The sequence below is a fragment of the Pan paniscus genome, chromosome 9 (genome assembly GCF_029289425.2).
Source record: "Pan paniscus chromosome 9, NHGRI_mPanPan1-v2.0_pri, whole genome shotgun sequence".
Classification (NCBI taxonomy): Eukaryota; Metazoa; Chordata; class Mammalia; order Primates; family Hominidae; genus Pan; species Pan paniscus.
The window spans coordinates 17,973,770-18,117,948 of record NC_073258.2 but is presented as its reverse complement, the minus strand read 5'-3'; the positions used below and the strand labels follow the sequence as shown (position 1 = coordinate 18,117,948).

General features: G+C 42.3%; 1 protein-coding gene across 1 annotated transcript; it reads right to left on the bottom strand.

The window, feature by feature from the left end:
- Positions 1 to 46,190: 46,190 nt before the first annotated feature.
- LOC130540584 (uncharacterized) lies at positions 46,191 to 127,936 on the bottom strand. Its single transcript, XM_057299103.1, has 5 exons — positions 127,854 to 127,936; positions 113,540 to 113,780; positions 108,122 to 108,290; positions 47,105 to 47,230; positions 46,191 to 46,388 (listed from the first exon to the last, which is right to left on the bottom strand). Exons 3-5 carry the CDS (start codon positions 108,225 to 108,227, stop codon positions 46,312 to 46,314), a joined length of 309 nt encoding a protein of 102 aa, XP_057155086.1. The 5' UTR covers positions 108,228 to 108,290; positions 113,540 to 113,780; positions 127,854 to 127,936; the 3' UTR covers positions 46,191 to 46,311.
- Between the last annotated feature and the right edge of the window lie 16,243 nt (positions 127,937 to 144,179).

The following is a 144,179-nucleotide window of genomic DNA, read 5'->3' as shown; positions in this document are numbered from 1 at the left end:
GTGAGGTAGAGAGTCCTTAGACCCAGAGATCAGACACTGACAGTTGGAAGCCACCTGGGGCATATAGAAAGGTTGGAGAGCTATGCAAGGGGGAACTTCCAGCATCTGCTACAGACCCGCTTACCCGAATAATGTTTTAAAAGGCATAAAATAAAATACATAGGATTACAAAGAAAATCAATTATATTGAAATTCAGTTCTATCCACAGACCCCCTTGGGGGACTCCAAGTTAAGAAGCCCTGCTAGGATTTCTTTTCCACGTGAAATTATTTGGTTTTATGACCTAACAGCACAGATTGTGTTACTCTGCCAGGAGGTGGTGGAGTAAAGCTCTGCCTATTCTACATAGAAACTATTTCAGAGGAAAAATGCACTTGCCCAACCTGACAATCCCCTGCAGCTCAGGGACCATAAATGATGCTGCTGGGCTCTCTCATTCTCTTTCTATTTTTTTTTTGTACAGTGTTTGTTTTGCTTTGTTTATGTTTCTGCGTTTTTAATGTGTCTTTTGTTAGCTCCCAAAGCACTCTGGGGCAGCAATTTGCCCACATGGCCCTGGCAGCAGCTCTGCCCCCTCAGCTGTCCCTGGGGAGCTTCATCTTTAAAGTTGTGTGTCTGAAGCACTAGGGTCCCACGCAGCCACAGAGGGCCAAGATTCATCATGTGACTTCATGGCGCCAACAGGTGGTTGTGTGCGGGGTGCCGGAGCTGCCGCCCCACTGGGAGCTGCACACCACTGAGACACTATCCCACCTCCTAATGTGACCCCGTGGCTCTGTTACTCACAGCTAAATTACAGTATTATGACTTCATTGTTGAGTCCCAATTCTCCTAATTATAGCCTAGAGATCTATTATTTGATTTGGTAACACCAAGTGCTTCTTTTCTAAATCATGTAATCTCTTGTAGCTTATTAATGTCAGGTTTGCGCACACGCAGGGACTTGGTTGTTTGCCAGGCAGAATCAAATTTTCAAATTTTCGCTGTGTTATGTTACAGGGCTTTGCTTGTTACAATCTAATTATATTGGCACTGAAATACCGAAAACCAATTTATATTAGAAAGCACTTTAACTCTTTCTTTGGAGTGAATTTACATGCTTAAGTGTCTGCCACACCATTGGTCTTTGTTTTTCCACTGGGAAATTCCTTCTGAGAAAAAGGTAAAAGTAATAGTCCCTTTGTATTAAAAAGTCTGCTGTTCAAGGAAAAGAATTGTGAATGTCACCATTCTTAAACATGTTTGAGGCATGAAGCAAGCAGGTCCCTTCCATCTCCACAGGTGCTCCCTGCTGGGGAGACCACTTGCCCTAGGCATCTAGAAATCCCTTTCTTAGTGGGTGTCACCTCTGGAACTGTTCTCAGTACCATCCCCAACCGTGGACTGTGTTACCTCTTTCTTATGCCCTTCTCCCCTTTAGACATATTTTCCTATTTTCTGTTTTCTTCTACGGGCCCAGTCGACACATTGCCGTGAAAACCAGGGGTACTTGCTGACTATAGAAGTTGCTCCAGCAGTGGGATCACTCTCATCATCCTCACTTACCTTCTCAGGAGAATCCTGTGGCCATTGCACCTGACCATTGGGATATTTGTCTTGCCATTCTCTTAGTCTCCCTGGTAATGACTGGGAATACTCCTCCTGGCCAGACTGTCAAAGCCAGAGAGCACGATCTAAATCATCCAGCATGCTGCCTTTGAAAAGGAGTCCCGACTCCCACTGCCTCTTGACTTGTCTTCTGCCACCTCGCTACCTTCTTTTTCCTTGGTCTTCTAGGCAACAGACCTTGCTCCTGCTGAGCTGGTGCAGGTAGAGAGAGAGGGAGACCATCTCAGCAGGCAGCAGGGGACTCAGGTGAAATGAATTTGCAGAGTGGCATCTTGATGGAATGGAAGGAGCAGGGGCATTAAAATCAGACAGATCTGGGTGGGAATCTGGATGCCTCAAATTACTGCTGTGCATCTTGGGCAGGTCATTTAATCTGTCAATGAGCTTCAGTTTTTCTCATCTCTAAAATGGGTACAGTTATAGCTATCTCTTAGGTTGTTTTGAAGATTAAATGGAATAATGTGTGCAGAGCACCTAACAGAGTTCTTGTTAGGCAGGGAGCATTTAACATATATATTTTTTATCCCCAGAAGACCTTCCTTCTTGAGCTCACCTTCCAGGCCTGTGTGGGTCCAGAGACCAGGCTCTTTCAAACTGGGGATATTTTTCTCCTTCCTGTATTGTAGTTCTTTGGGCCCTGCCCGACACTGCTTCTCATGACCATAACTTCAGCATGACTTGTATTTGTGAGCTGTAAACTTCCTTTTGTTTAGATGTAAATTTATCAACCAGTGCCCAGTTTCCTAGAGACAGGATGAAGTTAGTTCAGTCCTCATGTTCTTAATGTTCATGTTGTGGCTACAATGTGTAGAGATTCACCCACTGACATTTCCTGGGCAGAATTAATGTTGGTGATCAAAACCATAACTTGTCTCCAAGGCCTGTGCACATTTCATCTGTTTAATTTTATTTGTTATTATGAATATTTCAAACATTCTGAAATGTATAGCAAACTCTATAACTAATACCAGCATTCCCACCACCAGCTTTATCAGATTTTACGTTGTGTAATGTTTGCTTCCAGTCTTTTGCTTCGGGTACAGTATCTGCCCCTGTGTACTCATCTTTGATCCATGTCTGATTCCACTTTTCCCACAGGGGACTACCCTTCTGTATCTGGTTTTTATCATTGCCATGAACGTTTGAATACTTTTTTTCAACATATGCCTATATTCATGGACTATACCTACGGCATCCTATGCAGAAGTAGAATTATGCAGACTTTGCCACTAATTTATTTTAGCTTCAGTATTCTCATCTGTAAAATGAAGATAATGGTATCTCCTTCCCAGACTTGCTCTGAGTAAAGTACTAGGCACACTTGGCACATGGTGGGTGCTAAATAAGTCTTTGCTTTTATCAGAGATAATATTTAATACATGTTTAACTTGAAAGTTCTCTTCTTTGTCCCTGTACTTAACTTTTTATTCTGAAAATTTTCAAATATGCACTAAAATAGAATTATGAGAAAAAAAAAAAAATCTCCATGAAGCCATAACTGGGCTTCAGTGATCCCAGCTCTCCATGTTTGTTTTAAATTCAAGATAGCTTTCAGCATGGAAATACTCCCATCATCTGGCCTCTGGTTCCTGCATCATGCCACATTGCTGGACACAGCACAGAAGCATACTTATTTCTGGAGGAAATGTTTATATTCTCCAGTTTTATAGCTGATCTTTCCTCTCCTCAGGCAGAAAATTTTGTTACAAAACTTTGAATAACTAGAAATTCAGCTGCATTTTCTATGCTCATGAGATAACACAAACCCTAGTGGCAAGAAGGCAGCCCAGTATTCTGATTTTAACCTCATGGCCTTAAGTACCCTATGATGAGGACTCTTCTCCAATTGACTTCTCCCTCTTGGAGAAATCTCCTTGAACATCTCCAAGACTCAGACCTGACTGCCTCAAAATAGACCAGCATGATACTTTCAGAACCCTCCAAGAGGTTAGCATTGGACTTAGAAGAAAATCCAACTTTTTTGGCCTACAAGTCTGTTGTGAACTAGTTCCGATCACACTTCTGTCTCACTCTGAGCCAGCCCCTTGCTCACTCAGAAACTTCAACCACTCAGGGGTTTTCCAACTTTTCTTTCCCACTTTAGGACATTTGTATACATTCTTTCCTCTGTCTGAGATGCTTTGGGTATTACTGGCCCCTTCTTATCTTTCACATCTCAAATAAAATGTCACTGTCTTAGAGCTAACTTCTTTTCCCCGTGTTTAATCAGGTATGCCCCTCCACCACCCCACTTCATTTATTCTATTTTGTATTTATTTGTTTTCTTCCTTGTTACCTCTCCACTCTCAATGTTCACCCGATACTGTCAGATCTGTGAAGGTAGAAATTTTGTTTTGGTTGACACTAAGCTTTCAGTACCAAGTCCAATGCCTGGCACATAAGTGAAGATCAATAAATAGCTGTTGAAAAAGGAATGAATGAATATCAGGGAAATTTTATCTTTTGCTTTGTAATGGAGAGGAACAGATGTGCTCAAGATCTTTGGATTTGCCTGGCTCCCTCTTTTCTTTCCTTGCTCCAATGAAGTGGACCTGCGTCCTACTCCCCAAGGGCACACAATACAGACTCATCCTCTTCTCTTGAGTAGGAAGTTGAGGAGCCATCAGAGCTTGTCATGGCTATGACTCAGTGTCTCCATCTCACCTTTCTCAGCTGGAACCTGAGCTGGCAACAGACCCCATCTGAACCAAATGGCTCATCCTCCAGGGTATCTTCCTTGAACCTTTCCCAGAAGTGGTTCCATATGATGCCAGCAAGTGTCACCTAACCAGTGGACTAGTGGCAGCAGAGGGTGTATATTATTCCATTTGTGTTGCTATAAAGGAATACTTAAGGCTGACTAATTTATAAAGAAAAGAGATTATTTGGCTCATGGTTCTGCAGACTGTGCAAAAGCATGGCACCAGTATCCACCTCTGGCCAGGGCTTTAGAAAGCTTACAGTCATAGCAGAAAGACAGGAGAGCAGTTATGTTACCTGGCAAGAGAGGGAGCAACAGAGAGATGCCAGGCTCTTTAAACAACCAGCTCTCACATGAACTAATAGAGTGAGAACTCCCTCATGAACATGGGGCAGGCGTCAAGCCTTTCATGAATGATCTGCCCCCCTGACTCAAACACCTCCCACTAGACCCCACCTCCAACCATGGGGACTACATTTCAACATGAGATTTGGATGTTTTGGGGCAAACATCCAAACCATATTAGGGCCCCTTTGTGGCCATGTCAAGGATCACCCCTATTTGCCTATGTGAGGGATGAAGTCTGTGAGGTCAGAGTAGTCATTAAGTCAGAGAAGGGGATGGTTGGATGGAAAATTAACAAGACCACCCCAGAAGCAGGAATAGAGGTTAGCTAAGCACATAGTACTACACAGAAGAGTGCTCTCAAGGAAAAATTACAGAATGAATTATGCACACCCATTACAACTCTGAATAAGACAATTGCAGAGCTGATCTGTGGGCTGATGTGGTTATTTAATTTTAATTCTAACAAATCATTAATCAAATTTATGGATTTAACTGATCTCCTTTTGCTCCTTCCTCTAGGATTTTCTTTATAGGAATAATGAAATGAAGGGTACCTGATAGACATATGTGTCCAAGAGAAACCCTCCTGGGATGCAGAAATCTGAAGGTCTCTCTCCTCTCTTCTGCAGGTCTTTTAGAAGATCTAAGAGACACTAAGGGTTAGAGAGGTGCCCTCTCCCCAAAAACTTCAGCCAAAGAGCACAGAGCAAGGTAAATCCCTATGCTCACTGTCTGGGAATGAAGACCTTTATACACATTTTGCAGTTCTCTGCCTGGCTTCCCTCATTCAGAGAACCTGACCTGTTCCTCCTCACTGCTATGTCTCTGCCCAAACTTCTCTCTCTGCCAGGATACTCTGCTTGTAGAAATTAAACCCATCCTTCATAACCTGATTAAAAAATAATAATTTGTTCAATAAAGGGCAGTTGTCCTTCATATATTTGGAGATTCATTCCAGACCACCCCCCACACTAAAATTGCACAACCCATATATACAAAAAGTCAGCCCTCCCTATATGGTATATGCAGGTTTCACATCCCGGGAAACTGTATTTTCTATCTGAGTTTGGTTGAAAAAAATCTGCATATAAGTAGATCTGCACAGCTCAAATCCATGTTGATCAATGGTCAAGTGTATTCTCAGATCCACCTGGTCAGAATTACACTTTGCCTCCACTAGTCTCATATTAAACTGCCTGTGTTGTTTGTAGCCAGGATGATCATATTCCCTGGTTTCTTGGGACAGTCCTGGTTTATGTCTGTGGTCCCAGAATCATTATGAATAGCATCTTTTCACTCTCCAAAGTATCCCAGTTGATCACCAGGTTGTATGGTATGGCAGACACATGCTGTACTGACCCGTGAGCCATGTCCTTTTGTAGTCATATCCTCTTAAATGCAGACAGAACCTATGACTTGCTTCTGACCCACAGAATATGGTAAAGGTGACAGGATAGTCACTCCCTGGATTATGTTACCTTATATGTAAGACTGTCTTAGCAGACTAAAGGGAGAGAGATTATCCTGAGGGCCTGTTAAGGTGCAAGCTGTCAAGATGTGAACTGCCTATGGAAAGGGCCTCAGGAACTGCAGGCAGGCTCTAGAACTGAGGGCCTTAGTCTTCCAGAAGCAAGGAACTGAATTCTGCCAGCCATCTTGTGAGCAGGAAGAGGACCCTGAACTCCAAAAGGAATGCAGCCCAGCAGACACATTGACTGCAGCCTTGCAAGTCCCCGAGCAGAGGGCCCAGATGAGCTATGCCTGCTCTCCTGACCCATGGATACTGTAAGATAATAAACAGGTGCTGTTTTAAGCCATTAAATTTTTGGTAATTTGTTATGCAACAATAAAAATTAATAACATGGCTATCTTAGTGATAGTCCTATCCAAGAGTTCAAATGGTCTTGTCTCTCTGTGATATGGTTTGGCTCTGTGCCCACCCATATCTCACCTTGAATTGTAATAATCCCCACATGTCGAGGGAAGGGCCAGGTAGAGACAATTGAATCATGGGGGCGGTTCCCCCCTACTGTTCTCATAGTAGTGAATAAGTGTCATGAAATCTGATGGTTTTATAGATGGGAGTTCTCCTGCACAAGCTCTTCTTGCCTGCTGCCATGTAAGACATGTAAGACATTTGATACGGTTTGGCTCTGTGTCCCCATCCAAATCTCATCTTGTAGCTCCCATAATTCCCACGTGTTATGGGAGGGATTCGTGGGAGATAATTGAATCAAAGACCCATGAGCGTGGGTCTCCAAATAATAATTGTTCACATAATAGTAAATAGCTGTTCACATAATAGTAAATAATCCTCACAAGATCTAATGGTTTTTAAAATGGGAGTTTCCCTTCATAAGTTCTCTCTCTGTTTGCCTGCTGTCATCCATGTAAGACATGACTTGCTCCTCCTTGCCCTCTGCCATGATTGTGAGGCCTCCCTAGCCACGTAGAACTGTGAGTCTATTAAAACCTCTTTTTCTTCCCAATCTCAGGTATGTCTTTATCAGCAGTGTGAAAACAGACTAATACAATGTCCCTTTGCTCTTTCTTCACCTTCTTCAATGATTGTGAGGCCTCCCCAGCCAGGTGGAACTGTGAGTCCATTAAACTTCATTCCTGTATAAATTATCCACTCCCAGGTGTGTCTTTATTAGCATTGTTGAGAACAGACTAATACACTCTAACAGATTTGTATTTTCTTAAATTCAGAACACAAATTGTGTTCATCTCTCTAGCTTCCTTACATTCACAGAAAACCAAGTATTTTCCAGGTACTGTTCCAGGTAGCATAGCACAGTACTTAAATAAGCAAGATGCTTGGAGTCAGAGCATCTGTGTTTGAATCCCAGGTCGATCATTGACCAGCTATATGACTTTAAATAAAAGCTTTAGCCTTTCAGGTCCTCAGTTTTCTCATCTGCAAAATGGAGTTACACAATAGTGCTTTCCTCTAAGATTGTGGTGAGGATAAAGTGAGCTAATACAAAAACACTTACAACCATTGGTGCAGAGTGCGTGTCACTTTGCTATTACTTATACTCTTGGTTTCATTTAATCTTTATGTCAAATCTGTTATTTTTATCCCCATTTACAGATAAAGAAACTGAGGCTCAGAAACATTAAGTAACTTGCCTCAAAATTACACAGCTAGCAAGTGGCAGGCAGACTCCAACCAAATCCATAACTGCTTTCTTCTTTATTGTCCATATTTGCAGCTCTCGTGGATATGTATGTTGGAAAAAAAATGGAACTTTTTGCAGAATTTCATAGTGGATTCCCCAAGAACCAGGAGTTCAAATACCCAGATTTCAAGTTTGGCTAAGGTTATATTCTGGAGCCACCTTTTCAGGCATGAGTGGGTTTCTAGAAGCAGAGGGAGCAGGCAGATAATTTAGACAGTTTAGTGGGATAGGGTGACCCATAAACATGCTCAGGGGCCCATTAAACTGACATCCCACCTGACAAATGATGAGGGACTTTTAGACAATTCCAGTCTACTAAAAACTGGATATTTATGTAAGTGCAGATTATTGGGACCCATAGATAATTTGCTACCTGCTCATTTTTAATGTGTTTGTGAACACTCACGAGAAGCTCATTAATTGTAAGTGTCTGTAAGCTTATTGTGTTGTAAACCAAGCCTGACAGCACAATAGACACCGATAAAAGGAAGTGGCCTCTTTGCCAGCCAGTGTTGGAGCTGAGAAGGAGCAGGCGTGCAAATCAGCCCAGGAATAATTGACAAGATTGCTGGGATGCACACAAGCCCTTATCGGAGTGAATTTTATGTCCCTGTCCTTAGGTAACCCAGCAGAAATACAAGCGGCTGTGATAAGGGTGATTCTAACCACATTTGCTACGGTGGTGCAACAGGGTCAGGCACCAAGCCCCAGTAATCAGGAAATGCGTGAAGGCCATGGCCTAACAAGGCTAAAATCCATTTATTATTCTCTGATCAGAATGCCCTTGATCCTTTTCTAGACTGGTGGATTCTGACTTATCTTTCAAGATGAGTCAGTTCCTCTTTGAAGCTTTCTCTGACTTGGCTAGGAAAAACATTTCCTCTTTTGTGCTCTCCAAGCTGGTTCCTTGCACATTTTCTGGAAGAGCTCTAATCATGAAGGTATCTGAAATGCCTCCCCTTTTCTCCATACCTAAATGAGTGCAGACCTCACAAGTTCTTTGTGGATGCCCCCTAGAAATAATTTTCCTTATGGAAGCACTATACAAACAAAAGCATCAGTGAGCACTGCAGACTTTGTGAGTAAGGAAGGGATCCCATTATTCAGTAGCTGTGTTCGCCCATTTAGTTTGCTTTTTTCTACTTTGGGCCCTTGGAAGGGAACATAATACTCTTCTTGTCTCACAGCACGGCAGGGCCACAGAACCAAAAGCCCTGGAAAGCCAACCTCTGGCCCTAGCAGGCCTTTCAAGCATTCACTTTTTTATATTCTTTTACAAAAACAAAGATGAGTTTCTAGGGACAAATAACTTTACTAGAGACTAAGAGAATATACTTATATTTATCTTGTTGTATGTGTTCATATGTAATATTATTCTCCAGTAGATATGGGACTCCAGGAGGGCAAAATATCCATATGTTGCATTTAATAAATAAATTGTATTCCTTAGTATATGCTAAACTGCTGTATTGAATACAGCCAACCAATGTATAATAGCCCAACACAGTGTAATTTTATTTCTTACTACTGTAGTAATCCAAAGTAGATGTTCAGGGTGGTAGGCAGCTCTCTTCCATGCAGCAATTCAGGGATCCAACCTCCTTCCATATTGAGACTCCATTATCTCGTAGGATGCCATCCTGGTCTGCCCCAAATACCAAAAACAGAAAGAGCATGGAGTGGCCTATGTGGCTTTTACTCAAGCCTAGAAAGAAGTAGAGATCATTTTTGGATAAGCAATCGGTGGTATCTCTCACATTGCTCAGGAATTTCTAGCTTTTTCATTGTACTTAACTAGATTAAAAGAAAATAGTATTACTGAATATTAACACATCTACCCTAAGAAAAGCTTGCATAAAGCTATGCTTTAACGTTATAATTTCACCCTCCCCTGAAGAACTTCTTTTTCCTCCTTTAATAATTACACTTATTGAGTGCTTACTATGTGTCCAGCATTGTATTAAGTGAATGATGGACATTATCTGATTAAAGTCACAAAATAAACAAGATGAGGCTGGTACTGCGAGACCCTCATTTTGTAGATAAGGGAATAGAATCTTCACATGGTTAAATGCCTTTGCTCAAGCTCATACAACTAGTAAGTGGTAACAACTAGATTTGAACTCAAACCTCTGGTTTGAGTCTAGGTCCTTAATTGGTACACCATATTGGCTTTGTTTTCAATATTACTAAGCACCCTTTCTACCTATGTTCCTATGACCAATTCCTAGGTATCAAAATTTGGAAAAATTTGTCCCTACTAGAGCAGCTACAAGAATATTAAAGCCAATACTTAATGTAATTTTTGGTTTCTAGGAACTCAGAGGTATTTTTTGCATTTACTTGCTGTTATTTTCTTCACCAGAAATTTTGGATAAAAGTTTTTCCTCTCCCATTATTATCCCTTTATTTTTTAGTGCTTAACTTTTGTCTTTTGCAATTTTGGGGGAAGGGTCTTAATATATTCTTGCTTTGATCAAGAACCATTTTGGAGGAAGAGGGGATTACAAACAAATCTAATGGTCATATGGCATGCATGCTGAAGGCTAAGGAATGTAAACTACTGGTGTCTAGAACTTATTCTGAAATGCATGTAAAAGTTAAATTTATGCATGGATGAGGAATGGATGAATGGATCAATAAGTGTATAATAGAGCAAATATTGTAAAATTATAATTGTAGAATCTAAGTTGTGGGTATATAAGTGTTCACAGTACAATTTTCCAACTTTTCTACACTGTGAACTTTCATCACAAAATGCTGGAAAATATGTCAATAAGAATCTAGACCCATTTTTATGAAAGAGTCTTAGAAAAGAATAATTCCTTCTAAGCATCAATATTTAGGCTTTTTGTTAGTACCAGCCCCACCATTCTTCAAATCACACAGCCCACATGTGCAAGCACTTGGGAATGCACACACACATGCACACACACACACACATCACACACACATGCACACTTTCCTTTGCTGTTTTATTAACAGCCCAGAGTTCTATATAAGTTTATGTTTTATATCTCCAAGTGGAAAGATCTCTGGGAAACCAAGAAGAGATGTCTTGGTAGGTTGAGCAGTCTTTCCCTCCATTCCTCCCTCCCTCCCTCCCTCCCATCCTTCCTTCCTTCCTCTCCTCCCTCCCTCCTTTCTTGCCTGCCTGCCTGTTTCCTTCTTTCTTCTTTCTCTTGTCCTGTCCCTTCCTCCTTCCTTTTCTTTTGTCATTCCTTCCCTCATTACCTCCCTCCCATAACATTCCAGGAGTGTGTCGGTCACAAGGGACCACAAAGACCAGTCAGATATGAAAGTGCCTGACTCAAGAAGGTACTAATCAAATAGATAATACTAGTATATAAGCAAATAAAAATAGAACAGTCTGAAGGGTGTATACAGAGGAGGACCCAGGATGGTTTCTCAAAGTAGGAGATGCTGGATTTTGACAGTAAGGATTCCTCTGGCTGCCAAGGGAAAGAGAATATTTCAGGTAAAGCACCAAGTGCCAGTAAGTAGAGGCATGCTTCGAGTGTCAATAGCTGAGAAAGACTGGAGTTTAGGTTGCAAAGGGTGGAGGGATGATGGAAGATGAGGCTCAAGAGGTAAGCAGAGGCCGAGTAATGGAGAGTCTTATGTACCAGGCTAAGAAATTGGAACTTAATGCTCAAGGTAACTGAATGACATTGGAGGATTTAAGTAGGGAACTAATATATAAGGTAGAGGCTGGGTGCAGTGGCTCGTGCCTGCAAGTTCACAGCTTTGGGAGGTGGAGGCGGGAAGATCACTTAGGGCAAGGAGTTCTAGATTAGCTTGGACCACAAAGTGAGACCCTGTCTCTAAAAAAATAAAAAATAAAATTAGCCTGGCATGGTGACATCCACTTGTAGTCCTGTTTTCAGAAGGCTGAGGTGGGAGGGCCTCTTGAGCCCGGGAGTTTGAGGCTGCAGTGAGCCAAGATTGTGCCACTTTAAGCCAGTCTGGATGACATACCCAGACCCTGTCTATATTAATAATTATTTAATTACATAAATAAAATATAAGGGAGACCCAGTGATGTGGAGGAAGAGTGGATGGGGATAAGGTGGAAGCAGAGATCAGTCAGGGGCTGTTGTAATAGTTCAGGTGAGAGCAAGATAATAGTGTCTGAGCAAGGGGAGCAGCAGTGGGTGAAAGGATACAGGTGAATTCAAGAAGCTCTCAAGAGAGAAATAAGAAGACATAACACCTAAAGACATGTGGGGATATGGGAACATCTAGGATGACTCAGGTGTCTGGTTTAGGGCAGTGGAAGTGGCAATGTTGTTTTCCAGGCTTAAGGCCACAGGCAGAGCCTTGCAACTGAGCTGCCAGCACCGAGAGGTGCCCATTTCCCTCTCTGGGAAGTCCTTTAGCCCCACCATGGCCTGCTGAAGCTCAAGATTTCTCCTGCATGAATGAATATTTTCCCTTTTCCTGCTTCCAAGTGAAGTGAATCCCTGCTCTGCCTTCCTGTTTGGTCAAAGCCTGCGGGGAAAAAGCACTGCAAATGGCTTTCGAAATGCTTTCCAAGCCTTCTGGAGCACAGGTTGGAGAAAAGCCCCCCACCCCAACACAGGCCCAGCTCTAACTCCTGGATCTCTGGCTTCATACACCCTGTCTGCTGTCTCTAAGAAACAAACCCTGTGCGGCCTCACTTTATTATGAAATTAAACTTGTTTCTGAAGACCTCAAAGGAGGAAAATGAAATTGTTTTCAGCTTTGATTGCGGTCATAATAAAATAGCTATTTGCGGGGGGATTGTGTTATTCTTGGATAAACGAGGAGCAAAAATACTTTTTTTCAGTTTGCCATAAAGACAGCAATAGAATTTTTCACAAGACAAATGCAATCAATGATTCAGAAAAGATGAGGGCATCTATATTTGTTCTCCCTCGGACATCACGCACAGTGGGATATCTGATCTCTACCAAGCTGGAAAAGTGGCAAAACATGCTTCTGATCTACATTCACAGACACTTCAGGGCAGAGCCCTCCTCCAATTGCTATGCCCCATATCCCTTTCTTGCACCTCTCTCTTAGCTTCCTTATTGAAATTAGTGCCTGGAGCCTGAATGAGATTCAGTGTGTTTATATTAAGCACCAACCATATACACTAAGCACGTGCAGAACATTCTCGTGTGGTCACCTCATTCGGTCATCACAACAACTCCGTAAAGTAAGGGATGATTCTTTCTATTCTCCAGATGGAAAAACTGAGATATAGGGTGAAGTGACTTGCCCCAGTTCTCATAGCTGGTGAGTTTAACAAACTTTACATTTTGAATGTAGATCTGTCTAAAGTTCTTTTCCCTACTCCAGTTTTTCTCTTCTTGGGACTCAAGCCTTTGTAGGGCACTGGCAAGTGGCATTGTCTAGAAGGAAATGATTCGGGATTCAGTGACCAATCCCTGTGATCTTGAGAAGGTCACTCTGAGACATTTTGCATCTTGGTATTCTCATTGGGGAAAAAGAGGAGCAATAAATTTGATCTAGTGGGTTGGATTTTGTAAGGATTAATTGTGAGAACATATATGAGATATGCATTAAAAAGTAAGGGATCCAAAAAAGGTTAGTTTCCTAATGAAGCATTTGTTAGCTCATTCTAGAATATGATGCCTTACCTCCCATGAAAAGATAAAAAATGTTTTAAAAATGATACTTAAAAAGACAACTTCCATATGACATGCTGGCACAGGCCATGGGGGGTACTTTGGCTCCAATGGCCTTGGAATAACCTGTCATATCCCACTGTGTTTTAGCCATCCACAGATTCTGTACCCAGTCAGTACACCCTCTCTATCTTCAGCCTGAGGTTCAGGTTGTGCTCAGAGTCAGTGAAAGCATTGCTTTCTCTTCTATCCTGAGACAGAAGTTTTATGTACTACTAGAGTACTTCCAAAACTCAGTCTTTAATTCAGAGTTTTCACTTCCCAAATGACCCAAAATGATTTTGAAGAAAGGTTGGATTTTCAATCCCCTGGGTTTGCAAAACAATATTTTTGAGTACAGGTCTCCAGTCTGCTCCCTTCTACATAACCTGCATGAAGAAACAAGCTAGTCTCCAAACCCTGGCTCTTGGGGGAAAGAAGGCAAAGCGAACTATGTCAGTGTGCACCTGCCTGATGTTTCTCCTCTGCCCCCAGTCACCTCTAACTATGCATCATGGGTGACTCAGCTTTGAAACAAGCTGCCTTCTAATAGTTAGCCCACGCTTTTCTGGGCCTGGTTCTGAACTTATATACTTGAGTTGCTGCCAAATTAGATGCCTCTCCCTTTAATTCTCTTTTAAGTTTACACGTTTAAAGACTTGGCCTGGAGATTTCATTAGCATAAAGTATTTGAGTTCTTTGATTTTCTAATAATAAATAAATCAGACATCAGAGTAAGAGCTGTTGAAATCTCAGAAATCTGCCCACAGTTTATCACAAATCTTTTTAGGTATTCAGATGCTTTGGATACACGTTAAAGATTTCAGCACATATTTGTGATTTTGATCATTGCCTTAGCTTTTGACAAATGCATCAATAATTGGCATGGGAATGGAGCAGGACCCACTTTGGCTGATACCCCAACTACTGGCCTTTCTTGGCAATAACTTCTGATGTTTATGAGGAATCAAGGGTCATTTACATGTGTGAACACAGGTCCTTGCTCATCCACAGATTGTGTTCATGTGTCCTGGGGACTCAGAAGTCCTTGGAGAAGTAAAATTATCCTTAACATCATCATCATCAGAAGACAAGAGAACAAGGGAATATGAGTCCCTCTCCAGTAAACATGGGAGGCAGGGTGGATGCTGTGGGGACACAGAGGAAGGTACACATGTGAGGTCACATCAGGGACATCTGAAGACCTACCTTCCTCTCGATATCTTCTCTTGTATCTGGTCTGAATCCAACAACACAGCCTTTCCTACCCTGGGCCATCAGTGAGTAGGTGAGTCAGGAACATACAAAGGTGCAAAGAATCTGAAGTTGGGGTAGAAGAAGAGAAGAAGAAGAGACATGAAGGACACACTTCCCCACCCTCATAGCTTCTGATTGGAATTGGGACCTTGTGAGAGGATCACTGGCAAAGCAGGATGCATGCAGATCGAGGAGCCCAGGATACAGTGGGGATGACAAACCACACCAGGTGAGAAAGACCTGAAGAGCCCAAGGCTGTTTTGTGTGGAAGAAAAGGTGGCATGGGTGGGCAGTGAGAACTATTTGCCAATATTTGAAAGGTGAACATGAGGAAGACTTGCTCCTCATGGTCAGAGAAACCAGAACTAGAAAGCTACAAAGGAAAACATTCCCACAACATTTTAAGGGTTCTAACAATAAAGGCAGGGAGAAATGGAATACCACCATTTATTGAGCACCGACCATGAGCCAGGGTCTGTACAAGGCTTTTTGTATGTTTTTGATCATAAAGTCTTCACCCTAGTCCTGAATACTGCCATGATGAAAGAATGAAAAGTGAGAGAGGTTATGGAACTTATCTGAGATCCCAGAGCTAGTGATGAGCTAGGGAAGAGCTTGAATTTGAACTTCTACCACTTCTCCACACTCACCCTATTATGCTCAGTGATCAAGCAGAATTTGTGTGACCTCATTTTAGGAGATCGAAGGATTCCTGCGTACATAAGGACTCACACTAGCCATTTCCTAAGGTCCCTTCCCATTCTGAGAACATTGTGCACAGTCCTGGTGGCCCAAGAAAGTGGCTGGAGTGTCGAGGGCTGGAGAGAATAAAGGAAGGAATGTTTTGTGGGCAAGTCATCTGTTCAACAGAGTGAAATGAATGGCAAATAGGCTTCCCCTGGGACTGATTCCCTCCAAGTGTACTCGACAATAAAATGCTTCACAAAGAAACCTGACAATTTAGTTGTTAATTCAAAACATCCTTCTCTAAGCTGCCTATAACTACAACCTAATTGTTGCAAGTTGGTGGTTTATGAAGGAAAGAAAAGAAAGTAAAATCACATTAAATACAAATGTGTATTTCTTCTGCAATAACTCATTTTATTCCTATGTTCATTTTTCTCTGTACTCTTTCATATTACCATCAAATAGTTAATCTACACACTAAACATTTATTTCTATGAAATGTTTAATGTTATTTCAAGAATTTAGAGGTTTTCCACTCTCTCTTGTAAGAGGCAGCTCAGTGGTGGAAACAGTCTGGGCTTTGATACATAGGACTTGATTTTAGACGTAGCGAGGAACAGTACCTAGTTGGTGACTCAGGCAACTTCTTTAACCTGTTTGGACTTTGGTTTCCTCATCTGTAAACTAGATAATAACATCACCATTACCATTGTTGGGATGATCAATAAGATCAAAGATATGAGAAGATCTTTTAGGCTGTAGTAAATAATACCAATGTTTGTTATTCTTTTCTAGCTCAAAGGACTTGCCCCATGAGGCATTATTTTGACTCCTGGGGCAGTTATGGATTTATTAATTTATCATCCATTCACCTATCCATCTAACCATTCATCCATCCGTCCATCCACCCATCCATCTACCTATTTTGCTATTTATCTTAAAAATGTTGATTGAGTTTCTGCTATGTAGCACATACCAAATCAGGAGCTAGGAGTATAGGTATAAACAAGAGAGACTGCAATTCCTGCTGCCAAAGTCCTTCTGTCCAGAGAAAGGGGCAGACACATTTATATATAATTATACAATAAAGTTGTCACGGAAGATCTCTTAAACCATGGAGGAAATGTAACAATTTCAGACTATTCTTTTTTCTAATTTTCTATTAGAAGCAATGGAGAATACCATGAGAATTTGAATTGCCAATTGTTCTGCACTGGGAAATAGGGAAGATCTTGGATATAGAGAAGGGAGAGATTTTTTCTGGGCCTGGGTGCCAGATGGGGATGCCAGGGGGAGACTGCAGAACAATCCTGGTGGCAGGTGCCAACTGTCTCTTCTTCATGGAGACAAGCCAAGTGAGAAGAACCTCTGAACCTCAGGTCTTCCCTTCTACTTGGGGCATTGGTGGTAGTGCCAGGGACAATAGCTGTGGGGAATGCTTTATTTTCAAACTATCTTGACAAGCAGCAATTCAGAGAACTGAAAACTATTCGAGGACCCAGGAAGAGCAGATAGTACCCCCACAATTATGGAAGATCACTACTTCTTAGCACAATGTTACCCCTAACCCCAGCCAACCTGGCATAGTGGACACACCGTGGGAAAAGGATGTGCATGCATGAAAAAAATGATCCTAACTGGTTTCATGGGTAAAACAACTGGAAAAGGATGATATAGTTGCCAGAGCCGTAATCAACTGTGCTGGATTCAGGCTGGAGCTTCAGACAACAGGGAACATAAGGCCAAGCAGGAACTGAGAGAAGTAGACCTATGACATGGGCCTTTGCAGTGGGATTAGGTGGGCAGGAGCTTCCACCATGTCCTTGGTTGCAAGATTAATTACACCTAATGGGAGAGATGGGAGCCTGATGTTCTACCAGATAGGTCCTTATTGACTTAGCGGTATGTCGAAGAATTTCATTCTCTGCAGCTTGGCTGGTTGAGTTGGACAGTGCTTGGCTGGTTGAGTTGGCAGTGTAGTGTTTATCATGTACTCTCCTCTACATGTCTTTATATATGTACATGTATACAGCCTGAGGTTCAGGCTCATGTGTGTACATATGTATATGTACGTACATATGTACACGTGTATGTACACATGTACGTACATATGTACATACATATGTACACGTGTATATACAAATGAAAACACACAATTTTGAGAGGTTGACGTAAGATTGAATTTTTCTGTTTATCACTTCCTTTTGTGTAATTATAGGCACCATTTATGTTTCACTTATTATATATCAGTTCCTACACTAAATACTTTGTATACACTATCAATATCTCTGTTAAGAGTCTTTATGTAGGAAGTACCAGAAAAGTCAACTCAAATTAGCTTAGCAACAAGGCAGTACTTTGGCTCCTGTAAAGGAAGAGTCCTAAGGTAGGTTTGTTCAAGAAATCACCGATATTCAATTTCTGTCTACATCTTTGTTCTACCGTCCACAGTTCAGCTTCATCTTAAGGTTGACTCCATGGTCACGAGATGTCTACCAATTGCACTTGGGTCTATGTTCTTCCTTGCTTAATGTCCAGATACTCACTTCCCTGACTAACAAACAATTGGGGTTACAGATTAGACCAAGTTAAGCCAAGTGCCCATCTCTGAACAATCACAACAGCAAGGAGGTGGAAATGTGCTGATTGGCCGAGACCTACAGCAGTGACCCACTCAATAACTGACATTGGCATCCTTCCCTTCTCTGTCTTACCTGCCCTTTCCTCATCTCCACTTCTCAAGATCTAATTCTTGGGCTATCCAATCTAAAGCAGCACCTTGCCCTCCCTAGTCAGCTACAAGAACCTCCAGCCATCCTTACTGCAACTAAGAGAGTGCCATGGACATAACAGGTGCTGATAGGTGTTGGTTTGATGCATGAATACCAACCCAAGAATGTGATGACCACATGGAAAAGGGTTTTGTCCCCGTAGGCACAGGGAGTATGACTATGACCCTCTTCCCCTGTCATTATTTCCTCACTGGGTCCCAGAGTAATTTAAGGAAAACAGAGACTGGTCTATCTTTCTAAACCTTAGGAAAGTGTTTGCCTTGAAGCTTTAGCTGATATCATAAGTGTAAACTATAACTGGCACCTGGTTATAAAACAATCCCAGAGAAAGAATGTTCACAGAGATTTTGTAAATGAGATCCCACAAAATAGTCCAGTAGTTTCTCTAATACCTTTCCAATTATATCCCGTTGCCAATTCCATGACAACTCCCATAAAAATTAGAAGGTAAGTGGAATGACTTCTGATATTCTCTTCTGACATTTAAGGTAGTACCCTCCCAATTAAGCCATTTTGATTCAAAATATTTCTTATCTTTCCAGACTACCTATTGGAGAATGTAAAACAAGTTCCTTAGGGGGTGATAAAATATTACTCATGAGAAAAACAGAGGCTATCATAGAAGCATTCTAAAACAATTAGCAGGAGAAACAGCATTTAAGGAAATAAAGCCATATCCCTCATTGGTAGAGTAAGAAAGAAGGGGAGTAAATAGATTTTATCCTTTGCTCTTCAGAACAGTATAATTCTCTTTGAATTCTGGGTTTCCACATGGCTAATATTAAAGATATAATATTCACAGAAATTAAAGACTAAAGAAATGTGTATGTGTGCACATTCATTTGTCTACAGAGATTCCATATTATAATCAAGGTTAAGCTCTAGGCAATGCAAGTGAAAATATGGTGAAAAGACTTATGAAGGGAAATTAAGACTTTCCAGAACTTTACTATCTATATTTTTTATCCATTGACCTGAAAGACCTCAAACAATACTTAGTATGTACTACATAAAAATATGTGGATAGTTATTTCTACCCACTTAATGGAAATATCACAGAAGCCCACATAAGAAACAATGATTTAGGTAAAAAGAAGATGAAAGGGAACGAATTCCACATGTGTCACAATGAACAAGCTAAGTTCATGGAGTAAATTTAGAAAGCAACTAATTTTTTTACCACAACTTTCCTGGGGGTACAATTGACATACAATAAACTTCACATACTTAAAGTGTCCAATTATGCCTTTCATAATTCCCTCCCTCCTTGGCAAAGTTATGCTTCAAGATATAACAAAAAAAATATGTGATGACTTTTAGTGAAATGTGCCTGATATAACTGAGTAACGCAAGTGTTACACAATTCAGGGTCATCAAAGAAAATGTTTCAAGAATAAAAGAATGTTATTAAGTCCATGATTCATTCACTTTTGTACCTTCCTAAGCCCCTGACAAAGGTCTTGGCACATAACAAGGATTTATAGATGTAGTTGATTTTGTACCAATTCATTTTTAGGTGTTGACATCCAGGTTATGAACAAGACCAGCTAGATTCACGGTCCACATGCCTGTTGGCTATTTATTGGCTGAGGCCAAACAATCTAAGAGCATCCACTCTGAGGCCCATGTTATCTACTTAGAGTGGTCACTTACTGACTTCCAGAATCTTCCTTTCTGTTACTGAGGACTTGGGATGTGAATCCTAATTCCTGTTTTAAATCCTATATACCCATAACGTCCCAGAGGCTCTATCTTCCTGACTAAACCTAGGCTGATAGAGGAGCTTAATATTCTGGGCAATGAAGAACTTCTGAAAGTTCTCGACTAGAAAAGTCACATCATAAAAGGAATATTTAAAGAAAACTGCATATCAGGAAGCCAGGAGCCTATCCAGCTGGTGTTGTTGATAACTACTTCATTTTCTGTGTGATCCTGCTCTGAAGATGTCCCTGGGGTGGTCTGATCATCTGAAGCAGAGGCTGGCTTTGGTGTCATGATCCTCCCCCAGCTCTAGCTGAGTTTGTCTCAGTATGTGCGTTATGTGGACATGGGGTGCATGACAAGAAGGCAGCACAGCATTCTCTGTTCACACTTGGCCCTTGTCTGTCACAAGCCCAGGAAAGAGCTGGCATGAGATTCGGAACACCTGGCTTTGGCTCTTGGCAACCATGTGAACCTGAGCAAGTCACTTTCCCCAGCTGTGCTTCCATCTACTCATCTGTTAATTGGTCCAACAACGTAATTGTTCCAGAGGTGCCTTTGGCCCTAACATTCTGCAAGTTCACTGACAGCAAGCTGATTTCCTTGGCTCGAAATGTCCCTTTAGGCCGGGCCTAGGACAAGATCAGCAAGGACTAAGCCAGGCCTGGAAACTGTAAGCTCTCTCCCGGGCCTATGACAGCTGATTAATGGACATGACCTTGTTCTGGGATGGAACTTGAAGGCAGCCAGGGAGGTGAGAATCCACAGGCACTAGAGAAGCAAACAGTTGTCCACAAAATCAGGGCCCAGGAAGGGTGTGGCCACCTTGGCTGCTGACAAACAGACAAACGCAGGGACATAAATCAACCTTGCCTCTTGGACCTTCCCTTGAGGGAGCTACTGCCACCTCTTACAGTGTGGTTATTAGGTTTAGAATAAGCTATAGTGTAAATTTACGGTGTCTACAAGCTCCCCATATTTTCCGGAAGAAGATTCCTTCACCAAACAGTCTCGCCTGTCCCGAGGCTCCATACTTAAGCCACACACAAATCTTGATTTCATCAGGAGCTCTTTGTTCCCTCAGCTGCTCCTCTTTTCCCTCTGAATACACACACCCTTCCCTGGAAGTTTTATTGTTCCCCCACTGCGTCATTTTCTCATGAGTTCCTTCCTAGGGAGCTGGGGCTTAGCCAGCCTCTTCTTATGGGAAATAGACCCTGGCACCCACAAGAAAGCCCCCTTCACTCTTCATGATGTCTCTTTTTGTCATTAAAAAAAGAAAGACAATAAAAATCTCTCTTCCTCTTGGTGCTCTTTATAGATTTTCTCATTAAGAGAATTAAGAGCAATCAAAGCCAAATCCATGGCTGCTTCTCTTTAAACAAATCATCTTGAAACTCTTTGCTCCTCAAGTGAAATATGATGATTGTTTGCTGCCAACACTAAACTCCCAGTGTAGGTTCCTGTCATCTTCTCTGCAGTGCAGTCAGAGGAAAGGAGAAAAGCAGGTGGTGGTGTTTGAAGCTGCACATTTCCATCCAACAGCCATATTCCTCTGATGTTTAAGGGGAAGGAGCTCCACACTTGGTTTCTGACTGGTCTCTGTACAGGGCTTATATAATTGTTCCTTCTGGAAGCCATCCAGACCCAGAATGAGTAGAGGTAATGAGCTCCCTATTCCTGCAAATATTTACAAAGAGGATGGCTGTCCTCTGTTATCTGAGGAATTAGACTAAATGACTACTACGTCCACTTCTATTTGGAGTATCCTGAATCCAGAGCCCTTTTGTCACTAGTCTTACAATGGTGTCTGAACAGCAGGTCCATCAAGGAAAGATCTGATAGGATATAGGGCCTAAGTACAGCCATCAGGAATGGGTAGGAAGAAGCCCTCATGGCAGAGGATAGCTGTAATCCAGGTAGACATGTCTAATCAAATTCTTTGCAGCCAGAAGAGAACTTCTCAGGGCAGTGGTGAACATTTCACAATATTACACGTAAAATGCAATAGGCACATTGTAGGCTTCCAGTACATGCCAAAAACCAGCTTATACTGACATTAATTGGATGACTGTGAGACATTAAATTATATTGGAGCATCCAAGGATCTGAGAGTCATGAGAACTTGGTTGCCATTCTTTTTCTCTGTGTCCTTTTGGAGAAGTTATTTTCCCATTCTAGGTTTCAGTTGCCTCATTTGTAAAAATCTAGGATTGGTCTATATCTGCAGTCCCCAAAGAAAGTTCAAGAGAAACTAAGTCCCATTAGATACTTAACATGAAGTTATATTATGGTATAATATGTTTAGAAACCCTGCATGTAACAATGCCCCTTAAAGAATGACAATGCTGATGTGCCTGTGAAAAGTTCCAAAAACTTCTGCAGTGAATACGTCTATTTGTCTTTATTTAACCTTGTTTTTCTGGAATACATTTGAACACAGAAGTCTTTTATCCCAGTACATACCTTTATCACCCAAGTAACCAATGCTCCTCAGCAAACACTCTGGGAAATAGCAATCTAGATCATCTCTAGATAGTTTTTCTAACCCCTATGGCTTCGTAGTCTTAGAACATTATTTGCCACTCTAATTAGCCAGAGAATCACCAATGAAAAGCTTTATCAAAACGTGCATGTGCAAGACCCATGCTGCCTGCATCCCTGGATTGCATCTCTGATTAGCCTCTCTACTATGGGCTCTGCATGCACTCTTTCCTCTGCCTAAAACACCTACCACATTTTTTAACTAGCTAACTCAACCTTCTCACTTCAGCTTCAGTGGTATTTTCTCTGGACTTCCTTCTTCATCACTCAGGTCTGGGATAGGTATCCGTTGATGTATCTTTTACTTTCCAAACCAAGTCTACACAGGAATCAAAGCTCTGTGAAGGCTGGGGCCATGCATCTTGTGTTCTCTATTCTATCTCTAGTGCCTAGGAAAGTGTGAGACATATAGGAGGCCCTTGATTAATATGTATTGCATGATTAGATACAAATCTAGAGACTTTTGGGACTGCTTTCTTAAAGGGAATACCCTTAACAAACTATAGATGTCTTCCCCTTCTATCACCCCACTGCCTCAATCCTTTAAGAGTGATGATCTCTTATGGGAAACTTATTTTTTCTTGTCCCAGTGAGGAAGTTACAGATAGGAAGACATCATAGTTGTTCAAGACAGAACTGGCTGCCTCTGTAGGAAAGAGTATCTCATAATTGAGCACTTTTACCATAAACACAAAAAAGAACATCATCAATTGAAAGTTTGACTTAAATGACTTCGATATCCTCTTCTAATGCAAGTAATCTATAATTTAATTCTTCTTTAATCAGCATTCTGTATAATTTACAGATCCCTATAAAATAAGGCCTATTTGGTTAAATGTCTGGTTTTTAAGAACAACTAAATTTAAGCAATAACTAGTTTGCCAGCAATCTATTACATTAACAATAGCAATCTAATGCATTAATAAAATGCAGCTTAAATGCTAGAGTCAAGAAGCAAACTATATTATACAGCTATCAATTATGATAGAGATTGTAACTTTTTAAAAGTTTATGATATAATGTTCATTGAAAATATATAGACTCAAACTAGTATTATATAGACAGAATGATCACAACCTGGTTACATGCAGAAGAAAAAGGATGGGAAGGAAATAAACACAAAGGTAGAGTATTTGGGTAAGGAAGATGGGATCAGAAGTAGTTTGTCTATTCTGTTTTTTAATTTGCTCCTGCAACATTTGTTCTCTTTTTAATGTGCTTGTCTTAACTGTAAATTTTTCATAGATAAAAATAAGACTGGAAACAAGAGAAGATATGTTCTTTGGCTTTGCAAACATTATCTTGATTTTTTTCCAGCTGAGGTTTTGGGACCTTGTTCAAAGATGACTGAACTACAAAAAAGAATAATTCTGGCCTCCCTCTTATTTCCAAGCTGTTTTGAAATGTCCTTCATAACAAGACAGAATGACAACAATCACCCCCAAATTTAAATACTTCATTAAGTCATTGACAACCCCTAAAGAACCCAAGGTGGAAACTAAGCTGAGATTGAAAAGTTGACATGTTTGGCCTTTGTCTGCCCTCATTTTGGGGTTAAGTTAATTTTTTATTTATTTTTTGAGAGGATGAGGGGTAGGAGAGTGGCAGTTAGCCCAGGTCAGGAACCTTTATTCTTTGTCCTAAGATAAATCCCAAAAGCTATTACCAGGAAAAAGAAAAAAGTTTTTGTTTGGCTTTTTGCTGTTCTGGCCATAAACAGCAGTCTGAGATCATGGGGGTTGTGGGTGCACAGGATTTAATCTCCGCCAGGTTTTCTTCCCATAAACATCCTTTCAGCTGTCCTGGCCCAAGACATCTTTCCCTTTCTGAGGCTGACACCTGGTTCTCAATGGAGTGGCCTGCTGCAGTGCTCTCAATGGACCCAGCTACCTGGTCTGACCCTTCATGCTTGGAAAATTTCAGCTCATTCATGCTTGAGATATTTGGACCCAAGACAGTCTCTCACTTGGCAGTTAAATATAATTTGACGGAATAGTGAAGCCTGGCATAGTAGAAAGACCATGGCTTTGGGGAGTCAGACAATCTAAGTTTGAATCCCAGTCCCTCTGCTTACAAACAATGTGACTTTGGTTAGACAAGTTACTTAACTTCCAGAAGCCTTCATTTCTTCTTGAGAAAATGGTATAATGATTTCTACCTGAGGGTTTTTTCATAGATTGAAGAAATTATCAGATGCCTAATAGAGTAAACCTGAGTTCCCATTCCTTTGGTAACTAGAGTCACAGACTGAAGTGTTGAGCCACATTTTTGAAATACCACTGAGGAACTAGACTGCGTTCTGAAGAAACTAGCCGGGATGGTGAGACGTCTGGAACCCAGGCCCTATAAAGAATAAGTAAAAGAACTGGGCACATTTGGTATAGAGAAGACCAGGGTGCTATAATAACTGACTTCGAATCTGTGATTCTCTCAAATCTGAAAAGGGGGATGACTTGTTCTGTGTTTATTTTTTCTTAGTTACTGAATAAATATTTGTTGGATGCCTTTGCTGTGCCAGATGCTGTGTTTATTACTGAGGATGAACTAGGGAACCGGAGATTTCCTACCTGCCTTGAGCTTGTGATCTAATTAGAAAGATGAACTTTGAATGAGTAATTTGAAGTGTAATTGGTAATAAAAAGGGGAGAGGCAAGGGCACTGTGTGGTTTTATAATCTGTCAGAATTAGGACCAATAGATATGTTGGTTTCAACACCATAACCCAAAGAGAATCATATTATTGGACAGTTTATGTGCTTCACAAAGTTCCAATTGAGGGATGATTGAGGATTAAAATCTCAGCCTTATTTTATTCCTGAAACCATGCATCTGCTTAGAGGTGACACCTTTTTTTTTTTAGATTTGCACAAAAGTATGATATAGTCTAGAAATGGTTCTGAATTGAAATCTCCAAATGGTGACCCATGAAAATATCTGGGCTCTAGATATTCTTTGTTGGTCTATTTTTTTTTATCATTGTTGTTTTTGTTGTTAGTTTAAACTAGTCAGATTTTATGAAGTTCAGGATATTTCACATTAGAACCTAGATTTCTTGGTCCTTTGGATAAATTGGGAAGTCTGATTACAGGGCCACATGTTTCTTCATGGAGAATACTAGCTAGAGATGAGTGATCCCTGCTACCCTTAAAGAACTATAGATGTCTTCCCCTTCTATTACCCCACTGCCTCAATCCTTTTACTCAAGTAATTTTTCTTCCCTGAGTCCTGGGCATTTACGTTTGCTATCCCTTCTCTTTTTGTACCCAGAGCTGGAGGGAATGGGCTCCCCATTGAGGTGATGGACTTCATCCCTGGTGCTATTCAAGCAGTGGCTGTGGGCTTCCAGTCAGGGATGCAGTGAATGAGCCTCTTATACCAGGTAAGAATTTTTGACTGAGCTTGAAGTTTTGTAGGTACCTGAAACTCTTTGGATGAAAGTCTATCCTTGGTCTCAGGACACAGTCATTATGCATACAGCACCAAAGTATATGGATCAAAAGGAGCTTTCCTTTATATGTTTTTTATATGGCTATGCTAAACACCTGAATCTATTCAGCAAACCTTTAGTGAGTTCCTGATGTGTGCCTAACACTGCATTACACAATACGGAAGTGATCATTCCAGTCAGAGCCTGAAGTGATCATTCCATTCAGAGCCTGACACCCGCCAATATTCACAAACTTAGTTTATTTTAGCTGTGTTATTCAGTCTACTAAATGACTGAGTAATCAACTAACTAATTCAATAATTGTTATGGGCTGAATTATATGACCCCCAAAATTCACATGTTTAAGTCCTAACCTCTATGACCTCAGAATGTGACTGTATTTGGAAATAGGGCCTTTAAAATAGTAATTAAGTTAAAATGGAGTCCTCGGGGTGGACCCTAATTCAATATAACTGGTGTCCTTATAGGAAGAGGATGTTAGGACAGAGGGATGACCATGTGAGGATATAGCAAGAAGGTGGCTATCTCCAAGTCAAGGAGAGGGGTTTCAGAAGAAACCAAACCTGCCGACACCTTGATCCTGAATTTCTAGTCTCTAGAATTATGAGAAAATAAATTTCTATTACTTAAGCTACCCAGCCTAGGGTATTTTAGTACAGCAGTTCTTGAAAACTAATATGCTAACGAACTATCTAAGAAAAAAAAGTTAAAATCCTATTTCCTGCCCTGGAAGAGCTGATATAATAGGAAAGGAGGCTTGACTTGTAAACATTTCCACCATTAGTCAGAATGATCTTATAGCGACAGCTGGATCGCATTGCTTCCCTGTTCTCAACCCTCTAGTGGCTTCTCCTTATACTTAAAATAAAAACCGAGCTGTGTCCTACAAAGATCCTAGTGTGACCCAGCATCTGCCTAATGGCTAACTAGGTTTGTATTCCCCACCTCTCCTCATACCACATGCCCCCTTCTCCCTTTTCTGCTCCTCTCACAAGCCTAACAAGCATGCCAAGGTCTGAGAATATTCTGCTCTTTCTACCTAGTTCAAGCCATCTTCTCATCACTCTCTGCTGGGCTGCAGGAAGGGGTGGCAGAGGAAGAAGGAGGAGGAACTTCCATTTTCTAAGCTACAGATGCATAGGAGGCAATGTGCTTGGTGCTTCGCATACATTATCTGGAATATTAACCTCACTTAACAGATGAGAAAACTGAGTTTCAGAGAAGTCACAAAGCTTAAGTAGGAAGAGTGGATTGTATTTGAACCTAAGTCTTCCTGGACTGGAATGCCCAGCCTGACCCTGCCTAGTCATGCTGCCTGGTCACTTGCTTGAGGGGATGTGGAGGGGCTTGTTGGCCTTTTTCTTACAACTGTGAAGTCTTTGTGTTAAACAAGCCCCTCTATAGGCTTTCTTGTTAAATGCACATGACCATTTACATCCCTCCCCTCCACTCCTCTTTGCTGAACTTAATAAATAAAGCTGTTCTTTTATTTAACCTGGCATCTTCAGAAGAGTTTCTGCCTGCAGCTAGACCAGGAAGAAAGGAGACTGAGCAGAGGAAAGGAAAGAGTAAAGGAGAGGAGAGAGTGGGTAGGACACAAAGCTGAGGTGACTGAAGCAGCAGGAATTAGGCAGGGCATGAAGAATTGGGATTCAAAGCCCTTGAATTTAGTTCCCAACTTCACTTATGGGGCAATGCTCCAAGTCACTCAGTCACCCTGAACTTCAGCTGGAGAAGGGGAACAGGAATAATGCCTATCTTCCAGGAGTGTTCTGCACAAAACTGAAGGCACAGATGAAAAAGCACTCTGCAAATTAAAAGGTATCATAAAAATGAGAGGGGTTGATATTATTATAATTTATATTGTTATTTTGTAAAAATATTGAGGGTGAAAGGAACCTAAACTTAGTCCCTTTGACCAGAGACAAGGTTCAAAGATTTTGACTTGGTTATGGAGTCCTTGTGACCTGAGTGGGGCCCACTGCATGGAGTCCATGAGTATGGAAATTAAGCTTTATCCTAGCTAGGGTCAGTGTCCAAGGAGGTCCCAGCTGACAAAGCGAGCTGTACTTTCTAAGCAGCCAGCGATGACCAAAATCCAACAGGTACTGGCATTGAGGCCTGAAGAGGTGATTCCAGTCAGAGCCTGACACCAGTCAATGAGCCAGGATGGTGATTCTGTTTCCCAAAGAGAGAGGTCAGAAAGAACTGGACAGTTTTTGGGCCATAGCCAAATAAGCTAGTGTTTGAGGTAGGCTTAAATAACTAGTACACTGAATAAAAAATCTAGGCCAAAGCCCAGTAAGATTGACAGCATACTGGGTAGATAGTTTCCTCTAGGTGAAGAACTTGTTGCCTCAGCTGCTGAAAGTTTTGCTGGCAGAAGGGTCTTCAGTTGTTGGTCCTCTCATAGACTGCCCAAGGTACCTAGGATCACACCCTGCCCCTGGATCCCACATTCAGTGATTGATCAGTGCAGGAGTATAAATTCATGGCTATCTTGACCCAACTAGGACAACCCTAAAGGGACCTCCTATCTCCATAGCTTCCAGAGGGTGGTCTGAGACTGTCTTGGGACTGCATCACAGCTAGACTTCTCCCTCTGCCCCTCCCTTTCACAGGTGTGGACCCCAAGGCCACTTCTCAATAAACACCCTATGTCTTAGACTCTTAGAGTCTGCTTTGTTGGGAATTCAACCTACAACAAATACCTATTGGGGATTAAATAAATGTACAGGTTGGTGGGAAAGTAGAACCAGGATTCCTCTCAGAAAGGAGTATACCAAGCCTATGATGGCACAACTCATTTCAAGCCCAAAAGGCTGGAATGAAATATATCAGTGAATAAAACAAACAAAAAAGTCTCTACACTCAGGAACTTACATTCTAGTGTGTATCCATGGAGCAGGGTAGAGAGGCAACATTAAAAATAGACAGCTGGGCAATATTGGGTGTGTAGTGGAATTCTCAGTAAACGTATATGAGCAAGGTTCAGAAGACAGAAACAGAAAGGAGCAAATGCACACAGATTCACCATCTCACACTGCTCAGAGTTTCATGCATAGAAGCCGTGTAAGCCCAGGCCTGGAGACTATGTTTCAGAGTGCTAACTACTGAAGGCCAGGGCTTCTGGGCTCAGAGGGCTATATGTTGCAAATATTCCTTCTGAACTGCCAGGATGCAGGTGGACTAAACTTTGAATTGATGGAACTAAGCTATCTCCAGGTGCCATATTGACTTCTTCTGATCAGAGCTACTAACAAGTAGCCTTATTATCAGCCAGACACTCTGCTAAGCACACACCATAGATGATCTCATTTAATGCTCACAACAACTCTATGGGGTAGATATGCTTCTTGTTTCCACTATATGGATGCTATGATTTGAATGCATGTGTCTCTACAGAATTCATTTGTTGGAGCTGAACCTCCAAGGTGATGGTATTAAGAGGTGGGGCCCATTGGAGGTGATTATGAATGAGATTGGTGCCCTTTTTTATAAGGCTCAAATGGACTAGTCAGCTCTTCTGTCCCTTCCATCCTGTGAGGACACTGCATCTGTTCTGTCCAGAGGATGCGGCAATAAAGTGCCATTTCAGAAGCAGAACACAAGCCCTCTTCAGACACTTGCCTTGATCTTGGACTTCCCAGCCTCTAGAACTGTGAGAAAAGAAAAAGCAATTCTGTTGTTTATAAACTACCTCCAGTATTTTGTCTCAGGCATTTTGTTACAGCAGCAGAAATTGACTAAGACAACAGATGAAAAACATGAAGTTCAGAGAAGAAAAAGAAAGACTCACACTCAAGTACTCTTTTGCTTATACAGGATTTGTCCCATGAGACCCTTCAACTTCATATATTTTATCTAAATGAGAGGTTTTTTTTTTGCCTTTATGCCTTGGAAATGGCTAGTGGAGTTATTACAGGCATCAGGCCACCCTGGGTAATAGAGACATGGGCCTCCTTGGTTTTTGGACCCAATAGCTGTCATCCTGCCTGTCCAGAAAGGGATTGCATTGGTTCCTTTTACATCATAGTAGCATAAGTCAAAGCCCTTATAAAAGGCAATAAGTGTATAAAAAGGAAACCAAGTTGGGGCAAGATTAGTAGGCTCATCTATCAGAATGAAATAAATAATTTTTAAATAAAATACTGAATCAATGGATAAATCTACTTGAGTTTAAATGAGTCAGAGAGGTTTGCTATATATGTGGATGTGTGTGAATTATTGGCCAAACTCTGGTTCTCCACAAACTGTAAGATAAATCAAGGAGAAATTTAATATCAAAGTAGTATTTGGTTTGAGCTCTCCCCTGATAACATTCATTCATTTGACAAAATTTTTATTAAAGTACCTACTCTCTGTCAGGTGCAGCTCTAGATGATGAAATATATCAGTGAATAAAACAAAAAAAAAAGTCTCTACACTCAGGGACTTACATTCTAGTGTGTATCCATGGAGCAGGGTAGAGAGGCAACATTAAAAATAGACATAATAAACAAATCAAATAAGATATTTTAGAAAATAAGAACTGTCAAGAGAACACAAAAATAGAGCTGGGAATCAGGGATATGGTGTGGGAATTTTTTGTATTAAAAGGCATGGTCAGGGAGGGCTCATTAAGATGACATTAAGCAGAGACTTGAAGGAGGGGAGGGTGTGCACCACACAGATATCCAGGGAAAAGTGTCTCAGGCAGCATGAACAGCCAGTGTCAAGGCCCTAAGGTGGGAGCATGTTGGGAGCATTCTAGTAAGGAAGCTGGCTGAGAGGAGGGGGCAATCAGAAGATTAAGAGAACAAGCAGAAAAGTAACAACGGCAGGATCATGTAGTCCACACTGGCCTCTGTAAGCTCTTTGGCTTTTCCTCTGCGTGCTCTAGAGCCTGTGGAGGGTAATATAATGGGGAGTGACATGATCTAATGTTTTAGAAGTATTCCTCCAGCTGCTGTGTTGAGACAGATGGCAGAAGTGCATGAGTCATAGGCATCGCTGTCCATCCTGGAGATGTTCCCCAATCAGAGAGGAGGGTCCACTCCTTCACTGCAAGCTTTTGGACTCTCATGGAGTTCTGGCTTTCCTCAAGCTTGGGGTCCCTGGAGCCAGACTGCATCTGTGGGGATGGTCTGTCCTGCTTCCTAGCTATGGAAGCCACATTGCATAGTTTGCCCTTGTTCTCTGCAGACTCAGCTGCTGGCCCTTTCTCAGACTCCAGCGGATACCTTTGCTGGATTCTTGCTGCCTTTATTACAGTAATCTACATACTAAACTGAAATAACTGGCATTTCTGTCTGTCTTCCTAACTGATCTCGGAAATAGAAGCTTCCTTATTTTTACTTTAATTTCAAGCACAAAGTGTCTTATACAACTAGGGTTTCATTATGTGCTTGATAAGTGAATTAATGAATGTACAGAGCCAATGGGCAAACTTTACAGGACATTTGAGCCTATTGGGAAAAAATTCTAACAGCCAGAGCTGTCCAACAATGGAAGAGGCTGCCTTCTAAGGTAGAGAACTCCCCATCATCAGACAGTCCAAGCAGAAGCTGGGCAACAATTTGGCAGGGCTATTAAAGATGATACAAGGAGTGTTGAATTAGGTCTCTTGGAGCAGCATTCATTAATGAGGATCAGTGTAAGCTTCATTTTAAGGCTGCAGTAAAAATATAACATTTCATCTGTGTGTTCAGAGGTGAGCTTCAGGGATTGGGAACATCCTGTTTGGTAGTAAGGTCTTGAGGGTAATACACTTATCCCACACCTCTTCATACTGTAGGTCAGACCATTTGAGAAAGCTGCTGGTGTCAGAGAAGTGGAGATAAAAATTTGTAAAAAGAAAAAAAAAATTTGTAAAAAGGTGATGGGAGAAAATGGCTTGGATCTCTATCCCAGCTGGCTCCCTAATTCCAGCCCCCACCAACCGAACTTCTTGACCCATTTGTGATGGATGGGCAGTCCCAGACCTTTCTGGTAAAGACTCTAATGAGAGAAAACTTGAAGGGCAGATCTACATGGGCTGGTGTCCTTCTTCCTCATCTCATTTGCTTTGTGAGCAATTCATGGGCTGAGGAAGGGGTCACAATTTCCCCACCTTGAAGCTAAAATAGAAATTTGTTCCATGCAATGAACAGTTGAGGATGGGGAATGGGGAGTCAGTGTACTGTTCAAGGCACCGCAAATGCAACGAGACAGCACATCAGGCTCTAAAGTGGGGGCTGCTTGCTGGCCCCCATTGCCCTGAGGCAGCTGAGTCCTGTGGAGGGTTAGCAGACAAGAGCTGTGCTTCTGTTTGATGGGGGAGAAAGACTCTTACAACTGAAGCTTTTACTTTAAGATACAATAAAAGACACTGACATGCTGTGTAAGCATTGTTCCTGGCTGTAGTTATTCCAATTATTTTTTATGTTTTCTCCTTAAATGAGAAACATATCAGACACTAACTCAAACATGGAGATACCTATTTATGCTTCAGAACAAACAGTTTAAGGGCATTATATACAGATGTCTAAATATTTAGAAAGTGTGTTTATGGGAGCAAAATGAAAAGTACCTGTTTTCATTTGAAGGATTTTATGTGAAATTTGCATGTAACAAAAGACAGCCCCAGTGGCAAAGGGGTGTTAGAGATGAGAAGCGTGTGCAGACGTGAAGTTGTGGAGGAGGGGGAAAAGGGAGCATTGTGGGGTGGGGTCTGTCCTTTGCACTGACCCAGAATTGGGAGGAACTGGCAAACTTAAGCTGGGGTGATGTTTCCCCTTTGGCTGGGGTGTAAATAAATTCCTTGAAGACATCAGAGTATTTTAATGACCTAAAATGGGCTTCTGAACTCACAACTTTATCTTCTTATTAGACACTCTTCTTAGCCCCAAAGGGACATTTAAAGAGAAATAAGATCCTGATCATTTTAGAAAAATGTAGTAAACTGGGGATTATTAGACTATCTGGGGATGCTCTGGGCCCCCCAGAGCTGGGGCATCATGGGAGCTTAGACAGAGGAGTTGAGAGATCATCTAACACTTTATCTGACATGCAAGCAGACTTCAGCTCAATTTAAGAAAGAACACAATGTGTGACACCGTGTATGGTTTTGGGAAGTAGCGAGGTCTCTGTTGACTGAGGTGTTCTAAAATAAAAAGACCTCCTATCAGAGATGTTTTAGGGGATTAGCTAGATTGCAGTTTTTCTCTGGCCCTTTTAGTCCTCATGATTCTGAGATTAGGTGATTCACAAGAGTTCCAAAGGCACTCTTCTTCCACGACTTTGTTTCCTAGGGACATACTGCCAGCCCTGCAGCTCCTGGAGCTGGGGACTCCTCAGCAGCTGATTGAATCTGCACTGAAAAATTCAGAGCTGTTTCTTGAGTGAAGGATAAATGCTGCCTGTGCCATCTGCTTCTTGGTATCTCTCTGAAGCTCTCACTGGTCCCAGTTCTAAAGGTCTACAGTCCTCATGATGGGGCCTTGCACTTGCTTGACTTGGGGTGTGGTCTTAGACTTCTCTCCCCTTTTCTAGATGGGGTGGGATCTTATATGGGGGGCTCCCAGTAGAATCATTTGCTTCAGGGGCTGTGAGAACAGAAACCGGCAGTCCAGGGGAGGGAGCAAGATTCCTAGGCTGTCTCCCTTTCTCTATCCCATATTGGAATTTAACAGTGAGGCTGGGCTGATCACCTTGGCATTAGAGGGCAATGGGGAAGTTCTGAGTTCTGCCAAAGCCTCCTCCAGTTGGTTCCCTTGACTCAACCACCTCAGTATGATGGTGTGGTGTGTGTTTCGGGTGGAGCAAGGGATGCAGCTGAAATAGATGCAGGGGCTAAAGGCAGAAGCGAGGTTCTCCTGTCAAAACAGGCAAAATGCCCAAGGTGCAGCCCTTTCTACTTATGGTTGAGAGTTGAGACTCAAATTTGGCCCTGGAGACAGAGTGTAAATGGTTGACATATCTTTCTAGGGCTTCCATTGAGAGCAGGACTTAAAGACAATGGTTCCAGACCTCAGCAGATGGGAACATACCTCACAGGTGGTTCACACATGTTCACTCCACAAGGAACATTCATCTTTATGCCAAACGGGAGTGGCCAAAATAGTTAAGATGAGAAACTGGTTGGGGGTTAGGAGTTGGGGGTAGTGTGATGGAGATGCAGGAGCTTAGGCTGAGATGGGAATTGCTAGGATCAGCAAGACAAGAAGAAGATGAGGGAGACAGACATGAGATTTAAGACTGTTTCAAACGGCTGTTTTCACTCTATTGTTCCCTTATCCTATGAAAGGGGAGCTCTGAGGCTGGGTATTCATAGTTTCATTTATTCATCCAGTGTTTTTTCAGTGGCATATTGAAAACAGGCCCCATCCATATATTGGAGTAAAGTCCCTACTCTCAAAGAGCTGAATATTTAGTGGTAATTGCAGTAACCAAACTCTATTGAAGATTTTACACTCAATTGTCAAAGTCCAAGGTAGCTGGTATAGAGGGCACCTCCTAGAGACTAGCTGAGCATCAGGAGCAGAACCTCACTAACTGGAGAGGGGTTGGCAGGAGCAAAGCAGGTCCCTCTTGCCCCTTAGAGGAAATTGGTGGCTAGAGAAGCTACCTGAACTTGGGACCAAACAGGCTAGTCTTACACCAGAAAGCACCTAGTAAAAAGTCTTGGCTGAAAACCTGTGTTCTCTAGAGGTACCCTAGCTAATTGGAGGTGACAGGAGGGCAGCACAGAAGCTTGGTGGTTAACACAAACCACCCCCACGCCAGACCAATGGAGAGGCAACTTGGGAAAAACAGTGGAATCCTGAACTCAGTGCCTGGGAAATGACTCACAGATGAGGCTAATAAACAGAGAGAATCAACATTAAGCCCCATTGGACTGGATTCTGAAGATGCTTGAGGACTTCCTGCCTTAGTCAGATTTGGTTTGGAACTGGGGCAGGGCCAGGTCTGCAGGTGGAAGCAACATCAGCCCCAGCTGTGGGTCCTTCTGACCTCTTTTTCTCTCTACCAGAGAACTGGCTATTTTTACCTGTCAACTGGTAAGTTTTTAGGGAGATTGAATTCAACTGACATTTACTTTGTGTGTGTCCTCACACCCAGACCTAGAGATAAAAGAGAAAGCCTCCGCACTAGAAGAGACAATGGCTAGTGGGAGCAGGCCTTCTAAACAGCCAGTTGCAGTGCAAAGTGACAAGGGCTTATAATGGATTTGGATAAAGAGCTTGGGATTCACGTAGAGGAAGAAGCCCATAAACATGCTGTAGAGCAGGCCCCTGACCATATGCTCATTGAATGAATTAACAAACTGTTATTAGTTTTTTCTTTGTTTTTTGTGTTTTGGTTGAGAGAAGGATGGATAGAGAAAAGCATCATTACAAAAGTGAAATGTGTGAATTTTATTCTGGCTTTGAACATTGACTAGACGAAGAAGACAATTCCAGACGGAGGAAACTCCACAAGAAATATCATGGAAATTTGAAAGAACACAGTGGGCTTGGGAAGAGGTGAGTTGTTTGGTATGGCTAAAAAGAGATGAGGCTAGAGATAGTAGGCAAAGTGCAAGGGATCTTGAACACAGAATTAGGCAGCTTTTTCTGTGTAGCAAACAACCACAGGATTCAGGACACAAAAAAAGCTAGCATTGATGTCTAGCACATGCATTCACAAGGGGCTGGGATGGGTGTTTCAGGCCTGAGGTCAAGTTCAGCTCTGTCCCACACATCTTACTGTGAGCCCAGGCTATCCAGTAGCAGTTTTCTGGGGAATGTTCTTCTCATGGAGGAGGTTGGAAGCTCTTAGAGGAGTAAGTGGAAACGTATAATGTTACTCAAATCCTAGGCTCAGAACTTAGACACTGTTTCTTCTACCAGTACAGAATCATTCCCCACACCCAAGATGAATGGGGGCAAAAGAGCACTTTTCCCATAGGAGGTGATAGAGGGAGTGAGTTAAAATAGTTGTTTAACAATTCTCTTATCTGCCTTAAATACTATGCAATACTGTTTTGTTTTGATTGTGGAAAAAATCAGGGATGTTGCTAGGTCTTCTTTGTAGTTGAGATGGTTCCATTTAAACAGGAGTGTCCAGAAACACTCACCATAATGCAAGGGGACATTTTACTCCCAACTGAATGTAGTCAATATTCTTCACTTTGTTTACATATTGGAGTGTCTGAAAGACAGGCACTGTGATTCATTTATCTCTATAGCTTCAACACTGAGCACAGCTTACAGCACACAGCAAGTGCTCGTAACATTTGTTGAATGGAATGGCCTTACATTGCCCTCAATGTATGATTAAAATTTAATGGGTAATGCACATTTCTCTACTTCCATTGACAGTTCAAGGTAAGGGTGGGGTAATGAGTGAAGAGCAGACATGACCCACTTGAGGTGGGAATGAAAATGCTAATCAGAGAAACCAGCAGCAGTCGGAAGCAGGTGGCCCAAACTCCAGCTGCTATAGTCAAGAGGCCACTTGATGTTGAGAGCCAAGAAGGACTTTGAATAATGGGACTTCTTCCAGGTAACCGTCGATTTGAAAGATATGTATATATTTCTAATGACAATGGCTAACACATATTGGCTGCCTCCTACATGCCTGACACAGTCTTAATATGTTGTATATATTATTTCATTTAATTGATTCTTCCTTTGGGCCACAGTTATTAATGAGAGACATCATTGAAGAGAATCATAGTCTGTTTCCATTGTACTAGAGTTGCATTTTTATGTGCTGCTTCAGTGGCAAACGAGGACAGAAGAGGCTAAAGCAATGTAAATACAATTGAGTATTGTAAGCACAGCTGATGAAGTCAGTAAAACTGAGCAATTGCCGATGAAAGACTCAGAATGCACTGCAAATAGTTTCAGTTCTCAAATAAAAACATGACCAGATCAGTGAACAACAAAGAATGTGGACAAAAGAATGAAGGAGCCAGAAAAACTGATTCCCTCTCTGCCACTTTTGGTTCAGAATTCCATTGATAATTCTGGTGAGGAAGCACTTAGATCTCAGGGATCCTGTGCAGTATATCTGGGCCTGCAGACCCTTGAGAACAGGCATGTAGTTTTTCACTTTTGATGCCCCAGAGCTTAGCATGGTGCTTGGCAAATAGTGCAAACTCAACATTCTTTAAAGACCTGAACTCTGGCCTATCATAGGGTGAAAAGAAGCTTGAGGAAATTTACCAACCTCTTGACGAAGTTTCCGTAGACAATACCTCTTTCCGTTCCTGTCTGTTAGAGATCTCAGTGGTGGAAGCACCATCATCCCAAGGAGACTTAGGGTAGTAACTACTCTTCAGTTCTCTCCTTTGATATCTGAATATAACTTTTTCCCTATCCCTGTACCTGCCCCTCACATCTGGCCGAAGATCTTGGTCTGCAGGAAGCAGGCAGATATCAATAGGCCATTGAGCAAAGGCCTCTTGTGCTCTGAGTAGTGCTAAATTGTGGGGATGTGGCTTTGAAGGCTGTCATGGAAATTATGTGAGGCTGTGACCAGTGAATGGTACGAGCTTTCAATTCATTACCAGAAAGAGTATGCATTGGGGCCGGGTGCAGTGGCTTACACCTGTAATCCCAGCACTTTGGGAGGCTGAGGCGGGCGGATCACAAGATCAGGAAATGGAGACCATCCTGGCTGACACGGTGAAACCCCGTCTCTACTAAAAATACAAAAAATTAGCTGGGGGTGGTGGAGAGCGCCTGTAGTCCCAGCTACTAGGGAGGCTGAGGCAGGAGAATCGTTTGAACCCAGGAGGCGAGATTGCAGTGAGCTGAGATTGCACCACTGCCCTCCAGCCTAGGCAACAGAGTGAGACTCCATCTAAAAAAAAGAAAAAAAAAAAAAAAAAAAAAAGAGTGTGCATCACTCCCAAGCTATCTGGAATACAAAAGATGGTGCAAAAAAAAAAAAAAAAAAAGCCCCTCCGTTTAAAAAAAAAATTTCCTTCTTAGATCTTCTAGTTCTATCAAGTTCACCTTGAATGGGGAGGAAAGGGAAAACTTTTCCTATCTATCTAACCCAATTCCTATAACATATATAATAGAAATTGGCTATTAGACTGAGTAATTTCTAAAGAAATGGGGCTTATTTGGCTTGCAATTCTACACGCTGTAAAAGCACAGCACTAGCATCTGCTTCTGGTGAGACCTCAGGAAGCTTTTAGTCATGGTGGAAGGTCAAGGGGGAGCAAGTGTGTCCAACCTGCTCTCACATGAACTATTAAAGTGAGAACTCATTACTACAGGCAGGGCGCATTTCATGAGGGATTTGTCTCCATGACCCAAACACCTCCCACCAGACTCCACCTCCAACACTGGGGACCATATTTCAATCTGAGATTTGATATCTGAACCACATCATGGGATTAGTGCCCTTATAAAAGAGGCCCAGGGTCCCTTGTTTGACCCTTCCACCATGTGAGGCACATAGCAGGCACTAGGTATGAGGAACAGGCCTTTACCAGACTCCGAATTGGCTGGCACCTTGATCTTGGATTTCCCAGCATCCAGAACTGTGAGCAAAAAATTCTGTTGTTTATAAATTACCCAGCTTAAGGCATTTTATTGTAGCAGCCAAAATGGACTATGGCCCTCTGGGTGATGGATGATGATGCAAGCATCTCTACGGCATTATGCAGGCAGAAAAAAAAAGGGTATAGAATTGTGGACAGTCTTCACAGAAGAGGTGCCCTTGAGCCAAGTTTAAAAATAAATGTCCATTTTCAATAGTCTGATGAGAATATAAATTACTAAATGGCAGGTAGAAGAAAGAGCATTTACATGGGCATGGAGAAATAATAGAAAATGGCGCATTTGGGGAGCTTGAAGTATTCCTATTTGGCTAGAGTGCATGATCTCCACATGAAGGCACGACAGGAGACAAGATTTTTTTTTTTTTTTTTTTTTTGAGATGGAGTCTCACTCTGTTGCCCAGGCTGGAGTGCAGTGGCATGACCTCGGCTCACTGCAACCTCTGCCTCCCGGATTCAAGCAATTCTCCTGCCTCAGCCTCCCAAGTAGCTGGGATTACAGGCATGTGCCACCATGCCCAGATAATTGTTTCTGTATTTTTAGTAGAGACAGGGTTTCACCATGTTGGCCAGGCTGGTCTCAAACTCCTGACCTCAGGTGATTCACCAGCCTTGGCCTCCGAAAGTCCTGGGATTACAGGCGTGAGCCAGCACACCCAGCCAGGAGACAAGATTTAAAATATTTAAACAGAGTCTGCCCTACATCTTGGGTAAATCATTTTCCATTTCTGACTTTTAATCAGTTCATTTATATAGCTGGACTAGAGTCCCTGCCCTCCCTAATTCCTAGGGCTTAGCTTTAGAATTAATTTTAATTTTTTTAGAGACAAAGTCTCACTATGTTGCCCAGGCTGGTCTCAAACTTCTGGCCTTCAGTGATCCTCCCGCCTTGGCCTCCCGAAGCACTGGGGTTTCTGGCATGAGCCACCTTGCCTGGCAACTTTAGAATTATAAAGGGAGACAATATCAGCCAGATGGTGGAATAGGAGGCTCCGTATTTTCTCTCTTCCTACAGATACATGGAATAAACAGCTACACATGGATCAATTTTCTGTGTGATAAATCTAGAATTACAAACTCGAACAAAATGGGCCCTTAAATATCATCTAGTCCACAGGTTTTTAAACTGTGTTGCCAGGGCTTCCTTGGAGTCTGGGGGTTCAGCTGCCCTCAGGATGGGGGCCAAATAGGCTGAGATCCCTGTCTCCAGCTTCAGTCACAGCAGCTGTGCTTTGCTTTGAGTACTGGGCATCTGCGTATGAATTAAGAAAAAAGATGAGGTTCTGATGCTAAAAGGCGAAGTTTGAAAAATCACTGGACTGGACCAACCCTCCCACTTTGTAGATGAAGAAAATTTAGAGGCAGGAGGAGCAAGGAAATGACTTGCGTGGGGTCAAGAATGAGTCAATTAATAGGCTTTAAGAAGAGACTGGGCTTCCTATTATTGAAGACACATTTTCATGCTCATTTTCTTCTTCAGATCAATCAAGGTGTCCCCCTCCTTCTTCTTGGAGGAGTCAGGCTCCTGCCAGCTAGATCTTCCACAACGCTTAAAAGATAAAGGATCAAAGTGAAAAAACAAATGCTAATGCTCCCAACCCTGCTGACCACCTACTGGGCCCAAGAGGTTCAAAGCTTCAAACTGGGGAGGAAAAGCCCAGCCCCCTTCTATCACCTGGGCTCTCTGCAGCTTTTAGGACCACTCTCCAGCATCCCCTTCCACATGGCTTTCTAGAGCTACTTAGGCCTCCTGACACACTTGGTCCAAAGAGGCTCCCAGAAGGCCTGGCCCCTAAATAGTCCCTGTACCATGATGACTACGTGTGTGCCTGGGGTTAACTGTGGTGGATAACGGTTCCATCTGTTCAAAATATGTTTACAAGGTATAGGAAGAGAAAAGGATTGGAAAGTACACACACTTCAAACTGCTGAAGAATTTTGTGAAAGTGTTCTGTGTGTTTTTAGGCAAACCACTCCAGTTTTCTGGGTCTCAGCTTTCCACTTTTAGAAATGAACAGCTGGAGGAGTTATTTCTAAGGCCCTTATCGGCTGACAAATGCCGCTCAGTCTTGTTGTTTTCTATTCTCTTAAGACATTCTTTGAAGAGAGTTTTCCCCTGAGGAAAGTGCTTCAGAGGAGAAAATACACCAGGTACGTGTTCCTAGTGGAACACATGTTTAGGGCAGTTAGGAGTGTAAGACATTGTAAAAGATGGAAAGGGAATGAGGACAGAAGACTCATGCTGAGTCTGCAGCAGGGATTTGCTGCTCCTTTTGAAGAATGTAAAGGGCCACTGTGCCAGGAGTTGGGCTCTGAGCCCTGTTGGGAATCCAGGGAGGCCCATGGTGACTTGATCTGCTGCAGGCTCAAATTCACCCCATGCCTGGCCCCTGGGAACTCTGACACCCTTGGACTCCAGTAAAATTTGAGTAGGGATGCATTCCAAGATTAAGTAGCAAAGAGTGCAAAGTGAAAGATAGTGAGAGGGCACCACCTGTGCCTTGTGGTTTTGTAATTCCTGCTTTGAACCTTTCCCTTTTAATGGTAATAAAAAAACGCAGGTAAGTAAGTCACTTTTATGCTGTCATTTCCAAGACCCTCCTCCAGGCAGGACTCATGTATGGTGGGTCCACATACTAAATGGTTTACCCCGTTTCTGACCTCACTAGTCAGTCCTGTGCAATACTGGATTGTTAAATATTCTGAATACCACTCAAAATTCTAGGACTTTTTACTTGAGGTATTGGAGCAGGGAGACAAAAACCCTCAGGAAGACTTCTTTTCATCAAAATTCAACTAAGCACCTACTATGTGTCAGACTCTTAGACATGCCTGCAGTCCCCAAACATCAGGTCTGCTAGGTGTGGTGCTGTCCAGAAGCAGCTATGATTTCCCAGTATTATCGGATCCAGTAAAGAACTCAGTGAGAATAAAGGCTGGAGAACTAACGGCAACCAAATCCTAGTGCTCCTTAGGCTGCAATAATGTCACCCCCCTATTGTCTTCTGGAGGGCAGGAGGTATTGGGTGGGAGGGAGAATGGAGGAGAAGCCCTCTTGGGCTTTATTCTAAATAATTATTTGCAATTATCTGAAAGGGAAAGGAATTGCAATAGCAATAGCAGGGAATCAAATCCTCCTAACCTTTGCTTATCCGGAATTTCCGTCTTTACCTATTTTCTGAGAAGCAGGTTACCTCTTTCATGAAGTTTTTGTTTTCAGATTTTAGAAGGGGCTTCACTCTCTTTTTTGCTTCTATTGCTATTTGTAAGGTCAGCTACTACAGTCTCACAGCACTTTACTATATTTATCTATTTAAAATGTTGTCTTCCCCAACCAGACTCAGATCTTCTCTAAGAAAGGACTGAGCCCATTTATCTTTTCCTTCTTGATGCCTAAGAGTGCCTGGTACATAATGCAGCTTTGTAAATACTTGTTAAATGAAAAAATGAATGACTAAATAAGTAAAAATGAATGAACAAATAAACGCATTCCTAGACTCTGGCTCTCTGTAGGCATCACTAAATTATGTTGCCTATCTGGCTCCTGGTGGCATTTGTGTTCTAGCCCCTGCTGTAGGTGATAATTAATTAAAATTAGGATCAGCTGGAGGGTTAGAAAATCCTGAAATAGCAGTGGCTTAATAAGAATCAAAGTTTCTTTCTTTCTCATTGAAAGTTTGAAAGAAACAGCCACGGTTTGCATGGTGTTCCATGGTTTGTTTCTACCTTGCTGTGCATGACCTCCACTGCTAAGGTCATTTATGGCCCAAGATGATTACTCCAGCTCCAGCCATCACATCTGTATTCCATCCTGCAGAAAAGAAGAAAGAAGGTAAAGAGCACATTATGACTCTTTAAGGACACTGGTTAAAGTTGCACACTCCATTTCTATGTAAATCCCATTGATTGTAACAGGATTAAGTCACATGGTCACACCTTGCTCAGAGGAGGTTGGAAGACATAGTTTTTGTTGTTAATAGCCACCGAAAATGTGGGAGTTATATTACCATTGAAGAATGGTGATTGAAGAACAACACACAATGCCTGCTATAGTAACCATTTATGGTTTTTTTCTTTGTTTTTTGCCAAGAGAGTGGACGGATGAAATCAATAGTATAGAAAGATCAATATGGTGGCTGGAAGGAACAAGACATTAGAGAAAGAAGATACTGGAGTCAAGGAGACCAGTAGGAGGCAGTTTTGCAAAAGTCTAGATAGATGAGATGAAATAGGACAGTAGCAGATAGGATGGAAGGGTAGATGCAGATTGCTAAAGCAGTTTGGTAGTAAACTAGTCAATGCCGTGTGAATATCGCTGGGGTGAAGAAAAAGAAGGAGTCTAGAAGTAGGCTCCCTTTGTGATTGGTGCCCTTGGAAATGGGGCTGTCACCGATTGATTTGGGGAATTTCAGGAAGACCTCAGCAGGTGAGGTAGAGATGAGTACTGAGAGAGCTGATTTTGATTTGGGACGCTTAAAGAGCTGAGCACTGACTGATTCAGGTAACTCCTAGGGATCTAGCTAACCCCTAGAGTTTCCCAGAGTGCACCCCTAGAAGAAAACTCTAGGGGTTACTTGGATCAGTCAGTAAGAATGGACAGTTAGTACAGTTGGAATGAGTATAGTGGAGCAGGAAACACAGTTGGAGGGTGAGAGTAGGGTCATCTTCCTGTCTTCTCCCTGGTACTGTGGTCATTGCCCTGTTTCTCAGAAGAGTTTGAAGACAGAAGTGATTTCAAATTCTCACTAATTAAAATGGAGGCTATCAGCATGTGCCTGAAGTCCTGCTGCTGCTGCAGAGGAAGTAAGGAGGGGTTCTCAAATCCACAGCCAAGCCTCTAGGCAGCATCCTGACTCCAGGGGGAGGTGCTGGGAAGCTGGGGAGGGGCAGCCACGTGCCAGCTGGCTGTGCCAAGTGAGGGAGCCACATGCCTGGGGTTCTGCCATGTGTTTGTTTATTTGGTTTGGCTGATGTAAAACATATACTCACAGACTCACAGCCTTAGGGCCTGTTTGCAGAGCCCATGTTTAATCCTCAACTAAAATCAGGAACAGCGCAGGAAAAAAGAAGGAAGCCAAAATAGCAGAATACAACCAGGTAGCAGAGTTTGTTCATTCATTCATTAATTTATTCACTCACTCATTTAGCAAATGAATACCAGGCACTATGCAAGGCACTGGGGCAATAACGTGAATACATTTCCCCAAGGAGCTCCAAGACAGGGTCTGGGAACAGAGACAAGGGAAGAGGTCATTTTAGTACAAAGTGAAAGGTGCATGATACAGATTTACAGCACAGCTCTGATCTGGTCATTTCCTGGCTCAAAATCCAACAGGGGCTCCCCTCATATCTAAGCAGGCTTTCATAGGCCCGATAATCACACCCTTAAGCCTTCACCCATGCTCCAAGTTCAGGGGAATTCAAGCAGCTCCAGGATCATCCTGCCTCTCACATCTCCTGACCTGCTCACACTCTGTTTCTCCTGCTTGTTAGGGCCTTCTTTCTTCTGTTCTTTGTTGCTTCCCACTCAGCCTTGAAAGTCAAGTGTCATAATCTCCTGGTGACCATCCTCTGGGTCCTCTCTACATGCCCTGCAGCCTTATTGCTGGCACTGCTCAACTGCTGCTTTCACCTGCCCATCTCCCCTGTGGCCTGTGAGCAACTCCAGCAGAGATGGATCTTGTCCACATCTGTATCCTGGCAGCTAATCAATGCCTGGCACAGAAACACTCTTAATAAATGCCTGTCCAATTGAATGGACATAATTTAGTGCTACTATGGATAGCCTCAATGTGCCATAATTAAAATACACTTGGATTCTGGAGTCAAACCCTGAGCTCTGTCACCTCCACCTTATCATTTCCTTCTCTGAGCCTCAGTTTTCTTATTCTTCAGCTTAAGCTGATAATATTTCTGAGTATGTCTTATATGAAAATGCTTTCTTTGGTATTTGTTCACCTTTCTTTCTTTAATGTGATAAACATGGAGCATTTATTTATTACTTTTATGATTATCCTCCTAAGAAAAAGACAAAGCCCTGCTCTGAGGCGTGAAGACACAATCCAGCAGGCAGGAGGGATGGCTAAGTTCAAAGTCTTGAGAAGTGCCCCTCATGGACACCCCAGGGTGCCCATCTCCAGGTTACCACCAGGTAATATGGCCTTTTAGGTCATTATAAAGATGCATTTGATAATATGAAAGAGTGAAAACATTCTATTCTTCAAGTTTGCTTTCTTGATGTGTGACATTTAAATATTTAGATGTATGGTGTTTGAGTCTGTAGTTAGCTTGGGCTGTGTTTTAGTAAGTTTTGGCTGCCACAGCAAAATATCACAGATGGAGTAATTTATAAACAATAGAAATTTATTCCTCATGGTTCTGGAGGCTGTGAAGTTCAAGATCAAGGTGCTGACTAATTTGGTTTTTGGTGAGAGCTGTCCTTGCTGTGGCCACATTTTTGCAGTGTCCTCACATGGCAGGAGGCAGGAGGGGAGTCTCTTTTCATTAAGATGCTAATCCCAACATGAGGGATGCATCCTCATGACCTAATTACCTCCCAAAAGCCCTGCTTCCAAATACCATCACTTTAGGGGTTAAGGCATAAACATATGACTTCTGGGGAACACAGCTTAGTCTGCAGCAGCCTTCCTTGGTATCCCTGCTCTAGGTGCCACAAATGTTAGGGATGGGGCTTGGATGATGGAAGTACAGGGGAGTTAGCTTCCCATAGTGGGGATCCCTCGGACCAGTGAGAAAAGGGAAAGGGAAAAAGAAGGAGCCAAATACATAAATACCCAGTTAAAAGAAAAAACTTTAGACAAATTAAACTTTACACAGTTTAACTGGGCAAAGAACGATTTGCGAATCGGCCAGCCCCCAGAACCAGAATAGGTTCAGAGCTACTCCACATGGTCGAATATTTATGGACAGAAAAAGGAAAGTGACCTAGCAAAACCAGAAGTGAGGTACAGAAACAGCTGGATTGGTTACAGCTGGGCCTTTGCCTTATTTGAACCTGCTTTGAACAGTCAGCTGCCTGAGGTTGGCTGAGACTCTGGTACTTGTTACAAGAGTAGGTTACAGTCTGTTTACATATAAAGTTAGTTTATTGTTCACTATGTATGGAGAAACTTTTAGGCCAAACTTATAATATGTATGGAGGCAGCTGTAAGCAAACTTAATTCAACAACTCCTTCCCTTCTCTCCCCTTTCCTTCTCCATTACCCTTAGAGATGGTTTCTCCTTGCAAATGATCTAGATGAATTCCAAGCGCTGCAGCTTACCTACCCAGCAAGCTGCTGTGTCTCAGGGAGGATCATGGGGAGGTGGTGGCCAGCTGCTGTGCATCACATTGCATATTTTCTTGCCTCATTTCCCTTTTCAACTCATTCTCACCACCCCCTGGGCCTCACCCTCAAGGCCCTGATTTTGCTTCTACTAAATGTCAGCACTTTAACCTTGGGCTTTGCTTTTTAGAGGACTGAGAGTGAAGAAACTGCCTCTGTCACTTACTAGTTATGACTTTGAAGCAGGTTACTTGACCTCTTGTGCCTCAGTTTTCTCCTCTGTAAAATGGTGATAAATGGTAATAACTCCTATAGAGAGTTTCTGTGAAGAGAAGACTAAATGAGTTATTAATATGTCAATTAACTGCCCCTTAACTGTTAGGTTTTATAATTCTTCTTTCTTCAAGGATACTGTATTAGTTTGCTTGGGGCTGCCATAACAAAATACTACAGAGTGGGTGGCTTAAACAACAGGAATTTATTTTCGCATAATTCTGGAGACTAGAAGTCCAAGGTCAAGGTATCGGCAGGGTTGGTTTCTTCTGAGGCCTCACTCCTTGGCTTGCAGCTGGCTGTCTTCTCACCATGTCTTCACATGGTCTTTTCTCGGTGTGTCCTCATCCCTGGTGCCTCTTTTCCTCTTCAAATTTCCTCTTCCTGTAAGGACACCAGTCAGATTGGAATAGAGCCCACCCTGATGGCCTCCTTTTAACTTAATCACCTCTTTTCAATGCCCCATCTTCGAATACAGTCACATTCTAAAGTACTGGGGCTTCAACATGAGTTTTGGAGGGACACCATTATAGCCCAGGACAGACACTGGTTAAGTGCTACCTCTGTGTAGAGTGACCAACTCAACCTCAACCAGGTTTGCCTTGTATTTTCCTGGTTTTAGTACAGAAATTCCGGCATCCCAAGGAATCCCTCAGTCCTGGGTAAGTCAGGAAGATTGGTCAGCCTAGCTCTTCCAGAAGCTTTACCCAAGTCTTTTGCAATATGTAAGGACTAGAGGAACCCAATATGTATCTAGAACTCCATCCTTCCTGGTGGACCTTGAGAGCCATTAACTTGCTTAATCCTCATTTCAGCCTTGTGAAGTAGGTGGGGCAGGAAACAATATTCCAGTTACATAAAGGAAGAAATAGGCTCAGAAAGATTAACCTTGGCTCCCTTGGCTCTGTTTATCTTTCTCTGGGTTCTTTCATTACTAGGTGCTTCCAAGACCAAGATAACCAGGCAATCATAGTAGATGCATCAATGCACCCTTGCCCAAGGGCCTAGACAAGAGGTAAGTAACCATGATTTATCAGTGAGTGAGTCCTGAAATTTCTCTAGTGTGATTTGAATTAAAGAAAGTAAACAGACAATCATACCTGTACTACTTGGGTAGCGGTGATAGGTGGGCCACAGCCTGGGCCTTAGAGCAAATGCCTCTGGCTGGAAAACTGGAGGGTGGGAGGGGAGCAGGGAGAGATGCAGGCTGTGTTTGAGGATCTGCTCTGAAAGGCAGGGAGGGAAGCCATTGATTAGTGAGCTTTGTTTGATCTGCTCAAGGATCAAAGGAACAAATACCATGTGGGAAGATAAAAGTTGACCTGGAAACCCTGTGTCCCAGCCTGCTGGGATCCAGTCTGCCTTAGGCCCATGGCTCAGGCTGGAGGACTCTCATAGGAGGGCAAGACTGCAAGCTCACTTCTTCCTCAACCTGACCCCTGACCCCTCCCTTACCCATGGCCTTTAAGAAGAGCTTTCTTTTGTCCCTTGGGCACTCTCCAGGGTAAGGGGTGCTCAAGGTTATAAGGGGGCCCAGAGATCAAGAATTATTTCTGGCCTTTGAAGAACATGGGGAAGTCACCAGATGATATGTGATGAATGCTATGATTAAACTGGGCTTGGAAGACTGAAGGTATACCACTCACTAAGAAATCCCTAAACCTACCCTGTGGGGCACAGAGGAAGGCAGCCCAGTTTATGCCTCAAGGAATAAATTGATAGAGGAGATGGTTTCTGGTTTTCTTTTGGGAGGAAGGAAAGGAGGAGCACGTGCACAAAGCTAAGGAGGTGATTAACAACATGATACAGTAAGGACAAGCCAATATTAACTGAATTTCTAAGCTGTGCCAGGACCTCCATCATCTCATGGAATCCCAATGGCATTCAATGAAGCAGCCTTGGGATTCTTCTATTTCGTAATGGAATGAGAGAAATGAGGCTCACAAAGGTTGGATAACTTGCCTGAGGTCACACAGTTGACATATGGCAGAGCCGGGATGTGAACACATCTCCCTCCTTGAAAATCTGGCTTCTCACCCATAAAGGTGTGGTTATATCCATGTTTTCAAAAGTTCCCTCTGGTTGCTGGGGGTAGACTGGAGGAGCTAGAAGTAGTGTCTGAGGCACCAGTTAGGACTGTATTGCAATAGTTTCAGGTAGCTGGTATAGTTTCCTAACCCACAAGATCAGGTGTGCAGAAATGAAGCGAATTTTCTATAAACTTGAACCCAAGTCCATTGTTGGCAGATATTTAATGTTAGTTCAGGGATTTCTCCATCTCTTCCTTCTCCCCATGGTAGCATCTAAGTTCTACAGGAGGAATGGATTGTATAGCATCAAGTCATGGAATGAGAGTTAGAGTTGGAGGCTGGCAAGGGCTATCATCTATTCACACTTTGACATCCAGGGCCTTCCGGGTCACTTTTTCACTAAGATCATCATGTGGCCTTTTCATTTTCTAGATAGGGAGGTCCAGACTCTACTGTTTCCCCAGCCTATGCTTTGTGGGGAATGCAAAAAGGCTGAATTACGTCCTAAGCCTAGATGTCTGAAGCAACTACACCTAACCTTCCTGTTCTGTTCCCTGGTAGCTAACGGGAGAATTCTGGAGGTTTCCATCTTTCCAGGCAGAAAATGGGAAGGGGAGCACAGGCTCTCTTTGTCCTCAGATCCTTGAAATAAAGGGGAGAACTATCCCCCGCTTCCCACTCTTGGGCTCAGACCAGGCATGCAGGGCACAGAGACCCACCCCTCTCAGGGGTCCAGACAGGTGTTCACTTGATTAATCTTCTGACTATCTGCCAATTCTACCAGATCTTTAAACTTTATGCTTTCTGTAAGCATCCTTTCTAGTCTACTCTTCAGGCTAGGATTTTGGCTGTTGAATCAATAATTAATTTGCTTGTTTCTCTTTGTATTTCCATTACAGCTACCTTTCTCTGACGCAATGGATGCTCAGGCTTTATGTTCTAGTTTTAATGGAGGAAAGACGATGGATGTGTAGAAATAATAATGGGAACAAAAGCACTGGGGTTAATATTTCAAATTACTATTCTGTTTTACATGCAGGCTATCTGAAGGTCTGGATCATGACAGTGGCAGTAGGGGAGGCAATGAGGGAGTAGATTAGAGAGAGCTTCGAGGATCAGAATCCAAATGTTTTGGCAACTGGTGAAATCTGGAGGATAAGGAAGAGAGATGTGTTCTGTGTCTCTTTCAGGTATTGTTTAGCTTCACATGAATTTTATCACCTTGCCTAGAACGAGCCACCATCTGCCAGGGTAAGCTATGGCTGGTCCATGTCATATAGAACCGAATCAAGGGTACCAAATTATTGTGGACTTACCTGATATCTGGCCTCTTTTTGTTATTTACTTAGGCTCCTGACTTTTTCTGAAATGAATAGACACTAAAGCCTGCTGGGGAATTTCATGGAAATCAAGATGACTCAACCCAGAGTCCATTTCAAGGCTAGGATGCTAGAGGATGCCAACAAAGGAGTAGGGAAGTGAAATGGATCAGCTCACATCCAAGCCCTTGCATGATCAATCCTGCAGTAGGAGTGCTGCTCAGTTGGGACTCGTGAGAGCCCGGAAGAGGAAAAGGCAGCTCTAAGCATAGCAAAGAAGCTGTTATGGAAAAGACCCAAATGTTAAAATGGTGGACATAGTAAAGTGATTTGTTCTGCTTAGGGGAATCTAGATCCCCACATTTGGACCTCCACTGGAGTCTCAGAAGAACAAGTGCCGGTGGGGCTTGCCACAGAGGCCAAGGCAGCGAATGTCAGGCACATCACAGTCCCCAAGATGGGGAGAAGACTGAGATGCAGGGTAACAACTGCAATCCATTCATGGGAGCCATGTTTATCTTAAATCATCGGCAGTGAGATGAGGATCATGTCAGCCTTCATACCTTTGATGATGATCCCAGGCTGCAACAGTGACACATAGAACTGGATTCAGTAACTAACTACAGATTCCATCAACCAGGACTAGTAAAGTGAAAGGCAGAAATTGGGAGGAGGGGCTTCTTTCTTGCTTATAAAACTTTATTTGGTTGTGTTGAGTATGTGCACGTATGTATGAAATCCCATAAAGCAGTCTTCTTAGGAACAAGCCAACATGCCACAATGTAGGAGATCTTTGGAGCACTGGCCTAAATGGCAGAGAGCTCAAGGGACTCCGCTTTGTACGAGGCATGATTTGTACCACCACCACTATCCCTGTTTCAGAGCACTGTTGAATTGTTCCAAACCTGGATTTCTATGTCAGCTCCTTGTCTATAGTACTTGACTGATAAATGCTAGTTTCTGAAATCTGCTTTGGTTCTATAATTTATTAGACAGCTTTTTCTTCCCATTTTATTACTTGTTTTTACTGTCATTGGTATATTATCTCTTACAGTGAAAACATTCATAGGCTGATTGAAGAGAAGATCTGAAATTATTAGGCAGCAAGCATACAAAACCCTTGCTTTATAAAGATAATATCTTAAAGGCCTAATGTCTATGGTTCAAAGCAGCCTGGAGATGTTGGCTAAATCTTCCATCATGGAATCCTCATGGGATCTGGAAGTTCTGATTTATCTCCCTTCAGGCCCTATAAGTTGGCTTTCCACATCTGTAGGTTCCACAATCAACCCTGGATCAAAAACATTTGAAAAAATAATAATAGAACAATAAATAATAATATACATAAGAAAACAATACAACAACTATTTACATAGCATTTACATTGTATTAGGTATTATAAGTAATCTAGAGATGATTTAAAGTATATGAGAGAATGTGTGGGATTTATATGCAAATACTATACCATTTTATATAAGCAACTTGAGCATGAACAAATTTCAGTAACCGCAGGGGGGCCTGGAACCAATTTCCCATGGATGCCAGTACACAAAGACTAATCAGAAACTTTTGCGTGGAACCCCTGGCTATTCAGAAGTGCCTTTGAGGTTGGTATAGTGTATTATTAACTTTTAACAAAAACCTCTTGAGGTAGATAGGGTATATGGTAGTATCATTTTTATTTAACATAGAACAGTGAGATCCAAAGAGGACTAATGTTGCTTGCTGCAACATTGGTCTCATCCATTTGTTCGTACATTCATCTCAAATATTATTGCTTGCCTCACCTAGCATGTTCCAGGTTCTGGGCTTGGTACTTACTATGCTGAAAGAAACAAGATCCAGTACTGAGCCCAGTTGCTCACAGTCTAGTGAAGGAGACAGACACGCAAAAGAACATTATAAACCAATTAATTTATTCAACAAATATTTATTAAGATCTTACTCGATGTCTGGTACTGGGAACATAGCAACAAGTAGGTCAAAGTCCATGCTCTCAGTTTTGGGAAACACAGATAATAAGTGAGTATGTTAAGTGGTGATAAGTCCTATGAAGAAATGTCCAGAAGGAAAGGGGACAGAGTGTAGCAAGTGTGGAACTGTGGCATTTTAGATAAGCTAAAGAAGACCTCTCAGATAAGGTGGCATTTGGGAGAGAATTAAATGCACTAAAGGAATAAGTCCCAGGAGTCCAGGGAGGGGGAACATCAAGTGCAAAGATCCCTGAGGCAGGAGTGGGCCTTGTGTGTTGAAGGAACAGCAGGAAAGGCAGCGGGACTGGAGGGGAATGAATGAAGGAGGACGAAGGAGCAGATGAAGGCATAGAGGGAGAAGAGGGCCAGGTCATGGAGGATGGAGGTCCAGCAGGCATGGTAAAGACTTTGGATGTTTTTTTAAAAAGATAGGGAGCCATGAAAAGATTCTGTGCAAAGAATTGATGTGACTAAATGATGTTTTGACAGGGTTACCCCATAACTTGCTGTGAATAGACTGTGAAGGTCAAGAGCAGAAGTAGAGCCGTCAGTTTGGAGATTATTGCAAACGGGCCAGGGGACAGGTCATGGTGCCTGGTACTGGAGCCATAGCCAAGGAGGCAATGAGAGATGAGATTAGGGATATTTCTTTAATATATTTGCTGACATTTGGGTATTGGCTGTGAGAAAAGGAGAGGAATACACAAAAACGTGGGTGCACTGAGAAAAGACACTGCCATTGGTCAAGTATGCTGGGAGACAGTTTCTAAGTCTTTCAAGATTTGGGTGCAGGAGGTTTATTGGGGTGCATTCTCAGAAACAACACCTTTGAAGGAGTGAATGCAGCCTGGAGAGGGAGAAGTTGTGCTGTGATGCGGTCACAACAGAGGCTGCCGTTGATCCCACAGGAAGCTTGGGAACTGGGACAACCCTTTCTTATTGTCTCATTTAAGCAAAAGGTCCAGACCTTTGTAGCTCCACATCAACCAGTCATTATAGTGGCACAATGCCCTGGGGATGGGGCATAACTATGGCTGAGTTGGCTTCTTTTTGCTGAGAGCAAGTCCTGGAGAGAGATTCTCCTGTGACTTATTAGCACCCAATACTAGTGCCCAGGGGTTGAGAGCCTGTGTCCTGAAGAGTGCCTGGGTGGCACAGCACACACACTGTCAACTGCAAATGCCCACTCCAGTCTAGGCAGGGAAGAGTCAGGGAGGACTTCCTGGAGGAGATGATACCTAGGCTGGTTTCAAAGCACCCCATGCTACTTTTCTCAGTTATGTGATTTTATTATGAGCAAGAAGGTGCTTAAACACTGTCCTAACTCAAATGCCCTAATTATGCTCATTTGTTAAATCTTCAATGAAACTGAACTCTGATGTTAATTGCCTTTTAAACTAAAGCATTTTCAGCTCCCCAAATTATAATAAATCCCTCTGATTTATAGCTATGCCATTATATTTTTTAAAAAATCTATTGATTCAGAATATATAACTATTTTTAAAATCTATTGATTCAGAGCATACAACTGAGGCAAAATTGATATTCCAATTGTTCAAATTTCTGGCAACCAAATATTCTTCAATAAACAGAATTCTAACATGCTGATATTTTTATTAGCTCTTATTGGCAGGAAATCCCTTCCAAGAGCTAACATAAATCCTGTTTGGTACAATTTGGGACATTTCCTCTAGATTTTTCTGCAGAGGAGTTGGAGAATGGCTGGCAGCCGGATCTATGCCATAGGCTATTCCTGCACTTAAAGCCTGTTTATGAGGATGATTCTCATCGTTTTGAGAGAAAAATGTTAGAGATAGAGACTGGCAACTGGAAGAATATATTATAAAATGTATGCCCCATGAATGAGCAGGCATGTATATGTGTGTGGCTACGTATTTGCATCTGTAAGTATGTATAGTGCTATGTGTATATATGCACACACATATGTAGGCAAGTATGATGGGTATTAGGAGAATGTGTATATGAATATTTTTGTTTCTGTTTGTGTGAGAATCTTCATGTGTAGGGCTATGTTTATAACGTATGTATGTCTGGGCAAGTGATTCAAGTGTGTGTATATATTTAGGTTTGTGCATGTGTGTGCATGAGAATAAACACATGTGGGCAGGTCAACAGTTGTTCCCAGCCACATGAAGTAATCAGATCTCATGGTTCCATGGCAAGAATATAAATGCCAAGGTCAGGTTTCTTGCTTGCATCAACTTTACTCTAGTGATCTTGCTCCAAACATTTTCCTTAGGGGCCTCTCTAGTTCCTCTCTCTCTTCCCACCAGGGGTGCAGGCCCAGAGGGGCTCAGACAGCTTCCCGGCCTTTGGAGCTGTGCTCTGATGTCTGCCCCAGGAGCCTTAGCTGTGGCAGTCTTGTCATGTTGGACTCTGCTGTCACTGCCAAAGTGACAATCGATTATCAGAACTGGAGCTGCCCAGAAACCCAACTTCTGTGCGGGGCCCTTTGATCTGCCCAGGCTTGGAATAGAGCAGAGTCTGGCACAGGTGCCTTTGATGGGGCCAGGCTAATGAAGGGGCTGTAGGCTGGTCCCACCCAGTCCCCGCAGCCTTTGATGCCCACCTGCCCTGCAAGGTTCAGGCTACAGAAGCAGGCTAGTTGGAGTAGGAGCCAGCCGCACTACACTCTGCTCCTCAGCTTTGGTGGAAAATCACCATCTGGGTGTTTGGCCTGGTGATGCTTGGATCTCGGGGCTGCAGAAGCCAATTCTTAGAAACATTGTTCTTGCAACCACCCATCTATCAATTCAGCTAGTATTTATGGAAAACTTACAGAGTCAGCAGAGCAAAGTTATTACATGCACAGTCTTTCGAGTCAGAATGCTTGGATTAAATTTGGCCACTTATTAGTTGTTCCAACTTGGGCGAGTTAAATAACTTGCATGTGTCCCTCTGTGTCTCCATTTTCTCATCTGTTATGAGGTTGTTATGAAGACCAAATTAGATAGTGCAAATAAGGCACCTGATACCTATTAAGACTTCACAAATGTTATATATTATTATTGCAGGGGCCTGCATGTTTGAGTGGAGAAGTCTTATCAGCTCTGAAGCCCTATGACTTGGGTTCAAATCCCAGCTCCAGGTCCTGGCCCCATCGTTTTCCAGTTAACTTATCTCATGGGGTTATTATGAGGAGTAAATGAGCAAATATATATAAAGTGCTTAGAATAGTGTCTGGCACTGAATAAGTGCTTCATAGAAGTTAGTTTTTAATAATGATAATGACTTGATACAAGGCCAGCCTGGGCCAGAGGGTATGAAGTTCTTTGACTATCTCTGGAATAAACCTTCAATCTTCAATTTATTTATTTATTTTTCTGAAAGATCAGATCTACTCCTATAATTTTGACTGCTATTCTCTGACTCCCAAATTCCAAATTCAATCATGTAACTTTCCTGCTTAAATTCCTCTAGTGGATTCCACTTTCCAGAGAATATTCCAAACCACTTAACATAGCATTTGAGACTCTCTGCCATCTGTCCTTTGCTGATCTCCTCAGCATTGTAACTCATAACCCTTCCTGTTCCTGCCTCCCACATCCACTGCCAAGCATACTGAGAATGCAGGCTCCATGTACCTTTATGTGCTTGTGCCCTCTACCTAGAATGCCCTTTCCTCCATTGTCTGGCTGTGAACTCCTTCTGTTCCTTCAAGACTCAGATCTCAGGTCCTTCCCATATAAAGCATAAAGCCTTTTTTTTTTTAAACTATTCCCTGAACAGTAGAGTTAGGCATCACTTATTTTATGCTTCTGTCTTAGACTCAGGACATGCCTTGGCTTCTGTGACATGGCAGGACACTTGCTGGTCCACTTTCCTTATAGACTATGAGCTTCCAGAGTGGGATCCTGAACCATCCAACTCAATCAACAGCATTAAGCACAGTGCTTGGCACCTGATAAACACTCCATAATCATCTGCTGAGCAGATTAACTCAATCTATCTCTCCCACTTCTCAGGTCCGCTGACCTCCTGGACAGCTTCCCCTTGGAATCTCATGGCTCCTCAAGTTCAGCTGATACATGCCATTTCAATATCACTCTCCCTCATGCTGTTCCTTCTTAATTCAATGAATGCCACCGTCCATCCATCCAATCTCCAGATATGGAAACTGGAGGGTCATTGTTGAAGTCCTTGCTCATAGTCATTACATACCCATCCCAAGCCATTTTGATGTCTTGGGACACCAAAAGCCTCAGGACATTTTTATTTGACCCCTTAAATGTTTCTTCTGTTTTTCCTTCTTCTCCATTTGCATCCCCACTTCCACTCTGGATGATGCCTATGGAAATCTTCTCACATTCCTCCAGGACTTGAAAAGATTCCCGTAATTTCCAGGATACCATCCAAACTCCTTGGCGGCACTTGTAGGGTCCTCCAGGATCTTACCCCAGCTTTACTCTCCACAGTTACATCTCCTCATTGCATCCAGTGCTCTTGTTATACCTGAAAACTCATCCTTCTCAAATATGCCAACCTTTACCCACCACTAGCTCACTGGACAGTTGTTCCCTGGACTCCTTGGAATGCCGTTCTCCCACTTCCTCCCCTAGAATATGCTTCCTCTCCCTAGAAACTCAGCAAAAATGCCACCTCAGGACACCTTTCCAGACTCTTCTTCTATATCCTCCTGCCTTCTCCTGCTACGGCCATGCTGAGACCACTGTTCCCTCCTGGGTGCTCTCACAGCTCTTAATGATCAGCTGACCATGCTGTATTGTATCTACTTATTTTAAAGAATGTGTTTATCCGCTGTCTAGACTATGAGCTCTTTGAGAACAATTGTGTGAACTTAAGTTAATAATACTGTCTGACTCTCAGGTTCTTAATCTATCAAATGGGGATAATGTTAGCCATACCTTCTTGGCAGGGCATTGTAAGGGTGAAATGACACAATGTGTGACAAGGGTCTGGGCTCATAAAAGGCACTCAGTAAACAAGCATATCTGTATGATCTTCCTGGCAGGAACAATGCCTGTCATGAGAGAGTTCCAGAAATGAGAGCCCAGAGAGCACCCAATCACCCCAGCTGACTTCTCAGCAGCTTAATGGTGCTTTCAAGTAGACTTAGTGAAATGGCTCTATCAATTTCTTCAACTCTCTACAACTGAGTGACTTTGCACTCATTATCTTGCCTCTTTGTATCTCAGCTTCCTTGTTTGAAATATGGAGATAGTAATACTATACTTACCTCACAAGGAAGTTTGTTAGGAGAATTAAATAAGATGCATATAGGTATTTGTGTTAGCTATTGTTATTACTATTAATGAGTGAACATCATGGAGCAGATGGATCTATGCTTGAATAATGCTTCATAAATAAATTATTAGCATCTTAAAGGGGCTAAAGATACAGGTATTTGAAGAGATGGAAACTGAGAGATTCAAAGCCAGTGGCAGCAATGGTTGCAAGGAGCTATAAAGGTGAGGCATGAAATCCCAGCTCAGAATGGAGAATTCCTACTCTGCTTGCAGGCTTGAAAAGAGAGGGATGAAATATGCAGCCATCAAGTAGCTCAAACCTAGAGAAGGTTAGGAAGACTGTTTTAGTAATGGTAAAATGGTGCTACCTCCCTCCCTAATCCTGAAATTAGGGGTCAGACCTCACTTCCACTTCCCATTCCTAACCCCTCCCCCACCACAACACCCTGTGATGAACAAAGGGCCTCTGGGTGTTGGACCGTGCTCAAAAGCTCTGGCTGATGCTAGTCTTGCCTAGCCCTCACCTCACCCAGCCAGCATCATGGTTAAATTCTGGGCATGGACGTGTCAGTCTGCATGGATCACATTAACAGCTATAAGGCTAAGACCCGGGGTGAGTGGGGGGAGTTACTTAGCCTTTTTTAATCTCTGTTTCCTTGCCTGTAAAGTAGATATATTATAAGGACCAATCTCATAAGGTTGCTGTGAGGATTACATTATATAATGCATATAAAGATCACTGTTTGGTATATAATAACTGTTCAATAAATGCTAGCTCTTTTGATTAGTTGCCTGCCAGCTACCACACACTTTCTCCTGGTACCAACGAAAAACCTGCTGGTTTGTATGTCAGGATACTTCTCCCCACTTCTTGTTAAGTGGGCCATAGTGTATATCCTGAAGGCTATATAACTTCCAGCACCTCAATAGACCATGTCTGAAAGAAGAACAATGCCCAGGATCCACTTTCTGGCACCCAAGAGTTCCCAACACAGTCCTCACCTCCAGCTGTATCTTCAATTACCTTCATTCCCACACCTGACACCTCATCCCAACTGGGCTTTTCCCAATGATCCTAGCTAGCCCGGCCCTTTCTTGTCTCTGGGCTCTCCTAACCTCACTTTGCTATTCTCAAATTCCATCTCTTCTATGAAGCCCCTGTTGATTTTTCTTTTTCACTTTTTTTTCTTTTTCTTTCTTTTTCTTTTCTTTTTTTTTTTTTTTTTTTTTTTTGATGGAGACTCGCTCTGTCGCCCAGGCTGGAGTGCAATGGTGTGATCTTGGCTCACTGCAACCACCACCTCCTGGTTCAAGCAATTCTCCTGCCTCAGCCTCCCAACTAGCTGGCATTACAGGTGCCCACCACCACGCCCAGCTAATTTTTGTATTTTTAGTAGAGACGGGGTTTCACCATGTTGGCCAGGCTGCTCTCGAACTCCTGACCTCAGATGATCCACCCACCTCGGCCTCCCAAAGTGATAGGATTACAGGTATGAGCCACCATGCCCGGCCCCCCTACTGATTTTCTAATGAGAGGGAACCATTCTTTCCTTGGTCTCTTCCCACTTCACCTTTCAATGTGTATCTCATTCCTACATCTTACCCTGGCCATCCACACTTACTGAATGCAAGGTTCCTCTGGGAAAATGTTTCAGCTTACTCATTGCTATATGCCTGACATAGGTCCCAGCACATAGTAGGTTTTGACACATGACATTTTCCTTTTCATTATATACCCATCAAAGAGAATTTGTGAGCTGCCCACTTCCCCCAAATTTCTCTGTTTTGAGAAAGATAAAGCTGTAGGAGATAGCAACAACCACTTAGCTAATGGTGGTACCTGGAAGTCTGGTCTCTCCCCAAGCAGAGCCTGAGAGAAGGACTTAGTTATAAGGAGATAATCCCAGTAAGCAGAGATTGGGGAGGAAAAGTCAATATAAAGGTGTATTATTGAGGTTGCTGCTTTGGGCCTCAGGGGCTATATTCTGCTGCAGCCTTCTGAGTGGTGTCTAGACCACATCCCAGGATGACTCATCTGAGGGACAGGAAGCTGGATGATTTACCTCTCAGTTCCCATACCCCCTCAGTTTAGGTTTGCTCACTTGAGGTCGATAGTTCGTCTGCGTTTCCAGGCTCTGCATATGTAAAGACCAAGTGGCTTCTCATAGAGCTGATGAGGGCCCTAGGTCCTCATGAAAGTGAATAGATGTGAAGCCCATGGTTGAGATGGGGCCTGGCCGGTGTGAGGTAAGTCTGAGCTTGCATGGTAGTATCCGCTGAAGCTGTTGCTAAACTCAGAGGTGAGCTCAGAGGAGGTGATGTAGAGCCCTGTCTTAGGTCAAGATTCCTGGAAACAGACTCTAGGTGAAAGTGCATTGGTTTATTGGGCAGCGTTGTGAAGAATAACTCAGAGGATAAGGAAGGCAGAGTTGGACAGAGGCAGAAATGAAATGGTAATGCACTTGCAACAGGGGATGTGCCAATTCCAGAAGGATCCCTGGAGCTGGGATGGTCCTTCAGATATGTTCCCAGGCAAGACAGGGTGCCTTCACTTTGGTACCCTCAAACCAACCAGTCATTGAATGTGTCTTGCCCTAGGGAGGGGGCATAAACTAGATTTTCCCTTCTACAAACAGCAAGTCCAAGGAAAGAGGCTCAGCAGAAGCCATCAGCATGTGACACACTCAGCAGCTGGAGAAATAAGAGCTTTAGTCATGAAGCAGGGACCCAGTTGGTGCCTACAGAATCCACCACAGACACAAAAGGCGTCTCCAGACTCAATACAGGAGGCTTGGTTGAATAAACTCATTGGGGATTTTTAAATAACTGTTATCATCTCTCTCTTCTTCCACCCATTCTAGATTTCCCTCACCCTTGGTAAACACTTCAGGTTGTTTGCCCTGAGTGATCTAGACTGAGGGATTTTGGAGATCTAGACTTTCATCTCAGAGGAGTCTGAGTCTTAGTAGTCTTGCTCTGGTGAGGCCTTGAATGCTGACATTATTGATTCACGATTTTCACCGGTTGTAGAAGAACCAAAAGACTCCCTTTGAACTTTCTGAGTTCTGGCCACATTCCTCTTTGCCCTCACTTTATAGCAGTAACCTAAGTGCCTCCAGCAGGTCCCATTCCCTTACCTCCTGCTCTACCTGAGGAGGAGCCCAAAGTGACCTGGTGGGAATCATAGTTTCAACTTTAGTGGAATACTTAGTGTGTCCCCTGGTGAAAATGCTCTTTCCCTGGGAAACAGAACTATTAATCCAGCAGAAATTAAGGTTGTGGGAATGGGAAACACAAATTCTGCAGGTGGGTCATGAGAGTGAGAGAGGACAATTCTACTTTCACATTTGGTTCCTGGACTACTGGAGCCAATAGTGGGCTCAGTCATCGCCCTAAAAGATATCAAGTTTTCATCTCTGGAATTAGAAAATGTAATGTTATATGGAAAAAGTATCTTTGTAGATATGGATTAAGTTAAGGATTTTGAGATGGAGAGATTACCCTGGATTATCTAGTGGGTTCTAAATGTAATCAAAGCATCCTTAGAGAGGCAGCAAGAGCAGAGATGCAGACAGAAGAGAAGGCAAAGAGAAGCTTGTGGCAAATGTTGGAAAGATGTGGCCACAAACCAAGAAATGCTGGCAGGAACCAGAAAGGTGAGAGAGGCAGGAAATGGATTTGCTTCTAGAGCTTCTGGAAGAGGTGTGGTCCTGCCAACACCTTGACTTTGATTCAGTGATACTGATTTCAGACTTCTGGCCTCCAGAACTGTGAGAGAATAAATTCTAAGTCACCAAGTTTATGGCAAGTTTTCACAGCAGCTGTGGGAAACTAATACAGAAACACAGTACAATATATCGCTGTTTGATTTATGCTTATATCACATACTGGAAAACAACAACCTTGCCCCTCAGGGTTTTGCTCCAAACTGGTGCCTAGCTGAGTGTTTAATGGGATGTTCCATTATTCTGGTAGACCTGTATTCACTGATTCATCACCAATATTTATGAGAAAATACATCTTTATAGACATTTTGGCAACAACACTTCTGAGCCTACCAGATCTGAGGCTATGAGGACTCATATGAATTTATATAAGATGCCTCTCCCCCAAGGTTCAGAATGACCTTGCTAGGCTACAGGTAGACAAAGGGCAAATGAGACCTTGGGCCAGAATCTATTTTCTACTTGGTTCACTTTCTCTGTAGAATGCTCAGATCAAGTGGGTTTCTGATTTTTTAGCTATAGAAACATGCCTGATGATAGCTGTTTCAGTTTTAGAAGTTTACACTTTGCATATGTTCTATTTTAAACTCAGATACCATGCTGAATTAAGAAGTAAAACGTCTGAACCTCAGCAAGACCCTTTGTTTTCAATTTTCCTTTCTTCCCTACCACCCATCCCCCACCCCCCAACCCCCACCATGTGGAAGGATCTTTATAGTTTAAACCTTCCTCTGCAAAGCAAAATGAGTCCATTCATTCTACCAGCCGACAGAGCCTGGGCCTGCCTTCCTCTGTAGCACAGAGCGCATGTCCTCCTTGGCAAGGAGAGAAAGAAAGGATATTGAATACTTTTATTCCCCGTCTGTTTGATAAAAAAGCATGTTTGTTTTTGTTCATAGATTTAAAGCCCAAAATGGGCCAGTACTGTAAATAAAACATGCAATCTCATTTGAAAAATTTATTACAAGGAATTTTGTTTATGATTTTATGTTCTCCAGTAATAATTAATTGGAGGTCTTCTGTGGTCCCTGCAGACCAACAATCATTCAGACTGTACAGAAAGGCGATCCAACACAGCCTCTCCTGTCTCTAATCCATGGCCCAAGGAACCATCTCTGGTTTTGCTACCACTTTAGCCTACATCGAGGAAGTTAAATCCATAATATGACTTGCCTACTACAGTTTTTGGGGCACGTTCACTGTCTGTGTGTGACGCTGATGTCAGAACACCCTCTTGGGAATCCCTCAGGTCAGGAAACTCTACCTTTAAACTGTACTGAGAGTTTGAATTATGGCTCACCTGACTTCTCAAGTGCTGAGAATGGAAGGTTGTTGAAACTGTTTGATCTAACAAAGGAAACGCTCCTATATACACACATCCCTACCCACACAAATACAGTTGCCCCTCAAACAGAGTTGGGAGTGCTGACCCCCATACAGTAAAAAATCTGTGTATAACTTTTGATTCCCCAAAACCTTAATACTAATAGTCTACTGTTGACTGGAAGCCTTACTGATAAATAGTTGATTAAGACGTATTTTGTATGTTAAACTCTGTTCTTACAATAAGGTAAGCTAGAGAAAAAGAAATGTCTTTAAGAAGATCATAAGGAAGAGAAAATCTATTTACTATTAATTAACTGGAAGTGGGTCATCATAAAAGTCTTAATCCTTGTCATCTTCATGTTGAGAAGGCTGCAGAGGAGGAGGAAGAGAAGGAATTGGTCTTGCTCTCTCAGGGTGGCAGAGGTGGAAGAAAATCCACCTATCAGAGGACCTGGGCAGTTCAAACCCATGTTGTTCAAGGGTGAACTATAATGAATGATAAAAATAGTCCCATTCATACAAATGATAATAACTAATGTTTATTGAGTATTTTTGATGTGTTGGACACTGTACTAAGAGCTTTTCATATGAATTATCTCAGTCCTTACAACAGCTGTTTCAGTCAGTACAGGCTGGGTTAGGCTGTGTTAACAATTTCAACATATCAGGGGTTTACAATGACAAGACTAATTTCTCTCTTTTGTTCCCTGTTCATGGTGGATTGGTGGGGTCTCTGTTCCAGATTCTCAATCTGGGACTCAGGCAGCCAATACCTGGAACATGGATGGCCTTAGTGGCAGGGGAAAGGAAAGTCCTAGAAGATCTCACATCAGCAGGTAAGTGGCACAGATCACTTCTGCTCACAACTTTTTGGCCAGAAATAATCGCATGACCCTTCCTGCTCACAAAGGGGTCACCCTCTCCTTAACATAGTAGGTATAACCCTAGTATGTTATAAACCTTATAAAGTAGGTACTTTTAAAAACATTGCTAATAGATTTACAGATGAGGAAACTGAGGAACAGAGAGGATATGTAACTTGTCCTAGACCATGCATCTAGTAAGTGGTGGAGCCAAGATTGAGACTCAGGCAGTTTGATTTTTTTCCTGCCATGTGCACTCACATATGTGCATTCATATACACACACATTTAAACACATGCACTCACATGCGCACTCATATCCCAGGGTGCTGTGTAAGTGGCCAGATGCTGTTGGGTCAATGCATTCTGTATACGCATCCAGGAGTGAAAATAGAGTGGTGAGTGTGAGCCAAAGTCCCTAGAGAGAATCAAAGGTCAAACAGGGAAACTATGTTTAGCCACTAAATCCAAAAGGCAGGATCAAGGCCAAGAAGGAAAAAAACAAAAAACAAAAAAACAACTAAAAACCAAGGGTCAAGAACAGGACAAACTGAAAGGGGAATATGGTTGGCAGCAAAGAGAAGCTGGTCAATGCTGGACGCTGACCACAAAGAAGCCTTTGTGTTGCTGTAGCGTGGGTGGGCTTGGCTGAAAGGTCCAAGGAGGAAGCAGCGCATGACACATTCTCCCAAGGCTGCCTCTGCCAATCCACATTTTCACTGGGGTGTGCATCCTTCCCAACATGCGGGAGGTGGGAAAGAGCTCAAAGATGGAGTAAGAATCTTCTTTGGGAATCAGACTTGGCAGTGTTGTTGCTCAAAGAGGTTCTCTTTGGCCTTGCCCTTTCATGTGAAACTGGCCTGACCCCTTTTCATAATGGATTTAGAGGCAGAAGCATCACTATGCCATGATTTCCTTTCTTTCTGATTCTAATTCCTTGATCTCTTATTATTGATGCTAGTCCAATAATTTTTTGAGCTGTGTCTGGCAGGGTTTTTCCTGTCTAAGAATGATTGAAAGAATTTAATGAAGGGACTATTTACAAAGGAGTGAGCAGGATTGAGGCAACTCACAAGAGATGATGAGCACCCTGAGGCTGGCAGCTGTGAGATCCTGCCACTACCCCTAGGTCTGAAGGGGTAAAGGACAGGTGCACTTACCAGTCCTGGGCTGAGCTATGGATGTAGGAGAGAGCATTTGCTGACAGGGGTGACGGCATCAGTAAAGAAACATGGCAAGGAGGGAGCTGGAAGAATAAGTATTCAGGCTTCTATACCTTTCCACCTCTGATCTACTGATGAAGCCTCCCACTGGCTGAACTCGACCAGAAGCCAAAGGAAAAAGTAATCTGAATAATCCATCCATAAAGCCCATCTTTTCAGAATGTAGCACAGTTTAGAAAGGGTGAATAGGGGCAAAACTACCCAGGATATATGCTGTTCTTGGTTTCTAGTCTTGATGCTTCTGAGGAACATTCTCCCATCAACTCACACTGTTACCAAAATCTCCTGGGGTTACCCACTTCTGTAACAGTAGCTGTGGTTCTTTGGCCACTACTCCAGGGATTGTTGGTTACTCATCCATTTAGTCATTTGTTCAAAAAAAAATTTGAGCACCAATTGTGAGCCAGGCCTTATTTTAGTTTCTTGGGATCCAGTGTGAATAGAACCAAGTGCCTGCTCTCATGATGCTTATGTTCTAGTGAGGAAAACTGACAATAAACAAATTTACAAAGAGTGATATTAGAGAATGCCAGCTAGGAAAACGAGGCAGCACAAGAAGGCAAAGAGTAACGGAAGCTGCTATGTTAGACGGGATTATCAGGAAAGTCCTCTCTGAGGAGGTGGCATACTGAGTCACCCCATACATGCACATAGGATTGCAGTAGCCTGTGGTGCATACACTGCCTCTGTCATTTGGAAATTTCAATACTTTTGGGAACAAGGTATTACATTTTTTAAAAATGAAAAGACAAAGGTTAATTAACAATTCAAGGCCCAGGGCAGTGGCTCATGCCTGTAATCTGAACACTTCGGAGGCTGAGGCGGGCGGATCACAAGGTGAGGAGTTCGAGACCAGCCTGCCCAGCATGGTGAAACCCCATCTCTACTAAAAATACAAAGATGAGCCAGGCATGGTTGTGCATGCCTGAAGTCCCAGCTACTCGGGAGGCTGAGGCTGGAGAATTGCTTGACCCTGGGAGGTTGCAGTGAGCCAAGATCATGCCACTGGACTCCAGCCTGGGCAACAGAGCAAGACTATGTCTCAAAAAAAAAAAAAAAAAAAATCAATTCAAAGGGGATTTTTCACAAGTTGAGAGAATGAGGCAGGCATCCTTTAAGAACTTAGAGCTCAAAGGAGAAGTAATTACCTTAGACAGATCAGGGAAGGCTTCCTGGAGGAGACAGTGCTTTGTAGTTCCTTGATGGATAAGGTCATTGACTAGACAGAAAGGAGTAGCGATAGAGTTTGGATGTTTGTCCTCTCCAAATCTCATGTTGAAACGTGATCCCCAGTGTTGTAGGTGGGACCTAGTGGGAGGTGTTTTGGTCCTGGGGACAAATCCCTCATAAATAGCTTATTGCCCTGCTTGTGGTAATGAGAGGGTTCTCACTCTATTAGTTACCTTGAGATCTGATGGTTTAAAAGGGCCTGGCCTGCCGCCCTGTCCGGGAGGTGGGGGGCAGCCCCCGCCCGGCCAGCTGCCCCGTCTGGGAGGTGGGGGGCGCCTCTGCCCAGCCACCCCATCTGGGAAGTGAGGAGCCCCTCTGCCCGGCCGCCACCCCATCTGGGAGGTGTACCCAACAGCTCATTGAGAACGGGCCATGATGACAATGGCGGTTTTGTCGAATAGAAAAGGGGGAAATGTGGGGAAAAGAAAGAGAGATCGGATTGTTATTGTGTCTGTGTAGAAAGAAGTAGACATAGGAGACTCCATTTTGTTCTGTACTAGGAAAAATTCTTCTGCCTTGGGATGCTGTTAATATATAACCTTACCCCCAACCCCGTGCTCTCTGAAACATGTGCTGTGTCCACTGAGGGTTAAATGGATTAAGGGCTGTGCAAGATGTGCTTTGTTAAACAGATGCTTGAAGGCAGCATACTCGTTAAGAGTCATCACCACTCCCTAATCTCAAGTACCCAGGGACACAAACACTGCGGAAGGCAGCAGGGCCCTCTGCCTAGGAAAACCAGAGACCTTTGTTCACGTGTTTATCTGCTGACCTTCCCTCCACTATTGTCCTATGACCCTGCCAAATCCCCTTCTCTTAGAAACACCCAAGAATGATCAATAAATACTAAAAATAAATAAATAAATAAATAAATAAATGGGCCTGGCCTCTCTTTTGCCTCCTCTCTGACTGTTTGACACATCTGCTCCCCTTTCCTTTAGCCATGAAAAAAAGCTTCCTGAGGCCTCAATAGAAGCCTCAGATGCTGGTGCCATGCTTGTATAGCCTGCAGAACTGTGAGCCAAATAAACCTCTTCTTTATAAATTACCCAGTCTCAGGTATTTCTCTGTAGCAATGCAAAACAGGCTAACAAAAATAGGGAGGACACTGGTGGTAGTAGGAGGAGTGTGGCAGAGGGAGGCAGTTTTGTGGTCAGGAAGCCAGTGTGAGCAAAGTTGTAGAGATGACAGGGAGTTAGTGACAATGGGGGAGCATGTGGGAGAAAGTTAATGAATTTCGCAGGTTGCAGGCAAGGATTCTACAGATGCTTTGAATTACTCTCCAGCCAATTGGCAGCAAAATATTCTAGGATAGCAGCTGATTTAGTAGCAGGGCCAGGCCTAGGTTGAAATTTTCTTGCTGCCTGAAACTTTCATGCAAGTTTCTCAACTTCTTTGAACTTCAGTTTATTGATCACTAAAGTTAGAAGAAATACCTAATGGAAATGATATTGCCATGATTAGATGTGGAATATTTGGCACAGTACTTAGCACATACTAGGCACTAAATGAATATTCTTCTGCTTGGCCTAATCAATGAACATTAAAAGACAAGCTGCTTATCTGGACAAAAATGAGCAATTAATTTTCAGGTAGGAAGCTGACTTTCATGGCAGTTATAAACACAGGCAAACATAGGCAATCTGCATTCAAAACTGGGCTTCTCCATTTTCCAGAGTAAACTGGGGTAAAATGGTAAGTAAACTCTTGGGGCTCCAGTCTTTTTTTATTCATAAAATATGATGTTTGTAGTAGTTTTTATAGCTAAATTACAGTATTTATTGTGAGGAGTCAATAAAACACTGAAGAGATAAGCAAGGTCCCCAATACAGAGTAAATGTAGTTGGAGTGTCTTCATTGGATTAACTGTCACTTTTCACTCAGAATCATCTCAGCAGTGCTCTGATTCCCACCTGCACTGGGAGAGAGCTTCGATGCTGAGGCTGGGAAATGGTGGTTGGGGAGAGGATGGTAGATATCTAGCTGTCATTCCTAAGATGTGAAAGGGAGATGTGTGGGTGTATTAGTCTGTTCTCACACTGCTGTAAAGAACTGCCTGACACTGGGTAATTTTTAAAGTAAAGAGGTTTAATTGACTCACAGTTCTGCAGGGTTGGAGAGGCTGCAGGAAACTTACAATCATGGTGGAAAGGGAAGCCAACATATCCTTCTTCACATGGCAGCAGGAGAGAAATGAGTGCCCAGGAAAGGGGGAAGCCCCTTTTGAAACCATCAGATCTCATGAGAACTAACTCACTATCACAAGAACAGGATGGAGGAAACCACCCCTATGATTCAATTATCTCCACCTGGTCCCTCCCACAACACGTAGGTGTTATGGGAACTACAATTCAAGATGAGATTTGGGTAGGGACACAGCCAAACCATATCAGTAGGAGAGAAGAGTGTATGTGTGCAAGGGTGTGTAAGCATAGCCCCATCCAGTGCCTGAGCATTCCCACTCTTACCTCAGCTCTTACCCAGCTAACAAATTGCAGAGTTGGAAGCACCCTTGGGAAACCACTTATTCACATTATAGAAAGAGGATTCAGCAGAATTCCAATGCACTGAGTTTGAGTACATAGAGGCATACAAGGTAAACACACGAATGTGCATTGGGGTGTGTGTGCATGCGTGTGTGTGTGTTCACTTTAAAATACTACATGCTCCTTCACCCCAGGGTGCTTCTGCAGCCTGGCATGAGAATCTGACAGATCAAGAAAAGGGCAATCTTGTCCAACTCAAAAATAGTATGTTTGCTGGACACAGCCCTACCCAGTAGCAACATTGCTTGGGTGAAGATCAATCACATTCCATTTTCAGAATGTATAAGCTTTAATCATTCAGGGAAGTTGCAAAAGCAAGAATAGTTCAAGCATTTCACATTAGTTTTGAAGCACAGTTAGAAATAGATTTATCTCAAAGTACATATATATTTATATCAGGATCTATGCCTCATCAGCATTTTTTAAATTAAAAAAGTATTTTATGAGGTATAATTTATGTAATAAATTATAAATTATTTACAATAAAATATACAGGTCTTAAGTATTTAGTTTGACAAGTTTTGGCAATTGTGTATGTTAGTAACCACTACCCAAAGCAAAATATAGAACATTAGATCATCTGAGAAAGTTTCTTCATGGTTCTTTCCAGGCAATTCTTGCCTCCACTAGAGACAACCGCTGCTCTAACTTCTATCACTATAGATTGGTTTTGCTTAGATGTCTTATCAATGGAATAATACAATATGTATTTTTTACATTTGGCTTCTTTCGCACAACACATTTCTGAGAGTCATTTATGTTGAGCATATCAGTAGAGACTGTAAAACAATTCTCCAATGTGGTACCATGTTATACTCCCACCAACAAAAGTATGAGAACTCCAGCTGCCCACACCCTCAGCAAGGCTTGGCATAGTCAGTCTTTTAAATTTTATTTATTCTAATGAGTATGTAGTGAAATCACATTATGGTTTGCCTTGTCAATTTTATTTGCTGAATATCTTTTTGTAAGTTTATCTGCCATCCATATTGATCTTTTGTGAAGGTATGTTTAAGTATTTTGCCATATTTTTACTGGTTTATTTATTTTTTATTATTTGCATTGTAGGAGTTCTTTATACATCCTGGATACCTGTCCTTTGTTAGATATATGTATTAGAAATATTTTCTCCTAGTCTATGTCTTGCCTTTTCATTTTCTTCATAGTGTTTTTTAAAGAACAGACGTTTAATATTGATGAAGTCCGGGTTATATTTTCCTTCTGAAGTTCATACACTTTGTGTCTTATCTAAGAAATGTTGTTACCCCCAAGGTTTTAAATATTTTTCTCCTAAACTTTCTTCTGAAATGCTTATAATTTTCACTTTTAAGTTTAGGTCACTGATTAATTTAGAGTTAGCCTTTGTGTATGGATTGAAATGGGAGTTGAGATTCATTTTTCTCCATATTGATATCTAGTTGTTCCAGCATCATTTGTAAACAAAGAGACAAAAAGACACTTTTCTTTCCCCCATTGAATTTACTTGGTAGTTTGGTTGAAAATTGATTGACAATATAAATATGAGTTTATTTCTGAACTATATATTTTGTTTTATTGGCCTATTTGCTGAAATAAATTATTATTTTGCCCAGGCCATAGTGTCTTAACTACTGTAGGGTTACTGTAAGTCTAAAAATCAGCTACTCTAAGTCCCCCAATTTTGTTTTTCCTTTTAAAAGCTTTTTTGGCTATTTTAGAGCCTTTGAATTTCCATATGAATGCTAGAGTCTCCTTGTTAATTCCTTTAAAAAGGCTGCTCATACTTCAAATGAGATTACATTGAATCAAAAGATCAACATGAGGACTTTAAGCACCTTAACAATATTGTATCTTTCAATCTATGAACATGGTATATATCTGTATTTATTTAGATTTTTATAATTTTATTGCCAAATATCTGTCCAAAATTATTTGTAGTTTTTAGTGTAGAGGTCTTGTGTGCCTTTTGTTGAATTTATTACTATAAGTTTGATGTCTTGTCATGCTACAGTAAACCTTAAAAATTATATTCCATTTTGTTTATTTCTTATACATAGAAATAAAATTGATTTTTGTATATTAACTTTTTATCCTGTAATTCTGCTAAATTGATTTATTAGTTCCAGTAGTTTTGTTTGTAGATTTCATCATGTTTTCTATGTATACAATTATTACACATGCAAATAAAAATAAGTTTACTTTTTTATTTTTAAACTTTACACTTTTTATTTTACTTCTTGCCTTATTACATCAGTTAGGCTTCCAGGATAATATTAATTGAAGTAGTGACAGCAGACATATATCATTGCTCTGATTCTGATATTTGGGCAAAAGTGGGCAATGCTTCACCATTAAGATGCTATCCATAGGTGTTTTATAGACTCATTTTATCATTGAAGAGGTTGTCTTCTGTTTCTAATTTGCTGGGAATTTTTTCATGAATGTGTGTTGAATTTTGTCAAATGTTTTTCTGTGTCTATTGAGACAACATATGGTTTTTCTTGTTTAGTCTGTTTATGTGGTGAATTATATTAATTTATTTTTGGATTTTACCCCTACTTTGAATTCCTAGGATAGATCCCACTTGATCATAGTGCAGTGTGCCTTTCACATATTACTGGATTGGATTTGTAGTACTTTATTAAGAATGTTTGTGTTTATGTTTATGAGGAACTTTTAAAAAAATTTTCTTGTAATATCTTTGTTTGGTTTGGGTATCTATGTAATGCTGGCTTCATAAAAGAAGCTGATAATGTTCACTTCTCTGGAAGAATTTTTGCAAAATAGTTTTTCTGCATTCCTTAAAAGTTTCATAGAATTCACCAGTAAAGCCCTCTGGAGTTGATGTTTACTTTATGAAAAGTTTTTTTGTTTTGCCTTGTTTTTTGGTTTTTGTTTTGTTTTGTGAAAGCAATTACTTTGATAGATACAGGGCAATTTATATTTTTCTATTTCATCTTGTGTCCATTTCTGTTTGTGTTATTTTGAATTAACTGGCATAAAGTTTTTCAGAACCTTCCTTTATTATCCTTTACTATCTCTAGGATTTGTAGGGATATCTCCCCTCTCATTGATGAAATTGATTGTGATTTTTTTCACCTTTTCTTTAGTAGTCTTGTTAAGGAATGATCAATTATATCAAAGAACCAGAGTTTGATTGTTGATTTTCCTACTGTTGGAACGTTAACTATTTTATCAATTTATTCTATTGTTTTACTTCTTTTCCTCTATTTATTTTGGGTTTAATTTGCTCTTCTTTATCTAGATACTCAAGGAGGAAGCTTAAATCATTATTTTTACATCTTTCTTTATTCTTAATAGAGACTTTAATTTTTTTCTTTTAAAATTAACATATAGCAAAATCGAACATGCTTTTGGTGTACATTTCTATGAGTTTTAATATATGTACAGATTTGTATAACCACCACACCATCAGACGCTAAACAGTCCCATCACACCCCCCCAAATTCCTTCATGCTTCCTTTTTGTAGTCACCCTCCTACGACTTCCAACTCCTGACAACCACTGATCTGTATTCCATCACTATACTTTTGTATTTTAAAGACTATCATGTAAATGAAATCATGCAGTCTATAACCTACTAAAACTGACTTCTTTTACTCAACATAATAATTTTAAGATTTATCTCAGTTTTTTCATGTATCAATAGTTCACTTCTTTATATTGCTGAGTGATGTACCACAATTTGCTTATCCAGTCACCTCTTGAAGGATATTTGGATGGGGATTTGGTGATTATAACTAGAGCTGCTATAAACACAAACATATAAATTTGTGTGTGAATATAATTTTACGCATGGTAAATAGCTAGGAGTGGGACTCCTGGGTCATAAGGTAAGTGCATGTTTAACTTTATAAGAAACTGCCAAACCTTGCCAGGGTGGCTATGGCATTTTGGATTCCCACCAACAATATATGACAATTCCAATTGTGCTGAATCTTCACAAACACTTTGCATTGCCAGGATTTTTTATTTTAGCTATTCTATTAGGTTTACCAGTGGTAACTCATCGTCATTTTAATTTTTCATTTTCCTGATAGTTAATGATATTGAATATTTTTCATGTCATTTGTAATCTCATCAACTGCCTGTATAGGTTTTTTACCCATTTTTGAATTATATTTTTTGTTTTCTTTATCATTTATTTTTCACCTTTTGTTTTCTTTATATTTTGTTTTTCATCTTTTTTTTTCTTTTCTGTTAAGTTTTGAGTATTCTTTACAAAATCTACATACAATGCCTTTGTCAGACATGTGATTTTCAAATATTTTTTCCTGGTCTGTGGTTTTACAGTATCTTTAACAGAGAAAGAGTATTTAAATTGGTGAAATTCAATTAACGATCTTTATTTTATATGATGAGTGTTTGGAGTCATATCTAAAAGCTCATCACCAAAACAAAAATCACACAGATTTTCCCTGACATTTTCTTCTAAAATTGTGTAGTTTTATTTTTTACATTTAGATCTGTGATCCAATTTTAGGCAATTTTTCTGTAAGATGTGAGGTTTAAGTGTAAGTTTATTTATTTGCAAATGACTTGAAGTTGTTTCAATGCAATTTGTTGAAAAAGCTATCTTTTTTCCATTGCACCTTTTACAACTTTGTCAAAAATAAATTACCATATTTATGTGGGTCTATCTCTAGACTCTCTACGCAACTTAATTATCTTTGTGTCAGTTCCTATACTACATTATCTTAATTACTATAGCTTCATAGTAAATCTTAAAAAGAGATAGTGTGATTTCTCTAACACTTCCATTTCAAAATTGTTCTGGCAGTTCTAGGTGTTTTGCATCGTGTATACATTTTAGACTTCACTTGCTTATAGTTACAAAAAATCCTGTTGGAATTTTTATTGGAATGCATTAAATCTATTTATCCATTTTGAGACAATTGACATCTTACTATGTTGAGTTCTCCCAATCCATGACCTTGGTGTGCCTTCCTACTTATTATGTTTTCTTCTATTTCTGTCATCAGTGTTTAGTAATTTTAAACACACAGATATTATATACATTGTTCAATTTATAAGTAATTTTTCTTTTTTGAAGCTATTGTAAATGCTATTATCCTTATCACTTTGATTTATAATTATTCATTGCTTATTGCCAGTGTATAAAAATTTGATTGATTTTTGTTTGCCTTGTATATTGTGGATTGTTAAACTCTTTTATTAGTTCTAGGGTACTAGAAGATCTTTTTCTTTTACTATCTTTCTTTTTGGGGGAGATATGCTTATGCATCTTCAACAGGGATGATAATGTCACCTGTGAATAAGGATAGCCTTATTTCTTCCTTTCCAAACTGTATGCGTTTTATTTATTTTTATTGCCTCATTTCACTGGTTAAGTCCTCCAAAGTGATACTGAATAAGAGTGGTGACAGTATACATCCTTCCTCTGTTCTCGATCTTTGAGGAAAAGTGTTTAGTCTTTCACTATCAAGCATGATGGTAGCTGTAGGTTCTTAGTAAATGTCCTTTATATTGTTGAGGGAGTTTTCTTCTATTCCTAGTTAGTTGGGAGATTTTATCATAACTTGATGTTGAATGTTGTCAAATGTATAGATCATATAGGTTTTTAATTTAGAATATTAATATGGTGAATTATGTTATTTGAGTTTTGGATATTGGGCCAGTCTTGAATTCCCAGGATAAGCCCCCATTGGTCATGTTTAATAATTTATTTGAATTCAATTTGGCAATTTTATGTTGAAAATGTTTGCATTTTTATTCATGAGGGGTTTTTGAGTTTTGAGTTTCTTTTCTTGTAATGTCTTTGGTTTTGGTGTCCGGGTAAGGTGGGCCTCATAAAATGAGTTGTAAATCCACCCTCTTCTGTTTTTGAGGAAAAAAGCATGTAGAATTCATACTATTTTTTCTTTAAATATTTGCTGGATTTGTTATTGAAATCATACATGCCTGAAGATTTCTTTTTTCAAAGATTTTAGTATAAATTCATATTTTTTAATAGTTATAGGACTACTTAAGTGATCTATTTCATCTTGGGTGAGCTTTGGTAATTTATGGTTTTCAAGAAATCAATCCATTTTATCTAAGTTGTCAAATTTATATGGATAGAGTAGTTGTTTTTAGAATACACTTATTAGCCTTTCAATGTCTGTAGGGTCTGTTGTGATATCCTCTCTTTTACTTCTAATGTTGATAACTTGTAGTCTTTTAACGTTTTTTGTCAGTGTTAGTAGAGGTGTATTAATTTTATTGCTCTTTCCAAAGAATAAGGTTTTTATTTCAAATCCTCTGTTGTTTTTCTGGTGTGAATTTTATTTATTTATGTTCTTTTATTTTGTTCTTCTGCTTGTCTTGGGGATATTTTTTTCTTTTTTTGCTCTTTTAGTAGGTTCTTAAAGTGGAAGCTTAGACTATTGACTTAAGATCTTTCTTCTTTGCTAATATAAGCATCCAATGCTCTAGAGAACCCTCTAAGCAATGCTTTAGCTGTATCTCACAAATTTTGATATGTTGTATTTTCATGTTCAACTGGCTCAAAATATTTTTTATTTTTTCTCAAGACTTCCTTTTTGACCCATGGTTTCTTTTAGAAGCGTAATATTTAATTTCCGAGTGTTTAGAGACTTTCTTGTTATCTTTCCATTATTAATTTCAAGTTTAATTCAATTTTGGTCAGAAAATACATTTTGTATGATTTTAGTGCTTTTAAATTTGTGAAGGTTTGCTTTATGACACAGAATATGGTCTATCTTGGTAAGTGATCATTGTGCACTTGTGCTGTCAGGTGGAATGTTCTCTAAATGTCAATTAGATCAAGCTAGTCAATGGTGTTATTTAGTACTTACATAGCCTTGCTTATGTAAGTACTAAAGCAAGTACTTTTCCATCTACCTGCTCTATCAATTATTGAGAGAAAAGTATTGATGTCTCTAACTATAATTGTGAATTTGTCTATATTTTCAGTTTAGTTCATTGTTGCTTCATATATTTTAAAGCTCTGTTGTCAGGTGTGTACACTTTGGGGATTATTATAACTTCTCAGTGAAATGACTCTTTTATCATAGCATAATATCTTTCTGTATCTCTTAAAATTTTCTTTGCTTTGAAATCTATTTTATCTGATATTGTTTTAGCCACTCCAGCTTCCTTTTGACAAGTATTTGTGTGGTATATATTTTCCTATCTTTTTACATTTAACCTTTCTATATTACTATATATGAAGAGCTCTTTCATAAAAGTAGATTTTTGAAAAATCCATTCTGACAATCCCTGGCTTTTAATTGGTGTGTTTAGAAAATTTGCATTTGATATAATTATTGATATGTTTGGATTTAGGCCTAATATATTATTATTTGTTTTCTATTTGTTCCTTCTGATTTATTTTCTTTCTTTCTCCTTTTCTCCTTCTTTTGAATCATTTGAAACATTTTTTCATTATTCCAATTTAACTCATGTATTGTGTTTTCGACTACATACATTTGCCTATTTTTATTCAGTAGTTATAAGGAATTTAAATATGCATATATACCTTTCCATAGACTACTTTGAATGTTTTCCACTTCAAACGAGATGTAGAAACTTTGACACCATATAAGTTCCTTACCCTTTTCACTTATGTTATAGTTGTTATGTGTTATATCAACATGCATTGAAAGCCCCATCTGACAATTTTATGATCTTTGTTTTCAACCATCATATATTTTAAATAATTCAAGAGGAGGACAATCTACTTACCATTACTGTTGCTCTTCCTTTTTTGGGATGTTCCAGGTTTCCTTCTGGTATCATTATCCTCTGTCCAAAGAACTATTTATATCAATTATTTTAGGGCAAGTCAGGTGGCAACAAATTCTCTCAGTTTCCTTTCATCTAAAGATATCACTATTCCTCCTTTATCCCTAATGGACATTCTCACTAGATATAGACCTCTATGTTTATAGTTCCTTTCTCTCAGCAATTTATAAGTGTTGTACTACTTCCTTCTGCTATGATACAAATGTCAGAACCTTTGTTTTTAATCTTACATGTCCCTAGGGATCTATTTATTTTAATTAATTCATTCTTTTTTAGTTCTGTTTTTCAAGTTGGGTAATTTTTAATCTATCTATCTTCAAGCTCACTGACTTTTTTCTTCAAGCTTTTGATGCCATCTAGTGAGTTTTTAAATTTTGTTTAGTATATTTTTCAGTTCTGAAACTTCCAGTTCTTTGTGACTTCTATTTCTTCTCTGAGAACTTTTGTCTTTCTACTTGGTTCAAGAGCACTCACCCTTAATTCTTGGAATATTTTTGTAATCGCTGCTTTATAGACTTTGATTATTTCAATATCCATGTTATCTCAGCAAGGGATTGTTTGTCTATTCCCCTGTGACTTCAGATTTTCCTAGTTATTCATACACTGAACATTTTGGATTGTATCCTGCTCATTTTGAACATTATGTTATGAGACTCTAGGTCTTGAATAAGACTATGGAGAAAGTGTTTATTTTAGGTTTATCAATCAGCTTGGTTGGGTTCAGGCCACAAGTTCCAAACAGGATTTTATGAGTTTTTGTGTTAATATGAGTTCTTTTTTTAAAGACCTTGCAATGATATTTGGATCTGTCTTGTGTGTGCAGCACCACGCAGTAGCCTACCTGGATCTGGATGGTGGGCTATCCTATAGTTCAGTTCTTAAAGTCTTTGGTATTCTGTTTAGGGTCAGATGAGCTGCCTCAAGGAGAATTTTGATTGATGGAGTCCACTTCCAGGATGACTGTGGAGGATGCCTGTATGTTCTGCACTGGAAAATGGTAAACCATTTGTGAGTCTACAGTGGTACAGCCCAGGTGGCATGGTGGGACCTGGCTAATGTGGTACTGATTCCAAGTTTACTTTTTCTTAGCTGTCTAATTCAGACTCCCTCCTCAGCTTTTGCACTTTGAAAATGCAGGTATTATTTATCTAACAGGCATGTGGAACATATTAAATGGGATACATGATGTAAAGTGCCTAGTCTAGTGTCTGACACATTGGAAGATCTCAGTTACTGTTGAGAATTCATCTGACCTAGTGAAGGAGAGCTGGTATGTCAGTAGGCAGAATTTAAGAACTAGTGCTGAATTGCTCCAATGAATTTCCCCCGCTTTTCTGTGGGTATTGTTAGAATGGTAAAGGGTTCCTAATCTTTCTACTCCCCCTCCTCGCATCAGTCTGAATCATAACCACTGCACATCTGCTGCTTCATAGAGTTGCAGTGGGAGCCACACTGTGCAAAAGGCATACCAGGCAGCTTTCAACCTCTTTGGGTAACCACAGGCTGGAGCCTTAATACACAGCTTTGGGGAGTCCTTGAAGGCATCTTTCCATTTGAGATAAAGATGATGAACTCAGCCCTATAAGTAAAGTCTTAATGGGAATCATGAGGGTCACAACACCAAAAAATATTATCAATGACCCCAGGGTATTTTATGGCTAAATAAGAGCTGACAGGATAGGATGAGGAGGAGAAACAGGTGCATGTGTGGTTCCTGTCTTGACTAATAAGTTAACTGGACTATAGAAAAGTAACTTGATGAAGACTGAGCACTATTCCTCTAGTTTCTGGATAATGATACACACTTAGAGATTATTGGAAACAGAAGGGTCAGAAACATCCTTATTCTGGGCTTAAGTCAGACACTATTAACCAAACATGGCACTCTTCCCTTTTGAGCCTATTCATAGCCTCCGAACACTCCTCAACAGAACTGTCAGAGATGAAGCTGAGAAGAAAGTTGTCATCCTGGATCCAGATCAATACTTTAGCAAGAGAGAGGCAAAATTGGGATGAGAATCTAAATCTTCTAATCCCTAGTTCTTTGCTCTTTTACTTGCATCACATTGTCTTTCTGTTTCTAAAACTCATAAATAATGGTGCTAATCCCACATGTTGGTAGGCACTTTACAGCTTCCAAAGGAATTGAGGAGAGTTTCCATCTATTTTTTATCAGAGATGTGCAGGGAAGACAAGGAAGCTCTAATCCAAATGGTGGAAACACTTATGATGGCTTTTGGTCCCCGGAAGACTTTCTGAAGCATTGAAGAAGATACAAACCCTCTTCAGTGAGAGATACATTTCATGTGCTTATGTAACTTTCACCACCCATATTGGACTTAATTTTTTATGTGTCAGTGCATACTTAGAAATGTAAGTGCATGTGTGTGCCCATGAGCATGTATGGCTTTGTATGTGTGTCAGATCCATGACTCTTGCCCAGTGTGACATGTGCAGGTATCACGTCATGCATATTTTACATGGTGATCTATGTGAATACCACCAGCAGCGTATGAGAGCACATATGCTGGTGTCTACACTCATATGCCTGTGAGAATATGTGGATTTGACCCACAGTGCTTGTCTCCAAAGCTATGGGTATAGGAAGTGTTGTGGCAGATGCCACCATGTTGCTTCTTGGCTGATTCCCCAGCCCTCATTAACACCCACAACTGCTCTACATTCTTCCTATCACTAGGCTGTCCCAGTACCTGGATGCCTGCCAATTAGAAGCTGAAACTCCTGACAGTATCCTGGCAATCCACATATCTGTCCCTGTCAGCCATGTGGAGAGCCAGGAATCCTCCCAGGGTCAGCAGGAGGGAATTCACAGAGTTTAGTCACTCCACATCTTAAGTGCCTCTTCAGCTGGGCCCTTTATTTGGCACCTTAGGCATCAGACTCCTGTGCCTATCTCAGCCCTACAGTGAGCCTGTACTAAGGAGAGGCTGAGCCATGGATGTCAGGCCAGCATGTGCCAAACTTGTCCTGGATCCTGGGCCCCACTACAGACAGATGTGACCCTGGTGATAGGCCTTTCTTGCATTGGAGTAGCTAAGGAGAAATTTCTTAATCCAAAGGGCCTCTCCTCCCACTATGATTTCCAGTGCCTAATACATAGTTCTCAATATATATGTCGTAAATTACTGAGTGACTTGCTGAAAATATATAGATAACATAAGCTGAGATAAAAGATGTGGCAACATTTAGGAACAGGGGCTGTTCTCTGATGTGCATGTTCTACTTGAGGCTGATAGAGTTGGATTTAAATATGACCTGCCGTTTCATTCAGTTTAGCCTTGATTAAGCACCTTTTATGTGTCAAACACTGTGCCAGATACTCAAGAAGGGGTCCTTCCCCCGCAAAGAATGTCACAGTGTTTGGGGTTGGAGTGATGCCTAGCAAAGCACCCCAGAGTCGATGGCTTACACAACAGAAATGTATTTTCTCACAGTTCTAGAGGCTGGAAGGTTGAGATTAAGGTGACAGTAGGTTTGGTTTATACCGAGGGCCCTGAGGAAAGTGTCTGCTCCAGGCCTCTCTCCTTGATTTGAAGATGGGGTCTTCTCCCTGTGACTCCACAGCATCTTCTGTGCCTGTCTGTGTTTAAATTTCCTCTTCTTATAAAAACATCTGTCAGATTGGATTAGGACCGAGCCTAATGACCTCATTTTAACTTAATTATCTCTTAAAGACAGTGTCCCCAAGTCTGGGGACTTCAACATAGGAATTTGAGAGGGGGACACAATTCAGCCCATTATATAGCCCAGGCCTGTATTATGAGAGATACATTTCATGTGTTCATGTCTTTACTAAACATCACTTTCTTCATGAAGACTTTTGAGCTTTCTTGGATAGAATTTGATATTCTCCCCTTGGAGCTACTGCTTGGACAACTGCTTTTCTGAATTTGTAGTAGTAGTTATGTGTTTAGACAAGTATCTTCCTTACCAGTCCAAGAACTTCCAAGGAGGCTGCAGGAGCTCAATACTCTATTTCTAATACCTGGGGTAAACTTGGCATCTAGGAGTAAAGGAGAGCTCTGTTGTATGGGTGCATAGATAGATGGATGGAACTGATAAAAGTTGAAAAAGTAAAGACAATACCCAGGGAACACTTCTGGAGGATTCCATGGCACCAGTGATGAGAATAAGGGGGCAACAGAGAGAACAGTTTGACAGGCCTTCTCAGAGAGATCCCCTGCACCAGAATCGGTCCACAAAGTTAATCCTGATGCGCAAAGAAGTCAATAAGAAAAAAGTGTCCCCAAACCAGAGATAACTCCACCAATTGAGGTTGCATTGTTCTGGACTTCTCTAGCTTCAGCAGGAGGATTGGTCTGATGGGTCCATGATTGCTGAGGTCACCTGCCAGAGTATCTCTCATCCTGTCCCAGCCCTAGCCTGCCTGTTGCTATGTTCCTTTCCTGGAACCAGTACGGGGGCAGCCCAACAAGGGTTTTTACATTTTAAAAACCAGAAAAAAGTTGAAAATAGTCACTGATGCTCCTCCACCTGGAACGAAGCCCTAAATGTGTGAGGATTGTTACTGAGTGGTAGCCGCCTTTCCCACACCCCTTGTCCAGAACACTTCTCTGGTACAGCCAGGCTACCCAGTGGACTCAATGGCTCTACTCCCCTACATTTCTGGGGTTGCTCTCCTCACTTTGCCTCCTCCCCAGAAGGTCCCAGGACCTAGGACAGAAGTCCTGTGTATACCCCACCACATCATGGGGCTAGTTTTCTTAGACTCTTGCCAGCCTTATCACAGAAGGCCTGGACTTCTTTCATGCCTGTTGCCTTCCTTCTGGCTGAAATTCCCAGAAACACCAGGCTTGGTACCCAATGCCATTCAATGCTCTCTATTCTACCCTTCTGAAGCTGCACCCTCATCCCTCATCCTGATGACTTCCTGCTGGGATGCCTGGCCCCAGATGGAATTGGAGCTGCTTCTTTCTGGTTAGGACACCTCCTGTGATTGCTTACTCCCTGAAAAGGTCCTGCTCCAGTTCTTCCTGCACACCTACCCCTTGACCTGGGGCTCTCTGGGCCTGCTGAAGCCTGGGCTCAGTGGAAGGAGTGGATTGACAGTCATGGAGTGTGACTTCAGGTGGCCCTGAAGTGTAGTGGCACCAGGAGCACCCTGGCACTGCTCTCAGCCCTGCCTAGGGACCTCCCTAGCAAATAGAACCCTGGCTCAGACAAAAGCCATTAGAAATCACGACGACATCCATACCTTGCCATGTCCCTGGCATAAAGGGCCTGGCTAAATACCTTTGCAAAGCTTGTATTGTGCTGCATCCTGCGCTGCCTTCCCGACCATCCCTGCACTATCAAATCTTTCTAGGGCCCTTTGTTGTGAAACCAAATATAGCACTACATTGTCTGGCCTTCCACCCATTCTGGCTGGATAAAGAGGCCCGGTCCCCAGACTGGGGGCACACAGCTTCGGGCGGCCTCTCAATGCTATCTCACCACCACAGCCCACGCCGGGAGCCTGTGGCTCCCCCACCCACCCTCTCTGCTCCTGGGCCGGCGGCTGCTCCATTGATATGGTGTGTATTCTTTTCCATAGGTTCCCACGAGCATGTCACTAACCATTTCCTGGGCCTTATCACTGGGAGGAAAAAAAGGAGCGCCTTTGAAAAGTGGAAACAAAACATCAAGCCCCATTGTTGTGTGACTTCCCTGGCCACAATCTGGGCTCTCCATCGCTCGACACGCAGAGACTACAAACACGGCCTAATACAGATACTCCAATCGGCAATTTGAAGAGGATATTTATTGTTCTGTATCTGCAATCTCTGCTCTGTGTGTTTGTGTCTTTTAAATCATCCTTTTCATTCCTCTCTGTTGACTCAGAACAAGTCAAAAGCCTCTAATGGCCATAGTCACTGGGAAAGGCAACTGAGTCAATTTGCAAACTTTGATGTGCCTTCTTGTTCCTTGGGAACTCACAGTGGAGAGAGCCTTGTTCACCAAGCTCACTTTGTCCTTTTTCACCCTCTTCTCTTCCTCACATTTTTTTTAAACTTTTTCTCTTTCTTCCATTCTGTCTCAGTCTTTCCCTCTCTGATCCATTTGTTAACTCTCACTCCTTACCTAAATGATCAAGTAGAAGAGGGCACTTCTGGTTAATTTCTCAGAATGAATGAGAGGGGACAGAGGACTTTATTTATATTGCCATAAGGGCCTACATTGAGGGAGGCTTCCCAGGGGCAGCACCTGAAGGAGCAAAACCTTCCCAAGCCATTATCATTGTCTCTCTTGGGCTGGACCTGTCAGTGAATTTCTATATCCTTCCAGCATAGTGATCTTATCAAAGATAAGATGCACATGATTCTGGACTATTATATATGAGAACCTTCAGAGGTGAACTAGTCAAAGCCCTTATTTTTATGGAGGAAGAGGCAGCAGACGCTCTGAGAGTGAAGTGACTGGTTCAACACCATACAGTGACTTGGTGATTGCCAGGACTAGAAGCCAGGTCTACCCAGCTTCCTGACCATTGCCAGGAAATGCTGTGCCCTAGCTGTGTCTCAAGATCTCTCTGAGAGTCTTTGTGATACATTCCCATTTTAGGTGTCTATCTGAGATGGGGACTTAAAAGTCATCCATTGGTCCCACCTTAGGGACCGCTAAGGAGAATTTCCTAGCATAGCACAAAGTGGCTAAGAGCACAGACTTTGCATACAGAAAACCCAGGCTAGAATCTTGGCTCTGCCATTTATTAGCTGTGTGACCCTGCGTAAGTCACTAAACCCCGCTGTGTCCCACATTCTTTACTTGCACAAGTAGAACTTGCCTCCTAGAGTCTTTGAGAATTAAGTGCTTTCAATTATATACAGTGCTTGGCATATAGCACACACCCTATACAATTTTTTTTTTTTTTTTTTTTTTGAGACGGAGTTTCACTCTTGTTGCCCAGGCTGGAGTGCTTTGGTGCCATCTCAGCTCACCGCAACCTCCACCTCCCAGGTTTAAGTGATTCTCTTGCCTCAGCTTCCCAAATAGCTGGGATTACAGGCATGTGCCACAAAGCCCGGCTAATTTCGTATTTTTAGTAGAGATGGGGTTTCTCCATGTTGTCCAGGCTGGTCTTAAACTCCCGACCTCAGGTGATCGGCCCACCTCGGCCTCCCAAAGTGCTGGGATTACAGGTGTGAGCCACTGCGCCAGGGCACACTGTATAAATTTTAACTATTGAAGAGTTCCCAGGAGAAAAGCGTGTGTTAAAATCCATTTTTATATCAACCATACACCCATCTTGTTATCTTTTAAATACGGACTTCGCAGAGATTTTCATACAGTAGAGTTCTTGTATATGCACATTCTAGTTGATTCCAATGCTAGGGCTCCTGCTCACCCTTGCAATACAGGCACTTGCCTTCCACCCAATAAACATGTATTTATCTGTTTAACAGTGTATGTGGAACACATACTCTGTACTAGTCACTGTGCGTACTCCTTGCCCCTGTGGTCAGTTGCAAGAGATAACATTAAACAAATAACCACACTAATAAATATGCAAGTACAAACTGTGACATGAAGGAAAAGTACAGAGTGTGATTAGAAGTTACATTAGGGGACCAATTCTAAGTTGAGAGTTTAAGAAAGGCATCCCTAAGAGAGTGAAATTTAAGTTGAGGTTTAAAAGAATGACAGAAGGTGGCCAAGTCAGTAGCCAGAGAGCACCCAGGCAGAGGCAGGTGGGACCACCTGAGGACCTGACCAGGGAAGAAAGGAAGACTGGCATAAGGGGGGCACAGAGAAAAGCAGGAAGGCCGAGAGGTCCACCAAGGGTACACTGATCACTCAAGGCTGCAACTGATTTTGGAATTTCCCCCTTTAAAGTCAGTACAAATACTTTAATAGTTTCTGAGTAGACCTTGGCTGGTGAGTTAGAGAATGGATAGAGCAAGGCAATTAGGAGTGCAAGAAAGAAGCTCTAGATCTAGTCCAGGTTAGAGAGAAGAGGAGCTTGGACTGGCATGATGGATGTAGAAATAGAGACAAAAACTCCAGGGATATTTTGAGTAGAATCTATAAAACTTGGTAATGATTAGACTATGGTGGGGAAGAGAGAGGGATGAGTTAAGGATGCTTCTGAGATGAGCATCTGGACTCATGGAGCTTCCGCCTACTGAAAAGGGGAAACCTAGAGGGAGATCTGGGGATCAAGGGCTCTAGCTGTATTTGAGATGCAAAGTAGGCAGTGGGATTCTTGAATCTGGAGCTCAGAGTAGCAGTCCAGGCTGGAGATGTACATTTGGGTATTAATTACATTTTATGCACTGTGAATGAAAGACTGAATGAACAAAGTGATCATACTAAGATTTGAACTGAGATTTGCCTGACTTAAAAGTTAATATTTTATGCACTATCCAATCACCTTCCAGTCAACTGAATTCAATTAAAATTGTGGCTTTTCCAGTATCCAGAGACTGTCAAGTCCAGGGGGAAATGTGATGAATGCCAAGTCCAGAGAGAAGGCTAGATTCTCAGAAGAATTCTTGAGAATGGGCAGAATCTGAGAGTCCCAAAGGCCAGGGTTTCTGGCATAACTTCTGGAGATGCATAGGAAGAAGCTAAGTCTTGGGGGATGTAGGGACCCTTCACACCCTCAAACTTTACTGGGCCAAAACTCTCCTAAAGTAGACATTCATAAGATTGTTTTGAGATAATTTATTGGAAAGAACCTAATACAGTGCTGGGCACATAGAAGATGCTCAGTTGTCAGGCTGGGCTGCACTAGATCGCAAGAACAAACAATCCCAAAATCTCAGTGACTTAACAGAGTCCATATGAGTTAGACAGTGTTCCTGAAGGCACTTTTCCAACAGTGACTCAGGGATCAGGGCTATTTTCATCTTTCAACTCTGGTTATGTCGACTGTCTTCACTTCTCCCACTGGCAAGAAACTGGGGAATTCACACCTGTTCTTACCAGCTTCCAACTGGGGCAACACAAATGACTTCTACTCTCAGCCTGTTGATCTGGCAAGCATCCCAATATAGCTGCAAAGGAGGCCAGGCAAGGGCTAAGGGAGCATGTAGAGATTCCGTGAGGCTTCATTTTCTGTGCCTACTCAGCAAATGCTCGTGCTGTCTCCTTCTTCTGGTGAAAGGATGAAGCAAGGAAGAGGACTGGAAGATCCAAGTGGGAGATGAGGTGGTCAAGGCTGAGGATGATGGAGTTGGAGCAGGGACCCTAGACCCTAGACCCTAGACCCTAGTCAGATCTTTGACTCTAAGAGCTAGGATCAGAAATCTGTGCCTGGAACTTAGTCCGTTTCTAAGCATAAAAAATGTGTTTTCTCCTATTCTCTATGTTTGTCTTTCTCAGCATTCTCATTGGAAAATACTGGAAAATAAAGGGAAGTTAAAGTAATTTACTGTCACAGTCTGAGGTCTGTGCTCTCCAGTGACTTTTGCCACCCACGATCCGTAAGGAAAGGATGTCTGAGAGATTGGGGCAAGACCGTTCCCTGAATGAGCCAGATCCTAAGGAGCCCACATCCAGGAAACTGTCCAGGGGCATCACCTAAAGGAGCAAAACCTTCCCAACCCAGTATCATTGTCTCTGTCTTGGGCTGGGCCTGGTGATGAGTTTTTATATCCTTCCAGCATAGTGATCTTATCAAAGCAGATTAAAAATGAGAATGGGCCCATAAAACATGCATTATGGGCTCTCGTAACCTCATAAAACCAGATAAATGCTCTGCTCCAGAGAACCCTAGATCGAGTTTACACCTCTCTCCCTCCCCATAATGGGATCATCAACAGCAGATAATTGAAGTTAAAAAAAAAAATCAGTAACTTGTAAAGTTCAACTCAGTGGATTGATTGTTTGGCCTCATGAGTTGCCTGGAAAAACAGCAGATTGTGGCAGACACACTTGCCTTTCCTTGACCCCAAAGAGCTGCTCCATGTTTTCCATGAGGTTTGGATAAAAGGTATAGAAAGAAATCTGGGTTATTTTCTCTTTCTAGGTGGTCCGTCTACCCTGCCCTTCTGCCCACTGACACCTGAGTCCCCAGCCCCAAGATGAAGTGTTTTGATTCAGTTAGTTATCAGGCTTGCTGTGAATCTAACTCCGTGATTTAGACACTTTCCTGGGACTTGTCTTTGACTAAAGAAGGGAGAGCTGACTATCATAGAGCAGGTTCTCTGTCCCTGTCCCACCCATTTCAGCTCATCCTTCCCCTTCTGTTCTCAGGGAGGATTGAAGGTGCTGGTTTTGAACAATGAGCCTCATTATTTCTGTGCCCTAAGCTTGACAAGTGGCTCTGCTCCAGCTGCACCCAAGTCATTGAATTAAAACTGTGCCCTCTGAGAATGGAGACTGTCCTGGGGATGGGAATCCTGCCTGGGCTTAACCAGCCCAACTACTGGGACTTCCACCCAAGCCCTCCTTTCCTGTGAAAGCTCACTTTCCAGAAGACAGCTGCTTATCCCTGATGTTTGTTTGTTTGTTTGTTTGTTTGCTTTTGAGACAGTCTTACCCTGTCACCCAGGCTGGAGTGCGGTGACATGATCTCGGCTCACTGCAGCCTCCACCTCCTGGGTTCAAGTGATTCTTGTGCCTCAGCCTCCCGAGTAGCTGGGACCATAGGCACACACCACAACATCTGGCTAATTCTTGTATTTTTAGTGGAGACAGAGTTTTGCCATGTTGTCCTCAAAACCCTGGCCTCAGGTGATCCACCTGCCTCAGCCTCCCAAATTGCTGGGATTACAGGCGTGAGCCACCACTCCCAGTCTATTCCTGATGTTTGAATAAATCCTTCTATCAATCATCCTCTCTATACTTATCCTAAGACCTGATCCGAACTAGTTTGGTGCCCCTCACCCTACAAAACTCTGAGCCCCTATTATGGCAGAGACAGTGAGGAAGGAGGGTTTTGGGTCTAGTTTCATGGCTTTCCTTTGAGCTGAGTGTGGTAGTTCAGCCAACATAGATGTCAGACCAAGTTCCCCCACCAGGCTAGAGGAAGACACATTCTTCCCAAGCATAGTGTTTGTGCCCTCTGTACCCACTGTCCTGACTGTGGAAATGGGCAGGTCTCTCTTCTCACAAGAGTCTTTGTTCTCTCCTAGACTTTAAGCTTAGATAGCGTCTGGATGAAGTACCCTCCGTGCCCGGCCATCCAACTGCAACCACAGTCTCCAGATTGGTCCCTAGTCCTATAGCACTGCATGAAAACCACTGACTTATCTCCAGTTATACTTTATTGTCACTGTTTGTTTGTACATCTGCTTCCTGACTAAACCATATGGGAATGTGAAGAGCAAAGGCCAGCTTTGACTTATCTTTGTTATCTCCAGTGCCTTACACAATGCCTGGCACATAGTACATGCTCAATAAATATTTGTGGCATGAGTAACAATATTTAATTGTGTCTGCTTAGTCCAATTCTAAGCAGGCAAAAACTTTTGCAATGTGTTGTGATTGTTTTCCTGTAAACGGCACAGGGAGGCACTCTGACTCTGTGACCTCCTCGATGGGCTCTACAGTACAACTGAGACAGAATAAATGTCTGACTGCTCTGTTTTGACTGGTGACAAGAGTTGCAAGCTGATTAATACATTTAAAGTGGTGATCAATTTGTCTTATTCATATCCTCTTATCCTGATTGTAATGAGTAGATCTTTTAACATAATGAAAACTGCATATTTCACTCAAATTCACAGTTTTGCATTCCAGAGGAGTTGAAATGCTGTTCTTTATTTAATGTTAAAATGAGGTATAAGCTCTTGTCTTGGGAGGCCAGTAAAGGTGACAAGCTGCCTCTCCCCTTGAAGGCCAAATGTGTGGAATCAACTGAAACCTTTGAATTTGACTATATAAATAGATTTTCAGAACTGTGAAATGGGAAGGCACATCTATCTCTTGCCCGGTTTATGGGTACATCAGCCCCGAGTGGAGGTCATCTAGCTTTGGCTTGAATACTCTCCAATGACAGAAGGCTCACCACTGTTCATTTTATTTTTCAAAGCCTCCAAGAACAAAAATAATTCTTACATTGGTTCAGCATTGAACTCCCTGTTGTTTCCATTTGTTTCTGTTTCTGTGGACTTATCTGCTTCTCTTCCTTCTTCTCTTCCTCCCTCCTTTTCTTCCATTTTAAACTTCTTATAGTTTTCCCTAAAAATGTCTAATTTCATAATAACCTCATGCACTTTGCAAAGGCTTTGAACTTTACTTGTGCTTTTCACACAGCCTTGGAGTGGCTTTCTGTTGATTCTCTGGCATTGCTGCTTCTCTTGGAACAACCTGTCCTAAGAGTGGCCTCTGTGATCCACACACCTTTCTCCCTCACTCACTGCCATATATCCAGCACCCAGAACCTTGCCTGACACACAATGAGCTCTCAGTCAGTGGTCCTTCAGTGAATGAATGAATCAGTACATAAATTGACGGTGGTGCCTAGAAGGCATTTTATTAACTGTGACCCTGAAACCCTGTCCATGGTTGTTTGGTATCACTCCACTAAACAGTCAGCATCACACAGCAGCAAGATGGAAATGGAGACAAAAGATATTCCCACAGCCTTCTATGGTTGAACCTGTGTCAGAAAAGCTCAGGAGCTATGAGGAGGCTGTGCTTTTTCCAGGGTACCAAAGAAGTAGGGGAAATCTGAAAACAGAGGAAAAGAACAGCAGGTGCATAGAGAGGAGTGGAGATGAGAAGCAGAGAGGGTGCAGAGGGCTTAGTAGCCCTGGCTCAGCAGCCCTGGCTCCCAGGGTTGTCTGAGGCCTAGCCCTGTCCCTGTCAGTGCTCCAGAAGATGACCTGGCCTCCTTCCCCAAATTCCCCTTTATTGCTCAAGCCAACTCAAAATAGTTTATTTACTTGCAACCAGGCATGTCCAACTAAATACTGGTAGACACGAAGACGTCTGTTTCTTAGCCTTGGAAAGGAGGCTCTGAAGGGTAAGAAACTCTCCCAAGGCCACAGGAACAGGAGTGGCAGAGTCAGGCCCACAGCCAGTTTTCCAATCGAATCCTAACTCGACGCCCTCCCACTGTGCTTTGTTGTGTGCAGTCACTGAAGCGCGTCCCTGGCCCTGGCTTGTGCTCTGCCCCTGTGTCTTGCTTCTGACAAAAGAAAGAGTCACTTCTGGAGCAGCCAGATGTAGCAGAGCAGTGGGAACACAAACCAAGAGGAATTCACTCTCCATAAATTATGCTTTAATAGATGTCAATTATTAATTCCTAAATAAATATTTGTTAATATTCAAAAGAGTTTGCCGACCAAGAAAAACTCAGGCTACACAGAATAATTAGTGCTTCTTACTGTGCGATGGATGTAGCCCATAATGATTTTTTTTTCCTGTTCTGCATCTTTATTTTTTCTGAAGTGTGAATGCCTGAGTGTGCTGGGTTTCCTGCGGGGGTTGGCTGGCCCTCCTCTGAGCAGTCTTGGTTTGAGGTACATGCACAGAAAGAATGCAAGTAGCTGAATGCTTCCACAGAAGCTCGCATACTGGCCAGTGGGTCTTTCTTTTTCTTCTTTGTAAAGGAAGATTTTAAGAAGAACTGAAGCTGAAACATGTCTAATGAAAGAAAGTTGTAGATCTAGCCAAAAATTGGCAGGTAGGGAAGTCATTCAATTGAACAAAAATCTCATGTCATGTATCACAGTTTTGAGCACTGTGCTAGGGCTGGGTCAGCAGGCAAGGGTGGGAGTGGCCACAGAACAGAATAGATGTGTCTCCAGGGTTCCAGGAGTATGCAAGACTAATAGGAGAGGCATCGTGCTAAGTTCTTAGCTCAGGGAAGAGTGAAATTAGTCCACAAAAAAGAGTTCAACAAAATGCTAGGGGTGGCTTGGAAAAGCTAGAAACCACACTAAATTGGGGACAAGGGAAGGGAGTGATTCATGAAAGGAAGTCAAATTTGAGTCAGAGCTTGAAGAACGGATAGGATTTTGATGGGGCAAAGATGGCCTTGGCATTTGAGTTTTGAGCGGGCATTCATTTGCTTTTTCATCCATTTAAGATACATTTATTTGGTGCAACTGGTAGGTGCCAGCCAGCCTGGTCTAGATGCTAGCCAGCCTGATCTAGATGCTGGGGATTTATCTTTTAATTCAAAAAACCCTGGGTCTGTGAAGTTAGAGTTTACAGTTCAGTGATATATATTAATAATAATGACACATATAATGTTACCTAATAATTTCACATGGAATATAAAAAATAGTTGCAATACAGTGAGACATGGATGCAATAGAATGACTACCTCCACTGGGGACATCAGAGAATTCTTCAAGTGGTGGAGACTCTTGGTATAAATCCCAAAGGAGTCATTTATCCAATTACTCATTCACAGCAAATATTTACTGAGTACCTACACATACCAGACACACTTTGTGTATCCGGATAGTACAATAAACAAAACAAAGTCTTTTTCTCATGGTGTTTATATCCTAAAAGTTTAGCAAATGAAGGGAGGGAAGACCATTCCTCTCAGAGAGAATAGAACATGCAAGTCATAGAACCATGATGTCCTGGGGTGAAGCTACAGTTAAAGTTGCACAAGGAAGTGGGTTGTCAGGAGGTGAGACTGGAGAAGGAATTAGAGGCCACATTTCAAAGGACCTTACAACTGGGCTAAACACTTAGAACTTTATCTACAGCTGATAAAAACAAAGTTTGAAGAAAGCGATGTTGAGGGCTCTGTGGAAGCTGGATTGGAGGAATATGAGGTTGGGCGCACAGACACCAGTTAGGAAGTGATTGCAATAGCCCAAAACACTCATGACAAGGGCCTAGATCAGTGTGGGGATGGAGCAAGGATGTGTTTAAATTGGAAGAGTGGCTCTTAGCTTTGTGTGTATATGTGTGTGTCTAAGGTTTTTGAGAATAAAATGGAAGCTTCTGCACCCAGGAAAATGCTCATACTCGCCTATACATATTGTTTTGCAAGCAACTTCAAAGGGCAGGAATTCCAGATTAAGAACCCCTGAGTTATAGGAAACAGTTGGGGTGAGTGAGGGCCAGGAAGTGCACACATAAAATAAGAGGCTGCAGCAATGGTTTGGACATGAATTCGGTGCTATTCTAGTTCCCCTTTCAGAATCTACCTTATTGGATCCTTCTAACTGTCCACACCCCATGACTTGGGTGGCTCCTGGTCCACAGAACCTTTCAGCTACCCATGAACTTGGCTGTCCCTCATTCCTTCTAGACCAGGCTTGTGCCTGTCTCTGTCACTCAGATGCCCACCAGAGCCAGAGGCCAAGGAGACAAGTTCCTTCCTGTCTTTTCAGTCCTGGGGGAAAGTTAGAGTATTCCTCAGTGGCGTCAATACCTCATGGTGCAGATGAAAGAGAACCTCCTTATAAGGCACCAGAGTACTAGAGGTGGGAGGACCCTCAGACGTCAACAAATCTCATTCCCTCATTGCACAGAGAAAGTTAAGGGATAGAGAGGGGGAGAAATTTTTCCAGAGCCACGCAGAGTAAATGGGTGAGCTGGAACCAGAACTCTCACCTGCTAATACAATGTCTTTTGCCCCTCACAGAAGGTAATGGCTCCCTTCTTCATTCTTCTAGAAAAGCAGCATGTGCCTTATTAATGGTACTGATTGCGGCCATGACCTGAACCAAGATCAGTAGACAGCAAGCTCCATCTATGAGTGTGTCCACACCCAAGAGTATTGAATGCAAACCATGACAGAGGAGAGGTTGGCTGCCCCTAGGTGCTCACTAGTTTTCTCTGCCTGCATCACCATCCCACGTAAGGAAAACAGCAGCCCATGCATTTATTTTTCCTAGGCCCTCAGATGCCTTTGCAATACCACGAGGATGATGATACCCAATTCCCAGGGGTGTTGCATACATGAAAGGGGAAGAGCACGTGAACAGACTCCCACTGCCCCCTCAGAAAACACTCTTTCCTGCTTTTCTTCTTGGCACTTCTTCCCACACTCACCTTAAACGTGCTATGGGAAGAGCTGGGGCTGGGGAAGGTCGAGTTAGTGGTCAGAGAAGAAGGCAGAGGCTGAGTTTCGCCTTTGTTGTGGCCTAGGGCTGCATCATTTTCCATATATTCTATCTCCACATAAACCCACACAGACACCTTTACAGGGTCATTCAGAACCAAAGTCAGAAAGAGCAGTAAGCACAAGAAGATAGAACTGGGATGTCCCCGGCAGATGCCACAGGGATGGCAACACCCAGGCAGGCCAGCCTGGACTTGTCAGAGAACACAGAAAAAATCATGTCTTTGCCAGACTGAGTGAGCAACTTGCAGTCACCAGGCCCTGTCCCCCACCAAGAGTTTTCACAGGTTCATAGGTGGCCATGCTGGTGGGCAGGGACGAGAACTGGAACCTTCTTCCAGAGAAGTACAATTGCTGTCTACAGATGGGCAGGATCCAGAGAGGTGGGATCTGCATCCAAATCATAGGGAGTTGTGACTTCCAGGTGTCCCACGTGATCCCAATTACTTTGAGTCTGGATCACGGACCTGCAGAGTGAGAGCTTGGGAGAGACACTGTTCTGGAGTCAGGTGCTGGCTTCTCACACAATGGCTGTGTGCATTTGGGAGAGTTAGACTCTCAAAGCATCTGTTTCCTTAGTTTCTCCAACCACCGGATATGAACAACAACAGGCTCCACCTTGATGTTGGGCTGGAGAGTAAGTGAGATTAAGGAGAGCCCATATTAGTGAGTGATCAAAAAATCCACAACAAAAACTGGAGGGCAGGAGGGTAGACCCTCCTGAAGCCACCTGCTGTTGTCTTTGCCCGAACAGTTGCCTGCATTCTTCTGCATCCTTCTTGTTTTTTTAAGTAAACTTTTTAAGAAAGGAAAACATACATATAGAAAAGTGTGTGAATCATAAGTTATAGTTTGATGAGTTTTCTAAAGTGAACACACCCATAAAACTGGCTCTTACATCAAGAAAATGCCCCTCAGTGGCCTTTTAGGGCCATACCTATTATCCTTTCTGACTCCTAGCATCATGGATTAGTACTGTTTGCTCTTGGAAATTTATATAAATGGGATCATACAATATACATCCTTTTGTGTTTGGCTTCTTTCAATTAGCATTGTGTTTGTGAGATCCAGCCAAGTTGTTGTATGGAGTTTTATTTTCCTTATTTTCATTGCATGTACTATTCTATTATAGGAACAAACCACAATTTATTTATGCATTTTATGGTTGATGGGCTTTTGGGTAGTGTCCAGCTTTTGAATAGTGCTGCTAGACCATTCTTATACATGACTTTTGCTGAGCATACGTATGTTTTTCTGTTGGCTATAGATTAAATTGAATCAAATTAAGTTGACATTTTTGTAGATCAAAAAGTTAAACACTGATACTTTCATATGGCTCAATCTAATACTTTGGAGTAAAAATGTTGGGCCTTGAGGCACATATAATATATTCAACTTTCATAGATACTGACAAACAGTTTCCCAAAGTGGTTGCACCAACAGACACTACCAGCAGCATGTAAGAGTTTCAATTTCTACAGTATTTTAAACAAGGGGTACTCAGGTTCTTCTGCAGAGCCTCATGTACCCACTTCCTCTGTTCTGAAGGGCCCTTTTGCATCATGAATTTGCAGTATTCTCTGTATTTACTTTCCCCTTGAGAAGGTCTTTTTGACAGTTCTAACCCTGACTGAGCCATGTTTTAGTGTATGAAGAACGTGGTTCCACATAGGACAAGTGTAATGCCGGCAGAAGGAATAAAACTGTTAGAACAAAGAACAAAGATCATTCTCCTCCAGTGATAACCTTGAAGCACCTGAGTTTGAATGGTATTAAGGAGGGTGACTTCTCCCTACACCAAGGGTTTTCAATCTGTCCCCAGACAGGTTATGGAAAGTGAGAGGACAGGAGCTAAGGCTCTTCTCTCTTGCCCAGATCTGAGGAAGCTAGATACTTCCAGGGTGTTGGTGTTGATCAGAATCCATCTGCCAAATGGAGGCAGAATGGGAGGTTGTTTCTCCTTGGGCCTGGCATGGCTGCTGTATTATTCACAGTAGGCTGAGTGCCTAGGGCTACAAACATTTAGGGGGCCCACAAAAATGTTTTAATTCTCTTAAAATCAGAGAATTTTAGGACATTTTAGGTCAAAGAAAATGCTTTAATTTATACTATTAATACTTTTTCATTATATTAATGTAGTCATAAAATATAATTTGTTTATTTACTTATCTAAATGGAAGAAAGAGCCCATGAAAATAAGAGTACCTAGGGCCCACTAAGGTCATACCGTGTCCCTGGGGCCTAAGCCACCTGCAGAGTGGATAATTCGAATTCATGGCACTTTCTAAGTTTAGTTCCCCTTCGGAATATCTTTTTGATAGTTCTATCCCTGTCTCAGCTATGCCTCGGGGTATAAATAATCCTGTCTACATTTGAACCAGAGAGTAAAAGGGGAACACTGGGAAGTTCTTCATTTCACCTTGTTCCCAAAAGTAGGGTAAAGTCTAAAGGTTCCTTAGACCTGCCTTCAGAGTCAGTGTGAAATCTGAATCTTTAGACAGCATAGACACAACTCCCTTGGGGTGTAGGGCAAGGGGTTTGCTGAGGACAGGACTGTGTTCTCTAGCTCCCAAGAGGATCCCAATATGGGCATCTGGACCCTGGTCATGGCTAGACCTCAAGCCTGCTTTAGTTCCTGTTTGTTTACTCCTTTGTTCTTCCTCCTCTCAATATGCACATACCCAGAGACTAATTTAGGGGCTGGAGGCTGAGACATCAAGATCTTATTTCTTCCAAACATGTCTCTGTTGGGCTGGCCTTCAAGGAACTATCGAATGATGAATAGCTGTTTGCTAGCTGGAGGAATTTAGAAAGGACAAGCTATTTAAAGCTCTGTGAAGAGCAACCAGGTTGGGAATATATCTTTTATTAAATGGGGGGAAAAAGAATAATTTTGCAAAATACTAATGATATAAAATATGAACAGCACGAATCTGATCTATTTTATTTACATCTTTATGTTTGAATTAGAGAGAGAAATGGACAAGGAAAGAAGAAAAAAGCAGATGGTTGGATGCAGAATCAAGAAGAGAAGGTTCTACCAGTAGCTCTGCCACAAATTTGCTCCATGGTCCATAAAAAAGCACCCAACCTCTCAGAATCTCAGTTCCTGTATCTGCAAAAGTGATGACTAGATTATCCTGAAGGTCTTTTTTAGCCTTCAAATTTTAACACATAGTAGGAGCTCCATCAGTAATTGCTGAGGTAGTGAGGGAATGCAGGATTGTGACTAGACCAATATCACACACGTGTGAAATCCAGCAACAGAGGTGGCGAGCTCATCAACAATAGCAAGGAAGCTGGGAAGCAGAGCCCATCTGTAGACAGCATTTGTACTGCCATAAAAATAGCATAACAAGATTATATTGAAATATCCCACTATTTAACTTAATAATTTAAATGTTTGCCCAATGAGGTGGACTTGATTGGATTAGGGCATTCACAATTAATTTTGATAGATCATTTTACACATTGGAGGTGCATTCTTCTGAACCGGGAGGTGGAACGGAAGTGCAAAATGTTTACGTTCAAACGAGCATGTGATTTTGCAGAAAACATTAATCCCAGATCATGCACACTAAGTCAATTTCAGAAATGGCTTCTAGATATATTATTAGAAATTGCTCTTCAAATATAAAAAGCTTGTAATAGAGTTCTGTCCATTTTTCCTTTGGCTGATGGAAGTTGTTTTATAAATATGCCTATGATAGGATGTTTTCTTCATCCAAGCCTTTTGGTACTAATTGCAACTTTTTAAACACTGTAAGTAGTAGCTGTCATGAACACTTTGAATCCTATTACAAATATGTATTTCTGAACAATTTCACATTTAGGGGTGCATTCTTTCGACTATTTTTTGCTACTTTTTCCCCCTGTTTTTTAAAAAAGCATTTGAATTGGAAACTGTGGATCCCCCTTTTTTGTTAAGGAAATAATTTTATTATGCAATAGGAAAATGGCATCAGCCCCCTCCTACACCCTCTCAAAAATTAAAGATCCAGGAGTGTTCACATCTGCCCCAGGAGTCAGCAATGAGCAGAGGCTAATGGCCTCCAGAAAGACAAATTGGAATCAGGCCATAAAATCCATCCCAGAGTTCCAGGAAAAACACATTCCTCAATACCATTGCTGTTGGATCAAAACTGCATCTCTGTTTTCTATCAGAAAGTTATCTCATGTAGAGTGTCCATGAGCAAGGTGCTTCTTGAAGAATTCTTTGGGTCTCAAGCTCCCCTTCTGAAAGATGGAGCTAAATCACCCACATCTCAAACCTGAGGAATGGAGGTCCTAAATGTGACAATGTTTAGTGAGACAGCATGAAGTGATAGAAGCACTGGTTTGGCACCAACTGACCACAGCTCAAATCCTGACTTTGCTCTTATTAGCAGGTTACCTTGAAGAAGTCACTAACCCTTTCTGAGACTCAAACACATCATTTAGTAAATGGGGACAATTACACCTGATGGTGAGTGTTGTGAGAATCGAATGCTACATCCCCTAATGCACGATAGCAGCTCTACAAGTTTTAATTCCCTCCACCTCACACCCAGTCTCCTTCTCTGGGAGGAAAGCAGTCCAAAATTCAAGGCACCATTGCCATCTTGGTTTCTGCAAATGCTCCTGACAAGTCTATGGCACTTAGGACACGGGGGCCCTGTTCTTCCTGGTCCTGGGAAACATGAGGTCTGCTCTGAAGGCTCCAAGCCACCTTTGTTGGCAGAAGCACCTGTATCTTCCTCCCTTCTCCTCCTCTGAGGTCCAAGCTCTATAATGAGACTTCATCAAACTCACCCAATGTGAGGTTTCAGTGACCTTCATAATGAAATCCAAATACTTTGCAAGGTGCTCCGATTTGAATACGTCCCCCAAAAGTTCATGTGTTGGAACCTTAATTCTTAATGCAGAAGTGCTGCAAGGTGGGGCCTTTAGATGGACATTGGGTCATGAGGGTGGAGCCCTCCTGAATGGATTCATGCCATTACCACAGGAGTGAAATGTGGGTTGCTGTAAAAAGGGAGCTCTGGAGCACTGCGATATCTTCCGCACCTGCTTGCTTGCCCTTCCGCCTTTCCGCAATGGGATGACGCAGCAGCTTTCCACAGTTCAGTTACCTGTGGTAAACTGTGGTCTGAAAATATTAAATGGAAAATTCCAGAGATAAATAATTCCCAAGTTTTAAGTTGCATGCCGTTCTGAGCAGTGTGATGAAATCTTGGCCCCACCCAGGTCATGAACCATCCTTTGTGCAATGCATATGCTACCTGCCGGATAGTCACTTAGTAGCCCTCTGGGTTATCACACCGACTGTCACAGTGCTTTTGTTGAAGTAACCCTTGTTTAACTTACAGTGCAATGCAATAAGATATTTTGAGAAAGAGTGATAACATTCACCTAATTTTTATTATATTGTTATAATCATTCTATTTTCTTATTAGTTGTTGTTAAACTCTTACTATGTCTGATATATAAATTAAACTTTATCATAGGAATATGTATAGGAAAAACGTCTTTTATACAGGGTTTGGTGCTATCCATGGTTTCAGGCATTATCCACGGAGAAGGGAGCACTACTGCATTCTGAACGCACGAACTCTCTCCAACCTCAGGTGCTTTGCTTATTTGTGCTGAGGGCTCACTCATCCTGGGATGCCCTTTCCTCTATTCTGCAACTAGGAAAGGTCTTCTATTTCAAGATCTAGCTCAGATGCCTCCTCCTCCCTTGTGGGTATAGCCACCATAGCTTTTTCTGGTCCTCTTTGGGTTTGTAATCTGTCCTGACACAGTTATTATTCTGATACTAAGGCATTACAGGCTCTCTCAGAAAACCCCCATGCCTTTTCATCTCTGTGTCCCTGGGATCCTCAGAAACCAGGCTGATTATAAAGCTCTTAAAATCCTCCCAAGAATCCTATTGAGTTAGGCACTATTATTGAAGAAACCAACGTTCAGAGACACTAAGTAGCTTGTCTATAGTCACACAGCCAGTGGTTGAAGAACAAGAATTTGAACCTGGAGAATCTCACTTACAAGTCTGTGCTCTTTCCACTGCTCTATAAGCCTTTCCATGATCTCCTTAAATCTTCCACCAACCCAGGAGGCAGGCAGGGAAGGCCTCTTTATAGAAGAGGAAACTGAGGCTGATGGGAATGGTCACTTCCTAAGTCTTCCTGCCTTGTCATTCCAGGAGCTGACTAAAGTTCTGGGTTTCTTATTCCAAAACCGGGCCTCTGCACAGCCACAGGCTCCTGTCAGTGACCTGCTGAGTCACCCGCTCCAGAAAGCCACCTGCAGCAGGGTAGGTGGAGCCTGGGCTATGGCAATACCTGACAAATTCATGTGCCTCTCAGGGCTGTTCTAAGCCCCCTCACCACAGAGGCGACAAGCAAACGACAAGGGGCATCTCTGCTCCCAAGGGATTCCAGTCACGCAAACTCTGCCAATTAAGGCTGGAACGATGTCATCTCCTGAAATGGCATTTTAATGAGTGATGGTTCTGGGATAAATTGTTATCTTGTGATCCCTCGTTAGAGAGCTTAATTAGATCCATCATAAAACACATTGATCAATAGCACTGAGCAGGTCCACAGGACATTCACCATCTGCGGGAACATTCCTACTCAACCTTTGGCAGAGCCTGGTGGGACCAGTCCCCGGGCCCTAAGAGCTGCTGAGTGCGAGTTCTTCTTGAATACCTGGGCACCATTATCCTGATTCTTTCTTCCCTCCCTTCTTTTCTTTCACAAATATTTATTTTAGCACCGTCCATGTGCCAGGCACTGTGCTGGCTGCTTATGCTTTAACTCAGTTTATCCTCATGAATAGCTGTTATTTCCTTATCTTGCAAATGGTGAAACAAAGGCTTGAAGCCCCAAGCTGTCAACTGGTTGTAGCCCCAACAAACTGAGTTATCTTTCAGGTAACTTCTGGGGAGTGGCTAATGCAAGATGGACAAAAGTAAAAATGAAAGGAAGAGTAGACTTGATTAAACTCCTAATCCCTGCTGAGACTCTCTGCTGGGCAGTATATATATGTCACATTTAACCTTCATATCAACGGTGAGAATTTTCATCTTCATTTTATAGTTAAGAGAACCGAGTCTCAGAAATGTTACTTGCTCAAAGTAATACAGCCAGTGAATATCAGAGCTGGAATTAAAACATGGCTTTAGGAACCTCAAATCCAGACAGGTGTGGGTTCAAACTCCAGTGCTATTATATATGCACTGCATAATTGTGTAATTTCTCAAATTATATAAACCCTCTGAATATCAGACTCTGCATCTATAATACTGAGGGTAACAACTGGACCCATCTCATACATTTATTTTGAGGATTCAATGAAATAATGCCTATCAAGCATTTGAATAGTACCTGACCCACCCGTAGTGTTCAGTAAAGATTTTTCACTGAACATCCCAGCCGTTTCCCCTCAGAAAGAAATGACCTGTTTCCTTATCTATAAAGTGAGTGTAGTAACCCTTGCCCTTAAACAATTCATAGGGGAGCACTTTCAGAAAGGTAAAGTATTCAAACTTGTTGGTCACCTTCTGCATACCTGTGTGCTGGCAAAAACTGGAGTCAGCACCTATTTTATGGAAGTTTTTTTTTTTTTTTTTTTTTTCTCTTGCCCAGGCTGGAGTGCAGTGGCGTGATCTCGGCTTACTGCAAACTCTGCTTCCTGGGCTCAAGCCATCCTCCCACCTCAGCCTCCCGTGTAGCTGGGACCACAGGCACATGCCACCAAATCTGACTAATCTTTTGTATTTTTGGTAGAGATGGGGTTTCACCATGTTGCCCAGGCTGTTCTTGAACTCCTGAGCTCAAGCAATGCACCTGCCTCAGCTTCCCAAAGTGCTGGAATAACAGGCGTGAGCCACTGCGCCCAGCCTGGAAGAATTTTATTTAAATTATTATTTTTATTATTAAAATAATGCACTAGCACAATGGTGGTGGGGATGGGGAGATGGATCAAGAGAAAAAGGTGGGGGTGGGTAATAAAATCAGAGTATTCAGACTTCAGTGGAAGGTGGGGATTACTGTGGTGGCCCAGGAAGTGGCCTGGGGAGTCTCACCAATGGGGCATGACTGCACTGATTCAAGGGCCTGGGCTCAAAAGGGTGTGTGTGTAGTGGTGGTATGTGCACATATCTGCATCGTGCCTGTGTGTGTCTGTGTGTGTGTGTATGTGTGTTGAACCTAATGCCCATAAGATCGTAGAACTTTTCTATACAAAAGAAAGGACTCTGGAGACTCATCCATGGATTGTGCAAGCAGGGGTGTGTGGGTGTGTGTGTGTGTGTGTGTGTGTGTGTGTGTATCTCTTTTTCTGTATTGAGGCCAGTTTCCATGAGAGGGTGACTTTTTTCACCTGTGTGCACTTGGAGATTTTTTTTCCTTTTTTATTATAGTAAATGTAGCTTGAAAGCTGAGGATAGCATAGCTTTTCCCCGAACACAGATCACATCACATAATTTTTCTTTCAGAGAAAAGTGCTGCAAAATAACCTACAGATGGTAAGTCTCTCTCTCTTTCTGTCCTGCTCTTGCGTGCTCTCTCTGTCTCTGTCTGACTCTCTCTTTTTCTCCATCTGTCTCCATGTCTCTCTGTATCTCTGTCTCTGAGGCCCTATTTATAGCTTAAAATGCTTTCGCATTTTCACACTTGGCATGTAAAATGCCCCCGTATTACATAAAATAGCATGCATTCGGGTTTGTAATTAGATCATTGTTTCATCCCAAGTTCCACACATAATGATGCTGGACCTTGTTCCTTATTCCCTAGTACTACCTGCAAATACTGCCAGGTCTGGGTATCCTGCCCTAACCCCTTTCCCAGTTTCGTTTTTGCCAACTCCCAATGACAATCCTGCAACCTCACTGCTCCCTGCTCCCTTGCTGATCCTCTCCTGCAGCCTTCGCGATGGGTTCAGCGTTCTTCGGCAGCGGCTCAGAGCAGCCCGGACCTCCTCTCTTTCTCTTTCTCTTTCTCTCTCTCTCTCTCTCTCTCTCTCTTTGGCATGGCCTGAACAATCGCTTCACTCTGTTAGCAAGGCCATCAGAATTTCTGAACACAGTCACAAAATTTATATCCCTCCAACTGCCCCGATATAAACACTACCCAGAGGAAAGGGAGGAAAGGTCTCTTTTCTCTAAAATAAGGAGACGCAATTAAAAAAAAAAAAAAAGCCGGGGTGGGGGGAGGAATCAAGATTCATTTTTAAGCAATCTGGACATGTGTTAGAGGATATTGCTGAGAACAATTAGGGATGTATGAGTGAGAGGTTTATTTCTCACTTGCTTGTCAGGTCAGAAGACAATCTGTTTATTTTCCTGCTACAGTTTTATTCGATAAACTGAAAGGATCGAGCTAGGAAAGAGGGTATGAACAGGATGTGTGCTATCAATTTGTCAAATAAATAATCGTGCTTGGAAACAACAGATTTTATTAATTAGACAGGATAGTGTATTATTACCATTAAAGTGTTATATTGCATTAATTTTTATATTTTACTCGGCTACTAATTACTGTAAAAGATTTCGGGAATGAAGCAAAATAAAATCATGCCGCATTATACATAATGTAAAGATAGCGTGAATTAATTTGTCGGCCGCTCCCCGTCTGCCTCCGGGAGAGGAAGAGGCAGGGAAGGGCCTCCGCTGCTCGGCTTGCCGGCCGCTCCAGAGCTCTGCACCAGCGCTGCTCCCGCCTCGTCGCAGGAGGCAGCTATGAAGACCTAAGGTTCAAGACCCGGCTCAGCCGCGAACTTGCTTGGTACCCTTTGGCAAATCACTTCTCTGAGGCCTCGGTTTCCTCTTCTGTAAATGTAAACATCCCTTCTTTTTTTTTTGCCTTACGGGGTGGTTGTAAAGAGCTAACGAATTCCCGAGAGTAAAAGTGCTTTCAAATGTCAGAGGTGGGGAGACGGGTTGAGATCCAGTACAATAAGAGTAGGTAGACAGAGGTGGGGGGCGTCCGGAGTTCAGACCCTGCAGGGGCAGGTCTGGTCAGATTTAATGCTCAGAGGCTGCCAGGGCAGGGGGCCTGGAGAGTTAGGGCTTGGGAGGGAATTAGGGCTCTCCAAGGCCATCCAGCGGTCGTCTCAGCCACCCCCTCACTGCACAGTGCCTGGGAGCGGGGGCCCATGGCCACACCCTGGCGTAGCCGAGTTCCTCACTGTAAATGCAGACTAGAAGACACCCCCGTTATCCCCAGGCGCTCACACCAGGGAATCCCCCACTGGGTATTGGCACAGTGGAAAAAAGCACGATTCTCGTCAGACAGGACCAGGTTTTAATAACTGCACAGCCACGCACGAGCCATGTGGCCACAGCCAGTCCCTTAACCTCTCTGAAGGGCAGTTTCTTCCTCAGTTAAAAAAAAAAACAAAAAAAAAAACAAGTTGTTTGCTCAGGAAGAAAATTCCCACGCTGGGCACAAGTTCTGGCTAAGGAGTCGGCGGGCTGGGCCCTCACGAGGGTGCCAGGGTCCCCAGGGCTCCCCATGACAGCACAGCCGCATGGGGACCAGGAGCCCCAGCAGAGCCCTCCCCGTCCAGCTCCATCCAGGCGCTGCCTCCCGGGTCCTCGCTGACCTCCGCTCGGGCAGAAGCCACCGAGTCCCAGGGCGGCCCCCAAGCCCCACCCCGGGGGCGCGGTTCTCCCTCGCTCGGCGGCCGAAGCCCAGCCACGTTTTTCTCCAGGCTGGGTCTCCGCAGCCAGGGCCAGGCGAGGGCCATTTCTCACGACCCGCTGCCACCTACCGTCCGCAGCGGAGAACTGCAGGCCGAGCGCGGCAGGCCTCTGGGAAGCTGCCACCCAGATGGACCAGATCCCCAGGCGGCGCTCAGGCCTCTCGGCCTGGAGCCCCAGTTCCCAGTGTGTTCCGGATACGTGTTGCAGCCTTGTGGGAACAACTCAGCTGGCCACCTGAAGCCCTGATGCTCTGGCTTGCACTGTCACTGGGGTAACTGGACCCCTGGGGACACAGGGGCATGAGGGCAAGCCACTCCCTCCCCATCCGGCTATAGTCTCCTTTAGAGGCCTGAAAATCCTGCCCCTGGGTTTGGAGGGCTGTCTCTGGCTGCTTGAACTGGACCTGATGTAGGGCTTCCAGAAACAATTGTCCCTGTTTCCAGTTTCCAGAGTTAGAACTTCGCCTGCCCTGCAAGTCTGACCTGAGTCTGAGCTGGGCCTGCCTTCAGCTTTCTCAGTATTCTCTGGATCCCTTATGTGACCCTCTCTTGGGGCATGGATCAGGCAGCCCTGCAAAACAGCATGGTCCCAAATCTTGACTTCTCCACTCACAAGCTGGCTGATCTGCGGCAAGTGACTCAGCCTGACTAGGAAAACTCCTAGTTTTCCTCATCTTTAAACCAGCAATATCAGTAGTAACTTCCATATACGGTTGCCATGAGGATAAAATGAGTGAATATATATATACAAAGGAATTAGAACAAGGCCTGGCACACAGTAAATGCCTTATGCGTGCATAGTAGTGCATTATCCAAGCATTAGGGATTATCTGTGTCAGTGTTATCTGTGTGCCTGTCACAAGACTTCCATTTGATTGTGAACTCCATAAGCGTAGAAATCATCTCTGATTCAGCCATGAATCCTCAGCTACTTGCACACAGAAGGATGCAGTACCACTTATCCATGCATTCATTCATGCATTTAATAAATATTTATTCTACTATGTGCCCAGCACTGTGCCCTGGGGTTACAAGTATTAATAAAGACAACGACCCTTCCCTTATGGAGCTTATATTGTTTGGAGAAGACAGAAATAGAGCAAACAAGTAAGTCAATAAAATGGGTACATCTTGTAGTAAGTGCAAGAAAGAGAACAGCCAGACTCTTTGAAAGAGAATGAAGGAGGAGGAGCATGGAAGAGAGCTTTTGGATGGTCAGGGAATTGCTTCTAAAGGCCTCTGAAGAGGCGATAATTAAGCTGAAACTTAGATGAAAAGGAGGAAGGGGTATAGGCAAAAGATGGACTGCATCTTATATGAAAAGGATGCCTGGGGTATAGGCAAAAGATGGACTGCAAAGGAGCAGGAGGAAACTTCCCAAGGTGATGGAAATGTAACGGTGGTTGCCTAAGTATATTTATAAAGTTGTCAAAACTCATCAAACTGAACCCTGAAAAGGAGTGAATTTTATTCATACAAATTATGCTTCAGGTTGGGCTCAGTGGCTCACGCTTGTAATCCCAGCACTTTGGGAGACTGAGGTGGGTGGATCACCTGATGTCAAGCGTTCAAGACCAGCCTGGTTAACATGGTGAAAGTCCGTCTCTACTAAAAATACAAAAAGTAGCTGGGCCTGGTGGTGTGCACCTGTAATCCCAACTAGTTGGGAGGCTGAGGCAGGAGAATCGCTTGAACCTGACAGGCAGAGGTTACAGTGAACTGAGATCACGCCATTACACTCCAGCCTGGGCAACAAGAGTGAAACTCCATCTCAAAAATAATAATAATAATAATAATTATTATTATTATTATGCTTCAATAAAGCTGATTTAAAAATAAAAGACGGTAGCCAAGTAAAAAATCAAGGAAGAGCATTCCAGACGTAGGAAAAAAGAGCTGATGCGTAGCCTCTGAAGCAGGGAAAATCTTTTTGCATCCTGGGAAGGCCTGTGTGGATGAAGCAGGGTAAAGAAGAGGGAAGGTAGCAAGAGATGAGGCAAAGACATGACATCCTGGACCTGGTGGAGTTAGGATTTTATTCTGTGTGAACAGAAAAAGCCCTTGATTTGCTATCAAAAGTCCTAAACCCTGGTCTGGACTTTCTAGCTGTGTTGTCTTGGATGAATCATTGAACTATTGTGAACATTTTTTAAATCTGTAAAATAGGAATAAAAATGATATGCAGGGATCCCATCAAAGGGGGCTGCAGCCAGGGCTGACTATGAAGGCAGGTGGACACCTGATGCCTGGGGATATACCCACATATTTTTATTGGGCACTCAATAGATTGCTTACTGAATTAAAATAGTACATGCCTGTATGGAGCAGAGACCTATGACCTTTCAAATAGCAGTTGGTGAGTGGTGGGGAGGAAGAATGGGAATTATTCCCATAATTATGGCATTGACTAATTAGGGCATTGAGTCCTTCAGTGTGTCCTCACCTACCCAATACTGTTTTTCTCTCTTATAGAAAATTCTTATTTTCCTTGGTCTCATAACACGTGTCACAGTTTATTATTACGCATTTAAATTCTGTGCATCTTTGTTCAGTGTCTGACTTTCTGCAGACTGCAAGCTCCATGAGGACCAGAACTGTGTCTCTTCTCTAAACCACTGTACCCCAGTATCTAGCACTGCCATTGGTACATAGGAGGCACTCAATAAATACTAATTGAATGAATGAATGAATGACTATAACCATCCATTTATCCAAAGACAATTAACTATCCACAGGGCCCTTTCTGCTTCTTCCTAAATAATCCACCTTCTTCCCCTTACCCACTGGAAGCTCATCACCTAAGCCTTCCTTTTTGGGTTTTCTCCATCATCCTCATTCTAAATTCAGCACCGCCCAACCCCACAGAGCTTCTCTCTTTCTATTTTAATAAACATCTACACAAAATTAAGGAGAGAAAGACTGGTGGTTGTGTTTGATTTCACACTGGTTTTGACCTTTGATATTGTAAACTTCTTTTCCCTTAATTTGATTTTCTGAAGTAGATAGGGTCAGATCAACTATAATTCCCATTTTCCACATGAGGAGCCAGACAGTTGAAGAGATGGATTGACTCATCCCATGGCATAGCTAGGGAGTGGCAGGGACACAGCTAAACCCTGGGTCCCATGGCTCTAAATTCCATGATCCTTTTCCCTTACAGGATCCTCTGCTTGATGGTTTTATGTGCAATACATTTCTCCCTTCGCATCTTAGGCACTGATGGTCCATGACAAACCGTGATGAGGGTTCTCCACGGAGAAAAGATGATAAAGACTCTCAGGAGCAATACTGCTCTTACTGTAAGTATCTAATCCACTTCCAGTGGCCATCAGGGCAAATGGAGGACATTACAACACGATTACATGCATAGATCCCAAGTAAGTCCTCTAGAGCCAGATCTGCCAGGTTTGCAATATTGGCCTTGCTACCTTCCAGCCCTCCAACCTTGGGTGATTTATTTCAGGTCTCTGTGCTACAGGCTCCTCATCCTAAATTGGAGATAAGAATAGTGACTACCATATAGGGTTTCTGGGTGAATTAAATGAGTTAATACATGTAAAATGCTTGGAAAAGTGTCTATCCAATAGAAAGTGGCCAGTTGATGTTGTCCTTCCTTCCTTCCTTCCCTCTCTATCCCTCCCTCCCTCCCTTCCTCTCCTTCCTTCCTTCCCTCCTTCCTTCCTTTCTTCCTTCTCTTTCTGTATTTATTTCTCTCCTACTTCTTTCTCTGTTACTTTTTTTGTTCTTCTCTTTACTTTTCTTTTTTCTCTCTTGCTCTATATTACTTATTCTTCCTAAATTCCTCTCTTCCCTGAATGTAACTTCACAATAGCGCATCAATAAACATTTGTTGAACCAATACATAAATGAGTAAAGAAAAAGGAAAGAGAAGGAGGGAGCTGATGTCTGGCACAGGATGTGAAGAAGTGAGGATAGAACAAAACAAGATAATCTTGTGTTTTTATATGTTTGTTTTTATCTTAATGTATGAGCTATAAGAGGTAAGACACTCTCATCCTGTTTTACCATGGGAAAGTCAAGCAACCTGTCTGCGCCTCCATTTCTGCATCTGTAAGGGAGCAGCATTGAACTAGATCGTCCTTATGTTTTCTCTGTCTCTGACTCTGAGTCTACAATTCCATCTATATGAAATGTGATGTTGACTTTTCCTAGCATTTGAAAAGGGGATGGAAGAAGCCAAATGTACATTCCCAGATGAAACCTGTTTCACCTGTGGCACCCATACGAGGCTTCGCAGGTGTATACTTGCTTTGATCTCACCCTAGTGCTGACTTCTATCTCCTACTCTGCCTCTTAATAGCAATGGGACTTTGAGCAAGACACTCAACATCTCCAAGCTTCCCTTTCGTCATCTTATGATGGGACTAAATGAGATGCTTAGCACAGTGATCAACATGTAGTAAATGTTCATTAAATTACTATTGATGTGTGTTATTAAAGTGTGTATATGACATCAAGCCTTGACAAAACCCACTCTAAGGCCAAATGATGAATTTCCTATTAGCTGGTATTTGGGGCATTTTATGATTAAGCATTCATCTGTTAGAAATTGAACCTCATGATAGCATAGAGAAGTGGATGAACTATGGTTCTGACTCAAGCTTCAAAGGATTATATGCATTTTTTCAGGTCCCAATATATTTCTGGTACTTTGCTGTATTATGCCCTTTAGTCCTTCTAACAATCCTGTAGGTAGGTTTTGTTGGGGCTGCGGGAATGAATTGAACACAGGAAGGTACAGAAGTAGAGCCTGCAGGGAGCAGGAGTGACGGGAATTCACAGGACTCAACCTGGACCACACCCAGCTCCTTCCCCTCTGTAAGCCACAGTCAGCAAATATCCTGATTGCACAGTGCCAAGGATGGGAGTGCTGTTGAGACTCTCACCAACCCTGCAGAGTGGGAAAAAATATGAGTACCTCCCTCATGAATTCTCAGTCTTGCTTCTGGCTTCCTGCCCCTTCCCTTCTTTGACTTCTTCCAGGCAAGGCTTGGGCATAAATAATCTGTACCTGAGCATGAATAAACACTATGACTGGCTTCCCTCTCCCAGGGGATGTTTTGCTTTTGCAGCTGGATCTCTCATATCTTCTGGACCCAAACTCCAAGGCTCCACATTCTTACCTAATTAGAATCCAAAGGCCTTAACCCAGCACGTGGGCTCTTCCCCAGCCTCTCTCCCTCTCTCCCTCCTACCTGAGTCAACTTGCCTGTGGTTGTCTTTTCTGATTCCAGCCTGAAGACCCTGGTCTACTTAACCCCTCATCATACTCCCCATCTCCAGGATTCTACTGATGCTGCTTGCTGCTTCTGCTGGAATACACATACCCAAATACTGCCTCTACTTTAAGTCTCAGTTCAGAGATCACCTCCTCCAAGAAGGCCTCTGTGATTTTACAGCTGGAAATAGTTTTTCTCTCAGAGAAATCATTACAGCAATGGTTCTCAACTTTGAATATGAATTTTTTGCACATGAATCAGCCCAGAGATTTTGTTAAAATGCAGATTCACAGAGAGTAGGTCGGGGATGGGATCTGAGATTCTGCATTTCCAACTTGCCCACCCATGTTGTTTGCTGATGCTTCTGGTCTGTGAGTTATCCATTGAGTAGCAAGTCATCCCCCAATCTGGCTGTGTATCAGAATCACTTGACAAGCTTATTGAAACTGGATCCTGGGGCCAGAGGTTGATCCAGGTTTTGTGGGGCCTGAACTCATTCCACATAGAGAGTCCTTTTTAAAGTATACATATAAAGTTATGAATAAGAAATTGCCACCTGTGGTCCCAACTACTTGGGAAGCTGAGGTGGGAGGATCACTTGAGCCTGGGAGGTGGAGGTTGCAGTGAGCTGAGATGGTACCACTGCTCTCCAGGCTGGGCAAGAGAGCAAGACCCTGTCTTAAAAAAAAGGGAATTGCTGGAGCTTCTCCCAAGTCCCTGAACAAGCTGTGCAAGTGAAGGGTCTTGAAGTATAAACTCCACTAGCTGCAAGGTAAATCCATTTTTGCCTGGGGCCCATACGACAGCAGAATCTTGGGAGGCAGGAACTATAGGTGTGTTTTCTTTTGTTTCGTTTTCAGAATTTCTCCAGGTTATTCATAGTGACCAATCCTAGACCCACCCCCACGCCCCCTCTAAGAATAGAGCACTTGAACTCCTGCCCATCCACTTACCTCCCTCTATTCCTTCCATCTCCAAAGCCACTGTGCCAGGCACTGGGACAGACCCCACAGAAACAAGGATCAAGGACAGGCAGGCTCCTGCCATCAGCAAGCTCATGGTCTACTGGAAAACTCGTCACAGCTTCACAAAATGAACTCCTATCAGCTGTTTGCCCAAGTGCTGCAGGGATCAGAGGAGAGAACAAAACTCAGTCCTGATAAAAAGACAAAACTGGGAGGTCTCCCAGAGGGGCTGACATCGAGCGAGCTCTTGCCAAATTACTGGGGCTTCTCCAAGCAGAGGGAATAGCCTGTGCAAAGGCAGGGCAGCCTGAGAGAATATGTTCTCTTCAAGAACTAGCCAATCAAATCCACGTGTGGCAGAAGAGCAGGGTATATGTTGGGGGCAGGGGGCAGGGCTGTGAGGGATGGGTCTGGAGAGGTGGCTAGGCTCTCAGGACTTGGGGCTCCTTGAGAGTGGATGGTGGGCAGTGGATGGTTTTCAGGCAGGGGACTAGCATGATCAGGTCCTTTTATTACACGTGCATGCATTACTTTCAACTTCCAACTTCCAACTATAACTAGTTCTTTCCATGACATCACATTATTAGATCCAGCGACCTTTATTTCTTTTTTAAAAACATCTTTAGTTCTTTAATGACTATTTCTTTTAAAGTAATTGTTAAATGTCAGATAGCCTGTGAAGTATTTTAATCTTATTTGTTCCTCCTACAAACTCTGAGAGGCATAACAAATGATGTCTATTTTTTTATAGATATATAAACTGAGGATAGGAAAGTTTAAGGGACTTGCCCAAAGTAACAGAAATAGAAAATCTGAAAGCCTTAAGACCCATAGACTAGAATGGTGCCAGGCACACAGCAAGGACCAAAAATGTCTGGTGAATTAAGAGACGAATGCTGAGGTTAAAAGAGCTTCACTTGTTAAGGTGATTTAGGGAAGCACGTGCCAGTAAATTTGAGGGCTGTGAGGCCTCCTTTCTGTTTCCCTAGAAATTCCAGGTTCTTGCTCCTGGGGGAGAAAAATTCTTCCTAATATCCATGCATGTGCCCTCCTACCGTTCCCTTCCAGAAGCCATGCCTTCCTCATGCACTCTGCCTCAGTTAGAGAAAAGATACAGCAGAAGCACAGACCATGGAACTTAGTGAAGAAAGTTATTTGGTGATTTTATGTGACTGGGTGGCAGGTGGATTTTAATAGGGCTTTTTGAAGCCATTGCATTCAATACAATTCAATTCTATTATTCCAATTAGGGCAAATGAACTTGACTTTAAAAATATTTAGTGAGTGCCTAATATTGCTACTGGCAAGTGAAAGTGAGTGAGAATCCCCAGGATGCTGTAGGCCTCTGCAAACAGGAGTTGAACTTGACATAGATCCTTGATTTTAGTTTTCCTTCTGGAATACATTCTAATCTATAGCAAAATGTGGCTCCTCATTCAAGGCTGGGACCTTCAGCCATTTCCTCCATTGAGTTCAGCCTCATTTCCCTGCTCTCCTTGCCAAAAATGATGATGGTCATGACATTTCATAAAGCATGCGACAGTATTTTCTGGACTTGACAATAGTACAGGAGAAAAGAAAAGTTAGATCATTATGATTCCTCTCCTACAGAAGTTCAGAGAAGTTCAAAAACCTGCACAGTTAGGAAGTTGTGGCACTGGGGCCAGAACCCAATTTTCTAATGCCTGGTGGGGACAATTCCAATATGACATTACTGCTAGGTCACCAATCTGGCAGTTAATTAACATCTCTGTGATGACATGTTCACATGTTATTCTCTCATCTGCTCACACTCATTTTTTTCTTTCCAAATAAGCTGTAAACAAGTTATAGGAAGGAAGCTATGATTTCACTCCTACTCTCTTATATGCCAAACACTGTGAGGTATTATGGGGGGTACTAAGGTTACAATTACGAACAAAATAAACATACTTCCTGTCCTCTGAGGGTGTATCATCTAACTGAATAATCATATTTTATGACTTTTTGAATTTTTACTATGTCTTAAGTATTGCATTCTCCACTTTACAGATGAGTACATTGAGATCCAGAAAGTAACCAGGAACTTGTCTAGAAGGGGAGAGCTGGGATTCCCATGGATTCCTGGATTGCTCCTTCCCAGAAGCTGGCCCAGGGCTGAGCCAACACAGTATGCTATGGCAGTTTAAACACATGGCTTTTGAATTCAGACAGATTCAAATCTCAGCTCAGCCAATTACTTGTGTGATCTTAGACAAGCTATTTCCCTTTAAACCTCGGTTTCTACATCTGTAAAGTAGGGATCATGACAACCGGCTCCCAGTTATTTTGTTACATGGGTCAGTTGAAAAAATGAAGAATGTGAGACTCTTAAATGAATACCTGGTGCAGCACAAGGGCTCAATAAACAGTAGCTATTCTCACTATTACTATTAATCATTGGCAGACACAGCACTACTCTGCCTGCAGTTATGTGCATGATGCTTTCCTAGTTTCTTTTTCCCCCTGAGTCGTTGAGAGTAAAATACTCTGTACTCCCTGCTTCAGCTCTCCACATTCCAGAAACAGAGACCACTTACACAAGCAGCAACAGGGTCCATTTCTGTGATCAGTGGAGCCAATGGCCCGCTCGCTGGAAACACCAGCAAGCAAAGTGTCAGGACTCAGAAGCCGCCAACAGGCTTCAGGACCCTGCCAAGCCCTCGTGCCCACTGGAGCAGCCAGGGGGAGGGGGTGACTATGGCATAAACACACGTTTGCTTTCATTTGGCTTAGCTGACTGTGTGTTTTGTTAAACAAATTTAGGTTTGGAAAAGATTATTTTTGGTACACTGCTGCATAATTAGATGAATTTTCATGAGTTTATTCTTGAAATAAACTTTGAAATTGTCCGTGTTTTACTGTTTTTTAATCATCTGCAGATACTGTTTTTTGAGACTTAGCATGAAAAAAAAACCTTGTTACATATCAGTTTAATTTAGATTCAAATAAAATAATTTTTTGAATTTGCAGCAACAACAAGTCTGCGAAAGTGGTTGTAACTGGTGCTGAGTTGTTTGAGGATCAAGATAATTACAGTATAAAGGATAAGAGAGAATATAATATCCTGGCATCCAGTGCCTATTCAGCTAATCCCCAGCCCTTGACAGATGTTCAAACACAGTATTTTTAAAAGCTGACTTTTAAAAAAACAGGGCAATTCACTTATTAGATATAAACAACATGATAAGAAATTCAAAGTCTGACATCCATTACGAACCGTCCGTGTTGAGAAGCGTGAGAGACAAGGCAAAAAGTCAAATGCACTGTGCTCATTGCTGTAATGGGTGTCCAAGCAGGGCTGGGATTGCAGAAAGACCAGGCCCCCACTTTGCCAGAGGCACAGGTTTCATCTGTACCAGCCCCTGAGAAGCAGAGCCCCAAAGGCAGCTTCGATGATGCTGTAAGCCTACGCAGCAGCCTCTCTGGCGGCTGCTTGAAGCTGAGGCTGCCAGCAGCCAGCACCAGGATAGTTTGGCCGGCTTTAAACAATAGCCGCATAGTGATAGGTGGCCCATAAAGATGGCCAGGCAGATGGAGGGTTAATGAGTGGGGAGTCTGTTGGCTCAAAGATCGCTCTTGTCACGGGCCTCTGACACTCCTCCACTCTCATTCATCAAACATTCTACTGAGCCTGAGTATCTGTTGGGCATCAAGGCTGACTGCTAGCCTCTGGATTCAGAGATGAATAAGACCTCATTCATGCCCTGCCTCCAAAATCCTACAGTGCAGCAAAGGAGATAGATTATATCCATTGACAACAACTACAATTATTATTATCATTATCATTATTAAACTTTATTTATATGCTAAGCTTAATTCTAAGTGCTCTTCCTAATTCCCACAATAATCTTATGGAATTGGCATTATTATTATGCCCATCTTACAGACGAGGAAGCTATGGCACAGAATGAATAAGTATGTGATGAAGTTATTTCTGACTGTGGCTCATAGTAGTGGTGGAGGAGGAACCACAGAAGGCTTTATGGAAAGGGTAGGGGTTTGGATTGAGTCTGCATGGACAGTGGGGTTTGAAATGTGGAGATCCAGGAAAAGGACATTCAAGGCAGATAGAGCAATGAAGAGAAAAGAGCAAAAAATATTATCTGGTGAAGTAAGACATCAAGCTGCACTGAGGATGGCATGAAATTGTCTTTTTTGCCTTCCTATTGAAAAGAAATTCTGTATAAAAAGCCCTTGGCATCCTGGGAAGCACAGGCTCAACTGTGGATGCTGATGCTTCTTCCCTTTCTGTCAAATATTTTATCTGGGGTCCTTAAAACTGCCTCTGTAATAGCAGTGGCTCCAAGGCGGCCAAGTGCAGAGGTTCAGGGGAAACTCCAGCAGGTGCTTCTCTCCTGACCTGGGCCTGGACATGTGGGTCCAGGCCCAGGAAGAGCCAGCCTTCAGCATCAGCGGGTGCCAGTACTGTGGATTATTCCAAGTGCAAGCACATTCAAAGGCAGACCACCTGTTCCACTTCTCTCTTGGTTTTCATTGGATGCTTCAATGATACATTTCATTTCACTACCTCTAATCTCTGTTTAGTATTGTCTTAAGAATTACCTTATCCACATAACTTTAATTAACTAATTTATTTATCTTTAGAGACAGAGTCTCGCTCTGTCACCCAGGCTGGAGCGCAATGTTGTGATCATGGCTCATTGCAGCCTGGAACTCCTGGACTTAAGTGATACTCCTGCCTCAGCCTCCCAAGTAGCAGAGACTATAGGCACATACCACCATGCTCAGCTAAGTTTTTTTCTTTCTTTCTTTCTTTCTTTCTTTCTTCCTCTTCTTTTTTTTTTCTTTAGAAACAGGGTCTTGCTATGTTGCCCAGGCTGGTGTCAAACTCTTGACCTCAAGCGATCTTCCTGCTCCCAAAGTGCTGGGACTACAGATGTGAGCCACCACGCCTGGCTCAACTTTAAAACAATTGCTGAAAAGGATCTTCTTTCAGAAAATATTCCATTTTCTCCCACCCCACCCACCCCCAACCTGCTCACACAGCACATTTTTCCATGAGGACATGCATGCAAGGCAAGGGAGAGGGGTCTGAAGAAGACCATGCCAAGAGCCTGCTCTTCATCGCCTGCTGTAGGGTGGCCAGGGCTGACACACTTTAGAATTCAAATGGGCCTACACTAGACTGGCTAGCTGTCATGGCCTCAGAGCCAAGGAGAAAGTGGTCAGCTGCTGGGTGTGACCTGTACTCCAGGAGTTTGCCAGACAAGTATTACTTGAGTATTTTCTAGAGACCAGATGTCAGCCACTCATGAGAGACAGTTTGTGTTGGGCTGTTTTAGCTCTTGCCCAAGAGGGCCATCAGGAGTGGGTGTGGGAGCACAAAGCAGGAAGAAAGGATTAACTTCTCTATCTCATGCTTACCCTGGGCTCCACCTCAAGGAAGCATGGGTCCTCACTCTGGTTTCAGCCGCACACTCTCTTGGCAGCCTTCAGAAATGTGCAAGGCTTCCAAAGAGCAGCCTCTTTCAAGGAACTTCTCAGCCCTGGCTTAGTTCTGCGGGAGGAGGTGAGCCTGGGTAGGGTGTACCAGGGCTGCTCTCCTGCTCCTTCAGCTCCCCTGAGGTGGCCTCTGTTCAGGATGTCCTCATGCTCCTTGGGGTTCCTGAAACAACCACAGGATTCAAGGATGTGGGGCTGTGGTCATTGCCCTCTCACCCTTTTTACATGTTTCTTTCTGACCAGACATCTCAGATTCTCTGAACTCAGGCTCAATTTCAAAAGCTTCATGTATTTTCTCCCCATATAATCATATTAACTAGCCTTCATGGAGTGTTTTTCAGGTACCTGATGCTGCTCTAAGAACTTTACATATATTATCTAATTTAATTCTCACCCAGTCTTAAGGTCTGTAAGTTGAGATGCTAGTACATGCCTATCCTTCCCCATATTTAACAGAGATTTCATTAAGGATGAAGATCAAATGACAGACAGACTGAACAAATGAACGAATGATGGAAGGAAAGAAAGAAGGTCACCAAGAGCATGAAAAGAACCACTGAGTTGAAAGTGAAGGAACCACTCAGATACTTACTAGTTGGGAGTGACTTAGAGCAAAATCTGTAAGCCTTTGATTTCCCTTTGTATAAAGGAGTTATTGGCACTAAGGTAAAGGAAGGTATAAGATGTGAAAGTACTTTAATTTGTTTATAGTAAGTGCTCACTTGTTGTTAAATGCATAAATATATATATATATAATATATATATATATATATATTTTGTGTGTGTGTGTGTCTAATACAGGGACAGATTCCACTTTTCTGCATGGCCTGTCTTGGGGAGGGCATCAGAATTCCTGGAAGCAATATAAACATTCTGATGTCTCCTTACACAAATACAATTAGAACCACAGCTTTTGATTATTTTTAAAAATGGCTGTCCAGTCTGTGCTTGATCACCTTCAGTAACAGGGAGCTCACTACTTCTTGAGACATTTTAATCCATGGTCATGTCACACAGTCTTCATGGTTGACCAGTTGTTCTTTGCATTGGGCTGAAATTTCCTGTGACTGCCTCACTGGACAAGAAACAGGGCTTTCTTGTCCTGGGCTTCAGCTCTTTTCAAATTGGAATTGAAAAGTATAGATTCATAGAATGTCAGCGTTTAAAGAGACTTAGAAACCCCCTATTCTGGAGCTTTAATTCACAGGAAATCCAGAAATCTCTATGCGAGAGAGAGCATTTCAATTGGTTGGTAAGCGGAAAATTCTTTATTCGGCCTTTGTCCAGAGGGTCGTAGTGAATAATTTCTCTTTGGAATACATTAAGAGGAAAGGCACTTTGGCTTCATGTGTATGTACAAGATGCCTATTTCAGAAATGAATTATTTCTCCCAAAACATGCTCTGTGGTGATTGTGGTAAATTGTTGCAGTAATGGATTCGAATTGTTCACATCATCCTACACCCTTGGGAAGTTCCCTTTATACTATTGTTGTGGCTGTGTGACTTGCTTCGGCCATTGTGATGCAAGAGGAATCTTGAGAAGTATTTGTGTATTGAGACATCCTTTCTTGCATCTCCCACAACCCCATGACTGCCTGCTCTAGCTTGATGAATGTTGCTCCATGGCCCCACCAATAGCCAGCTAATCCCCAGAAACAGAGTCACCTCACTGACTGGCAGTTAACTGCAGACACATGAGTGAACCCATTTGAGACTAGCAGAAGAACTGCCCAGCTGAGCCCAGACCAAATTAGCAACCCTCAGAGTCATCAGCTAAATAAATGGTTGTTGGTTTAAGCCACTAAAGTTTGGGATGGTTTTTTATGCAGTCCTCCTCCAAATAAAAGCATACGGACCATTTCTCTAACTAGCTTGTCAGCTCAGAACAACCTTGCAATTGACAAGACCACTGGTTACAAAGTTTAAAGCTGAACAAGGAAGAGTTCTTTTACTTGAGATTTTACTCTTCAATTAGTAAAAATTTAACAACCATGTTAAATGCACCACCTAACAACAAGGAAATATTCCAAGAAATGCATCAGTAGGTGATTTTGTCATGGTAGGAATATCATACAATGTACTTAGGCAAACCTAAATGGTATAGCCTACTACACACCTAGACTATACGGTATGGCCTATGCTCCTGGGCTACAAACCTGTAGAGCATGTTACTATACTGAATACTGTAGGCAATTGTAACACAATGGTAAGTTTTGTGTATCTAAATATATCTAAACATAGAAAAGGTATAGTAAAAAATACAGTACTATAATCTTATGGGACCACCATTGTATATGTGGTCCATCATTGACCAAAATGCGGTTATGCAATACATGACAGTACATGTCCTGAGATCTTGCTGAAGGTCGCAGAGCCAGCTGGTCATCAGAGAAATCAGAATTTAAACCCAAGTATGCCTGGTTCCAAAGTTTACTCTCTAATCTTTTCTAGGAAGCCTACCAGATCTTTCATTAGGGTTTTTATCTCCATAGAGCCTATGGGCTAGGCTCCTGACTTCCTTATGAAGCCTACTTTGCTACTACCACACAAGACTGAGACGCACCATGATGGAGCTGTCACAGAAGGAAGGGGAAGAAGGAAATTATGCCATACTCTGCACTAATAATTATAATCACTAACACTGACCTCTAATTATTAACCACTAACTACGTGCTAGACATTCTTCTAGCACCCTACGTGTATTATCTGATTGAACCCTCACCACAGTCAACTATAGGTATTACTAACCCCATTTTACAAATATTTAACTAAAATGGCCAAGTAAGTAAAGAGCAAGAATTTAAACCCAGGTCAACTGGTATTGGAGCCAAGATGTTCACTGCTGTGCTGTGCTGCCTCTTGACATGATCCAGGGGTTAGGAGATTTACTTAGGTGGGCTTCTGAAAACCAGTAGTCAGAAAATCTGCAAGGTTATTTGCAGATACTAGAGCCAATGCTTACTGCTCTGCGCCTGGGTTGTTTAGGGCATTGGAGAGTTTATTGCTTTTTTCTGTTCATTATTTTTTAAATGGTCTCTGTATATTCTAAAGACTGCTCCCCAAAGGCTGGAAGAGAAAACACAGTGGCCAGTCCTTGGTCCTCAGAGCCCCATAAAAGAATGCAAGCATATCTCAATGTATTTTTATCACTGTGGTAGTTGCCGTGCTAGGTCACCTCCATATGGTGTATTTAGCATGTTCCTTGCCACCAACTTGAGACATCAGTGTGATTATCCCCATTTTACAGATCAAATTAATAGTAAACCCCAATTGATAGAACTCTGGATAAACCGTATTTTCCTATAATTGGTACTTTTCCAGGGTTGCAAAATAATTTAGCTCAGTAAACATTTTTCCTCCAATTTTGTTTGCGTCATTCATTTACTTATCAAACCCTTTTCCACAGAGGTAAAATCCCATTAAGAGAAAACTCTAGGGATATCCAAATTGTTTTCTTGACAGAAATTCTGATAAGATGAGTAAATGACTGCAATTCCTGTTACCAACCTATGAGACCCTGTAATGCAAACGGGTGAAATGTCTTGGTCACAGAGTTCCACCTCCAGTTGAGTGAGTGGACCCTTTAATATCTGTGATTTACCATAAGGATTCTCTAACCCCACCCCCAGAGTGTCTTCATTTTCTTGTTGCCCTTCAAGTTCTGTTGGTTTTGTTCAGATGTTTTTAATGAGTTTGTCCTGCGGCAGCCAGGGAATGGCTAACAAGTCTTCTGGGCCCTTAAAAACCCATTAGAATGTTATTTCTTACAAAGTGAAAAACTAACCTCATGCCAGATGCAAATAGGGCTCAAGCCATCAGAAATAAAGTTTGATTCTGAAGGAAAATTCCACTGAGACATGAAAGTTCTTCAGCTTGGGGAAAACACTCTTTGATGTCTAGTCTGACTAGGCAGTCTAATACGATTATTAAGAGCATGAGTGTTGCAGAAGTTGGAATGGGTTCAAACCCACTCTCTTTTATATACTAGCTCAGTGATCTAGGGCATGTTGCTTAACCTCTCTGTGTTTCAATTATCTCACCTGAAAAACTTAGGAATAAAAATAATACTTACCACATAAAACTATTGGAGGATTAAATAAGAAATTATAGGTGTAGCAGTTAAGATTATATTCAAGTATAATCACAAAAGCAACAGAAAAGTAACTTAAATTAGTAGAGGCTTATTCCTCCCTCATTTAAAATAATTTTAAAGATTGGCAATCCAGTATTGACAAGGCAGTTCCACGGTTGTCAGGAGCCTAAGGCTACCTCTACTTTTCTACTCCACCATTTTTAGCACTGACTTTCATTCTCAAGGTCGCCTCATGCACCTCATGGTTCAAAATGGCTGCCAGGTACCAACTCTCAGTCCACATTCTAGACCAGAAGCAGAAAGAAAGGTGGGGGGCCAATATGATGAAACCCCGTCTCTACTAAAAATACAAAAATTAGCCGGGCGTGGTGGCATGCACCTGTAATCCCAGCTACTCGGAAGGCTGAGACAGGAGAATCGCTTGAACCCAGGAAGCAGAGGTTGCAGTGAGCTGAGATCGCACCACTGCACTCCAGTCTGGGCAACAAGAGCGAAACTCCGTCTCCAAAAAAAAAAAAAAAAAAAAAGAAAGGTGGAGGGACAGAGGACATGAAGTCATACCTCTCACATGGGTTATTTCAGGACTTTTCCTGGTAGTTCCAACCAACACTTCCTTAGATCTTTTGGGTCCTCCTGAACTGCCAAGGAAACAGGGAAATGCTGATCTGTGGTTAGACATTCGCTACTCACAATAAAAATTTGGGATTTTGTTAGTAAAGAAGGGGAGAATGGAAGTGGATAGTTAACTAGCAGTCTTAGCTGTACCACTCAAAGTACTTACAACAGTGCCTGTTACATACTTAGCTATAAATTCGTGCCCGAAATAGGAGGTAGCCTCTGTATTGAATTGAACATAGCCTTTGGAGTTGAGCAGACTTGAATTAAACCCTACCTCCATCCTTAACTGGGGATGACATCGTAAGCAACTTATTGAATTTACCGATGAGCCTCAGCATTCTTGGTTATCAAATGTAGTTGTACATATTGGCCTTTTGGGATTTCTGGGAAAATAAAGTGAGAATGCGTATTTAAAGGGCCTGGCATATAGTAGATGTTTAGTAAATGTAAGTTCCCCTCTCTATGTCAACCCATTAAGGCTTAGACACTTCAGTGCAAAACAAGGATCAGAAGAGTAATCCCCACCCTGACCTGGGAAGTGGTCAGAAACCTCCCAGAAAATAAAGCCACGCTTTGCCTCTCAGCTGCCTGCTCTCTGCCCACAAAGTGCTAAAGTCAGTGAAGCCAACCCTGTAATCAAACAATACCAGATACTTTAATTATAGTTTTTTGCCATGATCTGAATCACTGTTTTCATGTGCATTGCTGTGAATTAATCTCTTAACAGTGGTATTAATTCCTTGATGCATAAAGAAGTGTTTTAGCTACTGAGATATTCCACAGAGAAGGGAATGACATTCACATTTAATTAGCTCCTACTCTCTGCCAGGCACTGAGCTGAGTGCTTTATAAATCTTATGTCATTTTTTTTCACAATAACTCTGTTTAATAGCTATTACCCTCCCATTTTATAAGCGAAAGCATAGAGACTCAGAAATGTTAGCAACCTGGCCAATGGCACAGTTTGTGCAAATCCCAGAACTGAGATTTGAACCCATGTTTGTCTAATTCCAAAGCTCATGCTCTTGTCATATATCCTGCTATCTTGCTGCCTTCTCAGACCCTAGACCAACCAGTCTTTAGAACTGGACTATTGTGGCTGGGCACGTTGGCTCATGCCAGTAATCCCAGCACTTTGTGAGGCTGAGGCCGGCGGATCACCTGAGGTCAGGATTTTGAGACCAGCCATGCTGGCCACATGGTGAAACCCTGTCTCTACTAAAAATACCAAAATTAACCTGGCATGGTGGCATGTGCCTGTAGTCCCAGCTACTTGGGAGGCTGAGGCAGGAGAATCACTTGCACCCGGGGGACGGAGGTTGCAGTGAGACAAGATCATGTCTGTGCACTCCAGCCTGGGCAACAGAGTGAGACTCTGTCTCAAAAAAAAAAAAAAAAGAATTGGACTATGGAGCTAGCTGGTAGAAGAAAGAAAAGAAGACTGGGCTGCAATTTGGCTTAGTTCTTCTGAGTCCTGGTTTTGATCTCACAGCTCAGAGACCTGTCCCTCTGGGGCTTCATTTTCCTTTTCTGTGAAATAGTTGGCATTAGGGATTTAATGGGATGGTCTATGATCTCCCCTGAACCTCTGAGAGTCAACAGTTATAGAGTGAAGGTATGCACCCTCATATCTGTGTGCTCCAGTAAATATACTCAACTATACCTGACTTGTTGAAAATAAAGAAAAAATAAGATGTAGTCTCTATCTTAGGAAAGTTAAAGTGAAGTTAGGAGAAAGAGCAGCAGATTTTATGTAAATGTATGAAAATACTTGGAGGTGTTTCTAAAAAATAAATCCATCCAAAGGTCTATGTCAGAGGGTAGTAGGCTTCTTGTCCCTGTCGGAAATCCTATATATACGGCTGGATCACCATATAATAATGGTGCTATTACAATATTGAGCTTTTAGGCAAAAGGATATCTGAGACCAAACACCCACCTAATACATGGTCATTAGAATAGAATGCAAAGATATAGACATAGCCAAATTGAAAGTCCCCATTGTCACTGTCTTTCCCCCAATTCCAGTCCCTAGGGGCAACAAATATAGTGGACTTCCCTCCAAATCCCTTTTCAAGATACTGTCTTTCTAATCACATATCCTGAAATTTCTATTCAGCATGAACATCTTTCCATGGTGAGTCCTGAATGACTGACTTCATTCCTTTTACCAGCGACACGATGTTCCACGAATGAAAGGGACAAAGTTCATTACTACAGATATATTTTACGCATCCTGTTCTTTCCTATTCCTCCATCTCACCTTCATCTGCTAAAGACACTTTTTAAATTATTGGCTCAGATTAATTTTTAACATTGTTTATGGTGCTGTTTTCTTAAACATCCATATACAGCTTTAAAAATAGACATGGTCACCTCTGTCAGCATTTTCTCTTCTGACTTTGAACTTTCATAGCTTGCTTCAGAAAATATCATTCTGTCTTATTTAGCTATAGTCACAATAAATCTGTATAACAGACCACCCAAAAGTGTAGTGGTTTTAAAATGCAATCATTTATTCTCATTCATATGTCTGAGGATTGAGTTTTAGCTGATACCACTTGGGCTTGGCTGGGCTTTGCTTTAAGCTGTAGCTTGGGATCAGTTCTGCTCCAGGTGGCCCTTGTCCTCCTGGGATCAGTGAACTAGCTGGGCATGTTATCTTCATGGTGATTGCTGATGCACAAAATACTTTATGTGTCAACTAACATTCTACTGGAAAGCAAGTAGCAGGGCCGGCCCCAGAGACCTGGGGTAGAGGATATTTAGATCCCACTGGGAAAAGAGGGAAATAAATATCGCATGTCCATGATTTTTAAACAATAATTTCAAATTCTTTAGTTGTTTTATAGTTTTATTTTGTATAGATCTTTATCTGTACTGATTTATATATGCAAGTGTGTGTGTATATGTGCACATTAGAGATCTAGTGTTAAACAAGGGAGTGAGCATAAGATATGGTGTCAGGATGTGGGAAGTGAACTACAGCATCCTCTGCTAATGATGGAGAATGATGAAACCACCAGATCACTACTTTCCAAACTGGAAGGCTGGTGCTCCATGGGGAGGGGCTTATTTGGAATTTCATTACAGTTTATTGATCATAGAATATATGATGTGGGTTTAGGTCTGGAAGAGCTTATCAAATTAAGAGTCCTATATTAGATTAGTTTTAGGGCTTTGTTTAATGGTGGACAATCTTACCCGGGTTTTAGCCCTGACAAAATACGGCCACTTTTTTTTTAATAGAAAACCTACAGGAAGGCAGTGGTAATAGACAAGGGATAATTTCAGGTTCAAATATAAGAAATAAAAAAGCAAAAAAGAAACAATCAGATATGCTGAGGTGCAACTTTCTTCATTGTGTCTGTCCTGGGAAGAATGACAATGCACCTTCCCTTCCCTTCCCTTCTACACCAGGCTTCAGGTGTGAGGAGGCTGTTGAATGTCTGTGAGCAGGACAGAACAAATTATGGGGCTCCTCAGGCAGGTAAGATTCTGACTTTCCTTCAAACCCACAGACTTGAAATATTCGTTCAACACTTACTGGGGAAGCTGATCACTACAGGGTAAAGAGTGAAGAGTGCAGACTACCAGGGGTGGGGCTCTGCTTCTCCTCTACCACTGAACTATTCCGCCTAGCCCCAAACGTGCATACCTCCCTTAGCAAAATGAAGCCCCCCAGCTAACCAAACCCACTATTCTCAGGATGCTGTTCAGCACAGGGCTTTGGGAAAGGTCCTACGCTTTACTGAGAGGCTTATCAAATATTCTTTTGTTTTGGAGATATCCTAAGGTATATCTGTCTCGCTGCTGCCCCCTGCAGATTGCTATCCAATTCAACAGCTCTCTATAGTACAACACAGCCACTGACTATTGCCCTAGAGAGATGGAAGCCTCAGAAGTCTGAGAAATCAGCTACAGTTGCCTTCTAACTTGGGCTAATGCTAGGGCTTACTCTATTAAACAACACAGCGGCTGTCTGTGGCAGGAGCCTAACAAAATGGTAATAAAATATCTGGGTGTTTCCTCCAGCTTAGAGACCCAGTTTACATACTTTCCCTGTGTGATTCTATGTGCCCCATCTCTGTTCAGTGCCTCCATGCAAAGTCAAAGCCAGCAGGAAATCTTCCCGGGAATGTTACCATTTATTTCTCTTTTTTATATAACTTATCTTTCGGGAAATGCAGAAAGATTGCAGAAATAAAGCATCTTGGCATGTGGGATTTTGTGGAGCAGGGCTTGTCAGTCTTGAAGGCTTAAAGAGTTTAGGCACGCACTTCCAAGAGTGTGTGCCAGGCCTCGTATCTTCTCTGTATAGCTTTGTGCCTTTCAATCATACACAGTATTCTCTTTGAGAGGACTTCTCTCCAATACAATTTTCTTGATTTCCCTCCATTTCTCAAAACCTTTTAGCATTCCATTTGGTACCCCTTGAAGACTGGCATCTTGGGCAACTTCCTACTCATCTATTTCTCCATTGCTCAAGGTGCAACCTTACAGGGTTGTCAGGGCCTCTGTAGCGAAAGTTTCTACCCTTTCACCATCCCTGTGAAGGCTCAAAAGGAGCCCTGTGATTAGAATTGGGGTGGACAGGGAAATCATAGAGGTCTCCGCATTCAACCATTTTTGCTGAGTTCTCTCAGTATCCCGGCTGGGAGAGGAGCCCCTCAGGACCGAAAGCTTGGCATATGCAGTGTCCCGTGATGAATGCACAGTGCAGTCCATCACAAATTTGTTCCCTTTATTGAGAAGAGTAAGTGATCTAATACTTTTCATGTGGCTGTGGAAGTGCTTAACTGTGACACTTTGTAAACAGACTAACTGGCTGAAATAAGAGAAGCAAAGGATTCCTTCTGGTTTAGAAAGTGGCTATATTTGGAATTATGGATTTATTGATAAAGGCACTGCCTTAATATTCTGTCTTCTGGATCCCATTTAAATCATCTTTTCTTGACCCACAATTATTTGCTTTGATCAAGTATTGGTCAGGATCCTTTTAGTTGCAAATGACAGAAACCTAACCCCTGCCAAATTGAGCCGAGAAGAGAATTTAAGTGGGGCTAGACTCAGAGACTCCAGGGTCTCCCACAACACCATCAGCACTTTTCCTCCCCCTCCCTGCCATGCCTTCCCTCCCCTTTGAATTGGCTCAGCTCCTCTGTTGAGTTGGTCCTATTCTTTCCTCCTACAGCTTGCCTTCCTCCGTGCACACAGGAATGGTGGTGGTGTCGGCTGACATGGCGGCAGACAGCCGGAGGCTTACAGCATCTCGGCTAACACCAGAAAGAAAAAGAAAATTTTTCTTTCTAAAATTTGCTCACAAAATCCCAAGGAAGTTTTCTAAGTTGCCCTGCTTGAGATGGGCTCTCATCTTCAAAGGGTTGCTTCAGAGCCTTAGGTGAATGCTTATCTGGATGCTTTAAAAAGTGCCAATACCTGAGCCCTGTGCCCAGAGATTCTGATTCAATTGGTCTATGTGGAGCTTGGCTTTGTGCAAATGATTCTAATGGGTAGTCAAGATCAAGAACCACCGCTTTAGACTGATTTGTTCACTTATTCCTCAAAAAAAACCCCACACATTTTTGAACTCCACCCCTGTGCTAGGTAGTATACAAGGTACTGATAGAGCAGTGAACGAGAGAGAGAAAATCATTCTCATGAAGTTCACACACTACAGGGGAATACAGGCAATGTACTCATTAATAAATAAGTAGTGCTAGCAAATAAAAAGTGCCATCCAGAGAATTAAAACAGGATCAATGTATGCATGATGGGACAGAGCCAGTCCTCAGCAACTTGGAGGGAAGAGCATTCTGGGCAGAGGGAACAACTACTGCAAAGGCTGAGAGGCAGAAACAGGCTTGACCTATCCCAGGAATGGAAAAAGGCCAATGTGGCTGAAATATGGTGAATGAAGGAAAGAGTGACAAGGGATGAGGTCAGAGAGACCGAGAGCAGCCAGCTGCCATGGGGCTTAGTAAGCCAGGCTGAGGAATGTGGATTTCATTCTCTAGGCAATGGACTATTAGCAGATATGAAGGAGTGATGGGATTTGATTTACATTTTTAAATGTTTATTCTGGCTGCTGTGTGGAAAAAGGACTAGGTGGGGTAAGAGTGGAAGCAGGTGGACCAACAAGTAGGAGACAAATGCAAATGTCCAGGTGAAAAATGCTGTTTGCTTGTACTAGGTAGCTTTTGAGGAGAAGTGAATGGATCCTGGCTAAGTTTTTGCAATTGAGTTGACAGGACACAAGAATGTAAGCCCCTTAGTTTTTCTTTTGATATCCCAAATATCTAGGGTGGGGAGAAGGGGGTAATGTATTTGAGCCAGTAAGTGCTCCAGAACTCCTTGTTAAATTAATAAAACCAGAGTCCAGAGGCACGAGGATGGAGGGGAAGGAATGGAAATAAAACTCTGAGCCTGCATAGCCAAAGAACAGACTCCTCTGATGGAGGCCTGTGCCCAGCACGGTGCTAACACATAGAAAAGAGGAGTGGAGGGAGATGCAAGTGCTAGCTGGAGGAAAGTGTATTTAGTGGCTCTGAAGCTTGTCTAGGAAGCAAAAATATACAGGAGAGAGATCCAGAAAAGGCTTTCAGCTCTGCTCCCAGGCAAGAGGTTGGACAGAAGAAGACACTGCATCACCATCACAGTAATGAGATTTAACAACTCTACTAGTCCAAGTATAACTAGTACAACCAGTCAAGAGAGCTTAGTGAAACTAAGTAGGGATATATCCTGTGATCCAGCAATCCCAGTCTTTACCCTGTTACCCAGAAATCCTAGCCTTAGTTCAGTTTTTAGAAAAATTCCTATGTGGGTCCAACTGGAACCCTGAGCAAGGAAGTCTGTCAGGATAAAGCTCAGAGTAGAGTGAAGGCAATACAAGAGTCCATCAGTGGAAAACTGGATACGTAAAATGAAGTAGATGTTACAAAATAATATGCAGTTGTTAGAACCATCAAACTCCATGTGTACAGAACAGCATGGGAGACTTTAAAAACATAGTGTTGAATGAAAAGCATGTGAGAACACCATAGATTAAACATAGAATAATACCAATATGTCAATTAAAAACATATACACTAATGGCATATTTACAAGGAAACGTGCATATTTCAGGGCATAGGTCAAGCACGTTAGAGTAGATGTCAATGAGGATAGGGAATAGGTGTAGGATTAGGGATTATGGTAAGGAGAATAACATCCCTCCTCCAAAGATGTCCACGTCTGAATTCCCAGAAACTGTGAAGCTGTTTGGTTACATGACGAGTGGGAATTAAGGTTACAGATGGAATTAAAGTTGCTAATCAGCAGACAGAGAGCATATCCTGGGTTATCCAGATGAGTTCAATGTAATCACAAAAGTCCTTAAAAATGGAAGAGGGAAATAGGAGTCAAAGGAAGATATGACTAAGAGAAGACAGTGTAAGAGGGACTAGGCCCGAAGTTGCTGGCTTTGAAGTTGGAGGAAGGAGCCATGAGCTAAAGAAAGTGAGAAGTTTCTAGAATCTGGAAAAGGCAAAGAAACAGATCATCTCCTACAGCCTCCACAGTAGGAATGCACCCTGCCAATACCTTCACCTTGCCCCAAATCATCTCCTAGAGCCTCCACAGAGGAGTGCACCCTGCCAATACCTTCATCTTATCCCAGTGAGATTTGAGTTGGACTTCCCACCTATAAAACTGTAAAGTAATATGTTTGTGTTGCTTTGAGCCACTCAGTTTGTGGCAACTTGTTACAGAAGCAACAGGAAACTCATACAAGGGTAGAGGGAGTCACACGGACTGATGGGGTAACCAACATGCCATGAACCAAGGAGTCTGAATGACTCAGCTCTTCTCATCTAAGGTTCAAAACAACAGCAGTAGCAGCAGCAACAACAACAACAACGTTCAAATTGAAGGGAGAGAACAAGAAAAGAAACACTCTCAAAATATAAAACCAGATTCCATGGAAAACCACGGACCTGAAAGTAAGCATTCATTGTGTTCTAAAGACCAAAGTAAAGAACCTTATAAGCATGATCTCTTTGTTGGTTCTTGGAGGACAGGGTACTGGGACTGGCTTTCTGGTGCAGGGGAATGATTGATAATAATGATGATAATCCCACAAAGCCTGTGCGTGTCTCCTCCTCCAGTGAACATCATTGCCCACTTCTTTAAACCTGCAAAGAGAGCCCTTCCCTCTCTCTTCTCTCCCCCTTGCCTCTAGCCTCAACCCTTGTTCCTGACTCACTCACAGCACCAAGCACAGTACCTGGAGCACAGTGAATTGTGATCTCGTGTAGAGCTGAGCCCATTTTGATGCTTAGGAAAGCTTCTGACTATCCTGTTGCCCACCACACCCCAGAGATTTTGTATCAGCGAGTCCATTCATAAAGGAACCGTGGGACTTTCATGAGCTATTTCTTCTAAACAACTTAGAGCAACCCTCAGAGGCCCCAGTGTGATGTTTGTGTGTCTAATTTCCATGAGCTATTGATAAGAGCCCACTCCAGCGAGCTAGTTGTCAGCCTCTACTCCAAGGGCCTGGAAAATGTACTATTTGCAATTACTTGAAAAGAAACTAATTAGCTCTAAGGAGGAAACCATAGGTAGAAATGACTAAAATCAGCTGTTCAACTGTGCTTGGCAAAAAATTAAAAGGAGTAGGTAATCTACCTCACATTTGTTTTATTTGAAAGAAAAGCAGGAAGAAGGGGGACCTAGGCAGAAGGGGTTTCCATGGCATTTTCCCTGTAGGGACAGGCCTCTGAGCACAAGCAGTGTCAGCCTACCTGTCAGGAGGCTAAAGGTTATGACGTGTCCTTGAATGCTATGTTTGGACTTTGTTCAGTGTCAGGCAAAGGAAGATATTTGAAAGGAGAAGTGATGATTAGCTCAGGACTGTTTACGTGTGTATTGCTCTTCAATATAAGTGTTGGACTTCTGTATTTGGTAAATAAGTTATGTGTTCTCTTTTAGAAGTAGCCACTCTGAATCGTTTTTCAAGACAAATTAAAAAAAAACACAATATTACCATTTCTCAAAGCCTGGCACTTGCCTGGTATACAGCAGGCTAATGGTAGGAGTGAAATAAGGGGTCAGCACCCTGGCCATGGTGCGGAAGCCACCTCGGATGAGAGAGGATTGCAACAATCTGGAGGAGAGATGAAGAGGCAACAGCAAGATAGCAGAGAAAAAATGCTTCCGACGTGAGTCAGAGCAATAACAATTCAATAATAACAACACTGGAACTGGACATTTATCAAGTGTTTGCCATATGCCGTGCTTTACACGCATTCTCTACTGTTATTTCCATTTTACTCTTAAGAAAGCTGAAATTTAAGTACTTGCCCAAGGTCACATGGCTCCTAAGTGGTAAGACGACTGTTCTGAGTGCAGAAGAAGACTCTGAGCAAAGGATCTGGGTGTCAATTCATTTGCAAGGTGACTCCATGAAATAACCAGTAAAGATGAGAAACATGAAATACAGAATGGAAAGAAGATAAACATTGAGTTATCCAGCTACTTACCATGATGAGCAACTGGGGCTCTGTCTTGCTGGGGAACTCTCGGAGATAGAGCAGAACACTCTTAAGAGTTATTATTCCATCCTAGAGGCAAGAACACTACGGTGTTCATCTATAGATCCCTTATCTGCCATTGGTTGATGCTGCTTCAGGGACATTAACCCTCCACCCTTCCTGCTTGTCCTGTGCTCAGGCTGCTCATGCTCCACAGGTGCTTGCTGTAAGCAGCTCTCAGCACCAGAGAACTAAGGTCACCATCAGCATCTGCTACAATGATCCCACATCCAGTTTGCCTAGGACAGTCTCAGTTTATGTCTATTGCCTGGGAATAATTATTAATTTCCCTTTTACTCTCAGAAGTGTCCTGCTTTGGATGATAATTTATATGGCCACTCCTGTAAGAAAAGGAACAGATTTTCAAATCCTACTTCATGTGGTTCCAGAATCTCTGCTTTTTGCCTCTTTCTCATCCTCTGTGAGTGCAACTGTGGCTTTCCTCATCAGGCGCTGGGCAGTAGCCCTGGGTGAGGTAGGAGGATGTGGGTCCTGGACGATAAACGGCTGCTCCCCAGAACCTAGAGCACTTCTGCGGGTAAGTCCTGGGTCACCATATCAGCATTGCAGGTGGTGCTGATTAACACACAGTTTCCTGGGTCCTTTCCTTAACCGCCTGAATCCAAATCTCTGGGGCTTAGGCCAGGTGATCTGCATTTTTAGCAATCTCTCTGGCTAATTCTGCACAGTAAAGTTTGAAAACTGCAGGGCTAGCAAAGGGAGACAATGAGTGTTAGCATTTTTTTTTTTAAAGCAGCCAAGTGGGGTGGTTTATAGCAGGGTCTCTGAGCTGCCTTGCCTGGTTTAAATCCCAGCTCTGTCTCTTACGGCTAAGTGATCTTGTGCAAGTTACTGAACTTATGTGTTCCTCATTGAAAAAACAGGGATAATAATAGCATCTACTGTATCAGGGCTGTTATGAGGATTAGACAAGTTAATCTATACAAAGCCCTTAGAACAGTGCTGGGCACGTAGCAAACACTTGAAAATGTTAGTTAGCATTATTACCGACTTTTAGCATTATGCCAGTGATCTTACCTAGGCTGTGGTATTAATCCTCAGAACAGCCACACAAGGAAGGCATTATAAAGGATTTGGGGTAAATAACTGATGCCAGCTGCAGGGTTAAAACACAAACTGGGGAGTGGAGGTGAGGGGTGGGCTGGGACATGATCCCAAATCTGTTACCTCTACCTCTGAAGTCCTGGCTGCCTCTCTGATATCAAGCTGCCCTTGGCAGTCTCATTCCCTGTATCCACTGTGGCATCCAGTTTTTCGCCCCAACCCTCGGGTCCACCAGGGACTTTTGGGCATGGGGAGGAGGGAGGCAGCATATTGGTAGTGTTTACCTGCTGCATCCAGTCCGCCTGGGCTGGGTTGGAGCTGCTCTCTGGGATCTGGTTAGCAGCTAATGATCAGTGGGCTCTGGCTATAATGATCGGATTAGCTGCGCTTTAATCACTGTCTATTGTTTCAGCAGGGAGAGAATTTCACAGCTCATTGACTGCTCTGACTCCTAATCTACACGGAGGAAACAATGTTGCAGCTCATCAAATGCAATCAGCTGCTAATTGAAAGGAAATGGAATTTTACAATTACAGGCCACCTTTCAGTGCTCAGGATTTCTAAGCACTTCTCCCCACCTTCCTTTGCCAGCTCAGCACTGGCAGGAACACTTGACAACCTGCTAGAGACTTCCCTAAAAGCTGCATTTAGGATCTGGCCCTTTCTCCCCAGCTCCAGAGCAGCAGCAAAGGGAAGCAGCGTCCTGGCCAATACCTGGGCTGTCCTTCAAGGCTCAGTGCAAGGAAAAACACCTGGGTTGGACATCAGGCGAGCTGAGTGCTGGTCCTTGTTCACCTTCCTCCATGCCTTGTGGCAGTGTGACCTTGGCATGCCCCCCTTTCTCTCTGTGCCCCACTCCCCTTCTCACCAAAATCAAGAAGCTGAATTTGATGACCTCTTGGTTCTTATCAGCTCTGATGATTCTGTTTGTCTCATTCTTGCCACTATCCCCATCCAATGGAAGACATCTAAATTGACACCCTCTTTCTTGCCCAGCTATCTGCTGTTCCAAATGCTTCCAGGGTGACTGTCTTAGGTCTCCCAAAAGATTTATCCTGATGAGATTTTAATGGGCCAGAAAGCAAATTTGGGAAATATCCTACTCAGCCTTCTGATCAGACATCTCTCTACCCGTCCTGGATCCATTCACTTCCTTGGACAAATATCAATCATGATTAAATCTAAAGACAGTCACATAGATGTTTCTGGGTTCTGTCTTTTCCCCAGTGAGATTCTGTGGAGACAAGGCTGGGATGAGGGCTGCCAGCCAGAAAGAGCATTGCTGCTTTTGACCCTGTCTCAAAGCTCCATTTCCAGTCGGCTTTTCCTCTGAGAACAGGACTAACTAGCATCTGCTTTGAGGTCTGGTCTGTGTCATCCCACAATAACACTTGTTCTGTCCGGGAACACGTCTGAGGCTCATGTAACCCTGCAGTGCCATTTTCTCTTGGTTCCCATGATCTGTGGGCTGGTCTAATGTGCTTATCGGACACTGGAATATCACCACTTTCCTTTAGGCTGATGAGTTATGGCGTGTATCAAAAAAAATTTTTAAAGCACAGTCAAAAATATTTTTTGTTTGGCCAAGGTTCAGTCTCAGTCCCATTTCCGTCTATCAGAGGAACACTCCATCAGGGTCTTAGTCTGACCTGTTGCCTAGAAAAATGGGCTATAAATGAGGAAAAGAAAGGCAGTGATGGGCTGGCTGGATCTCCCCTCTAACAACACTGCAATGAGCAGGCTGGGTCCAGGAAGCTCCTGATGCTTTTCTGGAACTCTGACTTTAGGGAAGGCTGGGGAGAGAGAGAACAAAGGCGGGGTCTCCGTTAGGATGACAGGGGAGGAGAGTGTGAAGGAAGCTCTGGAGCTGTGGGTTTGCACTGTAATGTAAATAGGACAGGAGCTGGACGTGGGTCCAGGTGGAGGCAGGAAGAAGACCACTTGGGCAGATCCCACCTATAGGTCTATTGGCCAAAGGGTCAGGGTTCAGAAAGCCAGTGTGATTACCAAAGGTAAGAGTGATGGCCTAAAAAAGGGAGGTTAAGAGCCTGAGAGATGTCAGAGGGCAGTAAAAAGCTGCTGTGTTCGAAGGGCCAGGCGACACTGCCTCATGTTGATACCAGCCACTGCTCAAAGGCCTGCCCATCCTGGAAGAAAAGTGCTGGTTGTTATCAGAGCTGGGATTGGTCTGTCCACTGTAGGTAGAGTGGACACCAGGAGAAATTCCACTGGTGGGCATAATGTGGCATCCAGAAAGTATGAAAATAGGCACTCTATGGTATTTCAGAGATGTAGTTGGCATTTGAGGTCTTAACCCAGACCCCAGAATGTTCTGATGTGTAAATGGAACAAGATGATGGAGGTTCAGACAGATTTTGATGAGGGAGGCAGCCCTGAGATGTCTAACGCTGTTTAAATAAAAGTTGTTATTAAAAAAAGAAACTAAGGAAGACAATTTACATTTCTAGGTTTTTAAAAATCTTTTTTTGCCTTGATCATCATTCTGTTAGGTATTATATGAAATTTAACATTAAAACATTGGTATTTTGTCCAAGATTGGGATGCACTGAATTTAGAAGAGCCTGAGCAGTGTAGGTTAAGATACATTTTTTAGAAAATCACTTTTTAAATATAACTGGAATATTTTGTGGGGCTACCAAATTTTGAGATACTATAGATAAGTCTCATGGATAAAATTTTCACATGTCTGCTTTCAGCTTTGGGGTACCTTCATTCATTCAACAAACATTGATCAAGTACCTATTACCTGTTGGGTACATGCCAGTGAACAATACAGGCAAAATAATTCCCTGCCTTCTGGAGCTTACCTGCTGGTGCTAATGCAGCATTTGTTTAAATTAGTCAATCTTCATTTCATTTTAAATACACTAACATTTTCTATCTTTTATTAATAAATAAATACTTTTAAACATGTGACGTAGAAATGGTCAAGTAGGTACATAGTTGTCAAAATATTTTAGGGCATACAAAAACGAAAAAGTTTGAAGTTTACTGTGATAGTCTATCTGCCATGCAGAGCAAAAATTTCCTCTATAGTGTGCAATTGCCAAATTGTTGCCGAATTTTTGCTTGGTCTGTCCTGATACTGAACCATCACATTCTTTTCCACACAACTCTGAGCAGGTGGAAATTTCTTTAGCTAGGACTCCTGTACTTTAGCATCTGCCAAAGGGCTCTCTTTCTTCCCTCAGGGGCTATTTAGAGCCTAGCTACACAAAGTATGGTCCTCAGGCCAGCATATCACATCACCTGGAGGCTTGTTAGAAATAAGGAATCTCAGAGCCCATCCCATTTTCCCTCAATTAGAATCTGAATTTCAATAAGATTTGCAGGTGATTTGTGTGCCCATTTAAGTTTCAGAAGTACTTATAGAGTGTATGTCTGCTCTTCATTTCATAAACAGCAGCTTTTCAGTTATTTGAATAGCTACTCAACTTTTTGAGGTTAATCTTTTCTTCTCCAGGCCAGTTTGGTGATGAGGTAGAACCTCCAGGTAGAAAGCAATGTCTGCATATTGGAGGAGTTCTGCATGAGTAAGGCTTGGGCCCAGCACTTGGAGAAGCTGGTATTATAGACTGGGCAGTAGTTCTGTCTCTACAAATATTTGACCCCTGCTGCTGCTGCTGTGGGCCTTACTTTGGGCCAAAGCCAGTGGGCTTCATTCTTGACCAACGTTGGTTAGTTCTGAGGTCCATCTGTTGAATAGAAAGAGCTCTGGCCTTTGAATCCTATCTGCACCATTGATTGAATAATGTACTTTGTAGTTTAAATTAGACCATCCCGAATAGACCCTCTAGATTTAGCAGAAACACATTCTGTTGTTTTGGCATAATGAACAATGCAATAAATGTGAAAACCAGAAAGTTGTTCGGGATCCAAGATGGCTCTAGAGACTGTCCTTCAGAGACCAGAGTTGATTGCTTCTACCCTCTTGCTGCTGCCATCTAATCACCCTATTTGCACTCCATGCAAATTTCATCTTTGTCTTGCTCATTTCTGTTTACTCATAGCTTCTGACGTCTCATGGTGACCAAGTTGGCCTTCTCCTTTTGTCTTTTATCTTTTGCTATTAACTGACTTTCCATATCTCAAGTTCAGATATTTGTTTTCTCATGACTAACATGTTAGTGAACTCTGTTTATCAAAGTTCTCCTCCTATGCAGTTCACAAGGTACAATCCAGCTTCCAGAATGGCTGTCTTGGGTCTGTGCCCTCCCTAGATTCAATTAGATCCAAGGCTGGTGACTTATGAGGAAAGAGCCCATAGAAAGGGCTCTATGTATGGCAGTCCAGTTCAGTACATTCCTCATCTCATTTATTTGTTCTTCAAATATTTATTGAGCATATATTTATGCCAAGCACAGTACCTAGAATAAATACAAAGATGTATACACAAGACATAATCTCCTGTATTGCAAAGTTCACAGTCTAGTGAGGGAGGTAAACAAGCAAATAAATACCTTTTACACAGGATAAATGCTATAACAGATATCTGTATAGTGTGCTACAGGGATGAAAGAGAAGAGATCAATTCTACTTGAAGGTGATAACGGAAGATTTCACAGAGGTGAAAATAAATGCACTGAAGAGTAAGGTTGAGTAGAAGATCTCAGGCTGGTTAAGCTGCTCAGAGTGTGCTGGGGAGAAAGCTGGCTATGCCTTCCTGGTATGGTTAGAGGGTAAGGTTTGGGCTTCCAGGCCAGAGATGATTTAGTAGGGTAGGGATCAAGTTACTGTGGGCTTTACTGGTTTTGCTGAGGAGTTCGGCTACATTCTTGGAACAAGGAGAAAATCCCTGAGTGATTTCAGTAGGAGAATATCATGGTCAGATTTATGTTTTGGAAGGAGACCACTTCAGTGGCAGAAGTAAGAATGGATTGAAATGTGTGACAATGGAAGATGAAGACCAACTAGGAGGCTGTTACCTGGAATGAGAAAATGAGGGTCCAGGTGAAAAATGGCAAAACAAGTGCACACATGCTGCTATTTCTTGAACAAAGTCCATGGTAGATATTGTTAATTGATCATGGCACTGCCCCACTGGATCATGGATCCATCTGGATCCAGGTGAAATCTCACCATCCTACCCAACTTAGTATATGAGGCAGACATTTCCAAAAGATCAATAGATGAAGCCTCTTTGCAGCCTAGGTCTAGTCCAAGTCACTGACAGAGAGGGAGTAGGAGAAAGAGGCTGGATATGTTTATGTACCCCCAAACTATCCAGAGTCCTTTCTTTGAGTTGTCTCTCTTACTGCTAGACAGATGTGTGATCACATCCTACATTGCATTCACTTAAAACTGGGTAGTGCTTTAAAGCTTACAATAAAAGTCTCTTATTTTAATTCTCACTCTAACCCTACAAGCAAGGCTGGGAAAGAAAGCCTCACTTTTCTTTATATTCAGCCTAAAAAATTGAAGCTTAGAGCAGCTGGACATCTTTAGCACTTTGGGTTCTTATGGCACTTTCATCCCTTCAACAAGCATTGCCTGAGAGTCTGTTATCTTCAATGTTGTGTCATGCACTAAGGATATAGCTAAATATGACTTGGTCTTAGTAATTTTTTTATTACCCATACTGGATTTATCTGAGTATATTTGTTTTATACCTTCTTCCAGATTGTCAGTTCCCTGAGGGCAAAATCTCTGGAAAATATTGCTGTTCCTAATCACAGCCTGGTCACCGCACACGAGAACGCCCCACAGAAACCAGGCTTGTGGCCTGGATTTGCCTAACCTTGGCTGAAACATCAGAGCTCAGGGATCTAGTTGCAAAACAGCCTAGAAGTCTGTTTCTGATCAGCCTGGTAGCCATCTTTAATGCCTGCTAGTCATTTAGACTGGCAGAGAGTAAAGGCCTATCCCCCAAATAGAGTGTAAAACCACAACCACAACCCATAAGACGTTGAGACGTGCAAATCCGGCAATTACCCAATGGCAAGTATGGGTTTGCTGGAGGGCCGTCTCTTACAGAACCTCTACATCTAGATCCACTTGGGTCACCCTCCACTGAATGGAGATGGACACCCATGGGATGATTGACCCTTCAGCTCCACAAACCCTGACAATCTCAGAATCCTGAGGATGACTTTGAACTTGAATGCTTTGTAAGTCTCATATTACCAAATCGCTTGGGGGATTTGGCAAGAAAGAGGAGCAGTGGGATTGGCTGGCAGTGATGTAACAGCCATGCCAGCACCACCTGTAAGTGTCTGTCTGCCTCTTTGACTAGCCCTCACCCCATCTTGATTTATACATGATATTTTATAATAGCCAAAGCAACACTCAAAGAAATTTCCTTAGCCTCAGCCTCCCACCACCACCCCAGGCATGTAATAATGTCCCAGAAATACACAGCCTGTCATGTCTTATTACTTAAATATAGGCCTGAGAAGCTTCTCTACATGACAGCGTGATGTGAGTGCTACCCAGGAATGGCCCCGGGGAAGAGGGAGACAGAACACTATCATCTCAGCGTTCTTAAGCGGAGTTATCTCCCGGCATCATTCCAATTAAAGCTGGAAAACATGGAACCATGGTGCCCAACTCTCCTTTCTGGCATGTCAGGGTAGAAACACAGCAAGGGACGTGGGCCCAGAAGTCCTGCTTTGTTCCCCAGGTCTGCCACTCATTGCCTGAGTGTTTTGGAAGAGTCGAGCTTTCTGAGTGGCAGTTTCCTCCTCTGTAGAATGAGGCATAATGACACAAGTTGCCAGGCAGGTTTTGGACAGGATCAAGTGAAAACACTTTGTAAAGCAGAGCTATGCAAAAGCAAATATTATTTAATAATAACGATAATCATCAATTTACGTTCCTCTTAGCCTCCATAAAACGGCTATTTCATACTGAATGGTATTATCAACCTCAAGTGTATATTTTACAGTTTTGCAGAGGACTTCAATAGCCATCCTCTCATATTTATTATTTCCCATCTATAAAGGAGGAAAGTGTTTCTTGGACAGTTTTAGTGAATCACCCAAGTCACACAAGCAGTGAAGGAGCAGAGAGGGGCCTTAACTCCCATCCTCTGAGCCTGAATCTGATGCTGTTCTTCATGTGCACTCCACAAGTAACAGTGGAAGCACTGGTTGGTGCCACTGTGTGTGGGGTTGCAGAAGGCAGAAGGGAAAAGGCTGGCCAGTCTCCACCCCAGCCACGTGGGGCTCTGTTACTCTGTGCCAAGCAAACCCCAGGCCTTGGTCCATCTACACGGGGGCAACTGCAGTCTAGACCTGAAGCTTCTATCTTAAGTAATTGTGTTCATTGGTGTTATTGTGCCCAGGCCCCTAGTCCTTTGTGCTGTAACTGTCATCTGTACTAATTTTACTAAAGTAATCCTGTCCACTGGTTCTTTGGCACTGAAAAAATAATGTGTCAAGCAAACACTTTGTGCTGAGATAGCTCGGCCCCCTGGTTAGTCTGTGCTTGGATAACTGGGTCACCTTGTCCTTCTGCACAAAGGCATCCCTGGCTTTGTTCCCTTTGTTCTCAGGAATTCATGTGCTCTGGTCCTCTAAGTCAATGTTTCTGGGCCTGGAATGTTTCTGAGCCCATTGCTCCTGGATGCAGGCAATTCCTGAGTTTCCCTGGAAACAGTCTGAAGCAAATGCAATTGCATTTTATTTAGGAATGGAGGACACTTGAAAGAGAGGTGACACAGTAGAATAGCAAAGGAGAGAAGGCTAGTGCAAGTATTTTGTGGGGAATTGGCTGCTGCTGTGAGCAACTGATGCTCATCTCACAGGGCCTTTGGAGAAGCTGCATGAAATGTGTCTTGAAACTGTCAACTAGGAGTACGAAGGGAGAACATATCTATCACTTCCTTTGGTCAAGGGTAGCCCTTGGGTAATTTACTTGCCTGCATTTACAGTTGCACATGCATATGGCTAAGCAGGGCCCATGGTTACTTCTCCCCTTCAATCGGAGAAGCCCCAAGGCAGGAGAGGGAGTACATGATGTGCACCCAGGTGAAAAAAGCACTGTGAGGTAACCCTGGAGAGAATCTGGTCAAGATCCAAGCAGAACTGGTAGAGGTGGGAGGGGCTGGAGTAGAATAAGAAGTGGGACTGAGCAGATAAACAGCAGTGCACAGGAGATGTCTGGGCCATAAAAGCATCATCTGGTCCATCTGGAGCTCATGACTTCAAGGTAAATGTTCACCAGAGCCTGCATCCCTGTGGGCATCTGAACTGACTGATATAAGGCTACCAGAAGGCACTATCCCTTAGGCTGCACATCCTCAAAGCTGTGGCCTAAAAGGACTATGCTTGGATGAATCCAGTCATGGAGTGAGTGTTTGATTCCAAGGTGACCAGTTCTCTCTGTGACCCGAATCAGACACCAGGAGCAGCAGAAGCCATTAAGGGTTTAATAACATGATTATGACAAGGTGACATAGTGTGGGAAACAGAGAGGCACTCAGCAGCCTCAACAGCATGCTCCAGGCCTCACTGAGGGCCACTCCTTGAAATGAAGGGAGGTATTGAAAATGCAGAGCAGAAAGATTGATAATTATTTGAAACAAGCTTAAACATTTGGATTGCTCCAACCGCCTTAAATCACTCTGCCATATTTATACTTGACTAGTGTTCTACATAACAACTTCGAAATCAAAGACTTTTGAAAAATTTCAATCACTGTGTTTTGAAGTGATTGAGAGCTCAGGGCGTGAGCAGTGTAGAAATAAGGCATATTAACATTATTAGCGCAACAAATTTCCTGAAGTAGTTACATTAAGAAATGATCAAGGCCTTAGCCTCTATAAAGGAGAGGGAGCAGTATGTGGCTCAGGCGTCTGGTTCTGAAAGAATCTTAACTCTTTTGATGCTGAAAGGAGATCAGTAGTCTGAAAATTGATGATTCCAAATGGATTGTGTTGTCAGGAAGAGCTCTTCTGTCATATTAGTGCAGTGGAAGAGAAGAAACTAGAGAGAGAGAGAAGGAGGAAGGAAAGAAATCATAAAAATAGCTAACTCTTACAACAGAACTTACTACATGCCAGGTGCTATTCTAAGTGCTTTACATATATTAATAACTTATTCATCCAATTTATCTTATGGGGGTTAGCCAACCCCATGAAGTAAATACTATTGTTATTTTGTTTTACAAAGTGGAAAGGCATTTGAGATTCTATATTTAGATAGTCAAGAAGCCGGGATATAAACCAGACTCACCCCAGAGTGTCTGCTTTTGACGATGGGAAGGATAAGATGTATTTCTAGTCCCATAATGTGCCAGAAACATTTTCTCATTTAAACCTTTGAAGAACCTTCTGAAATTTTGCCTCTCATTCAACAGATAAAACAGAAGCCCAAATAGACTGGCCAAGGTTACATGGCTTATGAGTGGCAACTACAGGATTTTAATTCAAAGCTGTCTTTCTGGGACTCTAGTTCCTTTCTGGGATGTTTGTTAAGGCATGGGTTGCACTCGATATGCAGAAAGAACTAAATAATCATAACATTAACATGTTGAAGTTAAAGATGTCTTTCTATCTACTGATATCAGGCAACCAGCAAAGCCTACTGCCATGAAACCAAACACTGTTGCCAACAATAATAATTATAAGAATTCCAGGCTATCATACAAAACCATCTCACTAGTATTTATGGCTCTACCCCCCTGGAGGAAGTTAAAGTGAAATGTAAACTGTTAACAGATAGGATCTCAAGAGGTTCTTGACATGGGACTCAGATAAAGCTCCAGTTTAGACTTGACTCAGAAGGCAAAATTTTCATAAACTGAACATTCTGGCCCCCTCCTATCAGTTCTGTCTCTTCTGAATAGACCCCTGAATTGTCCTTTTCTCATTAGGGTGGGCAGGGAAAGATGGAATAGATACCCAGTGGCCTGCACCTTAGTTCTGAGACATCTAGCCCCTCATCACCTGGTGCAAAAGGAAAGGTTTCCCTATCTCTGACGTCTTTAGCTATTCTAAAAGGGTTCTAGCAAGACTTCTGAACACTTTCAGGCTATCCACTCTAAATAATCTGGAGTTTTAAAATACTAGATAGAACAAATGCAATTTATTTTTCTCTTCCTTCTCTTGTTCAAGGCAGGCTGAAACCTTAAACAAGGCTTAAAACATAACAGAACTATTGATACTTTACCTATAGTGTCTAATTTAAACCTCACACTCATTCTCTAGGGTCAGAATTATTATCCTTGTTTCATGGGTGAGAAAACTATTGGACAATTATACCTCATCTATATATTAAGAATGATTTAATTTAAGCAGATAATAATAGTTGCTCAGTATTATTTTTGGAATGATTTGATGATTGATTATCAGATCAATTCCAAGCTGTGCCTGTGGTGCAAAGACCACTTCCTTCAGATGTTGGACCACTATTGCTTTCTATGAGTCACCCTGCAGCTACCCTGGGTTTGGGAGACTTGGGGGCCCTTGCTGGGCTGAGAAGCCTCATTATGAAAGGATAAAATCTCAATCTTTGTCAGAGGCAATCATGTGTTATAAACATTAATAATACGATCAGCTTCTATAGAATTAATGTGAAAAGCTTCTCCAGATCAGTGGATTTTCTTAGCTATCCCTAATGTGAATACACCCCCCTGAAATTGTTGGATGCAGCAGTTACCAGTAACTTCCTCTGATAGCATTTGGGAAATCTGGATCACAACAACATCCCCCCAGATTGTAATTGTATGTTTCATGTCTGCCTTCCTCGATGAATTCTAAACCTCTTGAGGGAAGGGACTATGTTTTATTACCCATAAGTATTAGTTCTATCAACTCACTTGATGATAGGTGAACTGTACCCTACCACACTTAACAGCTCTAAAATCCACTGGGTTCTGCTAGTTTCTCTTCTCCAGATTGCAGCATCCTTTACTGGGTGGCTCTGCAGTGAACTATAGCACAGTGTGAATTTATGAAGCTTTTCTCAGATTTTTGTTTTTTTTCCCCAAAAGACTGATTTGCTTATCCTTTGGTACACAGTGTCCTTTGGGCTAGGTTGAATAAGAAGACAATAACACTGAAGTACGGGGTAGTTAGGTTGTGGTTGATGTTAAGAGGTCAGGATTCTAAAGGCACATCTTGGCAGGGTGATGGGGAGTATTCGGGGAGGAAGGAAAGGGGAAATCAGTGTTGCAGCAGGTGGCCACGGTATTTGAAAGCTAGGTGAGCTGAAGGGCATGGTTCAAGATCAAGCCTGTGAGTAGATTATGTCCTAAGGTACCGCTTTTACATAGTATCTGCTCCATGTCACGAGTCAAGGTAAAGTGGTAATAGTCTGGGCACTCAGAAAATTATGAGGGGTGCTGCTCTGACTATCTGCCAAGCCTTCTGCCAAATATCAGTGTAACGGGCTATAGTCCCATGACTATAATGAGATTTTGCATTTGTAGTAGCTGCAAGTGACTACACTTGTAGGATTTGCTGGACTTTGGTCAAGTTGTCCTGTGCATCACTTATGACCAGGATTCTTGGAGAGAAAATGGGATGAGGAGGCAGCCAGCAATCAGTCCTGCATCCCAGAGCACACAGACCCCACCTCGGGACAAATGAATTGAATGTGACAGTGCTTTGTCACACTCTGTAACAAGGTGTTACACAGATGTGAGGGCCTTTATGGTGAATATCACACAGGATCTGAACAGAAGTGCTGGTGAGACCCTTGGTACACAGTGCTATTTGAACAGTAAGCTCCTCTGCTGGGCTGAGATTGTGTGAATCTTTAGCACAGAAAAACCAAGACCAAACCCTTGAACTTTTAGGCGAGTATAGAAATGCAGATGATTATTCAGCTTCATCTTTGTTTGTTTTGGGTTCTGTAAGAAAGGCTGCATAAGGGAGGAGATGCACAGAAGGAGTTTTCCAATGAAGACAACCCAAGGACGTCTGCAACCTTTACTCCCTCTCCCTCGTTTGTCATACTTTCAGCCGTCTTCTTCATCAAGCTTTTTTCCTGGCAAGCTTCCTGGGATGACTTCTGTCGAAGTTGGATGATTATTGTAATATTGGATTCCTATAGCTCTGGACAGATCCCAGAGCCCACACTGCTCTTCATGTTTGATCTCTCATTCCACTTTCTGGAAGAAGTTGGCTGAACTGAGGATCAAAGATTTCTCCACTTGCTTCTCTTTCTCTCCTATGACAGCCTCAGTGCTAGCAGTTTAGCACAACAGCAAATTAACTCCTTGACTGATCATTTGCTCAGAATTTTTCAAATCCTTTCAGAAAAGGCAGCTGAAATGAACCTAGATTGCATAGGAGGAGATTTTTATTTCAGCTTGAATGTACCTTCAGGTAAACACATAGTTCAGTTTTCATCCACTCCAACGGGACCTCTCAAGGGAGCTTCCTCATTTTGGCGAAGTGATTTTGTTTGCTGAACAAAACTCCTTGTAAGAAATTGTCCTATAAACACAAATAACTTAGATGGTTCTGTGGAACTTCTTAAATTCTGAGATGCTCAGACTGGAAACTTAAGAATTTTCAATGATGACTTGGGCTTTCCAGAAAAGAGGCATATTCTTGTATAAAGAACACATATATAATCAGAGAATCTTATTTTCTGTTAATAAGATTTAACTAATACTCTAGTAATTAATTGTGTCATCTTTTCTCCCTCTGGGCCTCAGTTTTTTAAGTCAAGCCATCATTCAGGAAAAAAAACAATTCTTAACTTTCTATGATGTGTCTGGCAATGTGCTGGTCAGTGCTCTAGAAGCTTGAGCTCCAGAGCACTGCTCCTCAGTCTGGAAAATGTTTACTAATCATCTAAGGATCTTGTGAAAATACAGACTCTGATTCAATATGTCAAGAGTGGAACCTGAGATTCTGCGTTTTTAACCAGGTCCTGTGTGGTGCTGATGCTGTCAGTCCAGAGAATGCACTTTGAGTAGAAAAGTGTTGGAAGGGCTAGTGTTCTTGTGTAGACCAGGAGAATTTCCAGCAGATTTTAACATCAGTTTAAAGGGAAGTCTCATATGTAACAGACAGAAATTGAATTGTTTTGGATGAAGGAGGGGAGTGCGGTAGAACTTTGAATCTATCCAGCTCAGCCCTCCTCCCTCGCCCCTGCCTCTAGCCTCATTCACTGATGAGGGAACTCACAAGGCACTTCCATGGTACCACAGAAGGTGCAGGTTGAAACTCAGAGCAGTGAGTGATCTCTGGACATGCTTCTCCCATTCTATGGCTGAGGATGAAAACGTAGAGAAATGTCAATAGCATTTTAAGGGAAGGAAGGAACATGGACCCAGGGATAGCTAATCTTATGTGTGGACTTGGCTAGGCCACAATACCCAGATATTTGATCAAACACAAGTCTGAATGTTCTTGTGAAGGTATTTTAAAGCTGAGATTAACATTAAATCAATGGACTTTTCGTAAAGCAGATTACCTTCTATGATATGGGAGGGCCTTGTTCAATCAGTTGAAGGCATTAAGAGAAAACAAACTGAGGTCCCCTGAGGAAAAAGGAATTATGTATCTAGACTGCTTGGACTCAAGACTGCAATATCAACTCTTCCCTAGGTTTCCAGCCTGCTGGTCTACCCTGAACATTTTGGACTTGCCAGCCCCCACAATCTCATAAGCCAATTCCTTAGATCACCTTCTCTCTCTCCTTTCACATCCTATTGGCTCTGTTTCTTTGGAGAATCCTAATATAGCTCCTTCAAGCATAAAAGAGTTGACTAAAATAAAACCCTCTCTTCTAGCTTAAAGCACCCATGACCATTTGATTCTGCAAATGTGTGATTTGTGATCTGTGATCCCAGGTGTGGTCCCTGTGGCATGAATCTGTAGAAAGCCCACACTGGCCCTCTTACCACACCTTCCTTTGTTGTAGTGAAACATGGAACCTGGCCTAGGTCTGAACTCAGCACAACTGGGTTGTTGTCTCTGCTATTAACATCCTGGGACTTGGGAGCAAGCCACTGTCCCTGACTGGGCCTTGGTGTCTTCCTTTATAATATAATATGGAATTTTTTTTTAAATAATTTTTTAAAATAATTTTCTGAAGAATATTAGGATCCTATAGAAAAAGATCTGTCACCAAGTAAATTTGGAAAATGCTGCCTGCATCATCCTCTCCTTTGAGAGTCACAATGAACATCCATTTCAAAGGCTCTGAGAAGTCTTGCAGCAAAGAAGCCTCCTTGATTCTTGTCCTCAAGCTTAGTTGATGTCCAAATGCTAACACCTAGCAAATCTAGCAGAGACATATTTTGGGAAATGTAATACTAGATGGTTGTTGTGGCTTACTTCAGCTCTCTGATGATTTATTCTTTTCATATGATTCACAGATTCAAAGACAGACGCCAAGAGAAAAATTGGTCAAAATCTTTTCCATAATACTTGAAGGGGGGTCCTGCTTTTTACATCCCTAAAATAGGAACGTTAGTAGATCTTCCCACACTAGCTTGTTGTAGGGATTAAGTTAAATAATGCATGTAAAGCTCTTAGCATAGAGCCTAGCACCTAGTAGTCAGCCAGTAACTTTGTTTAACCTTGAGCCAAAAATGGTCATATTTGAAAAGTTCAGTTCTAAGAGGAACTCAGGCATTCAATCCTTCAAACCAAACCCAAACCATTTTATGCTTGGATTATTTCACCCTGGGTGAGGGGCAACTTCCAGGCATTTGAAAGCTCTGACATCCTGCTGGCAACCCAGGAGCATTCTGAAGCCAAGATACTAATGATTTAAGCATTAATAAATCCAGAGATAGGTCATTCAATTTTCTTTTAAATGCAGATCATAAAAGAGGGAGGAATATTTGGGTAAAGATGTACTGAACTTTTTTCTGAATCTGAAGGCTTTGAAACATTTTTGTAAGCAATGACTAGGGCTCCACTGCATTTTCTCTACTCCGGTGTTCGGAGGGGGGATATGTGAACCTTGAGCAATAGCCTACTTCGTTTCTGACCCTGAAAATACTCAAAAAGTTATGTTATGCTTGCATCGCATTTTCAGCCTGTCCAAGGATTTCCACATCTGTATTTTCTCTTCAACCTCTCAAAACCCACTGCCTTAAGAAAGGCTGGCAGAATTGCCTATTTAACAGATGAGGAAACTGAGGTCCAGAAAGTTACATGATTTGTTCAAAGTCCCAAAGTGAGTTGGCTGAGAGGCTGGACTAGAAATGCCACTCCCTGACCCCCAGTCCTGGGCTCTGTCTACTGGACCTCACCGCTACACAGGTGATCCACTGTAGCGG

Excerpts from the sequence above, each read along its gene's own strand:
- LOC130540584 (XM_057299103.1), bottom strand. The coding sequence starts at position 108,227 with ATGAGCTTGCTGATGGCAGGAGCCTGCCTGTCCTTGATCCTTGTTTCT. Across the intron at positions 47,231-108,121 it reads GATGGAAGGAATAGAGGGAG|AGCAGATCCTCAAACACAGC; the intron begins GTAAGTGGATGG and ends CCTGCCTTTCAG. Across the intron at positions 46,389-47,104 it reads CCGCTACCCAAGTAGTACAG|GAAGAGGAAATTTGAAGAGG; the intron begins GTATGATTGTCT and ends GTGTCCTTACAG.